This window comes from Tamandua tetradactyla, chromosome 6, assembly GCF_023851605.1.
Source record: "Tamandua tetradactyla isolate mTamTet1 chromosome 6, mTamTet1.pri, whole genome shotgun sequence".
NCBI classification, from domain to species: Eukaryota; Metazoa; Chordata; class Mammalia; order Pilosa; family Myrmecophagidae; genus Tamandua; species Tamandua tetradactyla.
This window is the reverse complement of record NC_135332.1, coordinates 134,392,591-134,506,811: the sequence shown is the minus strand read 5'-3', so window position 1 is coordinate 134,506,811 and position 114,221 is coordinate 134,392,591. Positions and strand designations below refer to the sequence as shown.

The window sequence follows — 114,221 nt, the reverse complement described above, 5'->3', positions numbered from 1 at the left end:
TTGGAAGCCTAACTGTCATTAACATGTCAATACTACCCAAAGAAATTTATAGATTCAATGCAGTCCCAGTCCAAATTCCAACAACTGTGTTTGCAGAAATGGAAAAGCCATCTTGAATAGTTAACATCACCTTGAAAAAGAAGAAATGAATTTGGAGGACTCACACTTCCTGATTATAAAACTTATTACAAAACCACCATAATCAAAAAAGCAAGGTACTAGCAAAGAACAGGCACATAGACAAATGGAATAGAATTGAGAGTTCAGCAATCAACCCTCATATTTATATTGCAACTGATTTTTGTTTTTGTATGCTGTATGGTGAGCTCAGGTCACATTTCATTCTTTTCCCATGTGAGTACCCCATTATTGCAGCACCATTTATTGAATTTTTGCAATTTTTTTTTTTGTCTGTTTGCTTGCGTTTTTGTTTTCTGGGGAAGTACATGGGCCAGGAATTGAACCCGGGTCTCCAGCATGATGCAATGGAATTTTTTTTTTTTTTTTTGCATGGGCAGGCACAGTGCAACTGATTTTTTCAAAAAATTTTTATTGAGAAATCTTCACACACACAAATTCCATACATGGTGTACGATCAGTGGCTCACCATATCATCAAATAGTTGTGTATTAATCACCATGATCGTTTTTTAGAACATTTGCATCACTCCAGAAAAAAAAAGAAAAAGGTAAAAAAAAAACAACTCATACATATCATACCCTTTACCCCTTCTTCTCATTGACCATTAGTATTTCCATCTACCCAATTTATTTTACCCTTCATCCCCCATATTATTTATTCATTTCTTATCCATATTTTTTTACTCGTGTGTCCACACCCTGGATAAAAGGAGCATCAGATACAAGGTTTTCACAATCACATAGTCACATTGTAAACATTATGTCTTTATACAATTATCTTCAAGAATCTAACTACTGGAACATAGCTCAACAGTTTCAGGTACTTCCCTCCAGCCACTCCAATACACCATAAACTAAAAAGGAATATCTATATAATGCATAAGAATAACCTCCAGGATAACATTGCAACACTGCTTGAATCTCTCAACCACTGAAACTTTTTGTCTCATTTCTCTCTTTCCCCTTTGGTCAAGAAGTCTTTCTCAATCCCTTAAGTAAAAGTGGCAAATACCACTCAATTGGAAAAGAATAGTCTCCTCAATAAATGGTGCTGAGAAGACTGGATCTCCAACTGCAAGGAAAAAGCACTAGGTCTCCCTACCTCATACCATTTACAAAAATCCACTCAAAATGAATCAAATACCTTCATATTAGAACTATCAAACTGTTAGAAGAAAATGAAGGGAAGCACGCAGGACTTTGTGTTATGCAATAGTTTCTTAGACCACCAAAAGCATATGCAACAAAAGAAAATAAATGGAACCTCATCAAAATTGACAACTTTTTTCCTCAAAGAACTTTATCAGGAAAATAAATTGACAGCTTGCATAATTGTAGAACATATTTGGAATCCACATAGCCAGTAAAGATTTAGTATCTATAACATATAAAGAAATACTTCAACTTAACAAAAAGACAAACAACCCAATTTAAAAATGGGCAAAAGTTGTGGACAAGCCTCTCTCCAAAGAAGATATACAAATAGCCAGAAAATACATGAAAAGATGCTCAACATCATTAGCCATCAGAGAAATTGCAAATCAAAACCACAATAAGATCACATTTCATACCCATTAAATGTTTGATATTAAAAAGAGAAAAGGAAAATTACAAGTGTTGGAGAGAATATGGAGAAGAAGAACACTCATTCATTGCTGGTAAGAATGTGAAATGGTGCAGAACTGTGATATACAGTTTGGCAGTTACTCAGAAAGCTAAGTATAGAATTATATATGACCCAGCCCAATCCCACTACTAGATATATTCCCAAAAGAATTGAAAGCAGGGAATCAAATAGATATTTGCACACCAGTGTTCATAGCAGCATTATTTACAATTGCTATAACACAGAAGCAACCCAAGTGTCTATTAAAGATAAATGGATAAACAAAGTTTGGTATATACATACAATAGGATATCATTTAGCCATAAAAGGGAATGAAGTCCTGACACATGTGGCAACATAAATGAACCATGAAGACACATGTTTGATGAAATCAGCCAGACACAAAAGGACAAATATTGTATGATCTGACTGTTTTGAAGCAATTAGAATAAGCAAATTCACAGAGTCAGAATTTAAAGGATAGGTTACCATGGCATGGGGTGGAAATAGAGAATGTGTAGTTAAGGTTTAAAATGTAAGGGCTCCTATTTGGAATGACGGAAATGTTTTGGTAATGTATGGTGATTATGGTAGCACAACATTCTGAACTCAATTAATAGAACTGAAATATATACCTGAATATGATTAAAAGGGGAAAATGTTAGGTTGTATTCATGGTAAGAGAATAAAATTTTTTTAAATCCATGGAACTACCCTACACAATCAATGAACCCTAAATTAAAACCATGGACTTAAATTAATAGTACAATTATTAAAATGTGGTATCAAGTTTGTAACAAATGTTCCATACCAATACAAGGTATTGGTGTTGGGTGGTATATGGGAATTCTGTGTTTTTTGCATGATTTTTCTGTTCACCACAACTTCTCTAAAAAAAAAAAAAAAAGATGTCCAAAATAGATTATTAGGTAAGAAGATACAGAGGAGTATATATAGAATTATTCAATTTGTACAAATAAAAAGATGTACACACCTTTGCAGTATATTTTTTTGGGAAGGCTACAAAGTTATAGAGTCTTTTAGAAGAGTCCAGTTATTTTGTACCAAGAATTTCATTTTTATTAATGGAATTTAGAGTGAAAAATAAAAATTTGTATACCTATTGTAACATGCTTACTGCAACATTTTTAAATAGCAAAAGTTGGAAATAACCCCAGTGCCCAACATTTAAAAATGCATTAAATTAATCATGGCATATCCATAAAAAGGTAAAAAATGCAATTATTAAAATTATGTTTTCAAAATCTAAAGACATACAAACTTCAGGGACACCCAAATCAATAGGCCATGACCTCGATCATGAGGCTTACTCTTGTGAAGCTTATGTGGGTAGTGGAGAAGCTTAGACTACCTATAGGCATGTCTAGGAGTTACTTCTGGAGGACCTTTTTTGTGCTCAGATGTGCCCTCATCTCTCTAAGCCCAATTCTGCAAGTGAAATAATTGCCCTCCCCACTATGTGGGACATGACATCCATGAGAAAAAGTCTCCCTGGCGATGTGGGGGATGACTTCCAGGGATGAATCCAAGACCTGGAACCATGGTATCAACAATTCCATTCTGATCAAAAGTGGGGAAAGAAGTATAATTAATAAAGTATCAGTGGCAGAGAGAGTTCAAATAGAGTTGAGAGGCTACTCTCGAGGTTGCTCTTATGCAATCTTCAGGTAGACCTTGCTATCTATCAAAACCCGCCAACCCCCAACCAGGACCATTCCAGCCAATCCTAAAGAACACTGCTATTTGAAAGGATGTATATACCCTTGAAAAGCCATGTTTTAACCAAAATCCCATTTCATAAAGGCAGAATAATCCTATTCAATGTATGTAATTAGATCATCTCCCTGGAGATGTAACCCAGTTGAGAGTCATTGTTAACCATGTATGGAATGTTTGTATGTTAAGAATGTGTGTGCTTGTACATTGTTGTATAAATAAAAATTTTAAAAATAATAAAAATAAAAAATACAAAAAAAAAAAAGAGTGGTTGTTAAACTGAATTAGTGGAGATATGTCTCCACCCATTTGGGTGGGTCTTGACTGGTTTACCAGAGTCCTATAAAAGAGGAAACATTTTGGAGAATGAGAGATTCAGAGAAAGCAGAGAAGAACGACATAGTCATAAGAAGCAGAAAGTCCACAAGCCAGCGACTTTTGAAGATGAAGAAGGAAAACGCCTCCTGGGGAGCTTCATGAAACAGGAAGCCAGGAGAGAAAGCTAGCAGACAATGTCTTGCTCAGCATGTGCCCTTCAAGCCAAGAGAGAAACTGTGACTGTATTCACCATGTGCCTTCTCACTTGAGAGAGAAATCCTGAACTTCATCGGCCTTCTTGAACCAAGGTATCTTTCCCTGGATGCCTTTGGTTGGACATTTCTATAGATTTGTTGTAATTGGGACATTTTCTCAACCTTAGAACTGTTAACTAGCAACTTATTAAATTCCCCTTTTTAAAAGCCATATTGCATTCTGGCAGCTAGCAAACTAAAACAAACACCTAGGGCAATATATAAGATTCCACAAGGGTTCCAGGCACTAGAGTAACTTTCCAGAAACCTTCAGCCTCCACATGGATGCCTAGTCCAGATAGGTCTTGAAACCTAGCCCAGCCTCTCCAGAACATCAGATAGTCCCATCTCCCTACCCCATATTAGTGACAGACCCTTCCAATATCAAAAATTTAGAATTGCCATAGCCCAAACAACCCGAAAGGGAGGTATGGAAGGATTAAAGGTGATGGTGGAGTTATACATAGAAGATAGGATTTAATAAATGAATATGAATGCTGAATCATTAAATTGAAATCTCTTTTAGTCTCCAGTATTTTAGAGCAGCTAGAAGTAAAAACCTAAAATTGTGAAATTGTAATCCACATCAAAGTCTAAAATATATTCTTCAACTAATTGTGGTGCTGTGCTTTGAAAGTTATAGCTTTTTTGTATATATGTTATTTTTCACAAAAAGAAGGAAAAAAAAGTTGATTGTGATGATAAAAAATATTTAAGCCCCCTAGCCTCCTATATTCTGGAGCAGCTAGAAGGAAAAATATGAAAGGATCGTATGGTAGCCCATGACAAACTCAGGGATCTGTCTTGTAGCCACTTGTTGAAGAGTGCTTTGAAAACCATTGCTTTTTTATTTCTTTGCTTTGTATATATGTTACACAACTAAAAAAGTAAAAAAAAGAAAAGAATCGATGAAAACTTAGAAAAAATCTAAAGGCATAGACAATATAATAAATTTTAAAAGAAAAAAGATGGTTTCAGAACAAATTTTATCAAAGGATCTTAATTTTGTTTATGTTTAAAATATATCGGCATAAACAAATGCAGGAATTACATGTTTAGAGTAGAGATCAATGGGTTAATGAGGTTTCTATGTCATTTATCCACTGCATTTTACAAATGTTAACATATGAAAACAAATTCTGTAGCAATAAAGAGTAGAAAATGCTATTAAATATAACAAACATGGACAGGCCACGGTGGCTCAGCAGGTAGAGGTCTCACCTGCCATGCAGGAGACCTTGGTTCATTTCCTGGTGCCTGCCTATGTAAAAAAGGAAAAAAAAACAAACAAACATGTTCTTCCCAAAATTTGTAGGTTCAATTGAGTTCAATTCCTTAGAAAAGGAAATTTTACATTTCTCACCTCTTGGATGGTGTGTTGGTTTCTTAGGGTTGCCATTACAAATTGAGTGGCTTAAAACAACAGAAATTTATTTTCTCATACTTCTAGAGGCTGGAAGTCCAGAAAAAGGTGTTGGCAAGGTCACACTCCCTCCAAAGACTCTGGTGGAGGATGCTTCCTGGCCTTTTCCAGGTAGTTGCTGGCAATTCTTGGTATGCCTTGGTTTACAGACACATTACTCTAATCCCCGCATCCATCTTCACTGACTTTCTCCCCCTTATGGTTCTCTTTCTGTGTCCAAATTTGCCTCTTTTTATGAAAGGGGTCATTGCATTAGGGGCCAGCCTAATCCAGTTTGACCTCATTCTAACTTGAGTACATCTGCAAAAAGCCTATTTCCAAATAAGATCACTCTCACAAGTACCAGGAGTTCGGACTTCCACATATCTCTTTAGTCGGCACAATGGCTGATTTTTATACACTAAAGTAAATATGACATTTTATTAAATTAATTCTCTATCTATCTGTCTACCTACCTACCTATTACTTACCTATCTTTACTTTCCTTATTTGAACTTTCTAAATAAGTATACTCTGTGTTTTCTCTTGCTTAGTTAATAGCTCTTAAAGTAATAAGTAGCTGCTGCCAGGTTTGTGTAGTAGACTTGGTATGTTTGTCAAGGGGAGGGATGATATAACTGCCATTAACAAGACTATCATTACTATGATTCCTTACTTCTGCAAGTATAAACTTAGTCATACTGGATTTTCTTTAAATTTAGGACTGCTTCTTATTCCTTTTTAGTAGTGATGTATTAAAAGGCACATTTGAATTAGAAATATCACAGTAAATTTGCAAAAGCCAGCATGTAACTACCTGCACTAAGAAATTCTTTTCCTATTTGCTAGTTCATATGTGTTCAAATAAAAAAATGGAAGTCAGATTCAGCCCAAAATTTCTTTTAGTCATCCAGATTAGAGTTAGTAAAAACAATTTGGGAAAAGTAGGTACCTGCTGTTAGAAAAAGCAATCGTATCTTTCTAGAACAGATAAAATTGGTAGTCAAAATACTTATACCAATAATAATTTTAGTGGAATCTATGCTGGCAAATCATTTTTCTTTTCCAAATATTCCCTCACTCCAGCACTTACTACATAACATGTTGAGAGTCTAATTTATTCATTCTCCCCCCCCACCCCACCCCCAGTTTCAAAGTTATAACGCCTGGTTTAAAAGAAAAGAAAGAAGAAAAAGAGAGAGCTGGTTACAGGTTTGAGGGAATCTAGGAAAAGAGAAAAATAAAGGGAAAGGGGGACAAGTTTGGGGCAAATTCAGTGGCCCAAAATCCCAGTCTCCTATCCACAGCCCAGCCCTTGAAACAGGAGTGAAGAATATGATCAGTTTTGTACAAGAGTTTTTAAAAAATCAAATCACAACAAAGCTGGCTTGCTTCTCTTTGAGCCTCCTGGAACACCAAATGTCTCTCACTTTGGCCAGTTCTGCCTTTCCACACAGACAGTTTCTTTCAGCTCTCCTAGGCCTTGGTTTGTGTCCCATTCTGGGGTTTCCAGGGAGTGTGACACCAGGTTAGAGTGAGGTTGCTTCAGAGTCTGGCCCACGGGTCCATACAAACTCCAAGTGGAGTGCCGGGCTCCCAGGGCAGAGAGGGCTGGGAGGGGCAGATCCTGCCTGGGTTGTCCTCACCATTGGGCAGGGGATCAGACAGCTTCCGAGGGCTCCCCCTCCCTTCCCCCCGACTCAAGTGAAGGGGCAGCTGTCACCAGAGCCTGTGTTGGCTCAGCACAGAACGGCTGTCAGTGGTGAACCTGAGGGCATCTAGCATCTGGAGCAGATTGAGAAGCACTGTCACTGGGGTCGCTGAACCAGGACTTGATGGGGATGACGTTGTATCGATGACTTGTGTAAGCCTCTGCGGAGTTATCCAGGATCACAATGCTGGAGAAGTCACCATGGACCACAGAGAGGTCCTTGATGCAGCTGCCCAACTCCCAAGTGCAGGGCTGTCGGTAGTATCTCCTCTTGAGAATGCTTCTGCTGTTGTCCTGTTTGTCCGCCACAGCAGAGCCATAAATCTCCATGCTTGCCGTGAACACCACCAGCTCAGACCACTGGCTTAACACTTCTAAGAAGAAATTCACATGGGGCCTTTTATATACAAAAAATCGGACAGGATGCTTGTTTATTACCACCTTGAGGATGAAGCCAGGAGGCGTGCCAGGCCTAACCGTGGGCCTCGGGACCCCATCCTGTTGGGAGAGGATAAGTATTTCATCCAGATTCAGCACCAGGAACCTCCTCTTCACCTGGCTCAGCCGATTCAGGGACACAGGAGATAAAGGAAGGATATCATATCCAACCGTTTGGTGCTGAATTACGTGCAGATCTGCCCGTGCAAATGGTAAATGAAGACGCTCCAAAGCTTGGCGGCAAAGGCCACGAACGCGCGCAGCCCCAGCAGACACCGTGTCCTCCTCATCCCGAAGGCCCAGCACCGCTGGACCCCCAGGGGCAGGCCCCCACTACCGGGAGGGGAAACGGGGTCCCCCGATTGGCAGAAGAGGTTGCAGAGAGGGGTATGCAGCGGCGGCTCAGAAAGCCAGCCCCGGCAAGGCGGTAGCCGGGCAGGGCCGGGAGCCAGGGGACAGGCGTGGGCAGCGGCGGGCCCGCGTGGGCAGGGAGTGGCACCGGCGGCTTCGCAGAGGTTGCAGGCCGAGAGACAGGTCAGGCTAGGACGGGGTCCTCAGAGCCCAGGAGGAAATGGAATGGAGAATTAGGGGAAGGGCAGTGGGGGACAGAGGGAAGGAGAGGGAAAGGAAGGAGGAGGGGGAGGGAGGGGGAAGCGGAGAGTGGCCCCCCATTCTTTTCGTCCTTCTAGTCACTTTATTAGTAATAACATTTCTTTTTTTCTTTTGTATACTGTATGGGTGGGGGTCACATTTCATTCTTTTTCCATGTGAGTCTCCCTTTATTGCAGCACCATTTGTTGAATTTTTTTTTTGTTTTTGTTTGATTTTTCTTTTGTTTATTTGCTTGTTTGTTTGTTTTGGGGAAGTACATGGGCATGGAATCGAATCCGGGTCTCCCACATGGCGGGCAGGAATTCTACCACTGAACTACTCTCGTACCCCTAGCGATAACATTAAAAAAAAAAAAAACACACAACTAAGTTCATTATTTTCTAAGGTATGATTGCTTAAAAAATCAGATGCTCTTTTAACTGAATTTCCATGGTGTGGGTTTTTTTTTTCCCTTTCGTATTTCCATTATTAGAAATGGTATTTTACTTTTCTGTTTATATGTCACACTGGACTGTGAACTCAAGACTTAAAGTCCTTCTTTATTCATTTTCATATCCTCATATCAACGAGTGTTTTGGTTTCTTTTTTATGATTGAAGGAAAAGACAGATGATAAAAACAGCTACTAGAAGGAAAGCAAACAAGCAAGCAGTGGTAGAATTGAAACTCTTTAATATTATAATGAAGAGATTTCACATATTTACATTTTTATATTATACTCATTGATCCTGTGAAGCATTTTGCAATGACTTGTGTTTCCCATCCTCTGGTTAATGAGAAATAGCAGAAAACCAAATGGTAGACATATTTGTTTAGTGCATATGTGTTTTATTTTGTCTTCTAAATGACAATTTATATAATTATCTTTGAGATATTTCCAATATTAAAAAAGAAAAAGTAAGTCACATGTAAGTGCAGATGTTTCTTGTATCACTCTAACTAAAAATTATCTCTTATGGTGAGTTGCAATTAATGGGATTTCCATCAATGTAAGTATTTATTGTGAATGAAGAGTCTAGCTTTTGTTTTTGTTTATTTTACTTTTTGTTAGACTTTAAACTTATATTAATCAAAGCATATTAATTCTAAAAAAGAAGTTAAAAATTGAGATTTTTGTCTGAATTTCTACACTGAGAGGTCCACGACTAGACATAATTTGAGTGAGAAAAAAGGTATGTTTGCCTTCACATTATGGTGTGGCAAAGACCTTCTGTGGTAGACAGAATAATACCCCCTTCCCCCACCCAGTATGTCCACATACTAATCTCTCAACTGTGAATAAGTTATTTTATGTGGAAAAAGAAATTTCAGATATGATTAAGGATCTTGAGATGGAGACATTATCCTGGATTATCTAGGTGGGCCCAAACCCAAGTTCCTTATAACTGAAAGAGACAGGAGAAGGATCAGAGTAAGAGAGAGATTTGAAGATGCGATACTGCTGGCTTTCAAGATAGAAGAAGGAGCTATAAACCACGGAATATAGGCCGCTCTTGAACCTGGAAAAGACAATAAATGTATGCTCTCCAACAGCCTCCACTAAGGAATGCAGCCCTGCTGATACCTTGATTTTAGCCCAGTGAAAAACATTTCAGACTTCTGATTTCCAGAACTGTAAGATTATAATTTGTGTTGTTTCAAGCCACTAGATTTGTGATAATTTGTTAAAACAGCAATAGGAGACTGATACACCTTTCTAATATTATTCTACCTAAATGATCTAACTGGTAAATAGAAAGCCCCTCCCGTCATGCAGACCAGTGTTAGAGGCAGATGCATGAGATCAGTTTAGCTAGTCTGACTAGCAGTTTTGATGAGTATGGCCAGTGTGATCACTAAGGGCAATGAAAAGATGTGACAAGTAAGGACAAGCTGGTAGTTGGGCAAGACAGGTTTCCTTAGAAAGACTGAGTGACCTGAAGCATATCCTCAGCAGTCAGATGACCAAAAAAGGAGAGCAGTCTTGAGAGTGGGTGCCCAATAAGGCATGAGAGGGACCAGGTTGGAAATGGCACTCTGCTCATTATTATATCATGAATCCTGGACTTAACGTGGAATGAAAAAGAATGAGGATAGGAGTACTGTCAATAAAAGAAGACAGTTTAACCCTTTACCAGCTATAAATTACAGAGGCATAAAGAAAAATCATGTGAAGAGAGCATGTCGTGGACAGACAGGCATTAAAATATTTTCACCAGAGAACTGAAAGACAAGCAATAAATGGGGGAAATATTTCCCTTTTTACAGATTCTCACTTTCAAAAGTTGTTTGAGACTCAGAGGAGTGGATAATTTTTTCAGGCTGCTACAACAAGGAGAATACCCAAAGAGAGTGTCTCTCAGAACATGGGCCACAAGAGGGACTTTTATAAGTCAAAGAAACAAAACAGCAGGGTTCCAGCTGGAAGTTTGTTGGGCTTTGGTCAAACAGATGTTGCAATCTTTTAGAAAAGGAGTTTATGTATGTGTTTGTGTGTGAAGGACAGAGAGAGAGACTTGGCTTGTCTCAGTCCATTATGTCCTGTTCTTGGAATTGTTTACTCACAGGAGAAATTCAGAGGGAGTGGGTTAGTCTCTTGGTACTAGGGAACCCAGGGGAGAGTGTAAGTTCAGAGAAGAAAATTTTACATTTCTCCACACAGGCAAAGGGTCAACATATTTCATATATAAAGTCAAAGAAATTCCTTTAACTCCCTCTATGTATTTCTTTGGTAGAGAATACACCTCTTGCTGTAATAGATAAACCCTGGAATCTTAGTGGACTAACATAATAAAGTATATTTATTGCTCCCAAAACACTTTATTTATTACTCTCAAACACTTGAGAATATACTGATTTAAAATCGTTTATTGGATTGTTATTCTACTGGAGAACCATTACTTTGGAAACAATTCCAGCAAAGAGTCTAAGTGATAAGATGACTACGTCACAATCAAAATTCATTAGTAGGAAAATTGCACTGTTTTTATAAGAAAGGTGAATAATTCAACAAAGAATAAGATTACCTTTTAAATACACTTTCAACCCTAAGACACACAAACACAAAATTTCTCAGAGAAACTTGCTTGATACAGTGAAAAGTACTTGATAGTAATTCTTCAAGGCAGAAGTTATAACGCTTAATGTAGCAGTTGAGGATCTTGAAACATTATAAAGTAAGATGGCATAATGTTATATATTAAGATAATTTTACCTATATATAAGGTAAAGGTATTTTTGACCAAAATGATTAGTTACAATGGTGACTAGCATAGTAAATGGTCACATTTTCAATACATATTGGCAACCTTCCTATCTTCTTGCAATTGTGTTCATCTCCATCAGAGCAAGGAATGGTTACAGTATTGTCTTCTCATCTTTGTAGCCCCAGCATTTAGTACCAAACACTTATATTTAGCAGTCAGAAATGTTAGAATCAGTGAAAGCATGACTTCTGAGGTTACGTTCATATATATATATACTTCTATCTATCTTATCTATCTATCTCTAAATAAACTCTACTCCGTGAGGTACAAGCATGAATTGATTATATTTTTCTCCAAATACTGTCCTAACAAGGCCATTTAAAATCCCCCCTTACTCAACAAGATATGAGACGGGTAGGTAGCAGGTATCATAACACATCGTCACATCTTGAATAGGTTTCATAACTTCCTGGTCAAGTTTTTTTTTTTGTTACACTTCTGCTTTAATAGGGCAATTTGAAAATGCAGATATCCAGAGGAAAAGATAAAGTAGCGTGTGGCAGTAAGAATATGGCTGTGCTTTAATTTGGGTCTTAAATTTTTAACTGTTACAGAGACCATACTTGTAGATAATGTCCACTAGCTCTGCAAACATATCCAATCATAATATTATAGTAATTTACTTTGCACAATAAAACCCACTCCATAAACTCATTGTGTTGTATCTTGATATTTTTTCAAAAGAAATGGGGTTCATCTGTAATTCATATTTAGAGGCACATTCCTGACAACTAAAAAGGTCTGAAAATTTGCCTGTCAATTTGCTTCTCAAACAATTTTTTTAAAAACAGCATAATTTTTTCTTTAAAGCAATTTTATTGGCTTGGGGAGTCTAGTTAATTACATAATATGGCTGGTGGAATGTGGCAAAGAGAACACAGGCATTTTTCAGAACAATATGAGAGTTGTCAGTATTAAAGAATAAGTTTATTATTTTTAAAATCCATGAGGATAAAAGTGATACAAATATAAGCTCTTTTCCAATGTTTTAAAATTTCTCTAAAACTTTTTGTCCCAAGATTAATCATTTAACTTCAGTACACAAAAGATGCTGAATACACTGCCTGATGTCAAGGTGGGGAAACTCTCTCTTTTATTTAATAAAATTATCTTCCAATCCATCTTGATCCGAGTCCTGGTCATCTGAACGTAGATTCCTCTTGAGAGGCAGAACGTTGGAATGGAAAGCATCATCTCCATCTATTGGTTGATATTGTTCAATTTCAACTAGGAAGCCACTTCCAGATCAAGAGCAGATCCAACAGGAGTCCTCACAAAGAGGGACGACATCATCATGCTCTGCAACCTCATCCTACTGTAAAAGGGTCAGTCCTCAAAGGGAGGATCCTGTCAGTTTTACCAAGAGGTAGGTCGAACATTGGTCCCTTTTTCTCAATGCATTTTGCAGAATTACTATCAGGACTGCAGCATACCCACTAGTACCTGGCTCTCTGCATGGGATCACCTTGAACTGAAGATGAGAGAGAAAGCCAGAACAAGCCTATGCACTTGAGCCGTGACTAGCACAGCACACAGACCCCAGCTGCTGCACACCAACCTCATGAGTAAGAAAGGCAGCAGGGTGCTCACCGTTCCTAGCGGAAAAGATTCCAAAACCTCAAACTTTGCCCAGATCACATCACAATTTCTGAACCAAGCTCAAGAAGTGATACTGAATTCTAATCTAGTACTAGAATTCTAGAACTCTAGACCAAACTTCAGAAAGCACACGTTGTGGCCTCCCTCTCTCTGTCTCCTGTCCCTGTCCCTGCTCATGCTCCCAAGGATGGTAGTTGACATGTGCTTCAGCTTGCTCAGGAGCCTGCTCTTCCAGAGGCAGAGGTTGGGTTTCTTCCTTTGTCAGTTTTAAAGGCCAAAACTGCATCCAAAGATATTTAATATTTAAATCAAAGTTTTCTTTTCTGTCAGCTGCTAGCATTGTAGCTTGAGGGACCAGAAATTGGGAGGGGAATGATCTTCTCTCTACCTCTTTCTCATTTCTCACCTTGAAGACAGAAGTGCAGTTTTCCTCTGGGCCTCAGCTTCTTTCTCCTTCGTCTTGGTTCTAGATCCTCTGCGAGTAGACAGGGAAGGGTAAGAGGGATTCAGTGTGATTGTATGACTGAGATCCCCGTTTCCTTGCTGCTGTCTGCTGAGGTTATTCCCAGGAGCCAGAGGTCCCCTACACTCCTTGGCTCATGCCCCTATTCCTTCATCTTCAAAACCAGCCATGGTGGGTTGAGTCCATCTCACAGTTTGAATTGCTTCTTCCGCTTTTATAAGTATCTCTGACTATGACTTTTAAAGATTCGTGTAATTTGATTGACCCACCTGGATAATCCAGGATCATCTCCCCATCGGCAAGGTTTGTTCCCGTAATCACATCTGCAAAGTCCCTTCTGCCATGTAAGTTAAATATTCACAGGTTCTGAAGGAGCCCTTGCAGGTCTTGGGTTCTTGCCCTGTGCAGTGAAATGACTTTCACACCAGTTTGGTCACAAAAGGAAGTAATTTATTTAGCCAGCAGATTCAGGGACCTCAGTGTCTAAGGCCTGTCTCCCTAAAGGACTGTAAGAGCCAGGTTTATAAGCATTATTTGGATCAAAGAGCATTGGGGATGAACAAAAGAAAATCAGGGAGATGACATTTGTGGATTCTTCTGGAAATGTAGGGAGTATAATACAAAATTTTTGGTGGTGCAATCTAGTTTCCTATTTGGATTTGCTAAAATGTAACTAAGATGCATAAGGGTGAATATTTGGCCAGGGAACCTTGGATCAAGGCCTGGAAGTCTGTTTACTGCTCAAGATCATCAATCCTGTCTTTGCCAGAAAGGTCAGCACAGCTGGGAGAGGTGAAAGATAACAATATAGTGTTATTACCTCTCTGGGGACTATGGAACTTAATTACAGGAGGCTTATATAAAGATTAACGCTGTTTCTATTATCAAACCTGGGAACCTGGAGACCTAGTTGTAGGGCTTTTTTAGTTCCAGGGATTAGGGTGTGGACATCTTTGGAGAGCCACTATCCTGCTTACCAGAGAAATGAGCTAAAGAAGGAGCTTTCAGTTTTCCATAAAATTTAGAGAAAATATAAAGGGCCCAGGATGGTCTTTCCACCTAGCAAAAGATTCTCAATGTAAGAAATGGGTTCAGGGTAAAATTCAGATCAAGCATATGGCTGTGAAATCCCTTGTTAAGACCTCTGAAAGATTCAAGTTAGCAATTAGGAGACATCCTTAGATAGACAACGGGGTTTCTGAAAATCTGAAGAATCTCAAATACAGTCCAATATAGAGATCTGTCTCAAAAAAACAAAACAAAATAAAAACAAAAACAGGACTGCGTGTTTTTGAGTATAATGTAAGTCCCAATCAGATTCATACAATGCCCTATATGTTGATTTTTTTAAATTGCATAACATAACATATATACAAAGCAAAGAAAGAAAAAAGCAATAATTTTCAGAGCACTCTCCAACAAGCAGTTACAGGACAGATCCCAGAGTCTGTCATGGGCTACCATACCATCCTTTCAGAGTCTTACTTCTAGCTGCTCTGGAATAGAGGAGGCCAGAAGGAATAAATATTTCTTTTTATCATTACAATTGACTTTTTTTCTTTTTTGTGATAAATAACATATATAAAAGCAATAAATTTCAAAGCACAGCACAGCAATTAGTTGTAGAACAGATTTCAGAGTTTGGTATGGGTTACAATTTCACAATTTTAGGTTTTTACTTCTAGCTGCTCTTAAGGAACTGGAAACTAAAAGAAATATCAATTTAATGATCCAGCAATCATATTCATTTGTTAAACCCTGCCTTCTCTGTATAACTCCACCATCACCTTTGATTTTTCTATCTCACTCTTTAGGGGTATTTGGGCTATGGCCATTCTAACATTTTCATGTTCGAAAGGGCTGCCAATAATACAGGGTAGGGAGAAGGAACTAGCTGATGTTCTTTCTGGGGAGGCTGGGCCCTCTATGTTTCAGGGCTTATCTGATCCAGGAACCCATTCGAAGGTCGTAGGTTCCTGAAAAGTTATCTTAGTACATGAAGCCTTTGTAGAATCTTATATATTGCTCTAGATGTTCTTTAGGATTGCTGGAATGGTTTTGGTTGGGGGTTGGCAAGTTATGATAGGTAGCAATATCTAACTGAAGCTTACATCAGAGTGACCTCCAGGGTAGCCCCTAGAGTCTATTTGAACTCTCTCTGGCACTGATACTTTATTATACTTCTTTTTTCCCTTTTGGTCAGGATGGAATTGTTGATCCCACAGTGTCAGGGCCAGACTCATCCTGGAGACTCATCTCCCAAGCTGCCAGGGAGACCTTTGCCCCTGGATATAATGGTCCCATGTAGGAGGGAGGGCAATGATTTCCCTTGCAGAGTTTGGCTTAAAGAGAGAGAGGAGCACATCTGAGCAACCACAGAGGTCCTCCAGAAGTAACTCTCAGGCATGCCTATAGGTAGGCTAAGCTTCTCTGCTACCCACATAAGCTTCACAGGAGTAAGCCTCAAGAAAAGGGCAAGGCCCTCTAAGTTCATTTGTTTGTTTGTTTGTTTGTGTTTTTTGGATGCTAGATGGTGGGGTCACATTTCCATTACTTTTTCATGTGAGTATCCCATTATTGCAGCATCATTTGTTGAATTTTTTGCTTGTTTGTTTTTGCTAGTTTGTTTATTTTGGGGGGAAGTGCACGGATTGCTAGTCTAACACGGGTTTCCTGCATGGCAGGTGAGAATTCTACCACTGAATTACCCTAGTACCACCCCCCCCCACCATAAGTTTTTAAAGGAGTTACGTCAACCTGGATTAAAAGGGACAGAGAAGTTCAAAATAAAAGAGGGGGCAGAGGTAGGCTGAGAATGCTACAAAACTGCAGCTAGGAATAAGTTCTTATGTTAAAGAGAGGACTAAACGGGTAGAGCCAAGAGCCAAGGAAAGCAATAGGTGAGGATACAGAGTAGAATCAGGAGTACAACTGTGTTCTAATAAATAAGCTTTCCTTGCTCCTGGGGTCAAGGGAACAGGTCGTATGTGTCCAGCTGGATTTTACAATTCTATGGTCCAGTATATGCCCTAACCTTCCATTCTGAACCCCACATTGCTGCCCACTGCCTTAGGAAATAGGAGCGCTTACTGCTGTTATCCTGCACCTCTTTCACTGTGAAATGAAAGTGGTAGGGAGCTAAGGAAAGCCATAATTTGTCTTTTTATTCTACAGGTTTCCGGATCAAAAGTTACTCTCCCCAAGGAGCTGAACCTGCAGACTCATAGCCAATGTGCCTCATCTGCACCTGGATTTCATTCTGATGACAAGATTCTGACCTCTGGTGATTGGATGAGACTTTGGGGTCTTGAAAGTGGATAAGGGTAGTTTGCTTGAGGGAGGGTCATGAATCATTGTGGCCAGAGGGTAGACCGTGGTTAATTGTTATAGAATGGCTTTCAATGAATCATGCCTTTCTGTGTTCCATGCAATGTAATACTGTCATTCCTCCCAAGGAGAGATGGACTCTATTACTCCACTGGTTGTGTGACTTTCTGTGACCAACAGAATGTGGTAGAAGTGAATTTGTTTAAAAACCAGAACCTATATTTTTAGAGGTCTTACTATTTACACCTTCAGCCTCATAGAAAACTACTTTGAGACTACCAAGATGCAAAAGAGTCTGGTACAAAAGACTATATGGAGAGAGATGGCCTGCTGTCCCAGTTGTTCCACCTGAGTCTAAACCCCAACCAACTTGCCAGCTGAAGGTAGCAGGATGAGTAAGCCAGGAGAGACTCACAGAATAGCCACCAAATCAATCTACAGAATCATGAAAAATAATAAATCGTGCTGTGTTAAGACAGGGTTTTGATATAGTGTGTTAGCAGTAGGGCACTGCCACACCAACTTAAGCCCATTACATCTCTTACTAGCTCACATATCTGTTTATATAGTACCTTTTATTCCAACAGATACATTTGCTCACCTCATGAATAGAGATGGCAAAGTATCAGTCATAAAAATGCCTTCAATCGGCTCTCTGCTCCTCCCCGCTAGACAGAGAGCTGCATCTTTCCATGCAGTGCCAGCCACATCTCTGAGGTACGATGGTGAAGGTCGGAATAAATGGATTTGGCCGTATTGGACGCCTGGTCACCAAAGCTGCTATACTCTCTGGCAAAGTGCAGGTTGTTGCCATCAATGACCCCTTCATTGACCTCAACTACATGGTCTACATGTTCCAGTATGATTTCACCCATGGCAAGTTCAAAGGCACTGTCAAGGTTGAGAACGGGAAGCTTGTCATCAATGGGAGTCCCCTTGCTGTCTTCCAGGAGCGAGATCCCACCAACATCAAATGGGGTGATGCTGGCACTGAATATGTTGTGGAGTCCACTGGTGTCTTCACAACCATGGAGAAGGTTGGGGCTCACTTGAAGGGTGGCACCAAAAGAGTCATTATCTCTGCACCTTCGGCTGATGCCCCCATGTTTGTGATGGGCGTGAACCATGAGAAGTATGACAACTCACTCAAGATTGTCAGCGATGCTTCCTGCACCACCAACTGCCTGGCCCCCTTGGCCAAGGTCATCCATGACAACTTTGGCATTGTGGAGGGACTCATGACCACCATTCATGCCGTCACTGCCACCCAGGAGACTGTGGATGGCCCCTCGGGGAAAATGTGGCGTGATGGCCATGGCGCTGCCCAGAATATCATCCCTGCATCTACTGGCGCTGCCAAGGCAGTGGACAAGGTCATCCCAGAGCTGAATGGGAAGCTCACTGGCATGGCCCTCTGTGTCCCCACCCCCAACGTGTCTGTCATGGATCTGACCTGCCGGCTGGAGAAAGTGACCAAGTATGATGACATCAAGAAGGTGGTAAAGCAGGCTTCAGAGGGCCCCCTGAAGGGCATCCTGGGCTATACTGAGGACCAGGTTGTCTCGAGCGACTTCAATAGTGACACCCACTCTTCCACTTTTGATGCTGGGGCTGGCATTGCCCTCAACGACCACTTCGTTAAGCTCATTTCCTGGTATGACAATGAATTTGGCTACAGCAACAGGGTGGTAGACCTTATGGTCTACATGGCATCCAAAGAGTAAGAGCCCCTGGACAACCAGCCCCAGTGACAGCATGGAGAGGAAGAGAGGCTGTCAGCTGCTGGGGAGTCCTGGCCCCACTCGATCCCCCAGTACTGAGAATCGCCCATCCTCCAGTTTCCATCCCAGACCCCCTGAAGAAGGGGGGAGCTGAGAGCCCTACCTTGTCCTGTACCATCAATAAAGTTTACCCAGCCAAAAAAAAAAATGCCTTCAATCAATGAATATTATTTAACTTTTACTGAGTAACTATAAAATACAGTATTCCCAGGTGGGCCACGGTGGCTCAGCAGGTAAGAGTGCTTGCCCGCCATGCCTGAGGATCCGGGTTCGATTCCCAGTGCCTGCCCATGTAAAAAAAAATACAGTATTCTCTGTAAATTAGAATGAAGTAATGCTCAATTAAGAAAAGTGATTTTTTTTGCTTTTTATCTAACTCAACATTGTTGCAAATATAATCTCTGTGTATTCACTACCTTTTAAAACAGTGTATGAAGAATAATTGTCATTAGCTGAGTCACTCTCAAGTGAGTTCTGAAATGGATAAACTATATAAAAAAACACTTTTATACTGAATGTTACTTGGGCAATTTAGAAACCCTTGTTGTACAATGATAATGAAACAATAGAAACACTGGTCAGTCAGTTGGCAAAATTGTCATATTCATCAAAAAGTTGAGAAATGCGCCTAACTTTTTCCTGCTAAACAGTTTGTTGTAGTAAGATTCTGGAACTATGTAAGATTTGTTCGTTCACTCGTTTATTTATTTGGTAAGTATTTATTGAATGTCTACTAAACATGAGGCACTGTGCTAGGCAACTAGAGAGTTAATAGTGAATAGAATAAATATGGTTTTGACCTCACAATGTCAGTTGAGGATGCAGGGTGGGAATAGAGCAGTTCACACTCTGTTACAGTGTGTGTAATAGTGATATGATAGGACACCGTAGCGATAGGACTTTGGTGATTATTCTGAAAAGGTTACCATTAATTGAATGGTCTCCAGACTGCAACTCTAGGAATACTCTGTTCATTTTGTAAATTACATGCACTTTTGCAGGTAGGGCTACTTCTAGAGTCCTTCTCTTTCTAGGTTCCTGGAGACCTATAATTGTCCTAGGATCATAGCATATGGGGGATCTTGTATTGTACCCTGGTGCCACTGATCCACAAAAACTGTCACATAACAGAAAACATCATTCTTTTATTTTTCCCTTAGAATTTACAGCGTGTGCCTACATTTTCTAGAAGAAAGAGTAAACTGGTATATTATGTCTCCAGAGAGCAAAAGACCCTTCTTACTGTAATATGAGTAGTAGTTTCAAATGTCTATAGTCTGCTTTCTCGTGTCCCTTTTTTTTTTTTTTTTTTTTTTTTAAAGGAAGGAAAGAAAGACAGAGAAGGAAGGAAGGATGGAAGGGAGGAAGAAAGGGAAACATCTTTATTTTTTTTATTATATTTTGTTTATTTGCTTGTTTTTTACATGGGCTGGGGCCGGGAATCGAACCGGGGTCCTCCGGCATGGCAGGCAAGCACTCTTGCCCGCTGAGCCACCGCGGCCCGCCCTCTTGTGTCCCTTTAAAGCTACAGCTGGGACTATCATTCTCATTTTTGGTTTGTTCTCTGTGTGACCTTTCAGATATCTTGTGGACAGGGACCATGTCCTACTCATCTCCACAGGCCTAGTAAGCATGTAATAAATATTGAGTGGCTCAAAGAACCTTTGCAGGAAAATTACCATTCGAAACCAAGACTATTTTCCCATGTAAATTACTCCCTTTAGGATATATGTTAAACCATCTGTAAAGGAAAAAGGAAAACAATAATCAACTAAACACAGAATGCAAGAACTGTGCCTAGTTTTTCCCCCTCTTGTTTACATGTGAAAATTTATTTTAAAACATTGTCTTGGAAAATTGTTTTAAAATGTCCTATATTATTATTCATTATGTGCCAGAGACAAACAAAAGTAAAATGGCAACCTATTTTGTAAAGTGAAATTTGAAAAAGTCAACACACTTTGTATAGTTTTAATAAGGAACTATTACAAGAGTGCCAAATACCTGTGAAAAAATCAAAAGGAAAAAGCAAGTTATTCCAAGAAGCGTTAAAAAAATGTCTACTTCCTCTTACACAAGAGATGTTCAATAATGATTTCATAACAAAAGAAGAGCCTCTCAAGAACGAATTGATAATCCTAGGCATAAACTTTTAAAAATAATTACCGTAAAGTTTGGCAGCAAAGATTCCCTCGTCCTTAGAGGATTAAATTGATATCTATTTGCTTGAGGTTTTCTGCATTAAAGTCACAGGTCTTTTCACTTACCCTCTTTGAGGCTGCCCTTTCTCCCTTTCTTTAATTAGGAAAATGTAAAATACAAAGAGAGAACCAGTTGTCACGCTCTGCCCCCCCATTAGTCCCCCACCCCTTTTGGGTTACTTTGCACCTTCCCTCCCCGCATTTCCCAGTTGGTCCTAATTTGTTCCCTTTTCTCAGGCTAACTTGGGCTTCTGCTCCTCCTTTTTCCCCTCCTCCTCCTCTCGAGTCTCTTTCTTTCTCCTTTCCCCCTCCCCCCTCATGCTTCCCAGGGCGCATCCCCTCCCCCATCGCTCAGCCCCGCACTCCCCCCCACCCCGCCTCCTGCCTTGTGACACATCCTGGGCCCTTCCGGAGGCGGCAGCAGCAGCAGCAGCACTAGTCGCCTCCTCCACCGGAGCCGCAACCTCCGGCTCAGCCTCCCTTCGGCCTCGCTGCCGCTGCTGCAGTCATGGCTGCTGATGGGGTGGACGAACGCTCGCCTCTGCTGTCAGCATCCCATTCGGGGAGTGTCACTCCCACAGCCCCACCGTACTTACAAGAAAGCAGCCCCAGAGGTAAGGCCAGCGTAGACCTTTCCACTTTGCAAGGAAAAGCCTAGAATTCTAAAGACCTGGTTGCTCAAGCTTAGACTGTGGGAGACTGATGCTGGCTGTTCCTTGGGGAGGAGAATCTTTCTGCCTGATAGCTCTATTGCAGGGCTGTTCTGCGTGTGTGTGTGTGTGTGTGTGTGTGTGTGTGTGTGTGTGTGTGTGTGTGTGTGTGTGTGTGTGTGTTTCACGACTTCTTGTTGACCAGGGTAAATGATGTGACATGAATTTCCAAACCTGGGCTTTGCTGTTCTAGAGCAGCTCCTAAGTGCAGCTGGGAGGTGGTGCAAATCTTTCACAATCATTCACAAATCCTTTTGGGTTGCTGAGAGACAGGGGAGTACTGCTCACCTTGGTATCTGTCCTTGAGAGGGCTTTAAACTTGAAAAATATGCTTCTCTTACCATTCACTCACCAATGCTTGGTCCAATCAGGGAATAGCCTTAAAATGAATTTAGCTAATCCCCATTCCTGTTATGTGTGAAATGCCAGCCCTTCATTACTGCTACTTGTAAGGAGTATGTATTAGCTTTAGTTGTGAATAAAGAGAGATAACCTAAGTCTTGATAGAAGGAGCAGATGGGATATTTTAAATGTATATCTGGGTGAGGTTGAAATGAACTTCTCTGAAGTAATTCAAGTTGATACTGCATATATTTCTATTTTCTTTTATCAAGATAGAATAAAAAAAGATTTGATGGTAATTGAGCGAAAGGAGGGGATATCTATTTAATAAACTATTCAATCTCTTCAAAGATCTCTCTTTGTTCCAAGTCTTTTGGTTGATTCTTATAGTAGAAATAAGGTGGGGTCAGGAGTTATGGAAAATGGAAGGCAAGACTTTCAGAAATCACTTAGGGTAGTGAAAAGGTTGGTCAGATATGTCATTTTCAAATCTAGTGCTTAAGTGTATCTCAGTCCTTTTTGGCTGAATGTGAGGGATGTTTCAAAACATAAGAAGGCAGAAAGTTAATACTTTTGAAAATATGGGCAGATCGTGTTTCCTGTAACAAAACTTTGCCTAAGTTAAAGTTTGGAATTGGAATAGCTACAGAGCAGGCTAAAGTTGCCTAGTACTTAACTATCCCGTTTAACACATTATTGCTTGAAAAGCAACATTCTAGATCTTAATCCAGGACAAATCATAAAGCAGGAGAAAGGAAAGAGATGTTTAGCTGTGAATAATTTAGTGTGATCTATGCATTGTGAAACAAGGTGCAAATGGAAGAAACACTCACTGAAAACCCACAAATCATGTTTTTTGGTCAGCATTAAAGTTATGTCAGAGGATGCCTGCCAGATGGGGGAATTTCCTATAAAGGGCAAATTTGATATTAATATTTTACTATTACATAGGTTGTATGGTCTAGAATAGGTTTAAACACTCATCAGTGAATGTCATCACTTGACGTTATCAAGTCACTCTTTTAAGACAAAATATTTGACACTTGATTAAGAGACAGAATTGGGTTTAAGTCATTGTCGTATAACTTATTCTTGTGCTCTCTGCCTGGCTGATTATTTTTGTCTGTATTTTCAGTCAGTTAGTGGCTAAATTATTAAAAATTGGTTACATTCATGTGCCCGGTTACGGATTTCTTTATCACTTACCATGCATTTGTTTAACCTAATGCAGCTCCGGTGACTCCTTGAACTACACAATAGGGTACAAGTTCCAGTTTAGGCGTTGAGGAAAAGTAGTTTCATTCTAGAAAAATTTTAACAACCGCAGAAATTCAATGAGTTAGCAAAAAGCTTTTTCTACTTTGAGGTATACTAGATTTTTTTCCTAAGTGGTGAATGAAGCAGGTTAGTTCATTAGAAACACTAATTTCGTATGGTATAATAACAGGAAGGAAGAAGCAAAAATGAGAAAGAAAAGAGCTGTATGTACATTTTTGACAGAATACCTTTCCTTAGAAAATAATAAATAAGTATCTTCTAAAGATTATTTTACACTATTTCATTATTGGTTTAATAATAGGCTCAATTATTATACAAGATTGAATTCTAAAAGACCAGTATTATTAATTCGTTCAGTAATTTATTGGACACCTCGATGTGCCAGGCACTGCTCTAGGTGAACCACACAGATGAAACCCATACCCTTGTTGAGCCAACATTGTAATGAGGACAGAGAATAAATAAAGGTATGACACTTATTTCAGATAGTAAGGAAAACTCTGCTGTTAGACCAGGTGTTTTTAAGTAGTCGAAAACAATTAGAGTTGAATGTTGGAAGTCGAAAGATCAAAAACAGAATCCACATTTTGATAATGAACTTTGCTTTATGAGTTTATGATACCATTGATAATTCTTTTTTTTTTTTTTAAAAGAAGTTAAGAGCCATAACTAGAGGACATTTTCTTCAACCTAACCCTTTACTATCTACATCACCTTCTAAGAACAGAAATCTGAGCTTCCACCCTGTTCTACTTTGCTAGCTGTCAGAATGCAATATACCAGAATCAGGATGACTTTTAAAAAGGGAAGTTTTATAAGTAGCTAGTTTACAATTCTAAGGCCAAGAAAATGTCCAATTAAAACAAATTTACAGAAATGTTCAATCAAAGGTATCCAGGGAAAGATACCTTGGTTCAAGAAGGCTGATGAAGTTCAGGGTTTCTCTCTCAAGTGGAAGGGCATGTGGCAAACACAGTAGGAGTTTCTCTCTCATCTGGAAAGGCACATGGTTAACACATCAGGGTTTCTCTCTCATCTGGAAGGGCACATGGCGAACACGGCATCATCTGCTAGCTTCTTCTCCTGGCTTCCTGTTTCATGAAGTTACCCGGGAGACATTTTCCTTCTTCATCTCCAAAGGTCACTGGTTGGTGGACTCTGTTTCTCATGGCTATGTCATTCTGCTCTGCTCTCTCTGAATCTCCCATTCTCCCAAATGTGTCCTCTTTATAGGACTCCAGTAAAAATCTAGTATACCTCAAAGTAGAAAGAGCTTTTTGCTAACTCATTGAATTTCTGCAGTTGTTAAAATTTTTCCAGAATGAAACTACTTTTCCTCAACGCCTAATCAAGACCCACCCAAATGGGTGGAGACATGTCGTCACCTAATCCAGCTTAACAACTGCTCGTGATTAAATCACATCTCCAGGAAGATGATCTGATTACAGTTTCAAACATACAGTATTGAATAGGGATTATTCTACCTTTATGAAATGGGATTTTGATTTAAACATGGCTTTTCTAGGGGGCATACTTCCTTTCAAATGAGCATACACCGCAAAATGAACTATACCATTTCAGCTGGAAAGTTGGTGGAGTGTTTATTTCTAGACAAGTTATTGATAATGTGGTGGAGAGCAGTTAGTATTATGCATCTGATTTTAGCATAAGCAGAATCATGTTTCTGCTATCAGTACTAGATTTCTGCGTAAAGTAGGAATCACCTCTCCCAAGATTATGATACGCCACTCCTAACACTTCTCAGTTTATGTGAAGGCAAAGAAATTAACATCGAAGGTAGTTTCAGACTCATTTGGAAGGAGATTGGAAAAATATCAGAAAACTTATGCAATCTGGATGCATTTAATTGATTTGTTTATACATTTGCTAATTTTATGTAGGATATGGCAAAAGAATATGTCCTCTACATCTTTGAGATTTCATCTGTGAACAATGGTTTATATTTTGGGTTGTTTAATTATTTATGCATTAAATATGGAAAAGTGTTTTGAGATTACACACTCCATATAAATTTATAAAGGGAAAAAGTCATTTTTATTCAGAGACAGTGATTTAGTTTCTTTTTAAATTCATTCAGCAAAATATTTATTGAGTATTAGCCAGGCTCTGTGGTAGGAATATAGAAATATACATGGCTCTTGTTCCATTCAAGTAGGAGAGTTAGAGACATAAATCAAATAATCACCTAAATAAATGCAAAACAACAATGAGGATAAGGATGGTGCCGGAAATATACTACTGCCATGAGAGTATAATAAGAAGACTTAACTAGGTTAGGGAAGTCAAGGAAGACTTTTGTGAGGGAAGGTGTCTTGATTGAGATCTGAAAGTTGAACAGGAGTTAACTTGGCAAAAAGAGGATTGGAAGAACATTCTAGACAAAGGAACAAGCATGTGCCAAAAGCTTTTAGCAGGGTGGAGTAAGGTTTGTGCCAGGAACTAAAAGAAGGCTCATGTGGTTAAGGTGAAAACAGCAAAAGTGAAGGTGCTACAAAATGGGGTTGGGGAGGTAGGTATAGTTGGTAATCTCCGGTCCCTCCCCCCACCACTTCCACAATATCTTAAAGATATTAGCCTAAAATCATTAGGGTAGTTTGCTCCCCTTTAATCTGGACAGATCCTGTGACTTGCTTTTGACCCATAGAATAAGGTAAAAAGACACTGAATAATTTGAAGCTGGGTCAGAAGAGGTTTTGTAGCTTCTGCCATGGTCTCTTGTAAAGTGTACTTTAGGGAAAGTCACTTGCCAAGAAAGAAGTCTCACTTACCTGAGACTCCCATGCTTGGTGGAACCCTAGACGTGTGTGAAGACGTCATTTTGGATGTTCAGCCCAGTTGTACGTGCAGGTGACTCTAACCCTAGCCAACTTCTTCCGGAAACTGCATGAGATTCTCCAAGGGAGAACTACCCACCTGAGGCTGATCAATCCACAGAACCATGAAAGACAGTATTAAATTGCTATTTATAGCCATTTACTTTTTTGGATTTGTTATACAGCAATAGATGAACAGAACAGTTAAGTATGAGTCATTCCATACAGGGCATTGTTGGTCTTGCTAAGAAATTTTGCCATAAGCAAAGGAATGGCCTAATTAGATTTGTGTTTTCAAAGGGAAAAAAAAATCACTCTTTTTACACATTAAAGAATAAATTAGAGGGGAGGCTGGAGTGGATGAGGCTGGATGACTTGAGTGGTGTTGAAATAATTCAGGTAAATCTGGGGAATTATGATGGTCTCTTGGACTCAGGTGGTGACAGAGTTGGAGACAAATGAGATGGTGTTAAGAAGGAAACTTTAACAACTTGATGATGGATTGAATAAGGGAGTGAGACAGAGGTGGCAATGGTATCTCACAGAATTCTGACTTGCACAACTAGAATGTATAAGTGCCTATACTGAGACTGAGAACAGCAGAGGAGGACCAAGCTTTGGGCATCACAGATCATGAGCTTAGTTTTAGTCATGATGCACTTAAGAAGCTTTTTAGTTATCCAAGGAGAAGTGTCAGATAGGCAATCAGATCTGTTTGTGTAGGGCTAAGAAATGAGGCCTGGGTTGAAAATATATAATTATGAGTTTACATATAGGTGGTGCTAATTACGTGGATGTGGATTCAGAGCTTCCCAAGGCCCCACCAGGATGCCACAGGATGTGGTGCGAATGGACCACACATGTGCTAAGATGTGATTACCCTGAGCCTTTGGGGCAGCTGAAGCTTTCAAGCCAGTAAAGGCCAGTTCTGAATAGACATACAAATATTGTTATTTCCTCTGGGGGCTACAATGTGATAGAGTTGGGTTTGGGATCTATGTGATCCCCTAAAGAGAAAGAATAAAGTAAGGAGAAGAGAGAGCCTAGGACAATGCCTAATTAGAGCAAGATGAACCTACCAAAAACCTGCTAAGTAGCTGCCAGCTTGGGAAGAGAAAATCTAGGAGATTATACTATCATGGAATCAAGGGTAAGAAAACACTTCAAAAAAGAGGGAGTGGTAAGCATGTCAAAGTTACAAGAAAAAACAAATATGATAAAGCCTAAAAAAAATATCAATTGAACTTAGTGTCATGGAGATAACTGGTAACCTTAGAGAGAGTTGTTTATTTTTGCTTAACTCAAGGCCTTTTTTAAGAATTGAAGAATTATTCATTTCTGTCTAATGTAATATTTTAGTTTATATTTATTTTAATTGGAGAGTTACCTTGAAGCAACTTAACTTCAATGAAAATGAGAATTCTCCTGTATTCTGAGACACATTTAGGTTGCCTGTGAATATAATTGTGTTTTAGAAGGCATTGCCTTTCCTTTTCACTTTTTAAAAATGTGTAAATTTGAATTATTTGAAGAAATGCTCTCAATGATTAGAAAAATTGTTTCCTGCCTTGAGAAATAGATTGATATGTATTCTTGTACTTCTTATTTAGAAATTCTACAATAAAGAAAATATGCTTTCAATCATTCTCTTATGTTCTAAACCTGGAGAAATCTAAGGTTAGAGATTGTGCCTTAATGTAAAGTGGAGCAAATTCTTAAGTCATTTAGAACTATTATGCCCTAAGCCAGACTTTAATTAACTCAAACCCTTGAATACATTTTGGTTGTCTTTCTAATTTCTGAATCTCCCTGCATCCTTGCAGCGTGTGAGGTTGGCTATAGGTTGACAGGAAGAAATGATGCAGACTCTGATACCCGTAGTGCACACACCACCCACTGTAAGGTTAGAGTCAAGTCTCACTGTATTTGCCAAGGATCCTGGAGCTCTCTAGAAGCCCAGTTGTCCCAATGAGCAGAAAAAGAAGCAGCTATTTGAAAGCAGTTGCCTGAGGCTCCCCAAGGCCCTAATAGGGATGCACAGCTGCTATGATACTGAGCAAGGCAATGTCTTGCTGAATAGGAGAAACTTAATTTTGTGCTGTGCTAACGTTAATGCCCCATTTAAGCTAGTGTTTACAAACTGGTTCTTGAATCGAAATCTGCTTCATTGAGGCCTTAACTTCGGGAAGGGAAAAAAAGCCCAAACATTGGTGAAGTATATCTTCCTCAAGCTTTTCAGTGTAGTGGGAAGCCCGGTTCCTATTATAATCCTTTTCCATTATTCTGCAGGCTTCAGGCTCCATGGTTCTTCTGTTCTGTTTTACAATGCCCACATTTCCTCCTGGCTCTCCCCAGCAGCTTTAAAACATTCATCAAGAAATGTTTCATTCATTCAGCTACCCTTTCAAATATTTGAGTGCCTATTATATTGTTCCAGATGGTGGGGAGCATACGTTCCCCTAAGAGACACAGACTGTAAGCATTATAATTTCAGGGAGTTAAGAAAACAAAGCAGGCTATGAGGATAGAGCATAACTGGCCTGGGTGGGAGAATATTTCCGATGAAGTGCTGGAGAGAGGTACCCGAGAGATAACAACTGCTCAGAGGCCTGAAAAATGAGGAGGAATCAGCCATTTGAAAATTTAGGGAAAGGGTGTTCTATGTAGAGGAAGAAGTATAAAGATGTAGTTGAATAAACAAGGAGGAAATGGTTAGGGGGAGTGTGACAGATGAGGATAGAATGGGAAGACAAGGGAAGACCATGGAGCTGTGTGGACTACCACAAGAAGATGGAATTGTGTTCAGCAGATGATGGGATGCCATGTAGGTTTTGGAGCAAAGTAGAGACATGAAGTGTTTTACTTCTTAAGAAGAGCATGCTTGTTGGTATATGGAGCATGGACTCTTGGGGGGTAAGCGTGGCTAATAAGGAGGCTGTCAGATAGAATAGGCAAGAGGGAATGGTAGTCTGTACTGGGGTAGAGATGGGGGAAGCAGTGACATATGGTTGGATTTAGGACATATTTTGAACGTGGAGCAGGACTTGCTGATGAATGGAATCAGTGGAAAGGAAAAGATCTAAACGTCTCCCCAAATGACCTAAGCATAAGTTTAAGGTGGTGCTTTTACCTGAAATGGGCAAATTGGTGGAAGAGTTGGTTGGGGGTGTATGTGGGAGGGGGAGAAGGACAGAGGAAACATATATTCTGTTTTAGCAGTGTTTTGTTTAAAATACCTGGTAGGCATCATAGAATTGGAGCTGACGCTTGTAGGCAGTTTGATCTGGAGTCTGAGGAGACATTGGGGCTGTTTTTCAATGCCTGGTAACACTTCACTGTGGTGGGAGATGATGTTATCAATTTCCCAGTTATTTCTAAGGACCATGCAAACTCTTTTCAGGGACGTCATACCTTTAGAGTAGAGCATTCTGATAAAATCTTGCAAGATTTGCCAGATGGATACAGATGTTGAAGAGAGTTAGCAAGATAGATGTTCTTAGCTATCTTTGAGGACAATAAATAACTATCTGGGAAGAGATCCAAATGGAAACTCTAATACTTTCACTTTGGGGAAAAACAGAAAACCCTGGATAGTTTGTCCTCAGATGTTTTGTGTTTTGTTTTTATAATGACCAAGAGATATTAAATAAACTGGGTATAACAGCCCATGAATAGCTCTGAAAGGGAAATAAATTCTGCCTGCTGTTGTCTGTTCTTTTGAGAATGCTTTTCTGCCTCTATTTTTTTTTGAATAGGAGATTGTTGCTTTGGCACTTTTCTAGACTATCTCTTTTCCTTGGTTGCTGCTGTAAATGAGCCTCTTTTATGCTGTAAAAATAAGAAATATATGAATAAGAAGTGGAAAGCATAGCTTCTCTTCCTGGACTTCAGGTGAGTTCTCCCAAGCATTGCATAGCTAAATTCCTTGATAGTCTCAGAGAATATCTGCCACCAGGTGAAGGTTTGGTCATTATAAAGAATATGAGTCCTGAGACTTTCCTTTCTTTCTTATCTCTGCCAGTTACTAGCTGTTTGATCTTCGAATAGTTACTTTACCTCTCTGGGTCTTAGTTTCCCACAGTTCAAAGAGTAGCTTAAACTAGATATTATATTATTATGTTCCCTGTTGCTTTTATATTTTATGATGCAGTTGTTCTTTGTAAGGAATCTAGGGATACTAGGGGAATATATTTGTAGCTGTAAAATGTAGACACATATTGCCCTCTTTCTTATTTTACCAGAGCAGCTATCACAAATACACAATGAGTTTGCACTGAACAATAGGAATTTATTGGCTCATGGTTTTGAGGCTAGAAGGGGTCCAAAATCAAGATATTGGTAAGGCTTACTTTCTCCTGGAGCCTAGTGTTCTGGTGCTGGCTGCCAGTAGTCCTGCCTGCTCTTCTTGTTGCCTGTGACTTCCTGCTTCAAACTGTGGTCTTCTCTGACTCTGGCTTCTGGTTTTTACTCTTTATAAGGCCTCCAGGATTCTCATGTAGGACCCACCTTGCTTCAGCTAGCCACACTTTAACTAAAAATGACATCTTCAAAAGGTCCTATTTATAATGGGTTACACCCACAGGAATGCAGATTAGGATTAAGAACGTGTATTATTGGGGCACATCGTTCTCTCTTACTTCACTCTCTGACTTCTGATGTCCCTCTTTCATTTAGATTACTGTCCTTTTTTCAGTACCCTTTTGGAAACTGGAGAGATAGTGTCTTGACCATTAGGGAATGTTACCCACCTCTTTTAGGGATCAGAAGCCCAACTAAGACACAGTGTTTTATGCCTCTGTAGAGTGTGTTCGCATGTAGCTCATGACTGGTTAAGGTAGTTTGTTCTGAGCAAATTATTTCTTCTGTCTATATTTTGGGAAGTTGAGATATTTAATCTTGGTAGATTCATAATATGGCTCTAATAATAGTGTACAAGAAAGCCCTTAATTGTTTTATATTTGAATGTGTGATTTCTATACAGGGAGAATTTTGAGTAAGGCATGTTAGAAGATGAAATATCATAGGTTGAGATTAAGTGCTAAAATTCACAATCAGAAGAAGAAGCAATATGTGAAGATGATTGTGAGTAGATTTAAAGTGAGAAGATTTTTACAGATACTTGAATTATTAATCTTAGACCATTGGCTGTTTCCCAAATATACATTGATTTCTATTAAATTGGTAATATCACTCAAATTATACCTTTCCTAAACATTTTGAACTCTAATAAGTGTCCAAGTAGCTATGTGTCCCAACTGACTGGATAGTTTTGCTCTCATAATCTATAGGTTTATAACTTTTAGAGCTCAAGGAGATCTTAGAAATCAGCTAGCTGTATAGTTCAAGAAATCTGTAGTTGAAGGGCTCAATAATTTGGCTAAGGCTACACAGCTAGTATATAACAGAGCTAGGAATAAAACTGAGATTTTATTGGCTTGTCCAGTTTTAACTTACTATGTCATGTTTAATTTATAGGATCTATTTTCCACTACAGCATGTTGAATTTGTAGAATGGGAACAGACCCTAAAGATCTAAAGACCTAACCTTCCTGTTTAGTAGGCAAGAAAACTGAGGTCCATTTTGTTGATCACGTCTATGTGCAAGACGTTGTACTAGGTGCTTAGGGGCTGCTAAGGTATGTCAGTCATGGAGGGTCTTTGCTTTCAAAGAATTTACAGTTTCAGGAGCAAATCACACTACTATTTGCTGCCTTCTTGTTACAGAAGTGACTGAAAGAATAAAGGAGGTAATAGCTAATTCAATGAAGGACAATGACACATTTAGAGAAGATAAGTGATTTGCCAAGACCACGAACTGGTTACTTTCAGGGTGAGACTAGAAAAGGGCTTTCTTTCTCCTGCTGAATTTTCCCCATATGTTATACTGACTTCCTCAGGTTGAGAGACTAACCAATTCTGTCAATCTTTCAGGAAAATGAAGCCAATACATTTGAGTGTTTCAAAAGATAGAAAAATGTTTTGTTTTGTTTTTTTAAAGAAGACAAAATGTTAAATGTTTTAGGGGATGCTCTGAAAAAAAAAGTTGGTAAAACTTTTGGAGTTATGTGCACAAAGAAATCTAGAGCAATGACCAGTGCCATTTCATATTTAGCGATTTTAGAATTATAGATTTCTAAGGTTGCCCATGGCCTTATAGGTCACCCGGCCCAACCTTGTTACTAAGGCTTGAACACATTTCATCTAAATAAATGACCCCCCATGACTACCCATTAAGTCTTGGTTTAGCTCTTTTTTTTTTTTTAGAAATATATTTCTGCTATTGAATTGAAATTCAGCTTCTTAAATCTAAGGAGGAGAAGAGTACAGATATTAAAAGCATGAAATTAGGGATTTGAGCACCTTGGTTTGAATCATGGTTCTACCTCCTACAAGATATGTAACTTTAGGAAAGTTCTAAAATTTCTCCCTATCTGTTTCTCTCCCTACCTGTAGAATGGGGATGATGATGATGATGATAAAAAATCTAATCTCATAGGAATATTGTTGGGATTTAAGTTAGTGTATCAATGAATGCATATTTGTGAGTTCTGGGATATAGTAAAGATCTAATAGTGGAGAGTTTTGCCTCTTCTGGTCATCTGAACAAGCTCATTCCTCTTCCATAGGATACCTTACCATCTCAATCTCATTCTGAGACTTGTCTTTAGTTCTTTAAACCAATGCTCATATGACCTGCTTTTGACTTTATTATTGTTGTGGCTATGCTTCTCTAAATATGCTGCCATTATCACCTCCCTGAGTAAGATATACTACTTTATCATTAAATCTAAAATGCATTCAATTTATTAATATTATTAATACATTTATTCATTTACCCACTTCTGGGAATTTATCCTACAGCTATATGTGCATAGGAATGAATTGATATTTGTACAAAGTTATACATTGCCACAACGAAAAAACAAAAGATTGGAAACAATTGTTACTGTGTCTAACTATTGCTGTGTAATGAGTACTTAAAACAATATCATTCATTTTTTTGTTTTTTTGCTTACAAATTATTATTTGAGTAGGGCTTGAAGGAACAAATGATCTCAAGTTGTAAGTGTCCGGGAATTACTCAAATGACTGGCATCTTGGAGAGTTGGGGGCTAGTGGGCATTTCTCTCTTTTCCCACAATCACAGGGCTTCTCCATGCAATCTGTCCATGTGGTCTCATGAGCATGACAACCCCAGAGTTAACTGGACTTCTTACATGGCACTTTAGGGTACTAAAAGCAAGTGCTTAGAGAACAAAATGGGATATGTATGGTCTTTTATGATCTACTCTCAAAATTCAGCTATAATGTCACTGCTGTCATGCTCTATTGGCCAAAACAATCACAAACCACCCAGATTCAAGGTGAGGGAACATAAACTTCACTTCTCTATGGGAGGAGTGTCAAAGAATTCGTAACTGTGTTGTAAAACCACCACAATAAGCTGCGACATAGCCACACAATGGAATGCTCTCCAGCTAGAAAAAAATTAGGAAGCTTTTTGTAGACCACTGTGGAAAGATTTCCAGGAAAAATTGTAAAGTGAAAAAAGAAAGATAAAAAATGTGTATTAAGTGTTCTTCCTTTAGCATAAGGAAGATGGAGGAAATGAGAATATGCATATGTGTGTATTAACTATACTAGCCTAAAGAAACACCTGAGGACACATAAAACTATTGTAAATGAGAATCTCTGAAGTAGGGATAGGGTAGATGGGGAGAGATGCTGGCATAAGAATTCTGAACATATACCTTTTTACATCTTTTATTTTTGAAATCTAAGAAACCATTGCCTAGCACAATGAAGATGCTTCCCTATGTTTTCCTCTAGGAGCTCTGTAGTTCTAGCTCTTTTATTTAGGTCTTTGATCCATTTTGAGTTGATGTTTTGTATATGGTATAAGGTAGGGGTCCTCCTGTCTTTTACAAATGGAGAGTCCATTTTCCCAGCACTATTTATTGAAGAGGCTATTCTTTCCCGCCTTATGAAAAATCATTTGGCCCTAAGTGTGAGGGGGATTTCTGAGGCTCGGTTCGATTCCATGGATCTTTATGTCTTTCCTTATGCCAATACCATGCTGTTTTGATTTCTGTGACTTTGAAATAAGTTTAGGATTGGGAAATATGAGTCCTCCAACTTCATTCTTCCTTTTCAGGATAACTTTAGCCTTTTGGTATTCCTTACACTTCCATATAAATTTGATGGTTGGCTTTTCAATTTCTATAAAGAAGGTTCTTGAACTTTTTATTGGGATTGCACTGACTCTGTAAATTGCTATGGATAGAGTTGACATGTTAACAATATTTAGTCTTCTAATCTGTGAATACAGAATGTCCTTCCATTTGTTTGCTTCTTTAATTTCCTTGAGCAGTGTTTTGTAGTTTTCTATATACAAGTCCTTTACATCCTTGGTTAGATTTATTCCAAGACATTTGATTCTTTAAGTTGCTATTGAATGCAAATTTTTTTTCTTGATTTATTCTTCCTATTGTTCATTGCTTGTGTGTAGAAACACTACTAATTTTTTAGTATTGGTCTTGTACCTGCCATTTTGCTAAATTCATTTCTTAGCTCTAGGGATTTTGTTGTCTATTTTTCAGTATTTTCTGTTTATAGGATCATATCTTCTAGAAATACAGAGAATTTTGCTTCTTTCCAATTTGGATGTCTTTATTTTTGTGTGTGTGCCTAATTTCCCCAGGAAGAACTTTCAATACAGTGTTGAATAACATAGGTGACAGTGAGCATCCGTGACTTGTTCCTGAACTTCCTTGTCTTTTTTCCTGATCTTGGAGGGAAAGCTTTCAGTCATTCACCACTATCTAAGACGTCTGCTGTGGGTTTTTGATATGCCCCCCTTAACATGTTGATGATTTCCTTTTATTCTTAGTGTTCTAAGTGTTTTTTTTTTTATTAAGAACAGGTGGATTTGTCAAATACCTTTCTTGCAATAATTGAGATGATCATGTGGTATTTTTCCTTCTGTTAATGTGGTAGTATACATTAGTTGATTTTCTTATGTTAAACCACCCTTGTATACCAAGGATAAATCTCACTTGATCATGGTGTATAATTTTAATTTCTGGAAATATATTACTAATAAAAAACTTATGTATTAGGAAGATTCATTAGCACTTTGGCACATTATATTATTGATGCTTGTTGAGTTATCCTTGACTAATATTTCAACACAGATGCCATTATTTTAGGCCATGTCCCCACATCTCTGTATGGCTCCTTGCAGTTACATCTATTAATCTGTTTGATTTGGTCCATTACACCATCCTGTCAAGATCTTAATAAGAAGGATCCTTTAGTGAGATGGGAAGCTATTTCACTGTGTGTACAAGCTTTTCCCCAAAACCATACTCATTGTCTCATGCTAGCATCCTCTATTAGCCATTCTAGGCTTCTCCAGAGTGGATTTACTTTTTACTTCTTACAGGTAGGTCAAAAGGAAAATGATCCTGGAAACTGTAACATTCAAATTCTACCCATTCATCAAGGCCTTTTCCTTTCATGCAGTCTTTTCTAATCCCTGTTTCTGGAAGATATATGTTTCCAAAGCAATATCTGTTTGCACTCTGTATCTTTTTTTTTTTAATTTCTTTTTCTTTTTAATATATATTTTTTTAAATACATGGGCAGGCACTGGGCATCGAACCGGGTCCTCTGGCATGGCAGGCAAGCGTTCTTGCCGCTAAGCCACCGTGGCCCACCCCACTCTATATCTTAATTAATATTTATTTGTGTAAATAATCCTAGAGAGAGACAAGGAGGGAGATAATGATTCCTGCCTCTTTCATCCTGATTCCTGCCACAGCTACATACACATGATCTGGGCACTCAAAACATATGAGTTGTATGAATGAACGATAGATTGACTGGGAAAAGAAGGAAGGATGACAGGATGCTGAAGACAAAATGATTTATGGAATGAATTTTTTTTTCAGGGAGCTGGAGGAACTTGAGAACAAAAGGTGGAAATGATCCAGCAAAGCTTGTAGCTAGATGCCTTTCCTCATTAGAAATGCCACATGGCAAGGAAAGGAACTCTGGCTGTCACTCTCGCTGGCTACAATGGGGAACTGCCATTTTCATGGCTTAACTTCTGCATGTCTTTAGCAATATCTACATTTTGAAATGAAATCTAGTTAACCTATGGGCTGAAATATGTAAGCAGCAGAATTTAAGGTACTTATCCACTAAATATCATTAAGTACTCATTGTATATATATGTCTAAGAGAGTCACCAGTCCCCATGTTTTTATCTGATTTTGCTTAGATTTATGGTGAATATTTCCCAAATTTCAAAAGTACTAAAATTGTTGACTTTTCATCCAGAATCTATTAATCACTAGATCATTTTAAAAACTGGGTTAAATAGTTCAAATGTAGAAAAATACAGGGTATAACAATCTCATTCATATATTTTACTGTCTAAGTCTGTAGGACCCTAACATTGTGCCATACTGTTTCATGTATTTAAGCAAATAAAACATTACAAACCTAATGGAACCCCCCAAACCCCCAAACTGAAATCTCTTTCCCCCCTCACATTCCCTCTTCTCTAAAAAGTCTTATAGATATTTGGGGGTTTCAATTATATTTAGTGATGATTTATGAATATTTGTAAACTGTAATTTATAATTTAATGTATATTCCTAGTTATAGTCTTGAAGAGTCCCTAGCTTTGTCTTAGAAAGTGTGCAGTCTGTGATGCTCAGTGAAAACCAGCTGTCAAATAAGAGTGGCAGTCTTTACCTACTCAGGCTACAGGAGGAGTTTCCTAATTTCTAGGCTAGTGCTTTTTTGTGTGTTAAAAATGAACATCTCTCTATTTTTCTTGGAAACAGCATTGTAAATAACAATCTAAGAATGGAGCTATGCAGATATGCAATTTGATTTCATGCAAATCATGTCAGAGAAATTTGCATTTTTAAAATAGGAATAAATATAATAGTTGATAAAGTGAGAGAAGAATACAGAACTTATCAACTGTCAATAATTGGAAATGGCACCAGTGCCACAGGTATAGGACATTATTAGAATAAGAGAAATATTGCCTTGTGAGAAATATAGAAGTCAGAGCAGAGACTGTTGGTATGCAGGAACTGGTCTTTGGTCATGGTAGGGCATAGAACATTTCTTCCCAGTACCTTTGTATGGCAGCTTGACTGCTGACCACTAAGGGAGGAAGAGATAGTAGTTGATTAGCTTGTACTCATCATCACCTGCTGTATAAGAACATTCAGTTTGTTGTTGCCTTAGAGTCTGCCATGGAAGATCCTACGAGCAGTACTGAAGGTGCTGGGATATGGGTTGTATTGGTTTCCAGGTTGTTAAAATTATACTTAGTAATTTTTCTAGAGCTGCTGTTTGGAGAAAGGAGTAAATGGTAAAAATATTAAGAAGGGTTGCAGCATTTAAAGATTCTGAATTGTGCTACCACCCTCTTCCCTCACACCCCCCTTTCTTCTCCCCACCTCCACATGTCTACCTTCAGGTGGATTTAAGCGTCCTCTTCCGTGCGCCCCTACATACATGTCCTTATCAGTGAACTAACCACACTAAATTGTGATTGTGGTTTTATTGATTTCTTACATTTTGAGGAAGTGACCTCTTTGAGCCTTGGGAGCATACCTCCTTCTCCGTGGTATTGTTGGCATGCACCTAGCACAGTGCCTGGTGTACAGAAGATGCTCAAGGACTTATGCCCAATTGAATGCTAACATCTGGGCATTCTGCATATAGTGCCTGATGGGCTGCTGCTGCTTACTGGTCTATAGGTGAAGGCCACTTCACTTTCTCTGGCATCAAAGTTCATAGAGGAGCCTTATCACATCTCTTCAGTTAAGAAACCAGGATTGCCCTAGAGCAACAACCAAATGAAAATAGGCAAGTTAAATGAAGATGAGACAGGTTCCACTACCCTTGCATTTTTCGAGTCTTTGATATTGGCAATAATCTCTGCAGTCACCCTGGAAATGTGGTATTGCTTTTGGGAAGAGAAATTCCAAGGGCCTCTACTTGGCCTTTCCCCAAAATTGCCTTTAACCTATGGGCAAGAGAGCAAATCTGGGTATTTTTTCAGATTGTCAGAAATGTCTATTCCAATTATATATTCAGAAACTGTGAAAATAATTCCAGGATGGGTCTGCAGGTCTACTCTGATCACTATAAGTTGAACTTCATCTATCACCAATGGTTTGCTTGCTGGACCACAGTGGAATTTTTTTTACAACAAAATGATGGTAATAATTTATTCAGGCAAGATTCATCATTGGTTGTCAAAATTATTGTGTGAAGGTGTGTTGAAAAACAGGATACTTACATAGTCTAAGTATGACTCCTTATAAATCATTTATTATTAAAAGGAAAAATAGTAACTTTCCACTGAAGAAACCTGGCAGATATCCTCTTAACCTAGGTTATCAAAGTTAACATTAGCATCTTAAAGGGAGAAATCAACTTTGTGTACCAACTGATATGAAACCCACAATGGAATTTTGAATTATCAAGAATTAGTGCCATTTCAGAGCCAGTTTTTAGTAATCCCTGAAAAGTCTGGGTCTCTCCTTTTCTGCACTGAACAGTCACTCTAGTAAATAGCCTCAGATCTCTTGAGGGATTGTGTGCTGCAGTGTATACATATAGCATCGTTGCTGCATCCTTCCTGAAAGGGGCCAGCCTCCCCTTCAATCAAAGGACTCTGGGTCCGTGAGATGGCTTTTGTTGCAAACTGGTTGAAGGATTGTGAATTTCCATTATGGCTACTTCAATTTGGGTTGCTCATTAAAAAAACCTGGAGTTTTTCTACTATGTACATCAAGTAACATTTTTGCAGGTTGTCCATCTATTTCAATCCTAGGCTAATTTCAATTAGCCACTGCCAAAGATCCTTGTGGATTAAAATATTATAATATTCACTACTTCCCTTTATAATAAATATACCCACCTTGTCTTTGGTGTTGAAGTGCTGCCATTTGGATGCTGTTACTCTGGGATCCCATTATCCCCCACTGAAATCAAGCAGCACATCTCAATGGAGTCTTCGTGCACTGTAATGCCTGGCTTACATAGGAGAGCTACCATAGCAGGATGCACATGCTTCTCCAAATAATGCATTTATTGATGCCTCAGTGAAAGGAATGTCCTCTGGTCCTCTCAGGGGATATAGTGGGGTGTGGGTATACAGATTTCACATGATAAATCCATCCCAAACATTCCTATTTCCCAAAATCTTTGGATTGGTTCCTGTACATGATGCTAGGGATGTTATGTCATCTCAGTTTCATTCAATGTAGGCCAAGTTTAATCAACCTATAAGTAAAGTATTAGATCTACTGCCAGGTTCACAGCCAATCTGGCAAGAGCACCCATATTGTTAAATTTGCCTCAATCTCAGTGTTATATTCCATCATTGCTGATTTAACCCCCCAAGATATTCTCCCATACATTTTTCTCTAGTTTTCTAACAATATATATTATCAAAACCTTGCATTTCTTTTGCAGCATAATCTTCTTCATCCTGGGCCAGTTTTTGTACTATTTCTCCTGGAGCATGCTGAGCTCTAACCCTAGGTCTAGTGGCAAAAAGGAATTTTGAGAATGGGCATCTCCTTTTGAGGCACCTGCCTCAGGTGAAGTTATTACATGGTTTTTAAGCAAGATTAGGCTAGACTTCTTAAGAACAGAGGGCAAGCTGCTCTCCACTCACAAGAAAGACTCAGAGTGACCCAGGGGTTTAAGATTGTCAACTATTTAGGCACAACCAGGTGGCTTCATTTCAAGTAGAGTCACTCCTTTGCAACCAGTGACCTAACTTCCACGTGAGAGATTCAATAAGGCTGTGGATTTAGCTGTTACTATAATTTTGTAACCTGCACAATTAAATTTTGTGCTTGATTTCTAGCAATCTGAGACCTTTCACAGTTGGAAATGTGATAATTTTAGAGCTGCCACAGAAGCTCTCTGGTTTTCTCATCATGGCTTGAGTTGCAGATTTAAGAAGCTGAGCTTCTCATTTTGTTTCTGTAAGTGCTCCAGTGCATCTGGAAGAAGCTGTCCTACACTGCAGTTCATATAGTGATCGTTACTGCTATGATGGTCAAATGAAGGGGCCACAGACATCACGATCAATTACGGGTGATAATTTGGTTCATCAGAATGCTGCTGCAGGCTATGGATCACTGCTGTCCCACTTCTCATTGTGAGGGATTTCAGCACTGCATTCAAACCCAAGGAATGGCCCAACCACTCTTCCATACCCATCTCTCAAAGTCTGTTTCTCGGATTACTTCTGATGTGAGTTGCTGTATCAGACCGGAGCTGGTCAACAGATATAAACTGTACAATATAATTTAATATAAAGATTGTTCAGTAGGTATAAAGTTTGTTAACTGGGTAACTGAAAGATAAAAATATAACTCTAAGGTATCAAGGAAGTATCAAATGCAGGAAGCAGCTACCACCTGTAGGGCCAAGGGAACAAAGAGAAGAGATTGAAATTGTTAAAACTTAGAAACTTAGAGGAGGGCTCCTGCCCAACTGGAATATGGCTTCTAAGGAAGAGGTACTGACTGGCTGGTGCTGGTATCTCTGAGCTTGGGGCAAAGTCCTTGCACACCTGGGGAGAGGGCACTGCTAGCTGGTGCTAAGATCTTCTCTGAGGAGGAACACATGAAACTGGTTCTGGTAAGTGTTGAGAACCGCCAACTGGATCCAGTTGTTGCTATGGAGAAGAACTGCTGCTGACAAGATGAAGCAGCATCTCTGGGGTGATGCTCAGAAAAACAGCAAGCAGGTAGAAAGCCTGCAAGGAAGCAAACACGTAACAAACAGAAAGAAGCAAATACCTTTTTCCTCCTCCAGCCTTGTAGGCTCCTTCTGTCACTTTGTATTAACAGAGTATATCCTGGAGCAGACATGGAGTTAACTGAGTTCCAACATCTCAAGTAGAGGAGAGAAGGTGGATTTGGATGGAGAGTTATAACCAAACAACTAGTACAGTCTTCCCATCTGACTTCAACAAGAGGGATCCTTATGAGGATGTTGTGGTTCTGGAAGAACCCAGGAGTCTCCTGGAATAGTTTTAGTGCATTGGTTTCAGAGAAGGGGAGATATGGAAAGTGGTCTTCTTTTTTTTTTTTCTCAATTCAATTAGATTGGGGAGGTTTTACACTGAAGCAGATATCGCATAGCAGTCAAGGCGTTCTGTAATTAACCCACACTCTCCACAAGACCCTAAGGGAAGAAAAAACCTTGCAATGAAAGTAGGAGAAGAAAAAGCTAGGGCTGCTCCTTTATCCTTTTTTTGCTCATCCTATAATCATAGCAGCCAAAAATATCTCTCCCTTTAATCAGATGTCAGTTTTACATGTTGATACCTCTTTATCAAGGGCCTAAAATGTTGAATATAAAGAATATGTTACTGAAGTAAGTGAATCAAAGCAAAAAATATTGACATTGAGGAGAATTACAAGGATAACCGACATAATAATGGTCAGAGTAATACAAGGAACATTTTTAATACCTAAAATGCAGGAGGATGTATCTGGTAAAGAAATCAAGTATGGATTAATACACTAGGATGAATTAGCAGGAGGGAAGGGTTCTTTGGCATAAAATAGATAAATTAGGTCTATGTTTGTGATGGGAAAATGGAATTTGATCACTTGGAAGCTTAATAGAATAGTAATGGTTATTTTTGAGTGTTTTAGGAAGACCGTTATGTATGCCTTGTGATCTGTATGCTTCCATTCTGTCTCTTTTATGAGTCTCAATTTTTCTATGAAATTTTTAATATTATGAACTGACCGTTTTTTCAGACTCTCTTCTTTTTTTCCTCTGATTCTCCCTTCTCCTCCTAATCCACATTAACACAGATCTTATTCTCCAGAGCTTCATTATCAATTCTTGCCTGGCTGTTTCCACCTTCTCACTATTCACTAAGAAAGGTAGTTGTCATTGTGGAGAGATCAGTGGGACAGGAATCAGCTTTTGGCTTTGCTTAAAGAAAGTTTGTGTAACCCTTAAAAGTCAGAATCAACTGGCTTCAGGTTTTTCCTCTATAAGATGAAGAAATCAGTCTATACAATTTTAAGATTGCATGAATTTCTAACATTCTGCAATTCTGAACCTTTGAGAGGGAATTTGATAATTAAAGACTATTGGTCTAACAAATACTACTCAAACAGTGGAAAAAAAAGATTTTTCACTTATACACACTTCATGGAGAAAATGACCATGGTTCAAATAGTAAGTAATATAAGAATCTTTCAAAAGGAGGAATTTTTATGAATCTAACTCTAAATATCCAATGTTCCTGAGTTCTGATATTAGATTTTAGGGACGGCAGAAACTTAAAATAAGAATGAAATCAGTGATCTGCTGCCTGTTTTGAAGTGAAAAGAAACAAAGTGAACAAATCTAAATGATTAATTATTCTAATTTAACTAACTGTGGAATAAATTTCTAGAGTTATAAGTCCCTTAGAAGAAGAGATGGAACTATATAGGTGAAAGTTTCTTTGGGGTAAAATCTGAGTGAAAGGGAAAGGCCAGAAGTACAAGAAATAACTCTAAATCAGCTTAGGCTGAAGTAATGAACAGATGATTGAAACAAAAGGCCTGAAAGCACTGTTTAATGGAGTAATTAGCCTGCAACATCAGTCATTCTATTGATCTTTTGGATTGATACCATTTATCCATCCATTTATCCAGTGGGTCAGGACAGTGCCCTGATGACCTAACCTCTCTAGGTGCATGATTTAGAGAGGGCATTTTTTTACATAAAAGAGAGCCTTTTTACAGTCAAACTAGGACCCTAGCTTCTCTACTAGGAGAGTAGAGATAATATACTTACAGTGATTTTTCCAAGAGAAACAGATGTATTTGATAAATTTCTATGATTCATTCTCTCATTCATTCATTTAGTAAATATTTCTTGAGCATCTCTCATAGATAAGGTGTACAATACTGGTGAATTAGTTATGCACACACTAGATTCTGGCCTCATAGAGCTTACGGCCTCTCCTTTCTTAGAGTTCTAATCCATAGTGCTTGTTCTGCCCCCTCCCTCTACTTCACTAGCCTGCAAAAGAGTAAACTAGAGTATGTTTTTGTCATTGAAGGCTTTTCCTTTTTGACAGATTGAATACTTATGTAGAGAAATGTTTTTGTTTGTTAATGCTGCTGAAATGCAATATACCAGAAATGGATTGGCTTTATAAAAGGGATTACAAGTTTACAGTTCTCAGGCCTTAAAAATGTCCAAACTAAGGTATCCAGAGAAAGAAACCTTGACTCCAAAGGACTGCTGATGTCCATCACATAGGAAGGCACGTGGCTGCATCTGCTGGTCCTTGTTCCTGGTTTCATTGCTTCCAGCTTCCTATTCCAGGGGCTTCTTCCTTAAGCATCTGTGGGCCCTCACTTAGCTGCTCCAGGTAAAACTTTGGGTTTCATCTCTTAGTTTAGCATCTCCCAGGGCCAGAGATTTCTTCTGTTCAGGTTCAGACTATTTCTGTGAGCCCCTTCTTAGAACCTGGGCTTTTTCTGTCTCGGTCTCCAAACATCTGTGTCTGTGTCAGCTCGTTTAAGAACTCCAGAAAACTAATCAAGACCTACCTTGAAAGGGCAGAGTCACATCTCCATCTAATCAAAAGATCACACCCATAATTGGGTGTCACATCTCCATGGGAACAACCTAATCAAGAGGTTCAACCCTACAATACTGAGTCAGGATTAAAAGAACATGGCTTTTCTGGGGGTACATAATAGTTTCAAAGCAACACAGGAAAATTTTAGAGGAAAAATTCATGAGGCTTTTTTGGCTCTAATACATTTTAATTGCTTCTTTAAATCATCCATTGATATTTTCTTGGAAGATTCTTTTGAGCAAAGCTTTTGCTTATTAGAATGCATTTTACTGTCCTTTTATTTGTTGCAATGCATGTCTTCTTTTCCCCACCCCTAAAGCACTTATTTGCTTTATGAAATTGTCTTGTCTTTACATTTCTTTTCTATCATACTATAATCCCATACCTGGGATTGCTGGAGAACTACTTCATGTTACTTTATAACTCAAGGGAAAGGAAAGAGGGAAACTAACTTTTATTAATAATGCTATTGCTAACAACTATTAAAAGTAATAGATATTTTTATTACATCTCAGGAGGTGTGCTAGGTTCTCCACAGTTGACTACTTGTTTATTCCTCTTGAAATGTCTTGAATTTCTAGTGAGATGTTTATTATTTTTCCTAGGATAGATCCTTCTTTACTGTGACCTGATAAAGTAATCTGCAAATTGAAGGGCTCAAAATGTATTTGTTTTTAGCATTTTTATTGAGATATCTTCACGAACCACACCATTCATCCAAAATATACAATCAGTGGATCACAATATCATCACATAGTTGTATATTCATCATCATGATCATTTTTAGAACATTTGCATTACTCTAGAAAAAGAAATAAAAAGACAAAAGAAAAAACCCATGCATTCATACCCCTTACCTCTCTCTTTTATTGACCAAAATGTATCATTGACTCGTTCCTTTAACTTATCCTTATCTCTTTGATCAATGCATTATAGGTCACTCTAGATCAACTTTAAATTCTTTCAAGAATTTAAAACTATTCTTGTAATTTAAGGCATCTGTAGCTTCTTTTTTTTTTGCATGGGCAGGCGTCGAGAATCGAACCCGGATATCCAGCATGGCAGACGAGAACTCTGCCTCCTGAGCCACCATGGCCCATCCTGTAGCTTCTTTTTGATTCAATGCCTGGTAAATGTGATGGTATAAGACTCCCAAAAGTGTGGGAATATTGTCATTTCAAAATGGTCTCTTTCAGAGTCTTGGCTGCTGCAGAAATTATTATGAGTCATTTGAATGAATAGCTTTTGTTGCTAATCTTTTGTAAATCTGAAAAAAAGTCTACATAATAACCCCCTAGAGGGGTGCCAGGTGGTAGCATATGAGTTCTAAACATCCCATAATATCCTGTGCTTGATATTATTGAAGTCATTTAAAAATATCACAGAATTTAGAATCAAATCTAGATGTGGGAAAAATCTTTATTTCATATATAGCTCTTTTCCTTATTAGCTATTGTGATTCTATTTATAGTGACTTAGAAGCCCATTGAGATGTCAGTTCTCTTCAGTAGTACTAAATCATGTGTGGGGTGTGGCCCATTCTAGACATCATAAGAGCATACGTTACCTTAAAAGGGCCTTCTATACTTACAATTGACATAGCTTCAGAAAGATGTTAGCAAGTCCCTTTTCAGATCCCCTTCCTGAGTAATATATCGAGTCTTCTCAGATTTTAGTAACAGATATATGGTTCTAATAATCAATCCTTGATTCTGAAACTGCACCTGCACCTTTTATTCACTTGATTAGTTGACCTTAGGGCTCTCTAGAACGTCTGTGTGTGTGTGCGTGTGTGTATTGTTGTATGACGGGAATTTTCAAACATACAGAAAAGTAAGAATAATATGACCTTCTATGTCATTATATTCATCAGCTACCTGTATCTTGCTATTCTTGTTTCTTCTGTTTCTCCACTCTTCCCACCCTACCCACCCCCCCTTGGAAAAAGTTAATCCCAGACACCATTTTTTTTTTAACCCATCAATACTTTAGTGCATTTTTTAGATTTTTAATGTTAAGTAAATATTTGAGACTAGAAATTGTTGTGACATTTAGTTTATTTCTCTCTTGTGGCTGAAAATAGCATGGTTCCCATCTTTGTTATATGTTGATAAGTTTAGTTCATAGATTTTTATCTCTTCTCAGCAGACTCAAAAACCCTGTTTCATTTTTGTCATAGCCAGCAGTCATGTTACTGGTTCCAGTATAAATAGAGAGGAAGGCAGCTACACAATTTATGTGTATGTATAAGCAATTTTGAACCTTTGCTTTGATTAAGTATTTCTGTTTCTTGGTAGTCAGCTCACTAGTGCAAGGTCATTTTACTTGAAGTATAAATCATTACTTTCCTATTAAGGTCTATAAGTTTCTACGTAGGAGAGGAATGACTATTTTTAGTATAGGTCATTAAAGAACACTGGGTCACTGGGGTAGATCTAGGCAAACATGTTTTGGATTTTATCAGTTAAGAATTATTTCACTTATGTGTGTTTCTCCTCTAGAGAAACTAGAATAAGCTGGTTGGTATTAAAAACATAATTCAAACAATAAGCGGGGAACTTGGAAGTTTCTACTTTACTTCTATTGTTTATATGCTCAAACCAGCCACAATATCTCTGTGGCTCTCATTCAGTGACTAATGTCTTTACAGCGGAACTCCCACCTCCATACACAGCCATTGCCAGTCCAGATGCCAGTGGTATTCCAGTAATAAACTGCCGCGTGTGCCAGTCTCTCATCAATTTGGATGGCAAACTCCACCAGCATGTGGTTAAGTGCACAGTTTGCAATGAAGCTACAGTAAGTAGAGTTTTCCATTAATAAGAACACAAATTGTTATCTGAAGTCTTATCCCTAAAGGAAATACCTCAATAACATTGCTTAAAAGTAGATGTGGAACAGATACAAATATGGAGATCTCTTTTCATCCTTTCTTCTGTCTGTGTGTGGTTCTTTACTCTCTAAAAGAGAAGTGAGCAGTTATTTATAATTATCTTCCATGTCTGTTTACATTACAGCTAAATCCATTCTGATTGTCACTTAAATAAAAACATACTTAACTTCACTGCAAATGTGGATTGTGTCCTTATTATGTAGAAAATTATTTAAGTTGGTTTTATTTCTGTAGATTATCAGTATGGTTTTCTTGGGCTTTTGTAGTTATGCATTTATTCCTGACATTGGTGCTAAAGTGTTTACAAACAGCTTGGTATTTTATTCCACTTACTTAATATTAATTTAATAAAATGTTCGCAAAACTTGAAGAGCACATTTTTTACTGAAATCACATTATATCGACTTTGGGAAAAACAATTAAATTTTAAATAATATTTTTCCATTTTAAGTAACAAATTGTTAATGTGTGTGCTTGTTTAGATGAACTACATTTCTGCTTTCATGGTTAGGCTTTATTTTTAAATTTCAATTCCTCTCTCTCCAAACCTTTAATTAAAAATTAATCTGAATTTTGTATTTTCATTAGAAAATCTACAAAAAGAAAAGCCAACAATTATTGCATCTCCAGGAACTATAAAACATGGATATTGTGCTTTATATATTTTATAAGAAACACAAATTAAAATTTTGTCATGAAACAGTATATTTCCTTTTTTATTAATTAAAAAAATTAACAAACAAACAAAACAATAGGATATCATTCCATTCTACATATGTAATCAGTAATTCTTTTTTTTTTTTTTTTTTTTAAAGAGAGAGAGGGAGTAAGTGAGAAAGAAGGGAGGGAGCAGAAAGGTTATTTTTTTTTTATTTTATTAGTTAGTTTTTGTTTGTTTGTTTGTTTTTTACATGGGCTGGGGCCGGGAATCGAACCGGGGTCCTCCGGCATGGCAGGCAAGCACTCTTGCCCGCTGAGCCACCGCGGCCCGCCAGTAATTCTTAATATCATCACATAGTTGCGTAGTCATCATTTCTTAGAACATTTGCACCGATTTAGAAAAAGGAATAAAAAGACAACAGAAAAAAAATAAAATGATAACAGAGAAAAAAAAGTTATACATACCATACCCCTTACCCCTCGCTTTCATTTACCACTAGTATTTCAAACTAAATTTATTTTAATGTTTGTTCCCCCATTATTTATTTTTATTCCATGTGATCTACTCTTTTGTTGATATAGTAGATAAAAGGAGCATCAGACACAAGGTTTTCACATTCACAGAGTCACGTTGTGAAAGCTATATCATTGTTCAATCATCATCAAGAAACATGGCTACTGGAACACAACTCTACATTTTCAGGCAGTTCCCTCCAGCCTCTCCACTACATCTTGAACAACAAGGTGATATCTACTTAATGTGTAAGAATAACCTCCAGGATAACCTCTCGACTCTGTTTGGAATCTCTCAGCCATTGACACTTTGTCTCATTTCACTCTTCCCCCTTTTGGTCAAGAAGGTTCTCTCAATCCCTTGATGTTAATTCTCAGCTCATTCTAGGGTTTTTCTCAGTCCCTTGATGCTGAGTCTCAGCTCATTCCAGGATCTTTGTCCCACGTTGCCAGGAAGGTCCACACCCTTGGGAGTCATGTCCCACGCAGAGAGGGGGAGGGTGGTGAGACTGCTTGTCATGTTGGCTGAAGGGAGAGGCCATATCTGAGCAACAAAAGAGGCTCTCGTGGGGGTGACTCTTAGGCCTAAATTTTAAGTATACTTGACCTATCCTTTGTGGGGTTAAGTTTCATATGAACAAACCCCAAGACTGGGGGCTCAGCCTATAGCTTTGGTTGTCCACACTGCTTGTGAGAATATCAAGAATTCAACTTGGGGAAGTTGAATTTCTCCCCACTCTCACCATTCCCCGAAGGGGGCTTGCAAATACTTTTCCAGTTACTGATCAAATCACTCTGGGATTCATCGGGGCATCACTCTGGACAAACCAACAAAATCTCATGTCCTACCTGAGATTCCAAGTACTTATGACGTTCAATCAAACTATCTATATAAGTTATATTAGGAAATGCTCTAGTCAAAATATAAATTTTGTAACAAGTAAACATTTTTTGCTTTAGTCTCACACATAAGGTGACATTTTAAAATATTAATTACCATCTATTGAAACAGTATATTTCATAGTAAATATTTTTTGTTTAAAAGACATCATCCAGAGAAGAACTTTATTGTGTAAAGAGTTGATACCTACAAAACCAGCTATTTTCTTTTAAATTGAACACTCCCTAGCAAATTAATTGGCATTAACTTCCTTAGCAAGCTTTGCACATTTGAGAAGAAAGTGAGAGTTGTTAGACATAAATAGCAATTTAAAAAATACTGACATGTTAAAGGTTTCCTTGTATTTAATATGTTAATCCATTTCTTCTCCTGTCCCTCATCCCATAGCAACTTTTGTTCTTCAATGAGCAAAAAAAAAAAACAAAAGAAAAACAAAACAGATTTGAAGTATTATGTTTATAATTAGAAGTACACAGAGCAGACTTGGTTGTTGTGAGAGGAATCTCAAAATTCACTGTAGATTTAGCCAACAGGGACGACCTGCCTACTTAGAAGTGCTGTATACAAACAAGAACATTGGGGTTTGGCTACAAATAACTTCTGGACATAAAGGAATTTAGGCTGAAATTTTTATATCATTCCCACCCTACTACATTGCATTCCCCTCCCCCGCCCCATGAAGGATTACAGAAATGTAAATAATTATCAAGATTCTACAGGAAATGACTAGTACTAATCAGATGCTTTCTGTGGAATTACTAACAATAAAGAGGAAGAAAAAGTGAAAAAAAAGTGAGGACAGCTTTAATCAGTATGATTTGCTAATATTTAAGGTGTAATACAATCCCAAATTCATGAATAATAGTTGTTAGGCAACTAGGAGTATCTCTGAAGAAATTTTAGGTAGAAAAGATCACATCCAATAGACTAGGGTTCAACAGAGAAATAATCCCTTTATGCCACTATCACTGTCCTTTGTTCCGTTTTACTGTGCTTCATTCTACTCGTGTCCCTTAAACTAGGGTATCACTGTATCTATTCTTCTGGGCAGTCACCTCTGATAGGAACCTGATATACATGTGGAGATGAGAAAACAAAGATACCAGGTTCATAAAGATCCTTTTCATTTCAGTAGATAGGATTGGAAAGGAAAGAATTTTTGCATTGCTTTTGGTTTTGTTTTTTTTTTCTTTGTCAAAAATAATGGCAATGTTAGCAAGACTTTGAGAATGCAGAACTTAAAGGAGAAGCAAATTCTAGAGCAAGATAATGAAATATGGGCAAATCCTGAAGAAAGATTGGAGCTACTTGGCTGTGTAACTGATTACAAGTCTGAGATTTGGAGGCTGATTAGGGTTTGAGTACCAGCTCTGCTACGAAGTAGCTGTGTATCCTTGGGACCTTAATTTCCCTAAACTGCTTACCGCATGTAAAATTTTATAATAATAATAATAATAATAATAATAATAATAATAATAATAATAATATCTACCTCATGAAGTTGCTGCTGGGATCCTAAGGGTAAAGTCTCCATCACAGTACCTGGCAAATACAAGTTTATTTTGCCAAGAAAGAATATTAAACCTTATGCATAAGGACAATATCTCTTTTTATTTTTTCATTTTACTGCAGACCAGGAATGAAATAGCATGGACTGGCACAGGGACTAGTGCTTGAGATCTAATTCAACCACCTTACTTAACAAATGAGAGAACTGAGGTCTAGAAGTGAGGGGGGAATAAAAGCAAACTTGTTATTTGACAAGCACACATTTAGTTAATGGTACAGTTTGGATATATAGAAATTAACCCAAATTCTGTTTATCTTAACATTTTAACAGTAGAGCTATACAATCTGGACATTTGTGACTTTTAGATATTCATATCTTCAGTTATAACACTTTCATAAATTGTAGGTATTTTATTTGATAATTTATATGTTTCTACTATGGTTGTTAATTTAAACTTTTTTTCCTTTTTATTTTGAAATAATTGTGGACTTACAGAAAAGTTACAGAAATAGTAATATACCCTTCACCCAGATTACCCAAATGTTAACATTCCACCATGTTTGCTTTCAATAAATAAATAAACAAATAATTTTTTTTCTGAACAATTTGAGGGTAATTGAGGTCATGGTGGTCTTTTATCTCTACGTACTTCCCTGTGGGTTTCCTAAAAACAAGGGCATTCTCTTTATAATCACAATATGATACATGCATCAAAAACAGAAAATTAACTTTTATACAATACTATTATCTACTCTACTGATCTAATTCATTTCTCTCCAATTGTCCCATTCATTTCCTTTATGGTCAAAAACAAAGAAACAAATTGAAAACTTCTGGTCCAGGAGCTATCCAGAATGGAATGATGCATTTGATTGTCATGTCTTTTTAGTCTCACTTAATCTGAAACTTAGTCTTTTTATCTCCCTATATTAAAATTAATATAAGTTAATTTTTAAATATGCCTTAATTAAATCTCTACAGCCCTGTCCCCCAAACCATAGCATGTTTGCCAGTATTTATATTATGTCAAAGCACTTATGCACTTCTCCTTGAACTGTGCTTTGGTTGCACTTATGGAAGCCTTACGTTTTAAGGAATCTTATTGTTTTTAAATACAAAAAAGCTTTGACAGTCCGTACTTTGGTTAATTTTCTGTATTTGGATTTTTTTCCTTTATCTAGCCAATCAAAAACCCCCCAACAGGGAAGAAATATGTTAGATGCCCTTGTAATTGTCTACTCATTTGTAAGGACACGTCTCGGCGCATAGGATGTCCAAGACCCAACTGGTAAGAGATATTCATTCATTCATTCTTTCATTTTTTAATTCAACAGTATTTATTAAAGGTTCATTATGAGTCTTGACCCTCAAAGTAATAACAGGATCTAGAAGACTTTTTCTTTGTTAAAGGGATGTTTTTCCTTTGTTAAAGGAATGATTTGCTTTTTTTGAACTTGATCATAGGTATTTGTAAAGTATGATATTCTTGAATAAGCAATGAAAGTTTTCTTGATATTACATAAGTACTTAATGCATTTTAATAAATCAGTGACTCATGAAACATATTTAAAAATAGCCATTTAGTTTACATTTGATATAATCTTAATCTGCAAGTGTTTTAATTGTCATTATGTATCTCATTGTATGCTACACTAGCCTCTTATATGTCTAATAAATTCTAGAATTATTTGCATATGCTAGATGCCATATAGATGTGCCCAGATGCAAGTATCTCAAGACCTTTACTTTTTTGTGTAATTTGCTTTTTGACCATTAAGTGATTCATTTGCAGCCCCATCTGATGGTAAACTAGAGATAAGAAAGGAAAGGGGGCTTCTGTTTTGCTTTCTCTCAGTCTCTATTAAATAGTTATCAAGGAATACCAGCCTATGTAGAGAAATTTGGTTGTAACTCAGAACCTTGGTACTTTGATGGCTCGTATGTCTTAGTTGAATATTTTAAGTAATATTATGTAGTAATATTTTAGGTTCATTTATTTCATCTTTTACCAAATTCAAGTTATCTTCCTGGATAGAGAGTAATAACAATTGTTTTCTGATGATAGCTATAAAAACTTGGAAATGGCAGCTAAATTGTTGCTAAGGTCATTGATTAATACCAACACTTTAATAAATGGTTTCTATCCCAAGTATAAAAATATTCTTTTTTTTTCCACTTTTGAAAGACTATTGTCACTTTACATGATTTGGGTTCCAAAGCTCAATATGTTAATTCATTTAAGTTATAAAACAAGCATAACCAGATTTCAATAATATATTCCATGTACCAAGTCATATATTGCAGGTTTTCCCCTCGGTCCATTTGTGGGATAACCAAATTGTTTACCTTCTCTTTCCATAGTAGACGCATAATTAACCTTGGTCCAGTAATGCTTATTTCTGAGGAACAGCCAGCTCAACCTGCATTGCCAGTTCAACCAGAAGGTACAAGGGTCGTGTGTGGGCACTGTGGAAACACATTCTTGGTGAGTAACCGACATTTGTCAGAGGGACATAAAGCTGTAGATACAGGTCATGATCATATGAATTTGACAACTGCTCTTATTTTTATATGTGGGCCCATGTGCAAATTGGTCAAAAGATTAAATTAGACCTTTATTTGGAAAGCTAATGAATCAGAACTGCAGCATGGTTTGTGAGTTAGATAAAAAGTTACCTGCTCTGATTGATCCAGTTGTAAAAAGGAGCCTCTCTGTATGAACCACATTTTTTTTCCTAAATTTTCTCAAGGTATTTTGCAAATACCTTTTTATTATCTGCCCAACACACTCTGGAATTTATCAGGGTATTTATTAAGCTGTACAGAATTACAAGGTGACATTCCCTATTCTAGGCCCCACGTGTTTAGGCTGTTTAAATGAACTGGCAAGAAAGGTTAAGTTATATTGTGTGCTACATAAAATTTAAATTTTGGACAAAATAAACATCTCTTCTTTTGGTCTCACACAGAAGTTGAAGTTTTAAAATACATGTGATATCATCCTTTGCCTGATTTACCTTAGTAAAATCAACCAGATCAGCTTTGTTCATTTCTCTAATTGAAGTCTGATCTCCTTTTTGGCTTCTTTAGCAGTTGCTGTATGGAATAATGCTGACTTTCAGAGCTACAGAACTCTAACTTTGACTCTTAGGTGTCACACAGGACCCAAAGTTCCAGGGAAATACCAGATTATACACATGGAGCACAGCATTTCAGAATTTGGGAATAACACTTAGAACTGAGGAATAAATGTGACTGCTCTAAGAGCTTAAAGTCTAGGCCCTAATTTTCTCATAAATATTTTCTAAATGAGAACATACAATATTTGTCCTTTGGTTTCTGGCTTATTTTGCTCAACATAATCTCCTCAGGACTTATTCACTTTGTCTCATACCTCATGACTTCATTTCTTTCTGTAGCCATATAACATGCCACTCCTCAGTCTATGAACCTTTCGTCTACCTCCATCCACTGGCTGTCATGAGTAATGCTGCTGGGAACATCAATGTCAAAGTATCTATTTGAGTCCCTCCATTTAGTTCTTCTGAACGTATTCCTAGTAATGGGATTGCCTGATCATATGACCACATTATATCTCACTTCCTGTGGATCTGCTGTATTACTCTCCAGAGGGACTTGCCCCATTTTGCTACCCCACCAACATTGAATAGGTATATCTCTCTCCACATTTTCTCTAGCACTTGAATCTTTTTGCTGGTTTGTTTATTTATTTATTTATTTATTTAGAATCTGAAGACTTTGTTGAGATATAGTCACATAGCACATATGCTATCAAAACAAACAGTATCTCACAGTATCCTTGCTTAATTGTACAGTCATTATTACTCTCAATTTTCAACAATTTTCATTGCTCCAAAGAGAAAATTAACAGATAGATACACCCATACCAAGCAGAAAACCTACAACACCCCGTAACTCTTATCCCCTCTTCCAATTATTTACCCTAGTATTGTTGTGGTACTGGTGAGATATTCCTGTTAAATACAGCCCATAGCATGCAATAGGTAGTTCTTCCTATATACCACTGTATTATTAACACTTTGTACAAGTGTCATACTTTTGAAGTAGTTCATGCAAGATCTTATTTACATTTGTAGTGCAAATCAGTGAGATACATGGCTTTAAGCAACCCCTTTCAATCATATTCAGCTTCAATATGGCACTGTTATAATCCCACTAACAAACTACCCATACATTTAAGTTCAACCTTGTGAACAAGTCTGTACTTATTAGGTAACCACTCCCTTTTCTCTAGTTTCTGTCTATCTCTAGATCCCCTATATTCTACATTTTAAGACTCTGAGTTTACCTTTTCTAGGGAGTCATATTAGTGAAATCATACAATATCTATCCTTTTGCTTCTGGCTTATTTCACTCAACATTATGTCCTCAAGGTTCATCCATGCTGTCTTATGCTACAGGACCTCATTTCTTCTCACTGCTGCATAATATTCCATTTTATCTATATACATTTTGTTTATCCATTTGTCTGTTGATAGATACAAAAGCATTCAATATTTTGTCTATTGTGAATGATGCTGCTATGAACATCAGTGTGCAAATGCCTGTTTATGTCACTGCTTTCAGATCCTCTGGGTATATACCAAGTAGTGGGACTGCCAGGCCATAGAGCAACTCAATATTTGTTTTCTGAAGGCAGCACCAAACTGTCTTCCACAGCAGTTAACCATTATACATTCCTACCAGCAGTGACCAAGTGTTGCAATTTCTCTACATTCTCTCAGACACTTGTAGTTTCCTGTTTGTTTGATAGCAGCCATTCTCATAGGTGTGAGATGAAATTTCATTGTGGCTTTGATTTGCATTTTCCTAATAGCTAATGAAGATGAACATCTTTTCATGAGCTTTTTAGCCATTTATATTTCCTCTTCAGAAAAATGTCTGTTCGTATCTTTTGCCCATTTTACAATTGGGTTGTTTGTTCTTTCATTGTTGAGTTGTAGAAATTCTTTATATATACTAGATATCAAACTGTTATCAGATATATGGTTTCCAAATAGCTTTACCCATTGAGTTGGCTGCCTCTTCACCTTTTTTGACAAAGACCTTTGTGGTACAGAAGCATTTGATTTTGAGGAGTTCTTATTTATCTATTTTTTCTTTCATTGCTTGTGCTTTTGGTGTGAGGTCTAAGAAGCTACCTTCTATTGCTAGGTCTTGAAGATGTTTACCTATATTTTCTTCTAGGAGTCTTACTGAACTTGCTTTTATATTTAGATCTTTGATCTACTTGAGTTAATTTTTGTATAGGGTGTGAGGTAGGGGTTCTGTTTCATTCCTTTGGATATGGATCCAGTTCTGCCATGCCCATTTTTTGAAAAGACTATTCTGTCTCAGTTCAGGGGATTTGGAGGCCTTGTTGAACATCAGTTGACCATAGATCTAGAGGTCCATTTCTGAGCTCTCAATTCAATTACATTGATCAAAATGTCTATCTTTGTGCTAAAGCCATGCTTTATAATAAACTGAAAGTCAAGAAGTATGTGCCTCCCACTTCGTTCTTCTTTTTTAGGGTGTGCTTGGCATTTCAAGGCCCTTTTTCCTTCCAAATAAATTTGATAACTAGCTTTTCCAAGTCTGCAAAGTAGATTGTTGGAATTTTGATTGGTATTGTGTTGACTTTGTAGATCAATGTTTTTGGCAGAATTGACTCTTAACAAAATTTAGCCTCCCCATCTATGAACACAAAGAATATCTTTCCACCTATTCAGGTCTTTGATTTCTTTTTACAAAGTTTTGTAGTTTTCCATGTAGAGGTTCTTTATATCCTTTATTGAATTTATTCCTAGATACTTAATTCTTTTAGTTGTTATTGTGATAAGAATTTTTTCTTAATTGCATCCTCAGTTAGGTCACTACTTGTGTACGGAAACATTACAAGAGTTTTGCACATTAATCTTGTATCCTGCCACTTAGCTAAATTTGTTATTAGCTCAAGTAGCTTTGTCATAGATTTTTCTGGATTTTCTATAAAACTCCTAGAAGAAAATATAGGTAAACATCTTCAAGACCTAGCAATAGAAGGTAGCTTCTTAGACCTCACACCAAAAGCACAAGCAATGAAAGAAAAAAATAGATAAATAAGAACTCCTCAAAATCAAATGCTTCTGTGCCACAAAGGTCTTTGTCAAAAAAAGTGAAGAGGCAGCCAGCAAGATCATGTCACCTGAAACTAATGAAAGTTTTACTACTTTTTTTCTGATTTGGATTCCTTTGTTTTTTCTTTCTTGCCTAATTGCACTAGCTAGAACTCCAACACAATGTTGAATAATAGTAGTGGTAATGGGCATCCTTGTGTCATTCCTGATCTTAGGGGAAAGGCTTTCAGTATCTCAACATTGAGTATGATGCTGGCTGTGAGTTTTTCATACATGCCCTTTGTCATATTGAGGAAATTTTCTTTGATTTCTACCTTTTGAAGTATTTTTATCAGAAAAGAATGCTGAATTTTGTTGAATGCTTTTTCAGCATCAGTCGAGATGCTCATGTGATTTTTCCCTCTCTATTTGTTAATATGTTGTATTATTTGATTGATTTTCTTATATTGAACCACACTTGCATGCCTGAAATGAACTCCACTGTGGTCATGGTGTATAATTCTTTTTAAATATGTCTTTGGATTTGATTTGCTAGTATTTTGTTGAGGAGCTTTACACCTATATTCATTAGAGAGATTGGCCTGTAGTTTTCTTTTCTTGTATCTTTATCTGGTTTTAGTATTAGAGTGATGTTAGCCTTATAAAGTGAATCAGGTAGTGTTCCTTTTTCTTCATTTTTTTGGAAAAGTTTGAGCAGGAATGATGTTAGTTCTTTTTGGAATGTTTGAAATTTCCCTGTAAAACCATCTGGCCCTGGGCCAGTTTTAGATGATTGATTTAATCTCCTTACTTGTGATTGGTTTGTTGGGGTCTTCTATTTCTTCTCAAGTCAGTATGGGTTGTTCATGTGTTTCTAGGCAATTTTCTATTTCCTCTAAGTTGTCTAGTTTGTTGGTGTACAATTGTTCATAGTATCCTCTTATGATTTTTTTATTTCTTCAGGATCCATGTTGATGATTCCCCTCTCACTTCTGATTTTCTTAATTTGCATCATCTCTCTTAATTTGCTTTTTGACTTTGTCAATTTAGCAAAGGGTTTGTCAATATTGTTATGTTTCTCAAAGACCTAACTTTTAGTTTTATTGTTTCTCTCTGTTTTTTTTTTTTTTGGCTCTTCAGTTGGTTTATTTCTGCTTTAATCTTTGTTTCTTCTACTTGCTTAAGTTTAGTTTGCTGTTCTTTCTCTAGCTTCTTTAGTTGTTCAGTTAAGTGTTTTATTTTAGCTTCTTTCCATTTTAATGTAGGCATTTCAAACTACAAATTTCCCTTTCAGCACCACGTTCACTGCATCCCATAGTTTTTTGTTGTTGTTGTTGTTGTTGTATTCTCATTATTATTTGTCTCTAGATATTTACCAATTTCTTCTTTGACCCACTGGTTGCTTAAAAGTTTTGTTGTTTAACCACCTTATATTTGTGAAATTTCTGTTTCTTTGGTGGTTATTGATTTCCAGCTTCATTACATTATAGTCAGAGAAAATGCTTTGAATAATTTAATTTTTAAAAAGTTTATTGATCTCTGTTTTGTGCCCCAGCACATGATTTATCCTGGACAATGTTTCATGAGCCCTAGAGAAAAATTTATATCCTGGTATTTTGGGATGCAATGATCTATACATGTCTGTTAGGTCTAATTCATTTATCACATTGTTTAAGTTCTATATTTTCTTATTGAGCCTCTGCCTCGTTGTTTTATCTATAAAAGAGAGTGCTATATTGAAGTTTCCTGCTATTATTGTTGTTTTATCTATAAAAGAGAGTGCTATATTGAAGTTTCCTGCTATTATTGTAGAAAAGTCTATTGCTCCCTTCAGTTTTGCTAATATTTGCCTTATGTCCTTTGGAGCTCCTTGATTGGGTGTATAAACATTTATGATTGTTATTTCTTTTTGATGAATTATCTCTTTTATTAATATATAGTAGTCTCCCTTTTCTCTTACAATGTTTTTGCATCTAAGGTCTATTTTTTCTGATATTATTATAACTACCTCTGTTTTCTTTTGGTTGCAGCTTTGCGTGAAATTTTTTTTTACATCCTTTCACTTTCAATCTATTTGTATCCTTAGGTCTAAGACGTGTCTTTTGTATACAGCATATAGTTGGATCACACTATTAAACCCACTCTGCCATTCTGTATCTTTTAATTGGGGAGCTTAATCCATTCACATTCGAAGTTACTATTGTAAAGGCTGTATTTGAACTATCCATCTAACATTTGATTTTGACCTGTCAGATCTATTTTTTTAACCTGTCTCTCTCTCTCTCTTTTTTTTTTTAGTTTTGAAAGATACTAATACTCTTCAGTTCTGTGCCCTTCTCCAGATCTCACTCTTCTGTCTTTTTTTGCAGCCAGGAAAACTCCCTTTAGTATTTCTTGCAGGAAAGTTCTCTTGTTAACAAACTCTCAGCATTTGTTTGTCTATGAAAATTTTAAACTCTCCCTCATTTTTGAAGGACAGCTTTCCTGGATAAAGAATTATTGGCTGATGATTTTTCTCTTTCAAAATTTTAAATATGTCATACCACTGCCTTTTTGTCTCCATGGTGCCCATTGAGTAGTTAGTACTTAGTCTTATGTGGCTTCCCTTGTATCTGGTGAATTGCTTTTCTCTTAAGGTTCTCAGGACTTTCTCCTTCTGTTCCGCATTTGACAATCTGATTAGTAATTTTGGAGTAGGTCCATTTGGATTTAGTCTATTTAGAATTCATGGGCTTCTTTGATTTGCATATTTATGTCTTTTATACAGGTTGGGAAGTTTTCCCCAATTATCTCTTCAAATACTCTTCCTAGCTTTTTATTCTCCTCTTCTCCTTCTGGGACACCAGTGATTCTTATATTTGTGTGCTTCATGTTGTCCATCATTTCCCTGAGATCCAATTCAAAATTTTCTATCTTTTTCAACATTTTTTTTTGTGCATTTGCATTCTATTGCCCTGTCCTCTAGTTCACTTATTCTTTCTTCTGCCTCTTCACATCTGCTGTTGTATGTCTCTTGAATATTTTTATTTTGATCTACAGTATCTTTGATTTCCATAAGATCTGCTATTTTTCTATTTACTCATTTATATTCTTCTTTATGTTCTTCCAATGTCTACTTAATATCCTTTGTCTTTAGCCAAGGCATTGAAGTTGTTTTGGAATTTTGTACATAAAATTCTTTGATTAGCTGTTCCAAATTCTGGTCTCTTCTGGCTTTTTAATTTGATCATTTAGGTTGGCTATATCTTCTTGCATCCTCATGTGCCTTGTGATTTTCTGCTGATTTCTCAGCATTTGTTTATCTTGATAATATTATTTAGAAAGTTGTTTTTCCCCCCTTGCCTAAGATTTTATAGTTACTTAGGTTTGCATTGAAGGTCTCCTTTGGCACTTGGCTTATCAGTTAGTCCCAGTCAGACTAAAGTCAAGACCTTCCACCAGCAATACAAGTCTATATGGACATCTGTAGAAGATCTGGCAGAATACTTTGCCAGAGTGCATTTTTCCTGTCTTCCCAGAAGATGGGGCTCTTGGGCCATCTCTTCCTCTCAAGCCTGCTTTTCCCTAACTGCAGCATTACACTGGGTGGGTTCCAAACCAGCTGAAAATCCAGCCAATGCAGCAGGTTTCTGTGTGTGCTGGAGACCGCCAGTCATGGGAGTGGGTGGTGGGCACTGTGCACCTCAGTGGAGACTCTGCTTGAGGGCATGATTCCCAGGCTTCTGAGTGTGATAACCTTGGGCTGAGAGTTTCGTGTTTCCCAGCTCTCAGCCTGCTTGGAAGTGCCCTGCTATTAGTCAGCCTGCAAGATTCCTGCCTGTATACACCCATGGGCCTCTTTGGTGTGGGAGAAGCGCTTTGTACTTCCATGTAGCTCTTTCCCTTGTTCCCACTACTCTGCTGTGTACACCATGAGTGCCACAGCCTTCTGTGGTGAAAGAATAGAGGCAGCAGAACATAGAGTTTCTCTTGCATCTGCTAATTGTCAGACTGGCTCTTCTCTGCTCTGTGTTCCTCTCCTCCTGAGAAAAGGGCCCCGTAGTCTTTCCCCAAACTAGGCACTCACAGTGGCCTGCCTTGGGATTGGGCAGTAGGCACCGTGCACCACGGCAAGGTCTCTGTAGCTAAAACAAGTCTGTTGGTTCCCAAGTTCCCACACAAAAACCCTCAGCTGTGGGACTGAGAGACGACTCCCTAGGTGTTTGCAGAGATGGGAATGTGGGAGTGCACGGCTTCTCCCATACCTGCTCCAGCTGGCACATCACAACCATCCCCAGAGGTGGTCATGATTTAATAAGCTTACTCCATCCTTTCAGCCATAATTTCTCCACTTTTTTCATCCAGGTCCTCCCTATATAATACAGAAGTCCCTCTTTGTCTGCTTGTACCCAGGAAACTGCTGTCCCGGCTGTTTTATGCCTTTTCTTTAGTTATTCCATGGTGGGGAAGTTAGCTCTGCCTCTCCTATTCCACCATCTTCCCAGAAGTAGAATTGGTTTTATAGGTGAGGGAACTAAAGCTCAAAGAACTGTACAACTGTCTCAGAGTTCCACAAGCAGGGCAGAACATAGAAACTCTGATCTATGTTTCCCTCACTATACTTCATTGCCTCTGTTTCTAAAATTGCTGTGTAGCCCAAAGTTTCACCCAAGGTTTATATTTCAAAGAGCCATTTCAAAGATCAGAAGTCCAAATCAAGATATGTTGGCAAGACCCTGCCTTCTCCTGGGGTCAGTAGTGTTTTGGTCTCTGCTCTGTAACTTTGAAGTTTTTACTGGATATATTAATAGTTGTTCTTCCCTCTTTGGGATATGTTTAAATTTCTATGTAGAAATCATTAATTCTTCCCATACTCTTTTACAGAACTGTAAAAATCCATGTCAGTATAGTCAAACATTATTCTTATTAAGTTTTCCTGATACATTACTGTCATCCTGGGATTTTTCTTCAACATCATCTTAGGAATTACATTTACCTCTTTCCTGTGTTCAATCCCTTTCTGTCCTTATGGGTCTTGGTTTAATCTCTCATTTTAATGGAGCCATTTTTCTCTTAGATTTCTGAGAAAAGATGCAGGGAAAATAAATTTGAGCCTTTTTATTTCTGAAAAATATATTTTTAAACTTTTTTTATAGTGTAATTTAGCATATATACAAAGCAAAGACCGAAAAAAGTAATAATTTTCAGAGAACTCTTCCACAAATACATACAGGGCAGATCCCAGAGTTTGTCATAGGCTACTATACCATCCTCCCAGATTTTTCCTTCTAGCTGCTCCAGAATATAGGAGGCTAGAAGAAATAAATCTTTTTTTTATCATCATAATTGACTTTTTCTTCTTTTTTGTGAAAACATATTTACAAAAAAAGCAATAAATTTCAAAGCACAGCACAACAATGAGTTGTAGAATAGATTTTAGAGTTCAGTATGGGTTATAATTCCACAATTTTAAGTTTTACTTAACTGCTATAAGACACTGGAGACTAAAAGAAATATCAATTTCATGGCTCAACAATCATATTCGTTTGTTAAACCCTACCTTCTCTGTATAACTCCACCATCACCATTGCTCTTTTTATCTCACTCTTTAGGGGTATTTGGGCTATATCCACTCTAACTTTTTCATGTTGGAAAGGGCTGCAAATAATACAGGGTAGGGAGATGGAACTAGCTGATGTTCTGGAAAGGCTGAGCCCTCTAGGTTTTAGGACTTAATTGGTCTAGGGACCCATCTGGAGGTTGTAGGTTTCTGGAAAATCACCCTAGTGCATGGAACCTTTGTAGAATCTTATATATTACCCTAGTATTCTTTAGGATTGACTGGAATGGTTTTGGTTGGAGTTTGGCAAAGTTATGATTGGTAGCTGAAGCTGAAGCATGCGTAAGAGTGACTTCCAAAGTAGCCTCTCGATTCTATTTGAAATCTCTTAAAAAATAAAGTTACACTTCTTTCCCCCCTTTTGGTCAGGATGGAATTGTTGATCTGATGGTGTCAGGGCCAGACTCATCCCTGGGAGTCTTTTTTTTAGAACCAGTTTCTGGAGAAGAATCCTCTACTCTCTCTCTTTTATTCAAAGCAGTTTGATTCACACAACGTACAATCCATCCAGTGTGTACAGTCAGTGGCTCTCAGTGTAAACACAGAGTTGCACTTTTCTCACCACAGTCAATTTTGAGCATTTCATTGCTCCAAAAAGAAAAACCCCATACCCTTCATATTCCTTACTACTGACATTTAGCATTGGTCTGGTACCTTTGTTACAATTGATGAGAGAATATTATAATATTACTGTTAACTATAGTCCAGAGTTCCCATATATGGGAAAATATATACCACCCTGCTATTAATACCTTATAATGTTTTTCTAGTTCATAGAAGAACATTTTTGTGTTTCCACTATTAACTGCCTACATCGCCTGCAACAGGGTTCACTACGTTATACAGTCCCATGTTTCATCCTCTAGTTTTCATTCTAATGGCATACACAATGCTAAACTTACCCTTTCAGATACACAATCTGAAACACAATTCAGTGCTGTTAATTATACTCATAATAGTGTGCTATTATCACCTCTATTCCGTTTCCAAATATTCATATGTCTAATTGAAATCTGATCTCTTTTCAGGGTTTTAAACACGGCTGTATGGGGTAATGCTGACTTTCACAGCTGCAGAACTCTAGCTCTGAGTTTCAGGTGTCACACTGATACCCAAAGTTCTAGGGGCCTACAGGTTATACACAAAGAGCTCAGAGTCACAGAATTTAGAAATAAACATTACTACTGAGGAATAGATGTCACTGTGATAAGAGCTTACAATCTAGGAGACCTTACAATAAGCCTTCCCCAGTGATTTTTGTTTGTCTTTTTCGGTGGTTCTAATGGATATCTTAGTTAGTTTATCTATAAGCATTTTTTTTAATAAAGTATCCAAATACTCATTGTAAAACCTGCGATTGTACAGTAAGTTTCATAAACCAATTTAAAATTAAGGCAAACAAGAAAACAATCTACAAATACAGATATTAAATGTTTCCTATATTCTAAATATTAAATGCTAACTTAAATATCATTTGATTAGCTGTGAAAACTATGTGCATTTTCAAAATATCAAGTAGAAAGTTATTAAAAACATCAACATTGCTATAGTAATGAGCTATGTTACTGAACATTTTTAAGTTTTTGATTTCAAAAACTTTAATATTTCTTGTAGGGCAGGTCTTTCGTTGATAAATTCTCTCAACCAATCTTTATCTCTAAGAATTTTAATCTCTCCCTCAATTTTACAGGACAACTTGGCAGGATAAAGAATTTTTGACTGGAAGTTTTTCTCATTCAGAATCTTAATCATTGCACTGCCTTCTCGCCTACATGGTACCTGTTGAATAGTCTGAGCTCAGTCTTATAGTTTCCCTTATATGTAATAAATCTTTTTTCTCTTGCTGCTTTCATGACTTTTTGCTTCTCTTCAAGATTTAGCATCCTGGTAAGTGTATGTCTTGGAGTAAGCCTATTTGGATTTACTCAACCTAGGATTCATTGAGCTTGTATGGTTTGAATATTTATGTCTTTTATAAGGGTTGGGAAGTTTTTCCCCATTGTATCTTCAACTAGCCTTTCCATCCCTTTACTCTTATATCTCCCCCTTATATTTGTATTTTTCATATTGTCTATCATTTCCCTGAGATCAAGTTGCATTTTTTCCATCTTTCTTGCCATTTGTTTTTTTGAACATCTTTTCTAGTTTGATAGCTGCCAGAATGCAATATACCAGAAATGGAATGACTTTTAAAAGGGGGATTTTTTTTTTATTAATTAAAAAAATTAACAAACAAAACATTTAGAAATCATTCCATTCTACATATATAATCAGTAATTCTTAATATCATCACATAGTTGCATATTCATCATTTCTTAGTACATTTGCATCGATTTAGAAAAAGAAATAAAAAGATAATGGAAAAAGAAATAAAATGATAATAGAGAAAAAAAAAACTATACGTACCATACCCCTTACCCCTCGCTTTTATTTACCACTATTTCAAACTGAATTTATTTTAACATTTGTTCCCCCTATTATTTATTTTTATTCCATATGTTCTACTCTTCCATTGATATAGTAGCTAAAAGGAGCATCAGACATAAGGTTTTCACATTCACAAAGTCTCATTGTGAAAGCTATATCATTGTTCAATCATCATCAAGAAACATGGCTACTGGAACACAGCACTACATTTTCAGGCAATTCCCTCCAGCCTCTCCACTACATCTTGAACAACAAGGTGATATCTACTTAATGTGTAAGAATAACCTCCAGGATAACCTCTCGACTCTGTTTGGCATCTCTCAGCCATTGACACTTTGCCTCATTTTACTCTTCCCCCATTTGGTCGAGAAGGTTCTCTCAGTCTCTTGATGTTAATTCTCAGCTCATTCTAGGGTTTTTCTCAGTCCTTTGATGCTGAGCCTCAGCTCATTCCAGGATCTTTGTCCCACATTGCCAGGAAGGTCCACACCCCTGGGAGTCATGTCCCACACAGAGAGGGGGAGGGTGGTGAGAGTGCTCATCATATTGGCTGGAGAGAGAGGCCACGTCTGAGCAACAAAAGAGGCTCTCTTGGGGGTGACTCTTAGGCCTAAGTTTTAAGTAGACTTGACCTATCTTTTGTGGGGTTAAGTTTCATGTGAACACATCCCAAGACTGGGGACTCAGTCTATAGCTTTGGTTGTCCACACTGCTTGTGAGAATATCAAGAATTCAACTTGGGGAAGTTGAATTTCTCCCCACTCTCACCATTCCCCGAAGGGGACTTGCAAATACTTTTCCAGTCACTGATCAAATCATTCTGGGATTCATCGGGTGATCACTCTGGACAAACCAACAAAGTCTCATGTGCTACCTGAGATTCCAAGTACTTATGACATTCAATCAAACTATCTCCATGAGTTATATTAGGAAATGCTCTAGTCAAAATCTAAATTTTGTAAGAAATAAACATTTTTTGCTTTAGTCTTACACATAATGTGACATTTTGAAGTATTAGTTATCATCTATTTTCAGCATCCTGCAATAATGACAATCCTTTGTTCTTCCTCATGCAAAAACATTTTTAAAGTTTGTACATTGTACATTTCACTATTATTATACACTCTAGGCATTCCTAGATTATACCATCTCGATCTTTAACATCTATCTTTCTTTCTGATTCCATTTATGTCCCCAGCCCTCCTCCCTCTATCATTCTCACATGCAGCTTCATTCAGTGTTTTAACATAATTACATTACAGTTAGGTAGTATTGTGCTGTCCATTTCTGAGTTTTTGTATCCAGTCCTGTTGCACAGTCTGTATCTAAAAGGGGGATTTTAATAAGTTGCTAGTTTACAGTTCTAAGGCCAAGAAAATGTCCCAATTACAACAAGTCTATAGAAATGTCCAATCAAAGGCATCCAGGGAAAGATACCTTGGTTCAAGAAGGCCAATGAAGTTCAGGGTTTCTCTCTCAAGTGAGAAGACACATGGTGAACACAGTCAGGGCTTGTTTCTCAGCTGGAAGGGCACATGGTGAACATGGTATCATCTGTTAGCTTTCTCTCCTGGCTTCCGGCTCCATAAAGCTCCCCTGGAGGCTTTCTTCCTCCTCATCTCCAAAGGTCACTGGCTCGTGGACTCTCTATCTCGTGGTGCCACAGCACTTTCTGCTCTCTCCGAATCTCTTTCCCCAAAATGTTTCCTCTTTTAAAGGACTCCAATAAACCAATCAAGACCCACCCAAGTGGGCGGAGACATGTCATCATCTAATCCAATTTAACAACCACTCTTGACTAAATCACATCATCCAGGGAGATGATCTGATTACAGTTTCAAACATACAGTATTGAATAGGGATTATTCTACCTTAATGAAATGGGATTTTGATTAAAACATGGCTTTTCTAGGGGGCATACTTCCTTTCAAACCAGCACAACATCTAAGTTCATTTGTCATGTCTTCTAATTTACTTATTCTTTCTTCCGTCTCTTGAAATCTACTGTCATGAATCTCTAAAATTTAAAAAAAATTTTTATTGAGAAATCTCCACCCACACACATCCATACATAGTGGGCAATCAGTGGCTCACAATATCATCACCTAGTTGTGTATTCATCATACTAACTACAGTATCTTTAATTTCTGTTGATGTCTAATATTTTTGTGTTTATTCTTTTCAGATTCTTCTTTATGCTCCTCTAGTGTCTCTCAATATGTTTTATATCATTATGAACAACCTCTTAATTCGTTGTTCCAAATTCTGAGTCCTCTAGCATGATTTAATTTGGTCATTTGGTTGAGCAATATCTGTCTCTTCTTTATGCTCCCCCAATGTCTTCTTGATGTCTTTTACCTCGTTCTGAACAAGCTTAATCAACCATTTCAAAATCTGTGTCCTTTCGGGTGATTTAGTACGGTCGTTTGGCTGAGCCATATCTGCCTGGTCCTTCACATGCTTTATAAATCTTCTGTTGTGGACAGGGCATTTTAATGTCTTAAGGTTATTTTGCAGATTTATGTTCTTCTCTTGTCTCTTTCTGTTTATTTTTAAACAGTTTTATTCACACACCATTTAATCCATCCTAAGTAAACAATCAATGGTTTGTTTGTATAATCACATAGTTATAATTTCACCACCACAACTTATATGAGAACATTTCCATATTTTTCACAAAGAAGGGGGAAGAGGAAGAAAAAAAGTATAAAAAATTTAAAATAATAATAATAATGAAATAAAAATGAAACCACAACACCAACACCAAGTAACCCATATCTTTTCCTTATATCCCCCACTTTTTGACATTTAGCTTTGGTATTTTGCCTTTGTAACATTTAGTGGAAGCATCATACAATGTTACTGTTATCTATAGACTCTAGTCTGCATCGATTGTATTTTTTCCATACACCATCCATTTTCAGCACCTTGCAATGTTGACAGTCATTTATTCTCCCTCATGTAAAAGCATTCTAATATTTGTCCATTTAATCACTATCATGACCACTCTAGGTTTTGCTAAATTATACAATCCCAGTCTTTTTCTTCCATCTTTCCTTCTGGTCTCATACAGGCCCCTATCCTTCCTCTTTCAACGATACTCATACTACCCGTTGTTCATGTACTTGCAATAATGGGCTACCGTCAGAGTTAGTATTATGCTACCTATTTCTGCTCTACATAATCAATCCTGTTGAACATTCTATACTCCTTCAGCATCAAATGCCTGATCTCTATCTTTTTTCTATCTCCTGAAAACATGTGTTCTCAAATTTATCAAATTTTGCTCATTAATGTTAGTTCATATTAGTGAGGCCATACAGTAGTTGTCTTTTTCATTCTAATTTCACTCAACATCATGTCCTCAGTGTTCATCCAAATTGTTGCATGCTTCATAACTTTAATTCTGTCTTACCACTGTGTAATATTCCAGTGTATGTTTATACCACAGTTTGTATCTACTCATTCATTGATGGACATTTTGGTTGTTTCCATCTCTTGACAATTGAGAATAATGCTGCTATAAACATCAGTGTGAAAATGTCCTTTTGTGTTCCCCTTGCCTTCAGGTCCTCTGAATATATACCTAGTAATGGGATTGCTGGATCATATGGCAATTCTATACTTAGCTTCCTGAGGAACTGACAAACTGCCTTCCAGAGTGGTTGCATCATTCTGTATTCCCACAAACAGTTGAATAAGTGTGCCTCTTTCTCCACATCCTCTCCAATACTTGTTATTTTCTGCTTTTTTGATAATGGCCATTCTAGTAGGTGTGTGATGATATCTCATAGTAGTTTTGATTGGCGTTTCAGTGATGTTGAGCATCTTTTCATGTTTTTGAGCTCTATATATTTTTCTTCTTCGGTAAAGTATCTGTCAATGTCTTTTTTTTTTTTGTATGCTATATTGTAGGGTCACATTTCATTGTTTTTACATGTATGTATCCTGTTGTTGCAGCACCATATATTGAATTTTTTGTTTGTTTGTTTGTTTTTTGGGAAGTGCATGGTCCAGCCTGTCAATGTCTTTTACTCATTTTTTTATTGTGTTGTTTGTCTTTTTGTTGTTGAGTTATAGAATCTCTTTATATATTCTGGGTATTAAACCCTTATCTGATATGTGGTTTCCAAATATTGTCTCCCATAGCTGCCTTTTTGCTTTTCTCACAAAGTCCTTTGATGCACAATGGTGTTCAGTTTTGAGGAAATCCTATTTATCTATCTCTTCTTTCATTGCTCATGCTTTGGGTATAAGGTCTAGGAAATCATCTCCTATCGCAAGATTTGTAAGATATCCCCCTACATTTTATTCTAATGGTCTTAGCTCTAATGTTTAGATCTTTGATCCATTTTGAGGTAATTTTTGTAGAAGGTGTGAGATGGGGTCCTCTTTCATTCTTTTGGATATTAACATCCAGTTTTCCAACCATAATTTATTGAAGGGGCTGCTCTGTCCCAGCAAAGTTGGCTTAACTACCTCATCAAAGATCAATTATCTGTTCCATTGGTCAGTATGTCTGTCTTTATTCCAGTACCATGCTGTTTTGACCACTGTAGCTTTGTAATATGCTTTAAAGTCAGTTAGTGTGAGACCTCCACTTTATTCCTCTTTTTCAAGATATTTTTTAGCTATTCAGGTCACCCTGCCATTCCAAATAAATTTGGTTCTTGTTTTTTCTAATTTCTGCAAGGTAAGTTGTTGGGATTTTAATTGGTATAGCATTGAATCTAGATATCAGTTTGGATAGAATTGACATCTTAACTATATGTAGTCTTCCAATCCATGAACATCTGGAAACACCCTTCCATTTATTTAGGTCTTCTTTGACTTCTTTTACAAATTTCTTGTAGGTTTCTGTGTTTAGATCTTTTATGACCTTGATTACATTTATTCCTAAATATTTTATTCTTTTGGCTGCTATTGTAAATGGAATATTTTTCTTGATTTCTTCCTCAGACTGCTCATTACTAGTATATAGAAACACTACAGATTTTTCAATGTTGATTTTGTACCCTATCACTTTGCTGTATTCACTTGTTAGCTCTAGTAGCTTTACTGTAGATTTTTGGGGATTTTCTACATATAGTATCATATCATCTGCAAACAGTGAAAGTATTATTTCTTCCTTTCCAATGTGGATGCCTTTTATTTCTTTTTCCTGTCTAATTGCTCTAGCTAGAACTTCCAGCACAATGTTAAATAACAATGTTGGCAACTGGCATCCTTGTCTTGTTCCTGATCTTAGTGGGAAAACTTTTAGTCTTTCTCTTTTGAGTATGATGTTTGCTGTGGGTTTTTCATACATTTTCTTTATTATGCTGAAGAAATTCCCTTCTATACCTATCCTTTGTAGTGTTTTTATCAAGAAAGGATGTTGAATTCTGTCAAATGCCTTTTCTGCATCAATTGAGATGATCATGTTGTTTTTCTGCTTTGATTTATTGATGTGGTTTATTACATTAATCAATTTTCTTGTCTGAACCAGCCTTGCATACCTGGAATAAATCCCCCTTGTCATGGTGTATAATTCTTCTAATGTGCTGCTGGATTTGATTTGCAAGTATTTTATTGAGGATTTTTGCATCTATATTCATTAAAGAGGTTGGTCTCTAATTTCCTTTTCTTGTAGTATCTATTCCTGGCTTTGAATTTTAGGGTGATATTGGCTTCATAGAATGAGTTAAGTAGCTTTCTTCCTCTTCAATTTTTTTGAAGAATTTGAGCAGGATTGGTACTAATTCTTTCTTGAATGTTTGGTAGAATTCACATATGAAAACAACTGTTCTAGGAATTTAGGTTTTTGGAAGTTTTTTGAGGACTGATTCAATCTCTTTACCTGTAATTGGCTTGTTGAGATCTATTTCTTCTTTAGTCAATGTTGATTGTTCATTCTTTTCTAGGAAGTTGTCCATTTTGTCTATGTTATCTAGTATTTTAGCATATAGTTGCTCATAGTATCCTCTCATTATCTCCTTGATTTCTGTGGGGTCAGTAGTTATGTACCCTCTCTCATTTCTCTTTAATATTTCTTATAGAGCAGGTCTCTTATTCACAAACTGTCCAATGTTTGTTTCTCTGGAAATATATTAAACTCTCCCTCTTTTTTTTTTTTTTACATGGACAGGTACCAGAAATTGAACCTGGGTCTCCGGCATGGCACGTGAGAACTCTGCCTGCTGAGCCACCATCACACTGCCCAACTCTCCTTCATTTTTGAAGGACAGTTTTGCTGAATATAGAATTCTTGATGGCAGTTTTTCTCTTTCAGTATCTTAAATATATCAATACACTGTTAGGCGTGAAGAAAGCTCAGAGACAAAGTGATCACCGGTGAGGGAATTTACTCAGGCACCAGCATGGTGGGGGTCTGAAGTCAAACTTTAGCCAATTGGGATGGATCATGGAGGATCTTTTATATTTGAGGGACTTGGTGGGGTGATAAGTGATGCAAAGGTTTGGTGGGTGCCGAACAAGAAAGGACTTTGAGCCTATGGCCTAGGGGAGGGAGGAAGCCTGTTTCTACAGAAGACCTTGAGCCATTGGCTGAGGGAGGGAGTGCAGATTGGGACATGGACAAACAGTCTGTTTCGATATCACCAGGGAGTTGGTGGGTCATGGCTTCTATTATTTTTGTCCCTTGTTTGGGTATCAAACCTATCATTCTAACATTCACTACCTTCTCGCTTCCTGATTTCTGTTGAGAAATTGGCACGTAGTTTTACTGAGTATATGTGATGGATTTCTTTTCACTTGCTGCTTTTAGAATTCTCTCTTTAACTTTGGCATTCCAATTAGTACGTGTCTTGTAGTAGGTCTATTATGATTCTACCTGTTTGTTGTACATTGCACTTCTTGGATATATATATTTTTGTGTTTCATAAGAGTTAGGAAGTTTTTTTTACCATTATTTCCTCAAATATTCTTTTAGCCCTTTCCGTTCTCTTCTTCGTTTTAGCCCTTCTCCCTTCTCTTCAAACTATGACTTGAATGTTTGGTGCTTTGTGCTATCATTAAATTCCCTGAGATGCTGCTCAATTTTTTTTGCATTATTTCCTCTGTCTTTTCTTTGGTCTGTTTTATTTCTAATGTTTTATCTTCTAGGTCACTGTTCCTTTCTTCTGCCTATCAAATTATGTTATGTACTTCTAGTGTATTTTTAATCTCATCTATTTTTCCTTTCATTCCTGCTACTTCTGTTATTTTTCTTTGCATGTTTTCAAATTCTTCCTTATGTTCACGCAGCATCTTTATCATTTCAGCCATATTTTCTTTTTATCTCTTTGAATTGGTTCAGGAGATTTGTTTGAACAGCTTTGATCAGTTGTTCCAAATTCTATTATCTCCTGACTTTTTAATTTGTTCCTTTCTGGACCATAGCTTCTTGTTGCTTAGTATGGCTTGTAATTTTTTGCTGATATCTGGACATTTGATTATCTTGAGATTTTTCTAAAGTTTGATTTTTCTCTCATTTAGGATTTTGTTGTTGATTGGGTTTGCATTAAGGGTCTTCTTTGATCTTTATTTTGTTGGTATTTCTCAGCCAAAATAGTGCCAGGGACCCTTGCTGGGGATACAGACCAGCTCCTCTCCCTGTGGAGAGGGTCAGGAAAGACACACACACACAAAAAATATTAGTTCAGGTTTATTGAACTGCCCAGCAGATGGCGCTCTCAGCAACCTATTCCTGGTAGCCTGAAGAAGATAGAGCATTTTTAGTGGTCTGGCAGCTCTGCCTCTCATGCAGGTTGAAACAATGGCACAGCCAGCACCTGTCCTGAATGGACTAAATCAGTGAGATCCACTGTTCAAATTCCCCGGCCAATACCTGCATCAGTACTGGGCTATGTCTCCCTCTGTTCTTGGGGAGAGCCCTCCTCACTGAGAGGAGCCCAAAAGGCAGTGACCATGCTAACTGGAACCTGCTTGTCTTGAGCATGAGACATGGGCACCAGGAGCCTCAGCAGTAGGAGTTACTCACAGCTTTTCACCATGGTTTCTCAGTCTTTTTGTTCTGCTTTTCCCTGGACACTGTGCAATACTTTGGAGCCCCCAAACAGTTGTTTCAGACTGTTTCTGCCTGTCCATTATATGTTTTTGGAAGAGGGATGAGCTCTGCAACTCCCTATTCCACCATCTTTCTTCTAATCTCTTTTAAGTGATACACTTGAGAGATAGCATTCTAGGAAATGAGAAAAATAATAGGACTGAAGGTCTCACCCACTATTCCTTTGGTTTTAGAGTGGCATTTCATTCTTGCCTTCTTGGTGATCCTAAATGCACAGGCTCTCAAATCCAGTTGCTCTTCAGACTAAACAATTCTTTTCTTACATGTGTTGGGGAGAGGTTGTTTTCTGGTTGTGTGGTACGGAGTGAGAGTTTACGACCCATACTTTGTTTTAATCCCTATCCCTCACTCACACCTTTAAAAGTACCTTGTGGTTTCAGTATCTCAGCCAATCTGGCATTCTTCAATGTGAATCAGCCTGCTTTTTAATTGGGATATCCCTCTGCAGGCTGTTAAGTTTCAGTATATCTCTTTCACTAAGTCAGTTACCAAATCTCCATCAGTATTCCATTGTCCAAATATTTGAGGCCACCTTCTCTCTGCTTCTCTTTGTCCTTATAGTGTTATATATTTTTAACTTCATTTACTAGATTTTAGTGAGGTTTATAGGATAAAATAGAAATTCATGCATTTTCCAATTGACTACATTTAACCAGAAGTGCTAGGATTTTTCTAATACATCTAGGAGGACAAGGTAAATCTCCTTCCTTGATTTATGTTTTTATTGAGTAATTTGGTGATTGAGTACATGAGGTAATGAATGTGCTTCTTAAGGCTAGGTTCCAACTTTCTTTTTAAAAAAATCACTACCTATTAATATAGTATAGGGCAAAACACTCTGTAGGTACTGAATTGACTAAATTAAATATATTAAACATATTTATAATCCTCTTCTTTCTTTTATGTGAACAAATTATATCTTGAAATGAATACCATTTAAAAAATCAAAACAGATTTCTTTTTCAACCTACTTCAGATATCACCTCTCCACAACTACCCTACATTTTGCCCAGATATGTTTTATATTCCAAATCTTTGCCATGAAAATTCCTCATAGCCACATTACAAATGCTGCAATTTCATTTATTCAACAATATATGTTGAATATATACCAGGTAGTGGTCGAGGTGCTGCAGAAACACTGGTAAAGAGGAAGGCACCTTCCCTGCCCTCATGGTGTCTCTAATCTAATAGGAGGAGGAGGCTAACTAAAACAAGCAATTATAATGAAATGCATTTATAGTATAATGTAGAAAAACAGAGTGTTCTTAGTCTACAGGTAGAAGTTTCCAAGTCTAGGCTTCTTTTTCCCAAAGAAAGTGACACCATCCTAAGAATAAGGGAGAGCCATAGAAGAGTTTTAGGCTTAATTCTGTACATATGGCTGCTATATAGAGACTGGACTGCAGAGGAGCAAGCCTGACATGGCAGAGAGACTAGATATCTGACATTTATCATTCAGGAATAGCATAAAGAATTTGATAGAAAGAATGAACTGTACTAGTGACAAGGTAGATAATGGAATGAGAGATTAAATGATCTAATTAAATTCACCTGTTTCAAAGGTTTCTCTATAATTCACCTGTTAATGAGTTCTAGAGAGTGATCTAAATTGAAAGTTCACATAGATATGATGTAACATCATCTTTATTATTTTTAAAAATAATTTGTGCGTGTAGATACTTTTCCCTCCAGAAGAAAATTACTAATGATGTGCAAACCCAAACTGGCCTTCTTACATAATCAATGCAGGCAAGTGAGTCATATTACTAGATGAGCACAATAATTATGATTTAAAATGAACTCTTTAGTGTTAAAGAGTTTTTTTTGATTCATATATAGTTTTAAAGATATGCACCTTATTTAAAAATTCATGGAAAGCATTGGTTTTTGTTATTAGGAGAGGGTAGATATTTGAGAGCTTCAGATTAATGAGGGATACTCAGTATTATGAAGATTATGCTGACCGCAAAGTTCTTAATTCTGGCTTGAGAACTCAGCCTTATCCTTATTAGGATGCTGATCTTGAATAATATTTCCTTTGTAGTATGTTCTCTACCTCCAAATTGTTATCTATTGGGATAAATCATTTATTTATTCTGTACCTTGTTCCAGCCTTAGCTTTCAAGTTCCAAAAGCAATTGAGGCAAGTTACAAAAATACATTTATTTCAATAGGATTAGAAGTAAATTGTAAGATCAAGGAGAATGAAAAACAGGGCAAAAAAATAAGGTGAGGTAATGTATAAGATAAAAACCTAAGACTGCATGCTGTTTATTCCTGTACAGTTGATAAGAATTAGGCAAGGTGTTAGCACTGAGCCTTCTAGCAGCCAATGAAAAGAGGGAAACGTATCTATTATAAGAGATTAATGATATGTAAAAAAAAAAGTCACTTAGGAAAAGCCTTTATTGGAATTCAAGACCTGAGAGAGTTCTTCCATGTAGTAAGGTAAAAGAACGATAATGACTATGTTCTCAACAGCATTAGCTGTTTATAATATCGTTTAATATATCAGTTATAAGACTTAAATTTGCTGGGAATTCACAATATTAACGCAAAACATTTTGACAGCCTGTCTGGCTGTCAAGTTTAGAAATTTAGAATGGCTAGATTTGAGTTCCCCAGGGTGTTTTCCATGAAACACTCATTTTATGGGAAAATAGTAAGTGTTCCATTAGTAAAGAGTTCCATGGTCATTAGGAATTGCTAGGCTATAAAAGAATAAATAAAAGCAGACTTTTTTTTTTTTACAGGAGTATTCTTTAGCTTTTTAAAAACATGCGTTGTTGTGAATATCAAAGAGAAAGTTTTTATGTAGCATTGCCAAATATTTTTTACCTTCAAATTCTTTTTCTGAATGACGTTAGTGTTTCAAGGGGCATTTTTTTTTTTTTGGAAAATAATTTTCTAGAATAATACAGGAATACATAGCCTTCAGCTAGTCCTTAACAAAGTTTAAGACTATTTGAATAGCAGAGAGTTTAGTAGTATGTTCTGTGGGGCAAGTGTTCTCTCTGGAGCGTGAAAAATAGATCCAGGTGCTTTGTCAATCAACAAACAGACTGCAGGATTAGCATTCTCCAATAAAACCTAATGCAGTCCATAATATGTGCCTGAATTATAGATGACAGTTAAATTTTGGTCTCAAGTGGATCAATGTAGTAACTTTAGGCAGGATCAGATATTCACTTGGATGATTATGGTACCATAGCATATAGTGACAATATTTTTTAACATGGGCATCAAGATAAGTTACCAGTTGTCTATTGTATCCATTATATTAAAAAAAAAAAACCCAAACTCCATAAGTTACGGTAGAATTACTAGTTTTAAGCAGTATACCTTTCTTATGAACCTTCTAAGATTAGGTTGAAAAATATATCTTGGGGAAACTAAGTTATCTGTTACATAGAATGGTTAGAAATAAGTTAATTACATATTAGAAGTCCTATCCTAAAAGTGATCAAGTTTAAAGAAGTTGCTCTTAAACCATTTGATAGAAATTGGATAAGATTGTCTATTGAGACTGCAATAGTTTCTAGCAATAAAATTTTAAGAATGCAGAGACTGCATTTTCTATGAAAACAGCAGTACATCAACTTCCTTTAACAGCACAGATATTTGCTTTCATTCAAATAAATTATGATAAAATTATTTCCAAAAATATATGGTTTCTGTTCTTAATTTGCTGCATTTAATTGAGTATTTGGAGACTAAACCAGATATGTTCAGTTGACTGGCTGCATAATTAACCAATTACACAGTAAATTCTCATCAGTTTATCAGTCTTAAGTGAATTTGCCATGAATAGTGTGCTTAAAGGAAGATCATTATAAGATGATAATAACGTACTAAATAATCTTCTTAGGTGAGTCATGTAAAATTCTAGAATGACTGCTGACTCATTAGCCTTCATGCTTAGAATTTGAATCACTCTTGACCCAAGGATTTCATAATTGCCTTCTTTAAATCATTCTGCTTCTTTTAACTATGAAAAACTTTAATATCATTTATAAATAAAAATTGAACTGGGAGTGGTGCAACAGTGGTTCAGTGGCAGAATTCTCATCTGCCATGCCAGAGACTGGGTTCAATTCCCAGAGCCTGCCCATGCCAAAAAAAAAAAAACAAAAAAAGAACTCTAGTGTTAATTTGAATTAGTATTACAAGTTCAGCAACTATCATAAAACCAATTACACAAGCATAAGAAAGAACACAATATGATTTCTGTTCTTTACTTTTTACTATTCTGTATAAATTTCAGTATAAATCTATATAAATCTCTGTTTAGTTCATTAATTCTAAATTTTTACTATTAATAGCAACTTTTGAAATAAGTTGATTTTTGTTACATAGTATAAGTAACGAGAGAGATTTGCTGCTGCTTGGAAAAACATGGTCTTAGTTTGGATTTTTCAGATGTTGAAAAATAGCCATTTTGAAAAGAGAATGGGTATTCATATAACTTTTTTATTTCTAGTTTGTTTCAGAACTTTACATTCCTACTGTGACTGAGAGAGATCATTAATGGGGTTAACTAAACTTCCATGAGATTTGAAAAAAGAGTCCAGGAAAATGCTGATTTTTTTTGTTCTTTTTCTAAAGGCTAGTGATAAAAAATTCAAAAGCATGCATCCAATACTTTCTAAAAATTATCTTCTGTTGTGTGAAAATCTATTGAATATGCATAACTTATTGAAACCCCACCAAAGAATTTGAGAATCCTGAAAAAAGAGAAATGAGTGACCTGGAATCCTAAGCAAAAAATAATTTTAATAAAGAAAAAGGTGATTTGATGATAAAATTGCTAAGGTATTGAAAGAATTTTTCCACAACCTATAAAGAAAATGTATCCTTTACATTATGGTATATAGGAAAGTAAGTAAGATGGAAGGTGAGAAAGATATTTTAAAAATGTTATATGAGGTAAAAATCTACTTTAAGTTTTTATTGTACTTTCTTTCAAAGACTTGAACCTGGTAAGCTATTTTAAATATATGAATATTTTCCTAAATCGATGCAAATGTACTAAGAAATGATGATCATACATCTATGTGATGATATTAAGAGTTACAGATTGCATATGTAGAATGGAATGATTTCTAAATGTTGTGTTAATTTTTTTTAATTAATTAAAAATAAATAAATAAATAAAAAATAACTGAATAACTTTCCTAAACCAAGGTAGCCCATTCTATAACCTATATTTAAGGACAAAAAAATTAAAAGAGAAAGTTGAACCAAAAGGCAGAACAGGAAGCAATGTTCCTAGACTTTAGTTCTACCTATCTAATTTGTTTAGTTTAGTTTATGGTTTTGCAAAATGAATAGTTGCACATTAGTAATAAATATAAATATTCATGCTTTTAAAAATAGGAATCTTAAGATTAAAAGGAAATATAACTTTGAAGGTACACGTAAGTATATGAAATATGTTTTTGTTCTCTGCTAGTGAACTGACATAAAGGTGAAAGAAATGACCCTGATTACGTCATTACATTCAGCTTTTGTTGTAAAGCAACCGTAGATTGCATCAGAACCCTGGAAAAGTCATGGGAACTGTTTCAGAGGGTTATCTCAAACTTTTTAAGAGGGGGAAAAGAGTTGGTGGGGAAAAGCTCATGTAACCATGAAATGGTAATTACTTTTGCTATAATACTTGGTGGCATTTAAACTAAAAGAAACATTTTATCAGATTGGATATTTTTCAGTTGTTTTTCTTTTCAATCCTTTCTATTTATTTTACAGTGGATGGAATTGAGGTTCAACACTCTGGCAAAATGCCCACACTGCAAAAAAATGTAAGTTCTCTACTATTAGAAATGCTAGTAAGAAGTATTGAGACCCATTTAAAGAGATCAGATTTTCACTGAAGTAGATTTTGATTTTAAGATATGCTATGGAATGAATATGGGATTAATATATTTATGTTTTTCAAGACTAAACAAATAAAGTATCCTTAAACTAATATATCTTGAAATTGAAATGATTGGGCTCGATTATCTTTTTCTGAAGGAAAACCAGTTTCTAAGAAAGTGAAATGAAAATTATCAGTAACTTGGTTAGGATTTTCAAATGCCTAAGAGGTTATAGTCTATTGTAAATAATCTAAAGAATTTTAAAATTAAGGTGTAATCCAGGAGAAAACCCAAACTGTTTTTCTGGGGTTCATAATTAGGTAGTTGTCATGTCCTGCCTAATAAGATTATCTGACGGCAAAATGTATACATTGTATTTGTCTATCTTAACTAAATATTCAGTCTGATGCTCACTATTTCAAATGTTATGCCTTAGAAGAAAATAACAAAATAAATAACAAAAGAACGTATTTGATTAAAGAAATTTTATGGCATCTGTTTCCCCAGGATTTCTGTATTTTGCTCGTAGGACTCACAAGACGGCAATATAATTGTACTTGCATCATTGATTTATAACTGCAGAAGGATACAAAGCAAACTGAGCAAAGGGAAAAGGTGTATGGGGAGAAGTATGGGGAAGCAAAGTGTAAGCTTCCAAAGGTGTTTGTCTCCCAGTGGAGTCACACAGGATGTGCTTAATTCCCCCAGCTATAAGGGTGACAGCAGAGGTGAAAAGTCATCTACCGGAGAAGTTTATTAGAGACTCACTGCCCAAGGTATTTATTGGAGGCTGGTCACATAGGTACCTTCTGCCCTGCACATACCAAAATTCCAGACTCCTAGAAGGAAAGCAGTTTCAGCATAAACTATATTTTTTGAGCAAAAAATTTATGCTCAGTTTGTTACCGTCAGATAATGTTTGGAATCATCCTGAAACCTAAGTTCCCAGAAGCCAGCCAAGGGCCAACCTTGCAATTCTAAAGTCTCAGGCCTGCTATATTAACTCTTTTCTGCTCAAATTTACTTTAATGATAAAAGTTTAAGTTAAAATTGTTCTCCACTTATATGTGTATAACCTAAACAAAAGAAATTTAACTGAAATGTTTTGATAAGTCAATTTTTGAAATAGGAAATCATATTGTAATTCATCTAGCATAATATAAATACCCTATTTCAATGATAGAGAAATCCCAAGAATAGTTTCTAGGAGAAAATAATTTTAAAAAGTGCCTGAAAGTGGAGTATATGTGACAAAGTATCTCTATTTACCTTGCTGAAACTGATTACAATGAACTATAACCCTATGAGTATATTTCTTCACAGTTTATTTTTAGCTTCATAGACACTATATTTCTTTTTTATGTATTTGTGAAAATAATTACTCAAGTTGTGAGATTTGTTGGATCTAGAAGTCTGTACATGGAGAAAAATGGGGATAACCCCCCAAAGTATGTGTAGATTAGTATACATTTGAGGGATATGTGTGGGTGAATGATACATATTTCTTCATATTAATCTGGTTTTTTACAAAAATGAACAAAATTAAATTGCATTTGTATTCGCCAAAAATATTAAGTTTATTTAAAAAACTTGTAGGAAATAAAAAGCAGACTCTGGATTATCAGCTGTGCACTACACATGGGGGTAATTATTTTTCACACACACACACACACACACGCACACACAAATATGTAGACTATAATCTTTACCACAACCTGGGAATGCAGAAATTATCCTCATCATTTTACCGATGAGAAACTGTTAGGTTTAGGATTTTGCTTAAGTAATTTGTTTGGTTAATTGTTTTAGAACAATGGAAATATGTTGCTAATAAAAATTATTGAATGTCTAGATATTCTGTGGTTTGTTAAAATATCAGGAAAGTATGTTAATTTGAAGAAGAATTTGCAGCAATTACTCAGGGAACAACTTGCATGGGAATTCACATGGAATTAATCAGTTTAAACATCATTCTAAGAAGATTGCTTATAGAATTGTAATGACTTGTTAAACATGGGAGACCTCAGAGCCTTAGTTATTTAATTAAGCAAGGATGCTTTTATCACATGAACACTTATGGTATCTAGATTTCTTTTCCTTTTGAATATCTTTCTTCACAAAATGACGTAAGATTCTGAAGTAAGATTCTGAGACAGAATTTTATTTCTTTAAGCAGAAATATCAAATATCCTAAAATTATTTTTAAGTTATGGCAGTCACTGAATCATTACTGTGAAGTAGTCTGTAGTTTATCTCACAAACACTTGGGGGCAGGCTTCCCTCAGGGCTCCAGAGACTAAGAAGCATTTCCTCAAATCACTGTTTCTTACTCATGAATAGCTAGGGCTTTTGTAGCTGAAAGTAAGGTTTCTGTTTTAATTGAGACCATGGACACCCCAGGCCTGGGGATGTAGTCCTACCATTCTGAAAGAGAACTTGGAATGTATTTCCATACAAATGTTATAATGGGCCTAAGACTAGTAGAGAAGTTGATTTAATCCACGATAATTATTGAGTATCATTTCTTCTACATAATTGATGTACTTTTGTCAATTACCTATCATTTTAAGCAATAGTAGGCATTTTCAAATGTTACCTTTTTTTTGCTGATTAGGGCTGTCTTTTATAATTATTCATTACTTCATCAAACAGTCCTGTGCTAGGTACTGGGTACTAGAAAAGAAACATGCAATTTTGCCCTCAAGAATTTTGTCTTGTGGGTATAGGGGAGAAAATAGTTTATTACAATAAAGTTTAAGTGCTTTGATGACGGTATGCCCCCCATGCTGTGCTCTGAAGAGCCTCTAATCCGAGTCAGAGATCAGGGAAGGCTGCCAGGAGAGAGTGATATATGAACTAAGTTATGAAAGACAGGTAGGAAGTCTGTGAAAAAGAGGTATGGGTGGTTCCTTGTAGATGGAGCAGCTGTGCCAAAGGTACAGAGGAGAGAAAGTGTAGATGTGCTCCTAAGGAAATGGAATATGTAGGATTGTATCAGAAAGGATGAGAGACATATCAGGACCAAGGATGACCAGGGTATCTAAGAGGCTGTAGAACCATTCACTAAGATAGGGAATGCAGGATCTAGGAGAAATAAGTCTGTCAGAGAGGTGATAAATTCATCTTGAACATATTAGATGTGGAAATACTCTTAGATTTACTGGATTGGCTAAGTCTTTGTCCCTTGAAATTCAGCTCCATCAGTCAGCATTTCAAACTTCCAACCTTGAATGAACATAGCCATGTGTTTCTCCCTACCTTTTCCAAAATAGCTGAGAGCTGGAAGAATCTATGCTGATTAGCTCTTTACAAATGTTTAGCTTTACACTTCAGCCAAACCCCTGATTCTTCTTGACACTCCTTTTAAAAGTATCCCTGATTAACTCCCTTCCTTATTTCCCGAAGCAGCTATCCCCAGATATTTTCTGCGCCTCTTAAATCCTCCATCCCATAGTACCCCTCTGTCACAGTTTTTAACAGACAAATTGCCTCTTTTCTCTTTAAGATGATGGAGGCTATCTGTAGTAGCTCATCTTCGTATTCCACCTAAAAACCTATCTTTTTTCTAGTCTCATTTCATTTCCTCTTCTCAGGGATGTAGGTTTGTATTCAAGGCTAATGCCTTCATTTGATCACAGCACCCATTTTTTTTTTTTTCTGGAGTAAATACAGTGTCATCAGTCCCACCTAGGTCACTGAATTTGCTATTGCGGAATTTACATCCTGACTACCTATTCCAGTCAACCTGTTCAGTCCTCATACGTCTTGTTTCCATGTAACATTTGGTTGGTCAACCCATTTTTTTCCCTTAAAAGTTGTTCTTTCATTGGTTTCCAATCACTTTCTGTATTTCTGATGCATAGATTAGTATCTGGCACATAGTATAGAGTTAATAATTTTAATTAAAAAGAACTAATATCTTGGGGAAGGTAATTTTTACCCACATAAATTATGGAAAATAAAAAATGCTTTACAAGAAAATGTATTCTTTATAAATACATCATCTGCCATGTCACACTCTGATATTGTCATGGCATTCCCCTTTTCATTCCTGCAGAATTAAAAACAACTTGGTCTAGCATGGAAGGGCTATAATAAACTGGCTTAAGCCTTTTTTGTTGCCTTCCAGTACTACTTAACTACACTCGTAACTTTACTGCTTAACTACAGAAACCTTCTCTGATGGAAAGGTCATTTTAGGGCTTGTTCCTTGGACAACGTTATTTTTGTAACGATGCTACTGTTACCAACTAATGTGAGTTACCCCCCCCCCCATTTATTCAAATCTTACCCTTCTCCTAAGCCCTACCTAATAAAACTTTCCCTGGCTACATCATCTAGAAATTGTATTATAAATAACATTGCTTGGCACATCTTACTTTCTAAATTTCTGTGGTATTAGCTACACCCGCATTTCCCAGATGTCTCTCAAATTCTAATATTTCATAGTATGTTCATTGTTGTGAAGGGAAAGATGAATAATTTGAAAGTGAATAGATGTGTGGGAAACATTGGATAATCTTTTCCTCTTGGAGAATCACTGATTACATTTTTGTTTACTAAAAGTTTGTAAACGAACTTTTGACTTTTGTATCTAACAGTGTAGAAGATGAGATGACGATAGCAACACATAACTCAGCTTATGTAAAAGTTAAGAAAATGCCCAGAAGTAAAAAATGAAAAGGAAATGACAACCAGCACTGTCCTGAGGTGTTTGCTGGGAGTTAGAGCCTTGAGGTTTCAATGTTCAGGTTGAAGAATGAGAGAGAAGACCTTGATCGTGCAGAAGGTGGAGAATTGTAATAAAGCTCCCTACTCGCCCCCAATGAAGTCCAAAGAACTACTAAAAAGAGTAGATCAGGAAAACAAAATCCACCAGAAAAGGAAGGTTACAAATTGGAGTCTGGCAGAAGTCTCCCATGAGAATCTATAAGAGCACTGTGTTTGAGGTTTGTATTTACATCATCTGTACAATAGAAGAAAATCCAGTCCCAGAAATTAAAAATGGTATAGGGTTGATGTCACTGTAAGGAGCCTGAGAAAAGCAAGTGAAATTTATTTGTGGATGATGGTATTCCTAAACCATGCCTCCTAGAATTTCTTAGATTACAATTTACCAAAATAAATTCTCAATAAAAAATAACAAACTACATGAGGAAACAAGATACCATGAGCAAGAATTGGCCTTGGTAACAAACATTGGAATTAGACTCACAATTAGAATTTGGCATGCCTTAAAACCATGTCTAAAATGTTTTAACAAATAAAAATAAGAGAAAAGAGACAAAAAACTGTTAAAAAATGACCATGCACACATATAAACTTGTACATGACTCTCCATAACAACTTTATTCTTAATAGCCAAAAACTGGAAACAACTTAGATGTCCTTCCGCAGGTAAATAGTTAAACAAACTGTTCCTGTTTGAATCTGTTGAATAACCCAGAAAAGCCAAGTTCTTTAATCCTTATTCAATATTGCTGGATGGGACCTTTCTGATTGCTTCCATGGAGATGTGACCCACCCAATTGTGGGTGGTAACATTTAATTAGATGGTTTCTATGAAGATGTGTCTTCACCCATTGAAGGTGGGGTTGTTTACTGGAGCCCTTTAAGAGGAAACCATTTTGTAAAGTGCTTGAGAGCCACTAGAACCGACAGAGCCAACAGAATGGACAAAGTCCTAGGGAAGCATTGAAGATTCTTCAATGCTTGCTTACAGACATAACCATGTGCCTTTCCAACTGAGAGGAAACCCTGAACATTATCAGCCTTCTTGAGCCAAGGTGTCTTTCTGTGGATGCCTTAATTTGGACATGTTCACAGCTTTAGAACTGTACACTTGCAACTTAATAAATTACCCTTTTAAAAAGCTGCTCCAGTTCTGGTATATTATATTCTGGCAGCTTGCAAACTAGAACAAATTTTGGTACCAGAGAAGTGGGGTGCTGCTGCGGTTCGCAATGGCAAATATATTGGGCCAGCTTTTTGAAAGGATAAGGGGAAGATTCTGGATGAGTTGTGAGGCACTTGATAGAGAAGGCCTAAAATGTTTTGAAGAGACTGGTAGAAATGTGTATTCTAAAGAAATGTGTACCTCTGATGAGGCTCTAGACAGAAATGAGGCATGTATTATTGCAAACTGGAAGGAAGGCAATCCTTGTTTTGAAATGGCAAGTAATCTGGCAAAATTGACTAGCGTTTTGGCTGAAAGGCAGATTTTAAAAACCATGGAACTTGGATATTTAGCAGAAGAGATTCCCAAATTAAATGTGAAAGTGCGGCCTGGTTTCTCTTTGCAGCTTATAGTGAAATGCGACAGGAAAGAGGTAAGATGAGAACTGAACTCTTGGGTATAAAGAACCTAGAAATTGATGGTCTGGAAAATTCTGGGTTTCCAGAAAGGGAGATCCCAGATCCCAGAAAGTAGTACCACCTGTGAGGATTTAACCAAATATGTAACCAGTCAGCCATTTCAGAAAAAGCCAGGACTGGAGATGGAGTTATCCAGGAAGGATTTGTGGAAACTCCTTTTGTCTGATGGGCATGATCCTTGCCTTCTGTATATAAAGCCAACAAGAGTGTTGTGGGGTGTGCATAAACAGAATCGCTGCCAGTCTGGACTAAGAGGGGCAGAAAAGGGACACACTGGAGAAAAATAACTTCAGAGGCATAACTATGGAAGCTAAGGTCTGAGCCAGGAGAGCAGACCTACCTGTGTGCTTGGAGAAGGTGAGTTTGCCCTGAAGGCAGAGGGTAGGCCTTCCACCTCATTACAGTGGAAAAGTTGTGCCACCTCAGGCCTCGGAGGGGGTGGAACACATTCCTTGGTGATTGGGGAGAGCCTGGCTGCCACCAAATTGTTGTGGAGGGGTTGAGTGTGTGCCCTGGAGATGGCAAGAGCCTGGTATCGCTCCTATGCTTTGAGAGGGTGGGGCCGAGAAAAAGGTGGTCTCTCCAATGACCCCCAAGGTGGCATTCAGAGAGAGGCAGACTGCTGTATAGGCCCTTGGAAAGGGTGGGGTTTCTAAAGCCCCAAAGACTCTCAGACTTGGAAATATAAGGGGGTTTGCCCTGTAGGTTTTCGAAACTGCTTGGATCTGGTGATCCCTGTGTTCCTTCCAGTTTCTTCCTATGGAAATGGGAATATGTATATGTTCTAATTTGCTAGCTGCTGGAATGCGATATTCCAGAACTGGAACAGCTTTTAAAAAGAGAAATTTAATAAGTTGCTAGTTTATAGTTCTAAGGCCATGAAAATGTCCCAATTAAAGCAACTCCATAAAAACTTTCAAATTAAGTCACCAGAAGAAGTTACCTTCACTCAAGAAAGGCTGATGAAGTTGTTTCTCTCTCAACTGGAAAGGTACATGGTGAACATGGCATCTGCTAGCTTTCTCTCCAAGCTTACGGTTTCATGAAGCTCCCCCAGGAACATATTCCTTCTTCATCTCCAAAGGTCTCTGGCAGAATGGTCCCTGGCTCTTGTCATTTTTGTGGCTATAAAAAAGAGACTCTCTCTAAAATGTTTCTTCTTTTAAAGGATTCCAGTCAAGGCCCACTTGGAATGGGCAGAATCACATCTCCGTCTAATCAAAAGTTACTACCCACAATTGGGTAGGTCACATCTCCATGGAAACAATCAAAAAGCTTCCACCCAGCAATACTGAATGAGGATTAAAGGACATGGCTTTTCTGGGGTCCACCACAGATTCAAACCAGCACAGTATCCTATGATCGTCCCTTCTTTGTATGTTGGCAGCAAATAACTTGTTCTGCATTTTACAGGTCCAGAGTCAGAGAATAATTTTGCCTTAGGACAGATGATGCCTGTAGCTGACTTTGATGAGATTTTGTAGTATTTCTGGCTTTGTATTGTATTTGTATTGTTAATTAAATGGTATAAGGCTTTCTGATATTGTTATGGAATGAATATATTTTGCATTTGGAAACAACATGTCTTTTTGGAGTATAAAGTGTGGAATGTGCCCAGTTTGAATCTGTTGTATACCCCCCAAAAGCTAAGTTCTTTAATCCTCATTAAATATTGCTGGGTGGGACCTTTCTGATCATTTCCATGGAGATGTGACCTACCCAATTGTGGGTGGTAACATTTGATTAGATGGTTTCCATGGATGTGTCTCTACCCATTCAAGATGGGGTTGTTTACTGGTGCCCTTTAAGAGGGAACCATTTTGGAAAAAACTTGAGAGCCATCAGAACTGATAGAACCAACAGAAGGGACAAGGCCCTGGGGAAGCATTGAAGATTCCTGGAGAGAAAGCTTGCAGACATCACCATGTACCTTTCCAGCTGAGAGAAAACCCTGGACATCACTGGCCTTCTTGAAACAAGGTATATTTCTATGGATACCTTAATTTGGACATTTTCACAGCCTTAGAACTATAAACTTGCAACTTAATAAATTTCCCATTTTTAAAGTCATTTCAGTTCTGGTATATTGCATTCTGGCAGCTTGCAAACTAGAACACAAACTGTGCACATCCATGCTATGTATACAACTCAGGAATCAACAGGAATCAACAATTAATACATGTGATAGCTTGGATGAAGCTTGAAGAATTTATGCTGAGTGATAAAAAAAATCAGAAAAGGTTATCTACTATATGGCTGAACTTAATGTGACAAAATTCTAAAACTGGAAAACAGAACAAATGATTGCCATGGGTTAGGGATGGTGGCTCCCTGGTGGGAGCAGGGAGAGGTAGAAGAGAAGTGGGTGGGGTTATAAAAGGACCTGTGGTGATGGAACTGTTCGTTATCTTCCCTGTGGTGGTAGATACATGAACCTATATGTGTGACTATATAAGATAGAATTAAATACACATATCCACACACAAAAGAGTATAAGGAAAACAGGAAATCTGAGTAAAATTGGTGGGTTATATGAATATCAATATCCTTGTTGTGATATTGTTCTATAGTTTAGTAAGATATTACCATTGGAAAAAATTGAATAAAGGAAACATGAAATTCTCTATTATTTCTTATAACCATGAATCTACAATTCCCTCAAAATAGTAATCATTATAATAATAATAAGCAAAAAATATGGGCAGATTGAAAAAGGAACAATAGAATGTCTAGAGATGAAAAATCATAGAAATGAAAATGCAAGAGATGGGTTAAATAGCAGATCAGACTAAGCACGTGAGTAAATGTGTGAATTGGAAGGTGGAGGTAAGTGAATTACCGAGAATTCATCATATAGAGACAAAGATGAAAATTAAGATAGAGGACATATTTGTCAGAGCAATTTAGAAGGAAAAAACAGAAAATGGGAGAGGGCCATGTTGAAGAGATAATCTCTAAGGATTTTCCAGACCAGGTCTACGAAAGATATGAAGCCCTCATCTCAACAATAAACAGTGAAGGAGGAGCAAAGATGGTGGCTTAGCAAGGTGTCAGATTTAATTCGTCCTCCAGAACAGCTACTAAATAACCAGGAACAGTAAATAACAGCAAAGAACAGTTCCTGGGGCCACATCAGTGACTGGACACACAGTGTACCCCAGTCTGGACCAGCTGGACCAGCTGCGAGCCTCCCCAGAACCATGAGTTCCCAAAGCTGCAGGAGCCGATGCCCCTCCCCCACAGGCTGCTTCCCAGAGGAAAAAGGAAAGAGACTTTACCAACAGCAGGGGCTGAGCACAACCAAGCGTCAAGTGTGGAATTAATTCACAAATTCTGACTACAAAAAATAGGCCCCCAGCTCAGGTGAACCTGGTCAAAGTGGAGGTCGCTATTTTTGCCCCGGAAGGGAGCAGGGCTGACAGAAAAAGAAAAAAAGAAACAGGCTTTTTTGTGGCTGTGTTTCTACAGAGGCTTGGCTGCCTTTGGATACAGCAGCAGGGCTTCTCAGGCTGCAACTGCCCCAGGCATAGGCAGAAACAAGCTTCTTTGAAAGCTTGTCTGGAGTTGGTGACTTCCCCAGTGGAGGGATGAGGCCCAACTCAGGTGGAATCCCTCCCTCAAGGAATTCAGACCCAGGCCTTGGTAATTTCAAGCCATTAAGACCAGCCTACAATCTCTCCTCTGTCTCCACCATGCCCCCAGCAAGGACAGTTGGCCAAAATTAAAGGTACTGCATCATCTTATGCTGGTGGGACCCACAGGCAGACAAGCACCACATACTGGGCAAGTAAGAAAAACAGAGTTCAGAGACTTCACAGGAAAGTCTTTCTACCTGCTGGGTCTCACCTTCAGGGAAAACTGATACAGGTGACTCTTTCCTCCTGACAGGAAGCCAGTTTGGTCTGGGAAAATCCAGCTGGGGTCTATAATACCTTAGTTGACCCTCCTAAGGGTAGGGGATAAAAGGCACCATACAAACAGGACAAGAAACAAGAAAACAAGAACTGAAAAATTCTCCTCTGTTAAACAAAACCTAAGCTAGTGGTTCAGAAAAACAGACGACAAATTCATCCAGCAAGAAAACCCTAAGTAAAAGAAGTGAAAACGATCTCCAAAATAAACTAATTAAGGTAATTAAATGCCTAGATGCCAGCAAAAAATAACAAATCGCACTAGGAAAATTAAAGATATGACCCAGTCAAAGGAACAAACCAACAATTCAAATGAGATACAGGAGTTGAAACAATTAATTCAGAATGTATGAACAGACATGGAAAACCTCATCAAAAACCAAATCAATGAATTGAGGGAGGATATAAAGAAGGCAAGGAGTGAACAAAAAGAAGAAGTCAAAAGTCTGAAAAAACATCACAGAACTTATGGGAATGAAAGGCACAGTAGAAGAGGTGAAAAAAACAGTGGAAACCTACAATGTTAGATTTCGAGAGGCAGAAGATAGGATTAGTGATCTGGAGAACAGGACATCTGAAATCTGACAAGTGAAAGGAAATACAGGGAAAAAATGGAAAAATATGAGCAGGGACTCAGGGAATTGAATGACAACATGAAGCACACAAATATACATGTTGTGGGTGTTGCAGAAGGAGAAGAGAAGGGAAGAGGAGGAGAAAAACTAATGGAGGAAATTATCACTGAAAATTTCCCAACTCTTGTGAAAGACTTAAAATTACAGATCCAAGAAGTGCAGCTTACCCCAAAAAGAATAGATCCAAATAGACGTACTCCAAGACACTTACTAATCCCAATGTCAGAGGTCAAGGAGAAAGAGAGAATCTTGAAAGCAGCAAGAGAAAAGCAATCTGTCACATACAAGGGAAGCCCAGCAAGATTATGCAGAGATTTCTCAGCAGAAACCATGGAGGTGAAAAGATAGTGGGATGATATATTTAAATTACTAAAAGAGAAAAACTGCCAACCAAGAATTCTATATCCAGCAAAATTGTCCTTCAAAAATGAGGGGGGAAATTAAAACATTTTCAGACAAAAGTCACTGAGAGAATTTGTGACTAAGAGACTGGTTCTGTAAATAATACTAAAGGGTGCACTAGAGGTAGATACAAAAAGACAGAAGAGAGAGGTGTGGAGAAGAGTGTAGAAAGGAAGACTATCAGTAAAGGTAAAAAGAAGAAAAATTAGATACAACATATAAAATTCAAAAGGCAAAATGGTAGAAGAAAGTACTACCTGTACAGTAATAATACTAAATGTTATTGGATTGAACTCCCCAATCAAAAGACATAGACTGGCAGAATGGATTAAAAAACAGGTCCCATCTATATGCTGTCTACAGGGAACACATCTTAGACCCAAGGATAAATAGGTTGAAAGTGAAAGTTTGGGAAAAGATATATCCTGCAAATAACAATCAGAAAGGAACAAGAGTAGCTATACTAATATCCAACAAATTAGAATTCAAATGTAAAACAGTTAAAAGAGACAAAGAAGGACACTACGTATTAATAAATGGAACAATTCAACAAGAAGACATAACATTAATAAATATTTATGCACCGATCCAGAATGCTCCAAAATACATGAGGTGAACACTGAAAAGAGAAATAGACATATCTACCATAATAGTTGGAGACTTCAATTCCACACTCTCATCAATGGACAGAACATCTAGACAGAGGATCAATAAAATAGCAGATTTTGAATAATACAATAAATGAGCTATACCTAATAGACATTTATAGAACATTACACCCCACAACAGCAGGATGCACCTTTTTCTCAAGTGCTCATGGCTCATTCTCAAAGATAGACCATATGCTGGGTCACAAAGCAAGTCTCAATAAATTTTAAAAGATTGAAATCATACAAAACATTTCCTCAGATCATAAAGGAATGAAGTTGGAAATCAATAATAGGCACGAGTGCCAGAAAATTCACAAATATGTGGAGGCTCAACAACACAATCTTAAGCAACCTGTGGGTCAAGCAAGAAATTACAAGAGGAATCAGTAAATATCTCAAGACAAATGAAAATGAAAACACAACATTTCAAAACTTATGGGATGCAGCAAAGGCAGTGCTAAGAGGGAAATTTATTGCCCTAAATGCCTATAGCAAAAATGAAAAAAGGGCAAAAATTGAGGAATTAACAGCAAACTAACCCCAAAGCAAGCAAAAGGAAAGAAATAGCAAAGATTAGAGCAGAAATAAATGAAATTGTGGACATGAAAACAATTGAGAAAATCATCAAAACCAGAAGCTGGTTCTATGAGAGAACCAATAGGATTGATGGGCCCTTAGCAAGATTGACAAAAAGAAGAAGAGAGAGGATGCAAATAAATAAGATCAGATGTTGAGAAAATTCAACATCCTTTCCTGTTGAAAATGCTTCAAAGGATAAGAATAGAAGGGAACTCCCTCAAAAAATGATAAAGGGAATATATGACCCACAGCTAACATCATCCTCAATGGGGAAAAACTGAAAACTTTCCCTCAAAGATCAGGAACAAGACAAGAATGTCCACTATCACCACTGTTATTCAACATTATGTTGGAAGATCTAGCCAAAGTAACTAAACAAGAAAAAGAAATACAGGACATCAAAATTGGAAAGGAAGAAGTAAAACTCTCACTGCTTGCAGATGATATGATACTATATATCGAAAAATCCACAGCAAAACTACTAGAGCTAATAAATGAGTACAGCAAAGTGGCAGGTTCAAGATCAACACTCAAAAATCTGTACTGTTTTTATACACTCGTAATGAACAATCTGAGGGGGAAATCAAGAAAATAATTCCATTTACAATTACAACCAAAAGAATAAAATATTAGGAATAAATTTAACTAAAGAGACAAAAGACCTATACAAAGAAAACTACAAGAAATTGTTAAAAGAAATCATGGAAGACCTAAATAGATGGAAGGGCATACCATGTTCATGGATTGGAAGACTAAATAGAGTTAAGATGTCAGTTCTACCTAAATTGATTTACAGATTCAATGCAATACCAATTAAAATCCCAACAACTTCCTTTTCAGAAATAGAAAAACCAATAATCAAATTTATCTGGAAGGGTAGGGTTCCCCCAAATAGCAAAAAGTATCCTGAGAAAAAAAATGAAGTCGGAGGTCTCAAGTATCTGACTTTAAGACCTATTATGAAGCTACAGTGGTCAAAACAGCATGGTATTGGTGTAAAGGTAGATATGCTGACCAATGGAGTAGAATAGAGTGTTCAGATATAGACCCTCTCATCTGTGGACAATTGATCTTTGAAAAGGCAGTCAAGCCAACTCACCTGGGACAGAACAGTCTCTTCAATAAATGGTGCCTAGAGAGCTGGATATCCATATGCAAAAGAATGAAAGAGGACCCGAATCTCACACCCTATACAAAAATTAACTCAAAATGGATCAAAGACGTAAATATTAGATATAAGACCATAAAACTGCTAGAAGAAAATGTAGGGAAATATCTTATAATTCTTATACTAGGAGGCAGTTTCCTAGACCTTATACCCAAAGCAAGAGCAATGAAGAAAGAAAGAAAGAAATGGGAACTCCTCAAAAATATGCAAAAGAATGAAAGAGGACCTGTATCTCACACCCTATACAAAAATTAACTCAAAATGGATCAAAGACCTAAACATTAGATCTAAGACCATAAAACTGCTAGAAGAAAATGTAGGGAAATGTCTTATAAATCTTATAATAGGAGGTTGTTTCCTAGACCTTACACCCAAAGCAAGAGCATTGAAGAAAGAAAGAAAGAAATGGGAACTCCTCAAAATTAAACACTTTCGTGCATCAAAGAACTTGGTCAAGAAAGTAAGCAGACAGACTATACAATGGGAGACAATATTTGGAAATGATATATCAGATAAAGGTCTAGTATCCAGAATTTATAAAGAGATTGTTCAACTCAACAACAAAAAGACAGCCAACCCAATTACAAAATGGGCAAAAGACTTGAATAGACACTTCTCAGAAGAGGAAATACAAATGGCCAAAAGGCACATGAAGAGATGCTCAACGTCCTTGGCTATTAGAGAAATGCAAATTAAAACCACAATGAGATATCATCTCACACCCACCAGAATGGCCATTATCAATAAAACAGAAAATGACAAGTGCTGGAGAGGATGTGGAGAAAGAGGCACACTTATCCACTGTTGGTGGGAATGTCAAATGGTACAACAGTTGTGGAAGACAGTTTGGTGGTTCCTCCAAAAGCTAAACATAGAATTGCCATATGACCTGGCAATACCAATGCTAGGCATCTACTCAGAGGACATGAGGGCAAGGATACAAACAGACATTTGCACACCAATGTTTATAGCAGCACTATTTACAATTGCGAAGAGATGGAAACAGCTAAATTGTCCATCAACAGACGAGTGGCTAAACAAACTGTGGTATATACATACGATGGAATATTATGCAGCTGTAAGACATAATAAATTTATGAAGTATGTAACAACATGGATGGACCTTAAAGACATTATGCTGAGTGAGATTAGCCAGAAACAAAAGGACAAATACTGTATGGTCTCACTGATATGAACTGACATTAGTGAATAAACTTGGAGAATGTCATTGGTAACAGAGACCTTCAGGAGATAGAAATAGGGTAAGATATTGGGTAATTGGAGCTGAAAGGATACAGATTGTGCAACAGGACTGAATGTAAAAACTCAGAAATGGACAGCACAATACTACCTAACTGTAATACAACTATGTTAAAACACCAAATGAAACTGAATGTGAGAATGATAGAAGGAGGTGGGCTGGGGGCACTAATGATATCAGAAAGAAAGATAGACGATAAAGACTGAGATGGTATAATCTAAGAATGCCTAGAGCATATAATGATAGTGACTAAATGTACAAATTGAAAAAATGTTTTTTTGCATGAGGAAGAACAAAGGAATGTCATTACTGCAGGGTGCTGAAAATAGATGGTAATTAATATTTTAAAATTTTACCTTATGTGTGAGACTAAAGTAAAAAAATGTTTATTTGGTACAAAATTTATATTTTGAACAGTGTATTTCCTAATATAACTTATGTAGAAGCTTAATTGAACACCATAAGTACATGGAACCTTGAGTAGGACATGAGATTTTGTGGGTTTGTCCAGAGTGATGCTCGATAAATCCCAGAGTGATTTGAACAGTGAAAAAGTATTTGCAAAGTCCCCTACAGGGAATGGTGAGAAAGGGGGAAAATTCAACTTCCCCAAGTTGAATTCTTGATATTCTCACAAGCAGTGTGTACAACCAAAGCTATAGGCTGAGCCCCCCGATCTTGGGGTTTGTTCATATGAAACTTAACCCCACAAGGATAGGTCAAGCCTACTTAAAATTAGGCTTAAGAGTCACCCCCAAGAGATCCTCTTTTGTTGCTCAGATGTGACCCCTCTCTCCAACCAACACAACAAGCAAACTCACCACCCTCCCCCTGTCTAGGTGAGACATGACTCCCAGGGGTGTGGACCTTGCTGGCAACGTGGGACAGAAATCCTAGAATGAGCTGAGACTCAGCATCAGGGGATTGAGAAAACCCCTAGAATGAGCTGATACTCAGCATCAAGGGATTGAGAAAACCTTCTCGACCAAAAGGGGGAAGAGTGAAGAGTGAAATGAGACAAAATAAAGTGTCAATGGCTGAGAGCTTCCAAACAGAGTCGAGAGGTTATCCTGGAGGTTATTCTTACACATTAAATAGATATCACCTTGTCAAGATGTAGTGGAGAGGCTGGAGGGAGCTGCCTGAAAATGTAGAGCTGTGTTCCAGTAGCCACGTTTCTTGAAGATGATTGTATAATGATATAGCTTTCACAATGTGACTGTGTGATTGTGAAAACCTTGTGTCTGGTGCTCTTTTTATCTACCTTATCAACAGACGAGTAAAACATATGGAATAAAAATAAATAATAAGGGGAACAAATGTTAAAATAAATTTAGATTGAAATGTTGGTGATTGGTGAGGGGGAGGGGTGGGGGTATGATATGTATAAATTTTTTTCTGTTTTCTTTTTATTTCTTTTTCTGAATAGATGCAAATGTTCCAGGAAATGATCATGATGGTGAATATGTAACTATATGATGATATTGTGAATTACTGATTATATATGTAGGACAGAATGATCAAAAGTTAAGAATGTTTCTGTTTCGTGTTTTTTGGTATTTTTTTTAATTAAAAATTAATTTAAAAAAGCCAGTGAAATCTAAGCAGAATAAATAGATATGTCATTGTGAAATTACGAAGAACCAAAGAGAAATAGAAGAAATTAAATGTAAAGAGAGAAAAGGTAGATTTTCAACATGAAAAAGATTACAGTTCTGCCAGCAAACATCTCAATGGTAACAATAGGCCAGAAAACAAGTTTTAAAATATTTCTGAGTATAAAAGGAAAATAACACTTTACCTGATACTCTAGACCTATCTAATCATCATTGAATAATGAAGGCAAAGATTTTTAAATGAAAAAATAATAAAACTGCGTATTTATCATTCTACTACCCTCATTAAATATACTGTTAAAAGTTCAACTTAGTGAGAAAAATATCCCAGAATAAAGTTCTGCAATGCAAGAAGAAAGGTAAATCAAGAGAATGTAGGTATTCATCAGGAATGCTGCCTGTATAAAATAACAAATGATATTAACACTAATATGTCTGGAGAGTACAAATATACAATACAACTAAAATATTGGAGAGCAATGACATGTCAGATTGGGGTGGGATGTTTGGAGTTAAAGGTTTCTAAGACACTTGGATTTACTGGGAAGGCAGATTTACTAAGTGATTTTAATTTTTAAAATGTATATATGTTAAAATTTTAAATGCAACTGTAAATGAATAGAAATAAATTGTATGTTTTTTAAGATCGTAGATAGAAAATGAAATAAAAGAGTCACAGTCAATCCAAAAGAAGTCAGAAGAAGAGCAGGGGGATGGAAAAAACAGAAATAATGGAGAGTCAAAATAATATGATAGAAATCCATATATAACATATCCATATATAACAGTTGTCAGAATACATATATTCAGATTAAACTTCCCTGTAAAACTTGCAGAAATGATTAGATTACATTTAAGAATACCTATATACAATTTACAAAAGAAACCCAAAATATGAAAACATGGAAAGAATAAAAGTAAAATAATGGAAAAAGATATAACCATGCAGACATTAACCAAAGAAAAGATAGCAGGCAAACACTAAACAAGATTAATAAGATAATATTAATTGCAGTTAAAATGACAGAGACTGCTGTCCTCCTACTCTTTTTAGTAGTAGAACTGTTAGAGTTTTATTGGCTACTCTAGAGCTTGAGACTGCATATCCTAGCCTCTATTGCAGATAGTTGTGGCTATTTATCTAATTACAACTCCTTGATGCTTTCCTTAAAGACAAAATTGCTCATCTTGGTTTTCTTGTCAGTCTTCGAATTGCCTGGAAAAGGCAACTGCAGCAGTAGCATTGTACCCCTTAAATCTAGCCCTACAGAGCTGTAAACAAACCCTGGACTGCACATTTACCCTTGACTACTTACATGTGAGAGAAATAATCTTCTATTTAAGCTACCATATTCTGGATTTCTCTATGTAGCATTTTAGCATGTACCCTATGTCATACTCTTTAGGGTAAAAATTTTTTATTATGGTCATTTCATCAGGAATGTAAAACAACTTTGAACTTGTATGCCCCAAATATTATTACTTCAAAATCTGTAAAATAAAAATTGGCAATTGTAAAGGTTATGACCATGAATACTTAAGGCATTAATACTTTTAGAAGAAAAAGTAGAAAAATATTTTTTGTTTAGAGATAGGAAAGAATTTCCTAGACAAGGCATAAAAACGAACACACTTTAAAGGAAAAGATTGATAATTTTGATTATATTAGAATTATATTATATTGATTTCATTAGTAAAAATTTTATATAAAAATTTATTAGAAATTTAAAAATCACTAGAAGATATATGCAGTATTCATAGCTAACTGGATTAGTATGCAGATTGTAAAAGCGTCATCTATGCATCAATAAGAAAAAGACAACCCATTACAAAGGGACAATAGATATGAATAAAAGTTTATATAAAAAGAAAACCAACAGCCAGCTAACATTTAAAAGTTGTTCAAACTTGCTAGAAATTAGGAATATACATATTAAAACCACCATGAAATACCACCTCCACCCATCAACTTCCAAAATTGGAACAATACCAAGTGTTAATGAGAGAATGCAGGTAGAATAATGGAAGTTCTTATTATGTTGGTGGGGATATGAATTTAGTGTTTAGTAAAGTTATGTGTGCAATGCAACCCAGCAATTCTATACCTTGATATACATTTGAGAAATTCCTGTGTATATATGTACACATACAAAAGTGTTCAAAGCAGCACTGTTATAATAGAAGAAAATTAGGGGCAAAAGAAACTTTGAATGCACATCAACAAGGAGAATGAGTAAACTGGCATATTCATGTAGTGGAACAAAGTTATGAAAATGAAGGAACTAGATCTCCACATATCAATAGGAAAGAGGTTCAAGTAGATACTGAGCAAACAGAAAGACACAAAAGCATACAGCTTAACACATAAACATATAAAGATGTTGAAATGAGAAATTAGCATAATATAAAATTAATCATTTTAACATGTACAATTCAGTGATAAATCATTTAGTACATTCACATTATTGTGCAACCATTGCTTCTATCTAGATTCAGAACATTTTCATCATCCTCAAAGGAGATCTTGTACCTCTTAAGCAGTTACTCCCTGTTCCTTCCACCCCCAGACCTTTTCAATTACTAATCTGCTGTCTCTATGGATCAATCTCTTCAGGATATTTCATATAAATAGAATCATATAATATGTGACCTTTTATGTCTGGCACTTTTCACTTAGTATAATGTTTTTGAATTTATCTGTATTGCAGCATGTATCAATACTCAACAGGCCACGTGGTACTCTGTTGTATGGATATGCCTCGTGTTGTTTACCTGCTCATCCACTAATGGATGGCTGTTGTGAATAGAACTGTTATGAATGTTCATGTGCAAATTTTTGAGTGAACATATGTTTTTATTTTTATCTGGTATATATTTGGGAGTACAATTTTCGGGTCATTTGGTAGTTCTATGTTTAACATTTTCAGGAACTGCCAAACTGTTTTCCATGGCTACTTAATTATTTTATATTCCCATGAACTACATACAAAGGTTCCACGTTCTCCAACATCCTAGTCAACACTTGTTATTTTCCACTTTTCTTATACCAGTTCTAGTGAGTGTGAAGTTGTATTTCCTCTTTGTGGTTTTGATTTGCATTTCCCTGATGATTGATGATGTTGAGCAACACTTAATGTACTGGTTTGCCATGAGTTTATCTTCTTTGGAGAACTGTCTACTAAAATCATTTGCCCATGTTTTAATTGGGTTTTTGTCTTTTTGTTGTTGAGTTTAAAATTTCTTTATATAGTCTAGATACTAGACTCTTATCGGACATGTGATTTGCAAATACTTTCTCCCATTCTGTAGGTTTCCTTTCCACTTTCTTAGAGGTATTTTTTGATGCAGAAAAGTTTTTAATTTTGATGAAGTTCAATTTATCTTTTTGTCACTAGTGACATACAAAATTTTAACACTTGCAAAACAATACTATATATTCATTCAGCTACTGCATATGTATTAAATGTATGAAGCGATTTTATTATCCATGCAGTAGGTGTTTATTGGTCAATGCTTAATTCTGTGATGAGATGGCACTTGGATTTGGAGATAGTGGTTGGTCATTTCTTTTCTGGAAAGACTATTTATGTTAAATGATAACAAGTGGGTATAAGTTGCCTAGCCAGATTCATGGCTGAAATTAACTACCTAAAGCATACTCTCTTGGCTCACAAAAGAGCTGCTCTGAAATTCACCTAGAACCTTTTGACTTATTTAATACATCATTCTAATAAGCTTGTTTGGCTTCTAACCCATGATAAAATAGGGACTTCCAATGGCAGATATACCAGTATAATGAGAAAAATCAACTAGCTGTGAGGTATAAGATAGGAAGAACATCAAATGCATGTATAGGAATTAAAACCAAAGATAGTCTAAGGCTAAATATAACATCAAAGCAATGATCCTATATGCCTTAGGAACTTCTGATGACACATTGGATTATAATACAATATAGAAATTAATGATGACCTGAGGTCAACTAGATGTTTATGTTTGGGTTCAAGTATGCAAGAAAGTTGTGATATATATTTATAGCAATATTTATTAATTTTTTAAAACTGTGGGACTTAAAGGAAATCATTTTTTATTAAGAAAGAGTAACCCCTGTGGAATATCATTTTTGTAAATTATACCTAAAATAGTGCATTTCTGTATTTCATTTATTCAACAAACATTCCTTGAGCAATTACTAGATGCCAGGATTATGTTGATACTGGGCATACAAAGGTGATTAAGATACTTCATTATTTCATTCACTAACAAACAGTGCCTGGGAAATGATATTTGTAAGTAAAATATGTATGATACAGCTGAGAAGAAAGTTATAATGTCTGTTTAATTTCTGCTATAGTTGTATAATTTTGAAAATTAGCAAAATTAGAAATTGAGGGAGCTAAGTACTGTTGGATTTGGAATTTCAATTAAGAAGTGGTAGCAATATTTTCTCCTTTGAATTTATTAGAGGCTTTTTGGTGGTATGTATTAGAAGACTTTAAAAAGCTTAATCCTTTTAATATCATAATCCTAATTCTAGGAATTTCCATTGAGACAATAAAAAGCACTTTTAGTTTTGCATGGGCAGGTACCGGGAATGGAACCGTGGTCTCCGGCATGGCAGGCAAGAATTCTGCCACTGAGCCACTGTTGCACCGCCCAGACTATGTTTTTGAATGATATTTATCTGGCATTATTTACAATAACAAAAACACTTTAAGTGTGTAATAGTAGGGAAATGGTTAAACTATATTATTGCATTCATCCATTGGAATTTCAGTTTGAGTGTACTTAATGGCATCAGAAAATATTCACGTTGGTAAATTAAGGGAAAAAAAACAAAATGAAGGAAAATGTGCCAGAATATTGAGTGACTATGTTATGGTTATGGGATTATAGGTAATTTTCCCTTTCCTCTTTTACTTTATTTTACACATTTTTTACATAAAACATTAACTGTTATAACTAGAAAAAAATTCAAATGCTATTTGCAAGAATACCTGATTTTCCATTATGGAGTACATTTTTTTCTTTTTGGAAATAGATTCTTATCTTGGAAGATCATTAGAGACCACAGTGGTTGGTTGTATGTGGATATTGTGAATGACCAAGGTGTGAATTTTGTTTAAAGCCACAATAATGTATCACAGATACACCATTTTTCATTTTGATCACTCACTAAAAATAACAATTTTTATGCATGTTCTTGAATATCAAGTTGAAGAAACAAAAGTATATAAAATAATGTTGCTAAAGCCATAAATGAGTGCTCACAAAGATGGAAAATCTCCATGTAATTATTTAATGTTCTCCTTTGCTCTCATGATTTGCAGTTCTTCAGTGGGTAGTGCACTTCCACGAAGACGCTGCTGTGCATATATTACCATTGGAATGATTTGTGTTTTCATTGGTGTTGGATTAACTGTGAGTATTGCTTTACCATTAGCATTCTTTCCTTTCAGCTTTATGGCCATGGTTAATAGTGAGGCCCGAGACAACTGGAGATTGCCCCTGAAGAGACTGCATGCTAGGTCCTGGTACTTCTGAAGGACTGTGGACAATCCGTTGTCCTCTTTTCAAATGCACTTGCCCATCCAGGTAAAATAGTGTCCTTGGACCCCTCTGAAGGTCCTCGATATAGGAGACTCTGACATCTATTTAGCAAAAGACAATTTTGTTTTTGGTTGGTGCCAGAACCAGTTTTAAATTCCAGATTAAATTTCCTTTAGAGATAACTTATTTTTAGTGGACTTGTTTACTTTACTTCATAAAATTCATACTTGACATAAGTAGCAGCATTGTCTTATTAAATTGTGCTGTCAGTAGAATGAACAGATACACCCACTCATATTTTATAGTAATTCTAAGGCTTAAGTCTGGGGACATATTTCATAAAAATCACATATAAGCCAGCACAAAATGTCTAGACAAATATTTTCTTATAGTTTCTAATCTTTTGTTTTATATTGCTTTGTATTTTAGGTTGGCACCCAAGATTTTTCCAGGCGATTCCATGCAACTTATGTTTCTTGGGCAATTGCTTACCTCTTGGGCTTGATTTGCCTTATCCGAGCTTGTTACTGGGGAGCTATACGAGTCAGTTACCCAGAACACAGTTTTGCATAAGCTTGCTTATGATCAAGTGATGCAGGTGAGAGTGTCTACAAGTTCTTGATAAGATACTCTGGACATCTTGAAATCATTTATCCTAAAGGATTCCATTTTCATTTACGTATGTAGTTTAAAGGCTTCAGGAGTCTTTTATGAACAGTTGTTCATTGCACTACATTATATGCAAATAGTTTGTTTTGCTGCTAGGTTTTCAAGCACTGAATAATAAAACCGTGTTTTCATGTTCTTTTATAACTCTTAGAGCGATTTCTGGATTTGTCCCCCATATTGCATATAACATCACCCTCTCATTATATATTTTTTACCCCCTCTCATTATTTTTAAATCAGTTGTTCCATTACTTGGTGATCTGTGAGTATTCCCAAGAAGTGTTCATAAATGTTTCTACAATAGCTTCACATTTGTACTTACATTTTAATTAAACAGAATCAAAATTGCTTGCTTTAAAATTTAAGCAATAGGCTTTTTGCTTGGACTGCTTACTGTAACTTTAACCTAAGATCATAGTGACCTTATTCAGGAAAAAAGAATTTTCAGTGTACCTTCAAAGACTTGAAACTGTTGTTAGAGAAAAAAACATTTCTAGATACTGTATGCTTGTTTTTTTGTTGTTTGTAGAGAGACACAATATTTTGGTAGTGATTTAAGATACAAGAATAAAAATATTTATTTGTCCACAGTTGGAGATAATGTTGGATAAACATCTTTTCTCAAAGATCACAGGACTTTTTGTCTTTCACTTTTGTCTTTATTATTTGTCAATTATAAAAGATCCCCTCTGTATTCATGGAATTTAATATTAATCTACTCAATGTATTCCTTTATAGAACCCAGAGGAAGTATTTCATATAACATATTTTATAATACTTGACCATTTAAATGAAGATATATTTACATTGGGTTGCCCTCTTTTTCCTTAGAGCATAGTAAATTTTTCTTATTGGGATAATTGTATACTACATATAAGTGTAGGAGGCTTATGATATTCTACATTAGCTAAAACGTTGAGATAAGAGGTTGGTTACCCTTACCATTCTTCTCAAGTATTGCTGGTCAGATAATTACCTAGTTATTCAAGAAAAAAGATCAAAACCAAAAAGTAGTCTAGTTTTCTAAGAATTCACTAGGTTTTAAGGAATCAGCTCTTACACTGCCCAGCTTTTCAGTTTTGAAAAAGGAATTGCTTAATTAAGACATAATATTATAAAGTCTTTGATGTAGTAGATTAGATAATAAAATGATCTGAGTAAATTAATTGGCTATTCCTAGGATAAGAATAATATTTTAAGTTATTTATGTTCTTGATTAGTATAAAAATATACTCATCAGATAGTTTGGAGAAAAATAAATGTAAACTTCAAAGAGTAAATGATAAATGTATAAATGCAGTAGCTCAGGATTATATGTACCTTTGAAATACACTAATAAAGGTTATTGTTCAAAAATTACCTTGTCCTATTCCATTTTTTAAAAATAAGATATCATTTCTAAAATTGCCTTGAGCTCTTACTGTAAAGGAGTTTTCAACTTTAAGAACATATTCCTTTATATGATATTCACATCTTTTTTCCTAGTATTTTCATGTTTATATTTGTAAAATACAGATTTTTAAATCCAGTTGTATATTCTTGATGTTAGGTATGAAATAAAAATATATTTCTTTTCTTAATAGTTAACTAGTAGTAACAATATCATGTATTGGATAATCCATTCTTTCCCCATTGATTTAAAATTCCACATTAAATTATATGCTATATGATCATATTCCTTCCAGAATATAATTCCATGAGGGCTGGAACCTTGGTGGTCTTGTTTACGCCTTTATCCCTAGCCTTTAGAATAGTGCTCTGAACATAGTATGCAGTAGATATTTGTTGCATGACTGAATAAATGATTAAACTGATATGTGAAGTCCATCTTAATTTTGTTCCAGAATGCATAGGTAAATATTTATATAAACTTATATAGAGGAAAACCTTTCCAAGTAGAACCTCAAGGCAGAAATCCAATGGGAAAGGATTAATAGAATGGATAATTTAAAGACAAAAAATAAACCGGTATGGAAAAAAACATAAGCAAAGTCAAAGTAACTGGCAAAGATAAAAGAATATGAGTTAGCAAAGAGATACAATTTTTCCTATGCTGCTTTAAGAAAGGATGAAAAAGAGCAATAATAACCTTGTGATGTTAAGGATATGGAGAAGTAGGCACACACACACACATTCTTTGATCTACCAATTCTATCTCTAGGAATATATCCTAACAGTATTTTAGATAAGAGAACAAGTATGTATACAAAATGATGGTTATGATATTTTTGTTTATGATGGGGATTTAAAGCAATCAGTTCAAAAATCCAGTGATACTGAGATTTGTGAAGTAAATTATGGTATTCCCAGGCCATGAAATAGGCAACCATTAAGAATACAATGAACCATGACTTGCCAGACCCTAACCAGGGCCATTCTTGCTGATCCTGGAGAACACCTAGGGTGTTATATAAGATTCTGCAAAGGTTCCATGTATTGGGGTAACTTACCAGAGGCCTAAGGCCTCCAGATGGGTCCTGGGATGCAAAAAACATGTCCTCTCCAGTCCACTGACTGGTTCCATCCCCCATCCCTTCTAACCCCTTCTAACTCCTTATTGACCACCCCTTCTAACATGTGGGTTGGAATGATCATGCTTAGGTGCCCCTGAGGAGTGGAAGAAGGGTCATAGGTGATGGTGGAGTTGTACAGAGAGGGCAGGGTTTGGCAGACGAGCGAGAATGCTGAGTCATTATATTGATGTTTCTTTTGGTCTCCAGGGTCTTAAAGCAGCTGGAGGTAAGGGCCTGGGGTTGCAGAGTTGTGCCAGGTTCTGGAATCTGTTCTGTAGCTGGTTGTTGTGATGTGCTTTGAAATTTATTGCATTTTTGTATATGCTATTTTTCACACACACACTCAAAAAAGTCGATTGTAATATAAATGTGCTGTTATATGATGATATTGCGAACCATTAATTGTACACTTTGGATGATTACATGGTCTGTTTATATATAATATATATCAATAAAAAACTAATTTGGGTAATTGGAGCTGAAGGGATACAGATTGTGCAACAGGACTGAATATAAAAACTCAGAAATGGGCAGCATAATACTACCTAACTGTAATACAATTGTGTTAAAACACTGAATGAAGCTGCATGTGAGAATGATAGAGGGAGGAGGGTTCAGGGCATAAATGAAATCAGAAAGAAAGATAGACGTTGGAGATTGAGATGGTATAATCTAGGAATGCCTAGAGTGTATGGTGGTGGTGACTAAATGTACAAATTTTGAAAGTGTTTGTGCACGAGGAAGAACAAAGGAATGTCATTACTGCAGGGGGCTGAAAATAGATGTTAATTAATATTTTAAAATTTCACCTTATGTGTGAGACTAAAGTAAAAAATGTTTATTTGGTACAAAATTTATATTTTGACTAGTGCATTTCCTAATATAACTTATGTAGATAGCTTGGAATTGGATTCCAAGTACTTGGAATCTTGGGTAAGACATGAGATTTTGTTGGTTTGTCCAGAGTGATGCCCCGATGAATCCCAGAGTGATTCGATCAGTGAGTGGAAAAGTATTTGCAAGGTCCCCTTTGGGGAATGGTGAGAACAGGGAGAAATTCAACTTCCCCAAGTTGAATTCTTGATATTCTCACAAGCAGTGTGGACAACCAAAGCTATAGGCTGAGCCCCCAGTCTTGGAGTTTGTTCATATGAAACTCAACCCCACAAAGGATAGGTCAAGTCTACTTAAAATTTAGGCCTAAGAGTCACCCCCAAAGAGCCTCTTTCATTGCTCAGATGTGGCCTCTCTCTCCAGCCAACACAAGAAGCAAACTCACCACTCTCCCCCTGTCTACGTGGGACATGACTGACTCCCAGGGGTGTGGACCTTCCTGACAACGTGGGACAGAAATCCTAGAATGAGCTGAGACTCAACATCAAGGGATTGAGAAAAACTCAACCAAAAGGGGGAAGAGTAAAATGAGACAAAGTGTCAATGGCTGAGAGATTCCAAACAGAGTCGAGAGGTTATCCTGGAGATTATTCTTACACATTAAGTAGATATCACCTTGTTAGTCAAGATGTAGTGGAGAGGCTGGAGGAAACTGCTTGAAAATGTAGAGCTGTGTTCCAGTAGCCATGTTTCTTGATAATGATTGAATAATGATATAACTTTCACAATGTGACTGTGTGATTGTGAAAACCTTGTGTCTGATGCTCCTTTTATCTACCTTGTCAACAGATGAGTAGAACATATGGAATAAAAATAAATAATAGGGGGAACAAATGTTAAAATAAATTTAGTTTGAAATGCTAGTGATCAATGAAAGCGAGCGTTAAGGGGTATGGTATGTGTAATCTATTTTTTTATGTTTCATTTTATTTCTTTTTCTGTTGTCTTTTTATTTCTTTTTCTGAATTGATGCAAATATTCTAAGAAATGATGAATATGCAACTAAGTGATGATATTGTGAATTACTGATTATATATGTAGAACACATGATCACATGTTAATGTTTTAGTTTGTTGTTAAATTTTTAATTAATTAATAAATTTTTAAAAAATTAATAATTAAAAAACATCTGATCGAATATTATACTGCTCCAAAAAGGAACGAAGTTGTGAGGCATGCAACATTGTGAATGAACCTGTGGGACATTTGGTGAGGCAAAATAAGCCAGAAAAAAAGAGCAATTATCGTATGGTCTTATTTAGAAAATACTTATAAGAAAACAGGGGCCTTCATTGTAAGCTCTTATACTATTCATTTAGCCTGGAGTGATAATTATTATTTCTGGATTTTGAGAGGCTATATTATATATGTACAACCTGGTATTTAGAGTTAAGAATGAAGCCAGTCAAGTCAGGATTAAGGTAATTCAGAATACAGGGGTAAGAAAGACATTGTCTATATTTTGGAATCTCATCTACTCTTTGACCAAAGGAAAAAAGGTTTATTTTTTCCAGAACCTAAATTTTCTGTAGCACATAATCTAACTCAACCTGTCTGGATAGATCATTTAAACAAATCCAAACACAGGAAGCATAGAATAAGAGTGAGGGCCTTTAATCCTGTATAGTTTAATGTAATGCCTGGATTCATCCCTGCCTATATTAAGCAGATAATCAAATAGTATTGGCAAAGTCCCTTGAAGGATGGGAGAAAAAATAGGGAATTATGAAACTTTACCACCGGAAAAACCCCTGATACTGTGTCAGGCAGTAGGGGTACCCAAATCAATAGGCCAAGCCCTTGATCTTTAGGCTTGCTCTTGAGAAGCTTTTGTAGGTAGCAGAGAAGCTTAGCCTGCCTATAGCTATGCCCAAGAGTTAATTCCAGAGGACCTCTTTTGTTGCTCAGATGTGGCCTTTTTCTCCATAAGCCCAACTCTGCAAGCGAAATCATTGTCCTCCCCGCTATGTGGGACATGACATCCAGGGGTGAAAGTCTCCATGGTGGTGTGGAAGATGATTCCCAGGATTGAATCTGACCCTGGCACCGTGGGATCAACAATGCCATCCTGACCAAATGGGGGGAAAGAAGTGTAATTAATAAAGCATCAGTGGCAGAGAGAGTTCAAATAGAGTTGAGAGGCTACTCTGGAGGTTGCTCTTATGCAAGCTTCAGTTAGACATTGCTACCTACCATAACTTGCCCAACCCCAAACAAAACCAATCTCGTCAGTCCTAAAGAATATCTAGGGAATTATGTGAGATTCTATAAAAGTTCCATGCACTAGGGTAACTTTCCTACACCCTCCAGATGGGTCCATGGACAAGTTAAGTCCTGAAACACTGAGGGACCAGCCTCTCCAAGACCATCAACTAGTTCCAGCCCTCTATATGATATTATTGATAGCCTCTTCCAACATGAAAAAGTTAGAATGGGCATAGCAGAAATACCCATAAAGAGTAGGAGAAAGATCAAAGGTGATAGTGGAGTTATACAGAAAAGGTAGGGTTTAACAAATAAGCATGGTTACTGAATGATTATATTGATATTTCTTTAGTCTCTAGTACCTTAGAGCAGTTAAAAAAACCTAAAATGGTAGAATTGTAACCCATAACAAACTCTGAAATCTATTCTACAACTAACTGTTGTGATATGCTTTGAAATTTATTGCTTTTGTATACGATACTTTTCAAAAAAAATAAAAATACATATTCCTCCTAGCCTCCAGTGTTTTGGAGCAGTTAGAAGGGAAAAACATGAAATTGTGGAACAGTAACCCATAAAAAGCTCTGAAATCTGTTCTGTGTGTACTTATTGTAGTGTACTTTGAAAATCATTAAAAAAATATTTGGTTGTTAAAAAAAATCTACAGACATACGAAGAACAAGAATTTGATGAAATTTTCCATTTATTGAAGTGGAGATTTGTTCACAAATGAGATTAAAAATTAATACATAGAGTATGATCCAATTTTTGGGAAAAAATACTGTATATGTGTATATACAGGTATTGAAAAACTAAGGAAAATTAAATACTAAAATGTTAAAAGTGGTTGTTACTGGGTGATTTTAAATCACTTAAAAATAAATGATTTTTGTTTTCTTTTTGAACTAGATTAACAGTTGTAAAGCTGAAGTTTTGCTTTTGATTAACAGATAAGAATGACTTGTTATCATGTCAATATTTATTACATTTTCATTTAAATTCTTGAAGTTTTAAAATAAACTTACTAAATTTAGAACAAATTAATTTTATTGATAAGAACTCATGCTTTTAAAAAAACTTATGTTGAAATACTTTTAAACTCACAGGAGACTTTATAAAAATAATATAAACCCCATACAGAGAGCAACATACCCCTACCAGATACCTAGATCCACTTTAACATTTTGTCATATTTTCTGCATCATTCTTCCTCTCTCTCTCTCTGTATCTCTCCCTCTCTCAATCTATTTTCTTAACTCTTCAGTATATGTTGTATATGTCATGCTCCTTGAACCCTTAATACTGCCATGTACATTTCCTGAGATCAAGGATGTTCACGTATGTAACCACCGTAAGTGCAGTTATCAAGTTTAAGAAACTAACATCTGTATAAAGTTTACAGTCTGTATTTATTTTTTCATATGTCCCAATAATGTCATTTTGAGCCTTTTTTCCTCCCGTGTTAGATCCATCCAGAATCATATATTTCCATGGTCTCTTTAGTTGCTTTAAAAAAAATTTTTTTTTGAATTGAGGGAACTAATATACAACATAAACGTTCCCACCTTAACCACCCCTAAATATACCATTGAGTGGGATTAATCACATTCACTATGTTGCTGCATCATTACCATCTCCAATTATTAAAACTTTCCCATCTCCCAAAAAGAAACCCTACATCCATTTTGCATTAACTCCTCATTTTCCCTGGCCCCTGCCCCTAGAAGCTTTCCTCTAATTTCTGTCTCTAAGAACCTGTATATGCTCCAATATTTTTTTTGTAGTAACCATGGGATTTATACATTTTTAAACTTCTTTTAATTGTATATTATACATACAAAGCAAAGAAAGAAAAAAGTAATAGTTTTCAAAACACTCTTCAGCAAGTAGTTATAGGACAGATCCCAGAGTTTGTCATGGGCTACCATACAATTCTCTCAGATTTTTTCTTGTAGGTGCTCCAGAATAAAGGAGGCTAGAAGGAATATATATATATATATATTAGAATCACAATAAACTTTTTTGTGAAAAATAACATGTACACAAAAAAAGTAATAAATTTCAAAGCCCAGCACACCACAATTAGTTGTAGAACATATTTCAGAGTTTGGCATGGGTTCCAAATCCACAATTTTAGGTTTTTACTTCTATCTGTTGTTCTAAGATGCTGGAGACTAAAAGAGATATCAATTTAATAATTCAGAAATCATATTCATTTGCTAAATCCTATTTTCTCTGTATAACTTCAACATCAACTTTGATTTCTCTATCCCTTGCTTTAGGGGTATGTAGGCTATGGCCACTCAAACCTTCTCATGTTGGAAGAGTCTGTCAATAACATGGGGTAGGGAGATGGAACTAGCTGATGTTCTGGAGAGGCTGGGCCCCTCCGCATTTCAGGACTTACCTTGTCCAGGGACCCATCTGGAGGTTGCAGGTTTCTGGCAAGTTGCTCTACTGCATGGAAGCTTTGTAGAACCTTATATATTACCCTAGGTATTCTTTAGATTGGCTGGAATGGTTTTGGTAGGGGGTTGACAAGTTATGATAGGTAGCAAAGTTTAAGTGAAGCTTGCATAAGAGCAACCTGCAGAGTAGCCTTTAGACTCTATTTGAATTCTCTCAGCCACTGACACTTTATTAGTTACACTTCTTTTCCACCTTTTGGTCAGGATGGAATTGTTGATTCCATGGTGCCAGAGCTGCACTCATCCCTAGGAGTCATCTCCCATGCTCCCAGGGAGGCTTTTATCCCTGGATGTCATGTCCCATGTAGGTGGGGAGGGCAGTGCTTTCACTTGCAGAGTTGGGCTTAGAGAGAGTGAGGCCACATCTGAGCAACAAAAGAGGTCCTCCAGAAGTAGCTTTTAGCCATACCCATAGGTAGGCTAAGCTTCTCCTCTACCTACATAAGCTTCACAAGAGCAAGCCTCAAGATCAAGGGCTTGGCCTATTGATTTCCGACTGAATATTTTTAATACCCTAAGTGACCTATATATAGATTGAAGTACTAATGGTTGGATATGAGAGCTACTAAAAGTTCCTAGTGTTCAGATAAATTTTTCTGAAAAATTTTGCTGCATTGTTTAATATTTCCATACTAAATATATCACTGGCTTAAAAAATTGAATATTTTAAAATCTTTGAGAAAGTGCATTAAATGTTTATTTGTTATTAAGCCTTTGATAAGACTAAGTTTCGGAAATTTGTGGAAAATTACTAAATTTAATTAAGGCCACATTTTTTACTGGTTCTCTTTCTATATACCTGCCTTACCCCTTCTTTAAAAGTTCCTCTCTACCTACTCTTTGCCATTCCCAGGTCTCTTCTTACTCTCCCCAAACCAATGCAGACATCAGCACCTGAACTCCATTTTTATCATACGTGATTGATTTAAATGTCAACTTAGAACTCCAACTCTAATCTGCACTCACAGTTCTTTGATTCTCTCATCTCTAACGATCTTTATCTCCATTCCACTTCTGCTATTCAACTTTGTAGCTTCTTTGTCACACTTAGAACTTCTCCATCTCTGAACTGTTAAAATCCTTAGAGAGGTAAGGCACTCTGAACATATACCTTCTTTATCCTTACAACATCTCACTCTCCGTGCCATTATTTCTGAATATAAGCTTCAAGACTCCCAGTTTCTTAATTATTCTTCCAATCTATCATCCCTTCCTATATTTACCAATGAATCCCACAACCACACAGATTAATGCCATTATAAATTCCTATCTTCATCTTCAACTGGGTCCCCAATTTTGTTTACCTGTTCAGACATTTTCTGAAAATTCCCCACAGATGCAATTTCAAATTGCATTTTCATGCAATTTCAAACTGCAAATACATAAAACCCCTTTCCATTCTTCCTGCAGTAAACCCCTGCCTCGTATAGCTGGTGGTCTCTTATTTAACCTATTGTTTTTGTTCTTTCCCTCCGTTGGCACTCCAGATCCCATTCTCTTGTGCCTCATCAGGGAACTCATAGTATATTTTTGTTGTTTCTGCTATCCATTTGATTGCCCAAGTCAATAACTGACATCATTATATTCACTTACTCATTCTCACATACCTTACAGTATACAATTCTTCCCCATACTCTCTAATACATGCACTTCTCTCTCTTTATGGCCACTACCTACCTTACTTTTGGTTCTTAACATTCTCCAGATTATTCTAAATTATATGAATTGATTCCTCTGCCTCTGTTCTTGCTTTGCCCGCTATCTGACCTTTCCCAATTCCTCTTCCATATTGTCACTCAAGTAATTCTTTTCCAAATGTTCATATGATCCTGTCTTACCCTACCTAAAATCCTTCAATATCTCCCATATCATTATAAAGGAGATAAAAGACCCCGATCCTTTAGTCTACTACTGAGCTGCTACCCAAGCAGTTCCTTGTATTTTGTATCTGTGCAGTACTGAAGTAATGACAGGCATAGATGGCTGTCCATGCCCATATACTTTTGGATGTGTCCTTAAGTGGGTTAACTCTCTTTCATCCTTTGAAATCCTGTTCAGGCATTACCTACCCTGTGAACCCTTTCATGATCCCTCCTTTCCACCTCCCCCATCCAGAATTCTTTCTTTCCTTGTACAACTTCTATATCATGTAAATAACACTAGTACGTATTATACCCTCTATTTTACTTATTGTAGATACTCTTATTAAACTATGATTCTCTTCTTGCTTATTGTAAGTCAGGCATAGTAGTCTTTGTATCTTCAGTGTATTTCAGTTTGCTTTTTGAATCCTCAGTGCCTGATACATAATGGGTATAGGCCTTCAAAACTTTTTTGGTGAAATGAGCTGAATGGAACCAAACTCCATTACAGTTTTTAATATATTTTGTAATATTTATGAGTATGTGTGTGTATATATCCTATATAAAATGCTTTATAAATATTTGTGGAATAAATGAGAAGCAGGATAAAAAAGAATGTTAGTAATACTTCCTTATCTCCATGTTACAAGTCAACTTTTGGGTGTATCCTGTCTGGCAAGAAGTCTTAGATTCTCCCTTTACAATCTCACTTGAATAATTGCTTCCATTCCATTCCTATCAAAGTTAAAGCGATTAAAAAAACTTTTTATTATAGATATGTTCTGTCCTTCCCCCTGCTGTCTATTACCTCGCATATATATTTTTTCTCTTGTGTCCCCATGTACTTAGGTTATACTCTACTTTAAGAGGAACTGCTTCCCAAATTCCTAAGCCTAGTCAAGTCCAGGAGAAATCTGGCTCTTACCTAGTTTCTTGTTTATTTTCCCTACTTGCTAGTGAAGGTATTCTGCTTATCATATTGTTTTAATCTTGTACTTTCTCACTGCCACTTTTGTGCATAAGCTACCTTTGTTAGAAAGTTCTTCCCTTTCATCCATGCTTAAGGAATTACTTATTGATCCTTTTAGATTCTGTTGAAATGTCACAATCTTTTTTATTTCTGTAGCAGACATGCTCTGTCCTTCCTTTAAACTAGAAAGTTTATTCACACCGTCCATATGCTTTATATGATAAGCTGTTTTTCTCTTGTAGTTAGAAAGTCTGAAAGTCTATAGGGCCTTAGAGCATAGAAACACCTTTGGGAACCAATAAAGTACTTTTCTATATTTAAGTAATATATAGTTTAACTTAAGCCTATGTTTGAGTGTGTATGTCTCCTCCATAAAGTGCTTTGTAAATGTTTGTGGAATAAATTAATCAGAGGCAGACTACTGGCAGGAAGTTGGTAAGGGAATTATTTGGTAAACATTAGATGATGCTACCTTCTCCTTTCCTGCCTCCCTAGGCTTTTAGCAGTACTACCTAGGCATAAGGTGCACTGTGAATGCTTTTATTTTAGCAGTTTATTGAGTTGGAATTGCCTGTGCAGATATATTTCCTTATAAATGGTATATATCATGAAAGCAGATAACCAGGCATTTTTACTTTCAATAATGCCTCACACCAGTCTTAGTAACTGAATGAAAGGTATTGAAAAGGTAAAATTAAACAAGATATGAAAATGAAAATACAATTATAAACAAAACCTCTAGTAACTTACTCTTGGTAAGGTACAATTGTAAATTCTTTTTTTTAACTGGGATTCCTATTTCCACTGTTGTCTTCCCTCAATCCATTATCTACAACTTTTTAAATGGTAACTCCTATCATATTAGCGCTGTACTTGAAACCCTACAATGCTTCATATTGCTTTTATAACCTCTTTATGAGAGCCTACAAAACAGTATGATTTCAGTTTTTCCCATTTCTCTAAATTCATCTTCAACATTCTTTTCTTCTAAACCTCAGAAGACTGATGAAAGACTAAACCATGCTAGTCTTTCATCAGTTTCTAGAACATGCCAAACTTTGTTTTTTCCCACCCCAGGGTTTTAATACCTCTGTTCCTCTACCTACAGCACTCTCTCCTACTCTTAATATACCCTTTATCCTCAGCCTAGATGATTCCTTTTTAGTGAGGCCTTCTTTTTTCAGCTACTCCATTCTAAACGAGGTTGTTTTGCCTTTGTACATCCTCTTTTGGAGATTACTTGCTATAGTAAGGCCTGAAATTCCATGTACTGCCTTGTTATCTTAAAACCTCACAAAAAACCAAAGACCTAGCCATGAGTTTCCCTGCTCCTGCCAGATGTGCCCCTACCCTTGAGGAAAGGCTCTCCATCCAGCTAGTTCCTCTATACGTTGGGTCAGCTGCATCCCACAGGGTCCTCTACCAAACAGGTTTCACTTTCCTGCTAGCCTGCGAAATTATTCAAACAAACCAATCACATCCTTACATAGGAACCAGGGGCCACCTTACTCTGGTCACTACAGAATCTTCTTCCTACAGTCTCTGCTGGTTCTTTCTGCTCCTGAGTGCAACCCCTATGTAGCCTTGCATGGTGTTCAGTATCCTCCTCTGTTGGGCTATGAATATATGTGACTAATAAACTGCCAATCATATCTGTCCAGTGTTGGATATTGTGTATTTGGCCATTTCAAATTAGGCTGGAGAATCCCTCCTTCACCAATGGGGTGAATAGGAAGGGGTCAGAAACTGGCACCACAAACAGGATGGCCTAACCATGACAGAGACCACCTGGATAGCTTTAACTAACTCCTTTGCTAGTGAATTGGTTCCTGATAAGGTGAAGGTCACCTGGGATGTAACTGCCTGAACTGCTGGCTGGCTTGCACATTAGCTTACTCTGGGTTCTTTCGTCTTTCTGGGTCACTGCCATCCGTTCCCACTCTAAAGTGTTGTGCTCACCCTCAAGTGAAGAATTATTGTTAATGACCGAAATCCCATTGTAAACTGCGATTGGGTACGGCCTGTGTCTAGGAGGTGGTCTTTGGGACTCCTGCCATTCAGCCTGGGGCAGGGGCACCAGCGACAATCCTAGATAGAAGATGACAGAAACTTTCCGTTGTATAACAGCTGTTTCTATCGACCCTCTCAGCATCCACAATGTAAACACTAGTCCAACATTTTTTGGTTCTATGGCAACACAGACCTCATTTAAAAATTTAACTTACTCTTACTGATGCTGTTATTTGCAAATGGACCCAACTTTAACAGTGGCTCCTTCAAGACT

The 114,221-nt window shown here is 36.8% G+C and overlaps 2 protein-coding genes and 1 pseudogene across 4 annotated transcripts; 2 read left to right on the top strand and 1 right to left on the bottom strand.

The window, feature by feature from the left end:
* Positions 1-7,176: 7,176 nt before the first annotated feature.
* Positions 7,177-7,896, bottom strand: LOC143686372 (CTD nuclear envelope phosphatase 1 pseudogene; annotated as a pseudogene).
* Positions 7,897-17,555: 9,659 nt separating this feature from the next.
* Positions 17,556-18,716, top strand: LOC143686371 (glyceraldehyde-3-phosphate dehydrogenase-like). 2 transcript variants are annotated; one of them, XM_077163229.1, is made up of 2 exons: positions 17,556-17,696; positions 17,751-18,715. In XM_077163229.1, exons 1-2 carry the CDS (start codon positions 17,574-17,576, stop codon positions 18,573-18,575), a joined length of 948 nt encoding a protein of 315 aa, XP_077019344.1. In that variant the 5' UTR covers positions 17,556-17,573; the 3' UTR covers positions 18,576-18,715. The 2 variants fall into 2 exon arrangements, with proteins under 2 accessions (XP_077019344.1, XP_077019343.1); XM_077163228.1 differs by having other exon boundaries at positions 17,556-18,716.
* A 2,544-nt stretch (positions 18,717-21,260) lies between these two features.
* PIP4P2 (phosphatidylinositol-4,5-bisphosphate 4-phosphatase 2) lies at positions 21,261-105,429 on the top strand. 2 transcript variants are annotated; one of them, XM_077167174.1, is made up of 8 exons: positions 21,261-21,447; positions 46,310-46,458; positions 51,318-51,424; positions 52,498-52,621; positions 78,101-78,153; positions 100,138-100,228; positions 100,787-100,955; positions 104,796-105,429. In XM_077167174.1, exons 1-7 carry the CDS (start codon positions 21,342-21,344, stop codon positions 100,928-100,930), a joined length of 774 nt encoding a protein of 257 aa, XP_077023289.1. In that variant the 5' UTR covers positions 21,261-21,341; the 3' UTR covers positions 100,931-100,955; positions 104,796-105,429. The 2 variants fall into 2 exon arrangements, with proteins under 2 accessions (XP_077023289.1, XP_077023287.1); XM_077167172.1 differs by lacking the exon at positions 104,796-105,429 and having other exon boundaries at positions 100,787-102,413.
* The last annotated feature ends 8,792 nt before the right edge of the window (positions 105,430-114,221 follow it).

What these genes read in the sequence shown, in the direction of transcription:
- LOC143686371 (XM_077163228.1), top strand. Translation starts at nt 17,574, where the DNA reads ATGGTGAAGGTCGGAATAAATGGATTTGGCCGTATTGGACGCCTGGTC.
- PIP4P2 (XM_077167174.1), top strand. Translation starts at nt 21,342, where the DNA reads ATGGCTGCTGATGGGGTGGACGAACGCTCGCCTCTGCTGTCAGCATCC. An exon ending in TGCCCACACTGCAAAAAAAT is followed by an intron (nt 78,154 to 100,137) that starts GTAAGTTCTCTA and finishes CATGATTTGCAG; the next exon opens with TTCTTCAGTGGGTAGTGCAC. An exon ending in TCATTGGTGTTGGATTAACT is followed by an intron (nt 100,229 to 100,786) that starts GTGAGTATTGCT and finishes TTTGTATTTTAG; the next exon opens with GTTGGCACCCAAGATTTTTC.